The following is a 144,179-nucleotide window of genomic DNA, read 5'->3' as shown; positions in this document are numbered from 1 at the left end:
CACTGTATCTCCTGAATGCGCTTAATGAAGAGTCAGTGGTGTCTTGAATAAAAGAGCTTAAATCTTTCACCAGAGGAAAAAGAAAGTGATCCACATAAATGGAAGCTTTCTCCAGCAAACTTTCTTTGCTGGAGACAATAGGGCGCCCTGGTGGTTTATGGGCGTCCTTGTGGACCTTTGGTAAATGATAAAATGTGGGCAATCCAGGACAATCCACTTTTATGAATTGAAACTCATCCTCCTCCAAAATACCATTTTTTTCTCCATTTGTCAAGCAAGTTAAAAAACAATAATACACTGGTATTGTATCTATCCCTTTTGATTCTTACATAACTTGACTTATCATCAAGCAGCCACAATCCTTCTCCTTATACAGCTCCTTGGCCATTACCACCACATTACCGCCTTCATCCGACTGTTTAATAATGATGTTAGTGTCCTCATTAAGGGTCTTGACTGCTGACCACTGAGTTTTTGAACGATTAAAGAAAACCTTGTTTTTTTGCTGATGGCTTTGCATCCTCAATTTATTCAAATCTTTAATCATAGTTTCATGGAAACAGTCAATAGCATCAAACGGCATCTTGGGGATAAACTTGGATTTCTTTTTAAACTTGCTTCTGCCACTGGTTTGATCAATGCCCAGACATTGATTCTCATCAAATTCTTCCTCATCAAGCTCATTAGATGCAGCATCCATATGCAATTCGTGAAGTGTTTTTAATGCTTCAAAGTCCTGTCCTGTAAGTTCATCTGTCACTAGATGCGAGGTCACAGATTTGGACAAAGCTGGACGTAGTGTAAAAGTCTTTTTCAATTTTAGTTTACGCACAAAGCGATAGAGATCGATCCGTGTCTGTACATAGTCCCATTCAGAAGTCGGGCAAAATGTTAAACCCATCTCAAGAACTTTGATTTCATCATTGGTCAACGTTCTTGCGGACAAGTTGATCACCGCTTGTTTATCTATTTTTTGTTGGCTCCCCGTTTGCTCCTTGTCATCCGGGGTGTTCCACCTCCTCTTGCGATTCTTGCCCCCTCTCCTGGTTTTCCGGTGTTTTTGTCTGGGGGTTTCGCTCTTTGTGGATATCTCCTCCACGACTCCTTCATCACCTCGTATTCCTTTGGAAAATTTGGCTCACTATTTCCATTCGCTCCTGGATCCCTCGGGATATTTTCAGCCTCAGATTGGTCGGTTTCTATTTCTGACTCCGATGTATCCCTTAGATCTTGCTGCCTACTCCTCAAGGTTGTCGATTAGAGTACTTTCCTCGGTGCATCATATTTCTTGGCAAAAGTCAGTACCCTGCCTGACTCATAATCACGTTGGTCTCTCGCAAACTTACTCTGTTTGCGTCTCTTGATGTCGTTTTCATATGATATCAACCTCGTTTTCATCCTGGTTCTGACGTTGTCCTCCTCTGCTTGTTCTCCGAGAGCTGAGATGTGTTGCTCAATTTCCTTAATCTCATCCAGGAGTTTTACTCTGTCGCTCTTGGCATAAATTATCAAAATCTGGACCATACCCTTTGATGAAGCCACCGTGTGTTCTGCCCAATCTTTTAATAAGTTGGGATCCGGATTTTCATAAGAAGGGATTGTATAAATCCGTAGCCCCCTGGGTATGCGCCCCACGTCCAGATATCTCTGAAGAGAAGTGGCCTCCCACCACTTCCTAATCTCTTTCTCATATGTGCGTTCCAGCTTGGTAAACCATCCATTTAAATTATCCGGCCCCTTGTCAGTGTTGGCACCTGCATCCAATTGATGTGTGAATGCAGCGCCCTGAAATACCAAATCCGCTGCTTCTTCTCTTTCAGCATCATTAAACATGGTTATCCTAGGAAACAGTGATATTCAGAGGTATTGACCCAGAATGTCGGCAAGAATTGCCTGAGCTAAACGCACTTGCTGCCAATGCCCGTAATATGTTATATTAAGGACGCCGTTTCACAGTAAACTCACCGGGGCAGCCAACACTTCCGCACCATACATACACCCGCCCCAGCGTCTGTGTCTGCTGCGTCTGCTGCGTCTCGGTTTACGGATCCAGCCTGACGCCTGGGGATATTCTAAGGTGAGGAATCTAACTAACGTGTTTCTTTCAGATCATTATGCCAGACGCGTTTCAGGTTCATTCCCTTTCTCAACGGCATTCAGTTTACACGTGAGACAGTTTTTTAGTCCATTTATATCAATGTTTGCCACAGTGGGCGTGGTTTACTTGGACCTCTGGTCCTCGTAGTTCTTAACTTTAAGCTTCAGTGAGCATGTCTCGTTATCGATATTTATATTAACAATATATTAACCCCAATGGGTCGGTGTGGTTTTGGGGATATATATATATATATATATATATATATATATACCAAAAGAAGCTCCGAGCACAAGGAATTGCAGTATTGGGCAAAAGCTGACAAACCTGGGACCCACTGGAGGGCATTTTGAACATAATTAAGATGGGCAGTAAGATTTTTGTTTATAAAACAGACCCCACCGGAGGGGAAGAATTGGGACTACCGCAACCAGCATGCCTTACACTGGAGAGAGCACACATGGCAAAAAGAAGCGGCAGTCCATTTCATGTTTTTGAACTCGCCTACCCTATGATTAAGATGCCGGAGGCATCGAAACGCGTCAGGGACACTCAATAATCAGGTGCGACTGCTGTTTGCTGCTAATAAAGAGTTCTGAAGAACTAATTCCTTGTGGAGTGTGTCTCTGAAGCTCGGGAGCTTCTTTTGGTTGATATATATATATAATATACAGAGAGAGATGTCACTATCTTCCTTGGAAAAAAACCTTAAAAGTTAAGGATAAGTGAAGTCAGGGGACTTATTTGAACATCATTCCCTTGTTCTGCCTTATCAAACAGTAAAGAGAGAGAGGGTCAGCCCTTACACTGATTGACATAACAAAGACACTAACATCTGCCAATGACTGCCCTCTGGGTACTAGTCTTCATAAAGAAACATGCACATTGTAGCTCACTTGTAGACAGACACAGACATCGGAAAAACATCTTTTCACATATCATGCGCTCGGCTGTTCCGCTTTTAATGGGTTTCTCTTTTTAAAACTGCTTTAGGGAGGGTAAAGGGCTCTTGCCTGTCCTCATTGACAAGAGTTGAGCCAGAGCAGAAACTTGGCTCCAGCCTTGTTTGGCATGCCCAGCTCTACTTAGCAAACATTGTGCAGCACATTGGGCAAAACCAGTATTTTGTACTAGCTAAATCAAAACCATACAATTAGCTGAAAACATGTACAACAGGCCATATACCCTACACCCTTCCCCATAAAATACTCACCATCAGACTTCACCGTACTGTCACTACCATCTGTAGCTTTACTGGTAACACAGCAGGAGTCTGCAAAAACAATACAAGAATCTACTCAGCTACTAGTCTATCTTTTATGCTGTCAGCCACTTTACACTTTATATGCAGTACAATGTGGCTTTTGCGCCCATTACACACTTGATAGAAGCGGTGCCTGTGAAGCAAAAGTTACTTACCATCAGCAAACATTTTTCTACTCACAGATTCCTCAACATCTGAATTTCCCCAAGCGTCAGGCTGGACTAGAAAACTTTGCATAGCTCCCAGAGCATCTAGGTACTGCAAGGAGGTGCCAGACTAAATGTGAAAAACTCCCAGCACTGCTAAAGATGACATTGGGCCATACCAGTTGCCAACCTATACACAAGCGTCAGGTACTGTCCTTTTTTACATGCCCACAGAGACAAGACCAAGGTAAGAGAAAGATATAAAGGGGTGTACATCAAAATTAATTTTTAACATAGCAATAATCTGCAAGACAGAAGTGTTGGAATGTTCGCCATCATCTGGAGGTGGTTGACAACTGCCTGGGGCAAGCCTGCCTTCAAAAGTCAGTTGTAGAGGTAGTGGAAGGTGGGTACCCCAACTTCCTTCGATGTGCTGCAACCAACACTATCACTTTCATGAAATTCAGAGGGGCACTGGTGAGGCCAAAGTGGAGCACTGCAAACTGAAATTTCTCCTGGCCCACAGTGAACCACAGGCAATGCCTGTGGGCCTGAAGGACTGGAGTGTAATAATAAACGTCTTTGCAGGTCAAACTGCAGCATTAAGTCTGAAGGGTCCAAAGAAGGCAGGACCTGGGCTAACATGAGCATCTTGAATTGGTAGTTCAACAGGAAGGCGTTGAGAGGGCAAAAAGCTAAAATAGGACGAAGGCATCCATACTTCTCCAGCACAAGGAAGTAGTATGAGTACTAGCAGGAGTAACATTCAATTATTTCTTCTGAGGCCGGAACCTCAACGGAAACGAGCATTTGCAAAGCAATAGGTCTCGCATTTACACTAAGCCTGGGCGTTGAACTACGCTCCGTTCGCGGAGCTTGCGAAGTTTTGGTAACTTCGCGCTTCGCGTAGAGCGCGAAGTTGCAGATTGCTACGCAATCTAGCGCGTAGCGTAGTAAATTTGCTTCCTCGCGCGCTCAATATTCATTCTCGCGCGCGCGGTAATGTCTTACCTTGATTCTGCGATCGCCAACTTGCTTTTCTGTCTGTTTGCGAGCGCCACGAGATTTGTACTATGGCTGCCCAAGCCCGCGAGAGTGTGCGACCCCGAACACAAAATTGGTGCGCGCGAACTGACTTCCGGCGGCTGTTTTGGTAAGATCGCGATCCCGAACATGGAAAAACTGCAATCTGGCAAAGAATATCTCGCGAGCTTCATAAAACCTTCTCTAAAATGATCATTTTGCTCAGAAAACTCCTCAGATTGTGATCTTGCTGTAGTCTTTGTGTAAGAAAGAGTCCTTTAATTTTTTTAACACTTTTTTTTCAAGAGGAAGGAAGTGCCCCTGACACTACAACTTCCTGTTCCTGTCCAGCAGGCTCCTCCCACGTGCTTTGTGCATGTGTTGTTCACTTTCATTTGGATTTGGAGCTGGAAGGATCACTTTTTGTGTCTGTCTGCTGCATCATACCATTTTTTTGGATTTATTTGAGGATTTTTTGATTTGAGATTTAATTTACGACAAGTAAGTTGGAGAATTGGTGTGTTTGTTTCATTGGGGCTTGTTTGTACCTACATTTTTCTGGGATTTTTATTGTTTTTAAAAATTATTGTTGTGGTGGGTGGCCTGTACTACTTTCAATATGGGCCTAGTTGTTTTTCTCTGCAATTTCAGCCAGTAGGGTACCCATGGGTCCATGTTTTGTGGTGTCTGTAGAATTTCTACATCATGTAGGGCATGGATGGCATAGGATTGAAATGCTAAACGTGGCTGTGGTGTATTTCACTGTTGGTGTGTGTGTGTGATTTACCTTTGTTGGATGTGTGTGCTTGTGGCCTAGTAGTCTTCCACTAGGCCCAGAGGTAGTCAGCCTCCAAGCTGTGGTGCGTGATTTTAAATGTACAGTTGGTGTTGTCTGGTGATTTTCCTTTACTCCATGGATGGCTTTGGATTTTGTTGCAAAAGGTGTGTTTGGGGTGCAATAGCATTTTTTGGGTGTGTTCTAAACAAATTGGGCTATTTTGGCCTGCATGTAAGGCAAGGGATTCAGCTCGCGAACTTTCGGTAACTCTGCACAGCGCGACAACGCGGACTTACAGTTTTCGTCATTTTTGCGCTCGCAATATGCGTGTTCGCGCACGCGAGAAAGCCTTTTTGTACAGTTCGCGATCCCGAACACGCAGCTTTTGCAATCTGGCAAACAATATCTCGCGAGCAACATAGACCCTTCTCGAAAACGCTTTTTTGTGCATTTCTGCACAAAAAACTCCTCAGGCTGTCATTGAGCTGTAGGTTTGGAGCAGGGAGAAGCTGTTATTTGTCTGGAAAACATTTTTATGAGAGGGATTAAGTTCCACAGACACTACAACTTCCTCTTCCTGTCCTTTCCAATCACTTTTTGTGTGTTATTGTGGTGGGGGGGCTGAGCATGTGTGTGGCGGCCATTTTAGGAAGGCATGCATTGTGCCTTTGCCATAGGCGTCCATTGACTGTCTCCCATTTCTTGTGGTTGTTGTGGGTGTGTGGCGGCCATTTTGTGAAGCCATCCAAGCAGTGTGCTTGCTTTTGCCATCCGGTTCCAAGCTTGTGGCCTAGTAGTCTTCCACTAGGCCCAGAGGTAGTCAGCCTCCAAGCTGTGGTGCGTGATTTTAAATGTACAGTTGGTGTTGTCTGGTGATTTTCCTTTACTCCATGGATGGCTTTGGATTTTGTTGCAAAAGGTGTGTTTGGGGTGCAATAGCATTTTTTGGGTGTGTGCTAAACAAATTGGGCTATTTTGGCCTGCATGTAAGGCAAGGGATTCAGCTCGCGAACGGCCATTTTAGGAAAGCATGCATTGTGCCTTTGCCATAGGCGTCCATTGACTGTCTCCCATTTCTTGTGGTTGTTGTGGGTGTGTGGCGGCCATTTTGTGAAGCCATCCAAGCAGTGTGCTTCCTTTTACCATCCGGTTCCAAGCTTGTGGCCTAGTAGTCTTCCACTAGGCCCAGAGGTAGTCAGCCTCCAAGCTGTGGTGCGTGATTTTACATGTACAGTTGGTGTTGTCTGGTGATTTTCCTTTACTCCATGGATGGCTTTGGATTTTGTTGCAAAAGGTGTGTTTGGGGTGCAATAGCATTTTTTGGGTGTGTGCTAAACAAATTGGGCTATTTTGGCCTGCATGTAAGGCAAGGGATTCAGCTCGCGAACTTTCGGTAACTCTGCACAGCGCGACAACGCGGACTTACAGTTTTCGTCATTTTTGCGCTCGCAATATGCGTGTTCGCGCACGCGAGAAAGCCATTTTGTACAGTTCGCGATCCCGAACACGCAGCTTTTGCAATCTGGCAAACAATATCTCGCGAGCAACATAGACCCTTCTCGAAAACGCTTTTTTGTGCATTTCTGCACAAAAAACTCCTCAGGCTGTCATTGAGCTGTAGGTTTGGAGCAGGGAGAAGCTGTTATTTGTCTGGAAAACATTTTTATGAGAGGGATTAAGTTCCACAGACACTACAACTTCCTCTTCCTGTCCTTTCCAATCACTTTTTGTGTGTTATTGTGGTGGGGGGGCTGAGCATGTGTGTGGCGGCCATTTTAGGAAGGCAGGCATTGTGCCTTTGCCATAGGCTTCCATTGACTGTATCCCATTTCTTGTGGTTGTTGTGGGTGTGTGGCGGCCATTTTGTGAAGCCATCCAAGCAGTGTGCTTCCTTTTGCCATCCGGTTCCAAGCTTGTGGCCTAGTAGTCTTCCACTAGGCCCAGAGGTAGTCAGCCTCCAAGCTGTGGTGCGTGATTTTAAATGTACAGTTGGTGTTGTCTGGTGATTTTCCTTTACTCCATGGATGGCTTTGGATTTTGTTGCAAAAGGTGTGTTTGGGGTGCGATAGCATTTTTTGGGTGTGTGCTAAACAAATTGGGCTATTTTGGCCTGCATGTAAGGCAAGGGATTCAGCTCGCGAACGGCCATTTTAGGAAGGCATGCATTGTGCCTTTGCCATAGGCGTCCATTGACTGTCTCCCATTTCTTGTGGTTGTTGTGGGTGTGTGGCGGCCATTTTGTGAAGCCATCCAAGCAGTGTGCTTCCTTTTGCCATCCGGTTCCAAGCTTGTGGCCTAGTAGTCTTCCACTAGGCCCAGAGGTAGTCAGCCTCCAAGCTGTGGTGCGTGATTTTACATGTACAGTTGGTGTTGTCTGGTGATTTTCCTTTACTCCATGGATTGCTTTGGATTTTGTTGCAAAAGGTGTGTTTGGGGTGCAATAGCATTTTTTGGGTGTGTGCTAAACAAATTGGGCTATTTTGGCCTGCATGTAAGGCAAGGGATTCAGCTCGCGAACTTTCGGCAACTCTGCACAGCGCGACAACGCGGACTTACAGTTTTCGTCATTTTTGCGCTCGCAATATGCGTGTTCGCGCACGCGAGAAAGCCTTTTTGTACAGTTCGCGATCCCGAACACGCAGCTTTTGCAATCTGGCAAACAATATCTCGCGAGCAACATAGACCCTTCTCGAAAACGCTTTTTTGTGCATTTCTGCACAAAAAACTCCTCAGGCTGTCATTGAGCTGTAGGTTTGGAGCAGGGAGAAGCTGTTATTTGTCTGGAAAACATTTTTATGAGAGGGATTAAGTTCCACAGACACTACAACTTCCTCTTCCTGTCCTTTCCAATCACTTTTTGTGTGTTATTGTGGTGGGGGGGCTGAGCATGTGTGTGGCGGCCATTTTAGGAAGGCATGCATTGTGCCTTTGCCATAGGCGTCCATTGACTGTCTCCCATTTCTTGTGGTTGTTGTGGGTGTGTGGCGGCCATTTTGTGAAGCCATCCAAGCAGTGTGCTTGCTTTTGCCATCCGGTTCCAAGCTTGTGGCCTAGTAGTCTTCCACTAGGCCCAGAGGTAGTCAGCCTCCAAGCTGTGGTGCGTGATTTTAAATGTACAGTTGGTGTTGTCTGGTGATTTTCCTTTACTCCATGGATGGCTTTGGATTTTGTTGCAAAAGGTGTGTTTGGGGTGCAATAGCATTTTTTGGGTGTGTGCTAAACAAATTGGGCTATTTTGGCCTGCATGTAAGGCAAGGGATTCAGCTCGCGAACGGCCATTTTAGGAAGGCATGCATTGTGCCTTTGCCATAGGCGTCCATTGACTGTCTCCCATTTCTTGTGGTTGTTGTGGGTGTGTGGCGGGTATTTTGTGAAGCCATCCAAGCAGTGTGCTTGCTTTTGCCATCCGGTTCCAAGCTTGTGGCCTAGTAGTCTTCCACTAGGCCCAGAGGTAGTCAGCCTCCAAGCTGTGGTGCGTGATTTTACATGTACAGTTGGTGTTGTCTGGTGATTTTCCTTTACTCCATGGATGGCTTTGGATTTTATTGCAAAAGGTGTGTTTGGGGTGCAATAGCATTTTTTGGGTATGTGCTCAACAAATTGGGCTATTTTGGCCTGCATGTAAGGCAAGGGATTCAGCTCGCGAACTTTCGGTAACTCTGCACAGCGCGACAACGCGGACTTACAGTTTTCGTCATTTTTGCGCTCGCAATATGCGTGTTCGCGCACGCGAGAAAGCCTTTTTGTACAGTTCGCGATCCCGAACACGCAGCTTTTGCAATCTGGCAAACATTATCTCGCGAGTAACATAGACCCTTCTCGAAAACGCTTTTTTGTGCATTTCTGCACAAAAAACTCCTCAGGCTGTCATTGAGCTGTAGGTTTGGAGCAGGGAGAAGCTGTTATTTGTCTGGAAAAAATTTTTATGAGAGGGATTAAGTTCCGCAGACACTACAACTTCCTCTTCCTGTCCTTTGCAATCACTTTTTGTGTGTTATTGTGGTGGGTGGGCTGGGCATGTGTGTGGCGGCCATTTTAGGAAGGCATGCATTGTGCCTTTGCCATAGGCGTCCAAACTTGTGGCCTAGTCGTACAGTAGGCCCAGGGGTACAACTCAGCAATCATCACGGCGGGTTTTTTTCCCTTGCTATTCTTCTTCCTAAGTGTACACTACACAGTACAAATACAACAGGATCCCTGGCCTTGTCAGTCTCTTAATGGCTGGCTATACTGTTGATGTTGTTCACTGACTGCATGAAATTTAATAATTGTGATGACCACCCACGAGACACTAATAAATTATATATTATATTATGGATCTTTTGACTGATGTTCTTCTGGCTTTTTTGCTTTTAGGTGCACAAAAGACAGAGGTGTGTCATCATCATCCACTGTTGTGGTGCCAGACCGACGTCCTGCTGCTGTAGTGTACACAACGTGACGTGTCAGTGACCCGACCAGGCATCTCTGCAACTTGTGCAACTGAGTGCTGTTTTGACATCTGTTGAAGATGCCCCCAAAGAAAGCAGGTAGCAGGTCCTCCGGTACCAAGAAAGTTGCCATGGAGAAGAAGGAACAGAAGAAGAAGGAAGTGTCACTTAAGTCTGGTGTGCCCCCCAAAACCTTTTATGGTTCACCAAAAATGAGGCCTGCAGCAGCGGTGTCGGGGGGGCAAGCTGGGGGCAGCACCTCCACATCTGTGGGCCCAACCCACCAACCCATGCCCAAGCAGATGAGTGTGGAAGAGGTAGCCAGCCTTATGGTAGAAAGCAGTGATGCTGAGCCTGAACTAAACTTATCGCTATCTCAAAGTAGTACACAATCAACGCAGGAGGGAACATCATCAACACAGCAGATAAGTGGTCAACAGCCGCAGCTACCGCCCGCAATAGTAGCTGTTCCTCCTGAAGTAGGGGCAGTTCAGGAAATTGAGCCTCATGCAGAGGAAGAAGAGGAAGCCACTCCTTTAGAAGTTGCATTGGCTTTTAAATCCCCAGCAAGGAAAAGGAGGGTTAGTACATCAAGTTCTTCACCAAGCCCCCCTTCTGATGATCTAGATGTCACTTGGAAGCCACAAACTGAGTCTGAGAGGGAAACACATCACAAGAGCAGGCATGGCAAAAGGAAGGTTCCAGAAAGCCTTACACTTATGGATGTTGATGTAGAAGAGCAGGTTGATGATGATGATGATGATGAGCCAGTCATCACAAACATCACTCCCGGGCCTGAGGAGATGGAGAGCAACATTTTTACATTATCCAAAATGGATGCGAGGGATGTAGCACGCATACCTCCAACACAGGTAACACCAACACGACCTCCAGCTTCCATATTTACATTAGCAAAGGGCCGGCAGCGTCCTACATCCAGCACAACAAGCACCACCTCAGCAGAAGTAGGTAGTGGTCCTGCACAGAGTCAAATTCAACACACACCCTCCAGTTCATCCGGCATTGGAAGTGGGAGTGGCACCTCCAGCAGGAGACAAAAGTTAAGCTCCCCAGTGTGGGACTACTTTACGATTAGCCCAAAGGAGGAGAACATTGCTGTATGCTCCGTTTGTCATTCCTCTGTTAGCCGTGGAAAGCTTGGTACAAACTATGGTACCGGAGGCCAAATGACCCATCTGAAAAAACACCACGCAATCCAGTGGGAGGAGCACCTTAGGCTCATCAAAACTGGAACCATTGCTGTTGGGCATAAACGAGTAGAAAGTCCGCTCACGGTGGAACAGGAAGAAGAGGGAGACATTCTCTGTGCTAGTGGTACACAAAGTATCCCTGTCCCCAGCACTGCAGTGGTAACGCCCACATCCTCAGCCACATCTCATTGGCACAAGAGTAAGAGCCAGCCTGAGACACCAAGGAGTACTGCTGGGCCAAAAAGTGCGACGTCGACCACAGGAAGGAATACCATGCAGCCTACCATTCTTAGCATGTTTAGTAGGCCGGAGGGGCAGTACGAACGCAATCACCCAATAGCACGTTTGTACAATGCTAAGCTGGCAAAAATGTTAGCACTGGACCTTCTCCCTTTTTCTTTTGTTGAAGGGGTGGGTTTTCTTGAGTTTGTGACCACCATCTGCCCAAAATGGAAAGTTCCCAGCCGCTACTATTTTGCAAGAGTTGCTGTTCCAGCACTACATCACGACGTGCTGGAATTGCTTGGAAAAGCCTTAAAACAGAGTGCTGTTCAGAGTATACACCTGACAACAGACATGTGGACCAGTTGCCAAGCCACTGATTACATGTGCATCACTGCACACTGGGTCTCTTTTTCGGGTGTTAAAGATAAGATATCTGACGGCGTTGTTGACACCGCTGAGATTTTTAAAGACACTCGCAAACATGCAACTGTAGCCATGTTTGCAATGGAGAAATCTCATACTGCTGCTAACATTTTGGATGAGTTTAACAGCAAGGTGTTGGAGTGGCTGCGACCAAGAGGTCTTACCATTGGTTTTGTTGCCACGGACAATGGCAGTAATGTAGTTCGGGCCATGAAAGATGGTGGGTATTTCAGGGTGCCATGTTTGGCACACTGCATTAACATTGTTGTGCAAGACTTTCTGAAAAATGAAAGCAAAGTCAGCAGCTTACTGACCACCTGCAGAAGAATATGCACACATTTCAACCATTCTTTTAAAGCCCGGAAGGAGCTGAGGGTGATTCAACGTGAGCATAAAATGCCAGTTTAAGCACTCATCCAAGAGGTGCCAACACGTTGGAACTCAACGTATTACATGCTTGAGCGTCTGTTTGAGCAGTACATACCACTTAATGCTTATGTCATGAAAAGGTCAGGGGATCCTACAGTGAAAGGCATGAGAGTTGAGATGACCCAATGGGACCTTGTCAAAAGCCTGACAGAGATGCTACTTCCTTTTGAGGTCTTCACCCGTGAAGTGAGCCGGGAGGACTGTACTATGGGCCAAGCTATCCCATTGTTGTACATGCTAGAGCAACAGCTGAAGGATGTGGCAGAAATGTACGCAGATGTGGATGACAAAGTAGAAGCACATTCTTTGGCAGACACCTTATCCGCTCGCTTATCTCACAATACAAGGATTCAAAATAACATTCTGTCAGATCCACATTACATTACTGCCTCAATTTTGGATCCACGTTACAAATTATTGCTGCGCAGTAATGAAGTCATTCCTTTTTCAGAAGTGAATGTTGCCCAGTACAAAACTTTGATAGCTGAGGAAGCCACTGAATTTGAAAACGAAAGGATCTTCATTAAAGGCCCGCCCCTCCAGGGCAGAAAAAGTACTGCAGGGCACCCAGAACGAAGTTCTACTTCAGAAGCCAAGAGCAGTGCGTTTGCCTCCCAGCAGTCAACACTGCCAGCAGCAATAACATCAACAGCACCAACAGGATCATCAGGCACATTTCCAAAAACGGCAGGTGATTGGTTTCTACGGAAAGGGTATTGCACATCAATGACTGATGCAAAGGCAAAAGAGGCCCAGGAAATCGGAGCACCCCTGAACATTGAGCGGATGGTTCAGGCCTATCTAGATGACACAACAGTGGTCTACATGGAGCAAAGCCCATTGGTGTATTGGTATGGGAAAAGAAGCCAATGGCCAGTGCTCAGCAGGCTGGCGATAAAGTATGTGGCTTGCCCTGTTGCAAGTGTCTCTTCAGAGCGTGTTTTCAGTGCTGCTGGTGCCATTGTTACTGTCAAAAGGACCAGTCTCTCGCCCAAAAGTGTTGAGAGGTTAACCATGATCAAAATGAATCAACACTTTATACCACCGGAGTACAAAATACGTGAATCACAGGAGGAAGAGGAGAGTGACTTTGATGACATAAGTAGTGGATTGTTAGACGTACTGCTGTCCGAACCACCAGAGTTTGAGGACGAGCTCCTCTTCCCTGACAACTAGGCTTTCAAATTGTTCTCCCTTCCTTTATTTGTGTGTGACTGTGTGTATCTGTTTTTCTGGTTCAAAATCTACATTCACAACAAAGCCATCAACAGTCTCCTTTTTTTATTTCCCTATTGGAGTTGCACGTCTGTGCATAACTGTCCACTCCACTCCTCAGGGTCCTGCTCCATGTTCCTTACTCTCCCTAAGTACATTTCAAGCAAGTCAGACATTGGATGGAGATGGAGAATAGTACGATACATGTTGCCTCTAACAGTCCCTCCATAAGAAGTGAAACGTGACTCCACCTATATTCCATTTTGTTTCCAATCCGAAAGAAACTCATCACTGACTGGCAGAAGGCTAGGCAGGCATCAGATCAGACAGCCAAAGAGAACACCAAGACAGGTAATGAGTGATTATTGTGAATGATGGTGGCATGCATTGCATTGGATGCTGGCTGACTACGAAGAATTGTGCATGCCATGAAGTAGAACTATACTAGTTTATCGACAAAGTACAAGTGACTCAGGTGTGGTGACAGTTAATGTTTCCTTGCTGTTTAATAATGACCACATTGTACTCCTACCACTGCAGGTGCCGGCCAATATCCGTTGCAATTTGGTAATATGGAATATATTATAAACTTAATCAGTCACTACAGACTGAGTTGGTGTTGGAGAATACGTACCACACGGTCACCATCATTGAGGATGCTGAGCATACTATCTTTGCACACAGTCAGTTGGATTGGAGAAAATTTATGGAATAACGGCGTTTCATGGGCTGACATAAAAGGTAAAAAGTTTGAACAAGAACCACAGCAGACCTAGGCTAGATGTCCGTGTAGTGGTGTGGACTGGAGTAGAGTGTAGTGGTATGACGGACAGTGGCGCATTGATTTAGTCACTTCATTGGGAAAATTCTAGGTTGCTGCAGTGCATTTGACATTTCTCTGGCTCGGTCAAAATGTAAGTAAGGGGTAGGGTGCCTGGCCTGTGCCGCGGTTCTCCTGTTCTGTGGCTGTGCTGGCTCCTGAATCCTGTCCCGTTGTTGTTGTACCTTAATGCTTGCTGTAGAGTAGACACACTATGTAGCCTATCCAAGCTGCCTCAGTCTGAAAGTGTTCTCTCCAGAGTGTTGTCTTGCACTCCACTGTAATTGAGTTTATTGTTGTAAAGGCTGTAATTTTTCAATACCCCGTTTGTTTTTCCATCTACACTTACAGGCCGGCCGGCCCTTTACCCTGTGCTACAGTGGGAGAAACGACTCACACGTACCTTACCAATACGCATCAGGCAGGCAGTGATACCCAAGATTGATGTGCGGAGTGTCCATGGAAGGGAGGACCAAGAAGAATGACGAGAATGATGCAACTCCTCATTTGGACCAGGATAATACAGTAACTTTAGTATCATCATTCGTCTTTACATTTATTTGCTTGCTTTTTTCTCTTTAATCATTACGACTGTGTGTTGTGGTTTGTTTGTTAATTGATCCAACTTTTTTTTAGTTTCCTTAGCTAGCTTGAAAAATGAAAGTAAGCCCGGTAGAGCAGGTAATTGGGTTCGGTCTGAGCTCTGAGGGCGTCAGACAGGCAAGGCAAATTTCAATTTCGTCCCTGACTGTACTGTCTCATTGGGTCATAGTAGTTATAGTACAACTCATTATCTCATTAACCATCAAGTTATCCTCCTCAGCATGCATGCATTTGCTTTCTCTCACTTCATACTTTGATTTCTTTGATAATGGATCATGGTCGTCTTACAAGATTGTGTTTTACTTTTGTTGTGTCCATGCATATTGTCTGTTTTTCTTTCTCAAACCTTTCCCAAAACCCCACTTCCCATCCAATCATCAATCCCTAACCCTCTTCCCCCGGGCTGTGTGATTTATATTGAGGTGTGATGTGATGACTATGTACACCAATTGATCACACGCTTGCTGGGGCAGATGTGGTGAAAGCAACACTAATTGAATTTCAACTAAGGCAGGGCAAGGATCTTCTTCTGCTTGACCACCCATGCTGTAGTTTACTTTGTGTTCTGTTCCACTCCTCCTCCCTGAGTCTCAGTCAAGTGACTTTCTCTTTTTTTTTCAAACGCTATTGCCAGTGTCTACTACTACCACCACTATAATGGCATCTACTCCGTCAATTTGGGAAACCAACCATGCAGCCATCAGTGTGCCGAACGTCATCATCAATCACAGGTAAGATAAGTTTGGTGGGAGGTATGGACTAGGAGGAGAGACTGACAGTACTATGACAATTAAAAATAACTCAGTGAGGGGTACTGCATCTATCGGTTTGTGTGTTACAAAATCGGCAGATCTTTTAAATCAAACACTGGCTGTGGGCATGCAGCAGCACGGAAACAAAGTAAACAACCATGTAACTTACATTGAATTCGGAAAACTGTAACCCACCACAAAAAACATTAACATCATATAAATAAATAGTAAGTATATTTTTAATATCCCCTAACAAAAATAAACTATCCCGCTCTGACCTAACCCACCCCCCTCCCTAACCCCAACGAAACGAAAGTCCAAAGTCCCAATGTCCGTTGAAATCCCCAACGCCCACAAACCCACCCACCAACAAAAGGAATTAAAAAAGGGGCAAACGACGAGGTCCTCTATTGTCGGCGGGCCTTAAGGTGTTTGTCCACCAGGATCTTGACCCGCTCCTCCATGTTCTCCTCCCAGCGGGCCATCCGGCGGAGCAGCTGGCGGCGAAATGCCCTAAAGTTGCTTCCAGGGTGGGGGGCAGCAGTGCTGGAAATCGAGGCGCGGCGGCGGGCAAATGCCGGACCACGGCGCCGTGAAAGTGGAGGCCGGGCCTGACTGGGGCCCGGGGCATTGGAGGAGGCTGCAGCTTCAGCCGCCTCCTCCTCCTCCTCCTCCTCCTGAGCCACCAGCCGGCGATAATGCTCGCAAATGGCCTCCAGTTTCCGGCGCCGGGCCCTAGCGGCCAACTCCTTCCTTGATGGTTTATTGGAAGGAGTATCATCTATATCAAAAAAGAAAAAGAACATGTTGGAGCCAATACTCTTAGCAAAACAGGAACACTAAAATCATTCAACACATAGTGTCACAGTATCACTAGCAAGCACAGTTCATAACATTTGGGATTTGGTGCTGGGGTAAGTATCTCTAATCCTACTTCCTTGGACTCTAACATTTGTGACCGTTTCAGACATTATTTATAAATATAATCGTACTATGTATGTACTGCGGTACACCAGTCGTGCTGTTCTTATCTGTAGTTTAGCCCAATTACATAACCTTGTTGTAGGCGGCATGCCAGGTCCATCAGCTAAGCTTGCACCCAAGAGAAACAGATATGAGCCACATGATGATGCAGACTCACGTTACTTTTATTTACTACTACTGTCTGCAGGTGGGGAAGCTCATCTTTTTGTCTGACGCCTTACGGCCGTTGGCACTGGTCATACTCTGTTACATGAGGGCAAATGGCATGCACAATTTCACTTACACCCTACCATGGGTACTACAAAAAGGCTGATTATTTATTTATCGGATCCAACAATCATTGTTTATATTCATATTATAGATGCTGCTAGTGCTAATACGATATACGACATCAGGTCGGTAGCGGTCGGTGGTGGGAGTGCTGCCGGTCGGTGACGTGGGAAGGTGCAGGGTGGGGATAGTAAACGATGGATTAAGGACATTCACAGGTAATTAAAGAATACATTAAAAAAAACCATTGCTGCACACAGTAGCACACACTGCATCGCATTCGGCGGTGCAGTGCGCACCTTGAAAATAGTTTTATTTATTTTTATGTTGATTACCTGTATTTGGCCGTAACAGTAATACACAGTTTACTCGCCAGTGCCACCCACCCGTCCCCTCCCCATGTCGCCGCCCGCCAACAATCCCACCACCAACCGCTACTGCAGAGGGTACTTTGCTTTCATTGCTTGTGTAACCAATATACATAAACATTAAACAACAGATAGGCCACCCTTTGCAGGCTGGCTGCCCCAATCGAAAATACATTAATAATAATAGATAGGGAGTGGTCCCCAGAGTGGGAGGAAGGGGTTTCCGCTTGATAATATATGACGTGCTTGCAAACTACTGCAAGTGTACTGTATGCTCATAATACTACCTTGATTCCTCTAGGCTTTGCTACTGTCGCGCAGTTTCTGTTACATTTTCTTCAAAGTAAGAATCTCCAGTGACACTTTCCACCTATACTGTCTCTTGGTGATAGTACATCCAGGCATACATGCATTAAAGTAAACGTCTATCCTTTTGTATATATCTCTTAACAAACCTTAGTTGGTTTCACCAACAAACACCCATGCTTCTGCTCCTTCCTTCCTTGCCTTGGCTTTGAGTTTGAACCAAAAACACCGCTGATTCTTGCTATCTAGTACTATCCACCCATACTGTGTCGCCCACCCAGGCAGGCATTCTTTCACCTTCCACCCATCCTTCAACAACCCATGCATCTGATCTTATTACTATCAGACTCCTATACATGCTTCCAACAACATATCCTTCTCTGCCGGTCAGTCATATTGTTTATCTCGCCCGTCCTTCCACCCTTAGTGCTTTCCCTCTATGTTCAACACATCCATGAAGGTCATCTGATCTGAGTTTGTCTTCTCCATAAAACATTCACAGCTGATTTTGGAGTCAAATAGAAGAGGCCATTGGTTACTCTACTCACGCTGGTAATGCTACGTAAAGGGTGTCTTCTTCAACCGTTGTATAATGTCGCACAGTACAGTGAAATAGTGAACACAGTTCCATCTAGCTGTAATGTCAAGAAGTAATGAATATAACTTACCGCCGCCGGCCACTGCTGCTGGATCCCCCCTGGGCCCTGTGTCTCCTGCAGGTGCCACCAGTTCGCCTGCCCCCTCCGGAATGGCCGCATCGCTGGCCCCGACGGCACTGGTGGATGGTAGTGTGCCTAGAAAAAAGCATCAAAAATTTTTTAGATGCCTGTAAACCTCCCCCTATTTTAAGTGTTCACTTGGAACATTGAACAAAAAGTTAATGCGATGCAACATACATCAGCACTAGACAGTAAGTACAGTCAGTAGACAGACACTAGTAGGATATGGTTCCACTTCCTAGGGTCATCTAGTCCTACTCTACTCTTTTGAAAGTTAGCCTGAGCCATGAGTAACCCTTTTAGATTCATCATGTCGACTACTACTCTTTTGGTGCATATTATACCTGCCAGCGTATTGACATGTGCAGTAGATGCCTTTAAGGCCGCTTGACTGTTGCGTACAAGTGAAGAGGTCGAAAAAAAACCAACATATTGACTTTGTTTAGTTTATATTGCTTAGCCATCACACATACATGTTACACTTTTTGGCATGACTGCAAAATGCTAGCATCATTCACCAGTATACTATCTAACGGCTAACTCGCAGCGTTTTTCTCATATATCATAGGCGAAAGATTCCCTTCTACAAACCAGAGATTTACAGAGCATAGTGGATGCAAGATGATGTAACCAGTATTTCTACGTTCTACGGTGAGGGATCTTCCAGAATTATAAAGATCTTGGCTCTTGTTCTTGTTGTCAATCATGCACTTGTAAATGTTTACTGTTTTAATGTTAGGCTTTTTGCTGGCTTATTGACTATGGCTGTCGTAAATTAAATTTCATATTAACGATGTACAGAGTTTGATACTTGTTTCAAATAAACCTTTTGAACTTACACATAGACTCTGTGGTATTTGGTGTGGTGGAGTGGACTTACACAAGTGTGTGAGCAAAATGGTGTTTGTTATTATGTTCTGGATTGTCTCTGTCTCCGTCATCATCAACATTGTGTATCGTCTTCGTGGGGGGGTCGGGAGTGGGACCCTAATGTGAGACACTATAGCTAGTCTGTTAGGGGATCCTGGGTTCTTCGGACTGAGGTGTGATCAGTAAGATCCAACCTCCCATCAGCACCATCCTATTTTGTTGTGCATAGTTCTGTATGTGGCTCTGCAGAATCCTAGACAATAGTAGTATCATGTACTATCCGATCAAAAATACTAGTCAAATATCTGGTTGGGCATTTTGTTTGTGGTAATTGTCAAAGCCTCAACATTGAGAAGACTTGAAGAGGACAACCCAAAGGACAGGACCCAGTGGCTAGAGCTATTGGTCAATCAGAGTTTTATTGTTGCAAAGAAAACCTTCTATTAAAGAGTGGGCAACTGTGCAAGCTTCGCTACACACAGAGTAATAATAGTAATAGTAGTAGTAGTATTAGTAGCACAGAGAGTCATAGCAGAGGGAGTTAGAAGCAACTTCGAGGCAGGGATAAACAGAATTAGTAAACAGATAGTCAAGGTCAAAGAAGTAAGCTTTTGTAAAAAAGAGATTCAGAAAGTGGAACCATAATTTAGAGTTTGGGAAAAAAAAGATGCAGTAACATAACATTTAGGGAAATATAAATGTCAATCTAACCAATGGAGGACTTACTGGGGCCAGCTGCAGGAGCCTCAGTAGAGGAGAGGTCCTGGGGTTCCCCCGCCGACTCCGACCCCGTCTTCTTGCCCCTGGGTGGTGCTGATGATCATGTAAAATATAATAAAGAAAGAGACCAACATTAAGGAGTGCTGTGAGAAAAATAATAAATCATTTGGAAAAACAATAAGTCAAAGAACATTTTAGGAAACAACAAGTGCAATAAAATTGACCTATCTAATCAGATGGATCGACTACTGGCTGCTTCCTAGTGCATTTACGGATCGTCTACTTATTTATGAACACTCCAGTGTTCCTTGATCATTCTGATTCCAAATACTAACAAAGCCTAGTAAGTACCACCTGACCTACACCACCTATTCCAGACGGGCCAATTGTTCACTAAGTCTGCACTTCAATTTTTTTCAGCCATCAAATGCATAGATGATGAGATGGAGGACACATGCATAGTTGCATACATTAGTGCATACATACAACAAATTGTGGGTTGGTTGCATAATGCTGATCTAGTTCTGCTACTGACTGACCATGCTAAGCCTACCACTCACTAAACAAAGTACAAAAGGTTCGACGGAGGACTGGGGTAAGCAGCACTCAGTGACAGAGGATGCGTCACGCAGACCGCATAAAACAATTAGTAACTACTACTAACAAACTAAACCTAGTATCCAATATCCATCCACCACTATTTCACAGTAGGACAATGGAAGGACTAGAGTCTCTCTAGCAAATCGCATTACCTAACTTCAGTTCTGTAAAGTAAACTCTTACATAATCAGCATCAGCACAAGCTAGCGCAAACTACGTTGCAAACAAGTAAGAGTACCATCGTGCACCTGGGTCCTTAAATCAAAGAACATTTTGCTTTTTGGAACGTAATACCAGCAACGCTTGGCACGCAGCAGTAATCTTGTTGTTCATCTAATTTAATATACACAATCAGTTACTCACCAAGCCCGATGACCTCGACACCTAGCAGGTCCAACAGGTCCTGCTCCCGGTCCAGGATGTCGGACCACCGGTGAGCTAGCTGGTTGTGGGTGCGCCGGATCCCAGTGCACCGGAACACGGCCCGGCGCACCTTCGCCCACCGACGGTGCCGCTCCTGGGTAGCGTACCCGGAGCCGGGCCTGCCGCCTGCTGCCAAGGTCAAGGGGAGGAGGCGCTGAATGAAAAAAACAAGAGCCGCCACCTCCTCCTCCTCAAACAGTTGCCGGGCCTGCACCCCTGCAGGACGCATTCTGCCGCAAGGCAGGCGGCGCTTCTCTGCGCCTGCAGGTCCCTTGCCCTTGGGACTTGGTGTGCCCTTGGCCATGGTTCTGGGGTGGGTGGGAGGCGGAAAAGAAAAGTCCGAAGGGGAAAAAAAGTTAGGGGGAAGGAGATAGAAAGAACTTTATAAAAGTAACAAAAACACAGTAAAAGTAGAAATAAAATGCAAAATATAAACTGAGGCAAACAGAGAGATAGATAATAACTAAAAAAAGTCAGGAAAAAGGCTTTAAAGACAAAGGATTGCTGTGATAAAGGGAGGATACAAAAGTAGGCCCAGAAACATGGCATAGAGTGAAAAACAAGATGGCCGCGCCCATTCGCGACCGCGTGGGTAAGTTCGCGCGATATTTCTCGCGAACATGTACAAATTATCGCGAACAAGTAAAATGCGCTCCCGAACACGTCAATGCACATCGCGAACACGCTATCCGCGACCCGGAACAGGAAATAAGGCATCGCGAGCGGGCGGGACTATAGAAAAACAAGATGGCCGCGCCCATTGGCGACCGCATGGGTAAGATCGCGAGATATATCCCCCGAGCATGCAAACAGTTCCCTGAACATGCTTACCGCGCTCGCGAACAAGAAAAAGCCATCGCGAACAGGTTGCCACAAGCAACTACGCAAGCTCGCGAAGCTTCGCGAAGGTCGCGTAGTGCAATGACATCTCCGCGAAGCTTCGCGAAGCTTCGCGAAGCTTCGCGAAGCGCGACTACGCGAACTACGCCCAGGGTTAATTTACACAAGTTTGAGCTAAATGACAATGCCTTTTATTTATGTTTTATTCTGTGAAACATAAATAAAAGGCATTGTCATTTACAATGCCAATAGCTCAAACTCGCGTAAATGCGAGACCTATTGCATTGCAAATGCTTGTTTAGAACTTGAGCCCTGGGGACAGGGGTCATTCTGACACCGAGGGCAGTGACAATAGCGGTACACATCCAGATTGAGATGTCCAACAGAGACGAGAGGAATTGGAAATAATAACAATGACACCAGTTTATTCTATAGCTCTTCCAAACGCACTCCATCGTTTCCTAGCGCCCTGTATAATAGGTGCTAATGTTATCACATAACAATAATATGCATTTGAGGGCAATGTAGGCGTACAACAACACATTAAAGAAAAGCCATAACATAATGTGAGCTGCCACATGTAAGAAGATCGGATCTGAGGAAACCAACTGTCTGATCTTGGACAACGTGGCTCATCTCTCGTATCGTTTCAATTTCGCTATTTGTCTATAGTGATGCATTCATAAACAAGCTATCGCATCATGGCTTAGTGAGCCGAATGCTCAGTGCTGACTAAATATAGTCATCTAAACGTGGCGAGTTCCATTCTCGGCGTTCCGTCATTCACACGTCAATACATCTAGGACCATGAATTGGCAAACTAACAAGTGCAGGTGGAGTTCAGAAATGGCAGAATAGCTCTACACAAAAAGCTGATATAATAAAAAGACAATGGATACAACACGTCCTCAACTTTAGGTGAAGTCACCTGATTAGGACCGATTGCAACATTTCCTGCGTTGCATCGGGTATTGGTTTTCGGGGCACTGATCTCCCAGTGCCCCCCGCACCAAGCTGTCAGAATCCACACCAGTCCCAGGAGCGACAGCAGTGCCTCAATTTCCTACTACGTTGTCGCAGCAGGGTCTGATTGAACACTACTGTTGTGAGGAGGTTTGGTGTCAGAAGCTAAACAAACGCATTTTAGGTGAGCTTTCGCCCATGTGTCACGTGCTTCCCCATAACAGTTGGAAAAACATGCATTTGCAATGCAATAGGTCCGATTGCATTGCAAATGCTTAAGTTTAAAACTGAGCGTGGCACTGCTTGAAGGACACCGTGTCCTTGAAGTGGATGCCGCGAAAATATAAATAAATAAAGTGAGCGCGGTGTCCCTAGTGGGCGCCGCGCTCACTAAAGAAATAAAAAAACATATACAATTTAGAGGGCATAACGCTGCAGCATCGCGCTTCTTGGACGAATGACAAAAAGAAAGTGCCTACCAACTAATTGAAGGAGACAGTCTAACGCCGCAAGTAAAAGATGCAGTCCGGTTGGGCGGGGCTAAAAGGAGACAGGGTGGTAACAAGGAGGGACTAAGAAGTTTCCTTTACAATACAAAGACAGCATTTAGCATGCACAATGACGCAAACCAATTAAAAGAAGGGGCGGGGCTTAATCACCACATCTGAAATCTCCTCGATTACAAGAAGCCTCCCAGAGCGCGCCACGCATGCGCGCTGCAACACTAGGTGAGACCTAAAAAAGGGCATGCACATCCTGCTGTAAGATGGACAGATGGTCCTGCGCCAGATGCCCTGAAGGCAATGAAAGGTGTGGCAGGGTACAAAGGAATTTAAGGGCATTTCCCTGGTGGATAATTTGAAGGACTCACTTGTATGTCATGATGGCTTGCCACTCGTGGAGGAAATATTCAATCTTGCCTCCAACTGGGAGGCTGTGTGACAGCAAGGACACACTAAGCATTTACATTGTGGCCACAGTAGGTGTGGGGTACAGAGCCTTGCATTGTCCCAACTGTCTTCATTGCCTTTGCGAGCCACAGCTGCTGGCACAAAAGGGCTGAAAAGCCTTTTGAACTGGAGCAGTCTGGCATTGACAGACGGGAACACCTTTACTGTAGCCACAGAAAAGTCAAACTTGTTGGTGGAATTGATTAGTTGGAACAGAAAGGCCCAAAGAACGTACTGTGGCTCTGCTTTACTTAAAACACACCACGGCTGAATCCACCTTATCACCAAAAAGGCAAGAACAGTCAAATGACACATCCACTAAAGATGCCTGGTCAGCTCCAGAGAAGACCGTGGAAATCATCCAGTAATGGCGTTAGGAGTGATACGGTGGTACTCATGGCATGTACCAGACAATCAGTCATGTCCAGTTCTGAGCGTCTCATGAAATTGGCAACATCACAAACAATCCTGAAGATCATAAGGAAGGGATGACCCAACAGCATCAAGAACAGCTGGTAAAACCGGAGTACCTGCCGAGGAGACAGTTGACATTTACATATCTCAAAGCAAGGCTCTTGGAGGGGAACATTCTCTTGCCTATTGTCTACAATAGTTTGCACTCAAGATTGGGAGGAGTGGTAGAAAAGGCACTGTGATTAACCCTACTGGTGGACACCTGTAGCACCAGACTTCCTGAAGTTGGATGCTGTGTTATGAAATAAGGATCATCACATGTAGTGCTATGGCGACGAGCAACCTGTCTATTAATGGGTGGCCCTGAACACAAATTAGCCCAGGTGCCCAAGTGCAGTGGTTCTTAACTTGTGGTCTAGTGACCCTGGAGATGCAGGAGGCCTACTCAGGGGGGTTGAGAATGTCTTAAAAACTTAATAAAGTATATACAAATGAAGACAAGTTGAAAATGTGAAAACTTTTTCTATATTTGGTTCTTAATTAAACAAACTATTTCAATATTTGAGCATTTGTTTGGTGTACACTTGTTTCTGTATCTTTGTCTATTGCTTTGAGATGCAAATCATAGAAATTGCATAATCCAGGGGTCCTGGGTTCCCAATAATGACTTGGTGGGGTCCCCAGATCTAGTAATCAGTCAGTACGGGTCTATAGAAGTCAAAAGGTTAAGAACCGCTGCTCAAGGGGGTCTCAGTACGCACCTTAATAAATGGTAACAGAAGCTCAGTAAGAGCCCACCCTGGTTGTAAAAGTTCGGTCAATACATGTGTTTTCACTTCCATGGTTAGCAACTGGAGTTCTAACTCTTCAGATGGCCTTCGCATCGTAACAGTGAAAGAGGCACTTTCTGCGTAGCAAGACACAAGGAAAGTATCAGACGAAGTATTAAGCTTACTGGCATCCTGAAGCCAGTTGGACAATAGGCTGTTTAACCTTATCCATTGTTGATGGAGTAAGTAACAGCATTGATAAAAGCGGGACTAGAATAGGGGATGGCGCCAGAGCCAAATCAGGCATCAAAGTCGTTGCTGAACCCAAAACGGATTCAAAAGACACAGATGGCACAGAATGAAGTTCGACTGGAGGACTCTGTGGTTCCTTGGGGCCCGAAGGCGTGCCACATAGAGACAAAAAAATTACTTACCTTTGGTAACAGTCTTTCAAGTAGAGACTCTAGCTGCAGATTCCTTACCGTTTGAATATTCTCCAGACGTTAGACTGGATCTGGAAACTTTAACGCAGTACTTCTGCGCGCTGGAACGTGCTTTGCACTGATGCTGTTCTCCAGAAATGACATGAGGGGCCTGTATAGGTGCAACTCCAGCACGCGGACATCAGTTGCTTTCAAGACTGTCGCAATTCCAGACGCAGAGCCCCAAAAGCAAATAGGTAGACAGGGTGGAGATTCCTCGACTTGGATCTTATTAATGGATAGAGTCTAATCACAGAGGGGCATTGAGGAATCTGCAGCTAAATAGAGTCTCTATCATAAGGTAAGTAACTTGTTCTTCTGATATGTGAGGCTTCGAAACGTGGCTAGGTTAATCTTGCGCAAAATCAATAATTGTATGGAAAGAACGGAAAAGTTGCTCAAGGGAACAGAAAGGGAAACGGCCACCCTCGTCCCAGTACTCCTACGGCACCACAGGCACGCAGAGGATGAACACAAAGCAAGATATCGTTCCAGAGCCCTAAAAAATAAACATTAGACAGATAATATTAATATTTCAAACCAAAATCAGTCCATTTATTCAGAAAACATTTTTCTTCTTTTATTCTCTTATCCATTCCTTAGGATCTCTCCTTGTGGTTATAACACAATAGTTCGTGATAACAGGAAAACATAGATGTTGCAGCCAACACGTGTTTCGTCTTGGGTAAATGGCCCAACGACTTCCTCAGGGCAAAAGCGATCTTTACAGAAAAAGCAACACGCCACACGTAAGGTAAAACCTAAATGTGGTCCCATACAATCTGGGTTTAGATATAGAGTGTATCCATCATGAAGCAATATGCAATTATCTTAAACAACAATTAGTCCAAACAGTGCATCTCGTAAGAGGAGAAATTTATATCAAAGACGGAGAGTACTCCGAACGTAACCGACGTCTGATATCTATGTGGACTGCACATTATCACGAACTATTGTGTTATGACCACAAGGAGAGATCCTAAGGAACGGATAAGAGAATAAAAGAAGAAAAATGTTTTCTGAATATATGGACTGATTTTGGTTTGAAATATTAATATTATCTGTCTACAGTTTATTTGTTAGTGCTCGGAAACGATATCTTGCTTTTTGTTCTTCTAGCCGTAGGTTTTTCACCTTCTGAATAGATACCAAAGTAATACCTATTTTAAGGTGGGTCTAAGAACGGACTCAAACCAGAATGTCCAGCCAGAGTGAGCAAAATGCGCCTCCCATGAACCTGACTGTCCAGGCAGTAATGCTTTGTGTACATGTAGAGGGACGCCCACATAGCCACCTGGCAAATGAATAGGACAGGGACGTCATGTACCTACGCAGTGGTACCAGCTTTGGTAGAATGGGCACACAGTCCTTCCTGGGACTGTTTTTTGGTCAATGCGAAGCAGATCTTAATGCAGAGCATGACCAAACGAGAGATGGTTCTCTTCTACACTGCCCTGTCTTTAGTCACAGAAAACCCCACAAAGAGCTGATTACTCACCCGGTGGTCTTTGGTGTGCTCTATGTAAAAGATCAGCGCTCTCTTGGGGTCTAAGCAATGAAGTCTCTCTTCCTCGTTAGAGGGGTGAGGCGGAGCATAGAACGCCAGCAGAGTGATGGTTTGACTGGTGTGGAGGGGCATCACAACTTTCATCAGGAGGAATGTCCGTGTCCGCAGAAGCAATTTGTCTGGGAAAAAAGGAATTGTAAGATGGATTGACACAAAGTGCCTGAAGCTCACCCACACACAGTGAAGAGGTGAAGGCAATGAGAAACAGTCTTCACAGTAAGGCGTCATAATGGACAGCTGCAGAGTGGCTCGAATGGAGGACATATCAGATGAATATGGACTGGATTAAGGTCCAATTGGGGTATGACTAAAGGAGAAGAGGAAATCATACGTTGCAGCCATATTCAAAATTGCATCACAACCAGTGATATAAAATAAGAGGGCTGATTTGGCAATTGAAAGAAGGCAGAGAAGGCCTAAAGATAACTCTTATATGTGCCCAAAGCAAACCCTTACATGGCAAGAGACAGAACAAATAAAACGCCAGACAGTTAAGCCTGGAGGGGGTCAATATGATGAGTGCTGCACCAAACCACAATTTATCTCAACGACAGGTGTATACAGTTTTCAAGGGACGCTTGTCTGCCAAGATGATATCAAGCACTTCCGGAGGAAGGTCGAAGGAGATCAGCTGTCCCCGCTCAATCTCCACACATAAAGGTGGAGGTTGCAAAGGTCCAGGGGCAGTATCCTGCCCTGTTGCTGTGACAGCAGGCCCTTACGGAGGGGCTGCCTGATCAGAGGACATATGCTCAAGCCCAGAAATTCTGGATACCATATTCTACGGGCTTAACCTGGAGCCACTAGGATTTCTTGGGAGTGGTCTGGTCTAATCTTGAAAACTTTGGGCAGGAGCGATATTGGCATAAATGCATACATGAGGCACGAGTTCCACTGGAGGCACAATGCATTTCTAAGGGAGAGACACCTTGGAAACTCTAACATGCAGAATCGCTGAAATTGCACGTTCTCGGCGAAAGGCGAATAGATCAGGCCAGGGTTCTCCCCATTCACTGAAGAGATCTTGCGCTACCTCCGGAAGTAATTGCCACTTGTGATACGCTAGGCACCGAAGGCAGAGCTTGTCCGTCCTCACGTTCAAAGCCAGGTGGATCACCACCAAGAAAAAGTCCTTGGCGGTCCAGCCACTTCAAGAGGTTCAAGGCCTCCTGGCACAGAGTTCATGACCCCACCCCACCCTGTTTATTGAAGTACTACATGGCAGTGGTGTTGTCCGTGGGCACCTGTACCAGCCTCCCCTAAATGGACGTCAGGAAGGTTTTCAACGTCAAGTGGATGGTCCTCAGCTCCAGAAGGTTGATGTACCACCGGGACTCCACAGGAGACCAGAGCCCTCTGAACTCCATTGCTCCCATATGGCCGCCCCAACCCATAAGTAATTCATTGGTCACCACTGTCAGCTCTGGGTGGGGAAGGGAGAACTGACTCAGTCGCAGTACAGTAACCATTAATCTAGACCTTTTGCAGTCTCCTCTGAAATCTGAATGTAGTCTGAGAGGTCCCCTTGATGTTGGGCCCATTGGGACTTCAGATCCCATTGTAGAGCCTGCATATGCCACCTGAAATGATCGACCAGCGGGAGTCTGAATGCCCCAGACTGTTTCCAGTGGGAAAGGCGTGAAACTGATCCGTGTCCAGAATGGCTCAGATTAAGGGGAGTGTCTGAAAAAGAGTCAGGTGTGACTTCAGCACACCCCAGAGATGACAGGTTGCTCGCTGTAGTCTACAGGTGGCCGATGACTGCTGCTGCCGAGCCCGACTTCAACTGACAGTCATCGAGGTAGGGAAAGATTGGCACCTCTGAAGATGTGCTGCCACCGTTACTTTCGTGAACACCTGAGGGGCCCTAGTGACACCAAAGTGGAGCAAAGTGAACTAAAAATACTCCTCTCCCAATACAAACCACATGTAGCGCAGATAGGCCGGCAGGACGGGAATACAGAAAAAGGCCTCTTGCAGGTCCAATGCCACCATTCACTCTACATGGTCGAGGGCAGACACGATCTGTGCCATTGAGGATCCTGAATTTCTCGTTCCGGAGGAAGGCGTTGGGAGGGAGCAGTTCGAAAATAGGCCAAAGACCACTGTTCTTTTTGGGCATCAGAAAGTAGCAGGAATAACAACCACATCCCACTACTGGCACCCCAGTGTAGTGCTACATGCAATTATACATTGTGAGATCGTGTTTTGACCATTAACTCCATTTCGATTGTACAATTTTACATATTGTATTGTCTTTTATGATGAATTTAATCGATAATAAAGACTATATGAAATGGAAATGGAATGTACAATATCATTTTGTGCTGTTGCATGGTTTTATTTTGTGCTTCCTTGCAGCTTCAGAGTAGGATGTTTTCATTTCTTCACAGCATGGAGCAAAACAGCCGGTCTTGGAACACAACATGCGGGATGTGTGTTTAAAAGAGTGAGAGAGAAATGTACTTCTCTGTCGCAGGCCAAGCACAGGAGCCTGGCCAGCTTTGGTGATTGGACTAGCCGGAGACTGGTACAGTAAGCCTTGATTTCGCAATGGATGAAGGGAGGGGGAGTTTCTAGAAGTCTCCCTCTCTGTTAATAAAAGGTACTAAGGGTGGAAACTTCTGATGCTCAGACAGAAGCTCGCCTGTGGAGTGGACGCACTGTCACATGGCACCTTCAGTGATCCCGATCGAGACTTCTGCCTGACCGTCAAGGGCTTCCTGGTCGTACTGGCCAGAATATTGAAAGACACTTTTTCGGTGATGCATTCCCTTTATTTACCTTATGTACATATCTCATGAGTTTCTCTGCTCTGTGTATATATGTCATATATTTTCATGTTGTGTATACATGCTCTTTATATTTGATTCTTTCATTTAGCAGCGCTTTTTTCTTGCACGTTGCAGTGTTTATTTCTTGCATTTGGCAGCGGCTATTCCTTGCATTTGATGTTATTATTTACAGGTGTGTTATTATTATTTGCTTATATTTTATCCTTTGCATTTGACAGTTGGATTACTTGCGAGTGTTTAATTATTACTTGCTTGTTCACACACATATATATATACACACACACACATATATATATACACACACCTCTGTTTCATTTGACATCAGAGAACATATTGCTTTTAGAGAGTGTTGTCTTAATAAAACCCCACGCTTCCTTTTGAAACAGACTTTTGAAGGTTAATTTCCCTCATTTTGTGAGTGTTGAGTTTCCTTTCCAAGTGTTTCTTCTTGCTTTACAGAGTGCCTCATCTTGGGAGTGCTGAATTTCTTTTATTTTGGAGTGTAAAGGAAGAAACGCCTGGACAGCCCCTTTGGCCAAAACGGCTTGTACTTTCTGACGCAAAATGGAGAGATGGTCCTCCATCAGTTGTTGGGTGGAGAGTGAAATGTAAGGCAAGGGCGAAAGAAAGAGTGTTAGCTTTTGAAAACAATTAAGAACCCACCTGTCCAACCTGACCTAGATAGAATTGGTGGATTCTGCCTACCACCGGCTGGCTGTGATCCTGTAAGAGTACACTAAAGAGGTTTGGCAGGTTGGGTTGCAGGGGGGCAAGTCCCATCAAACAGCATGTCCATCAGGGAGGACTGCACATTGCCAGAAGACCAAGTTGCGCGCAGCAACACATGGTGGCGGGTGGCAACACTGGTGCCTATTGCACGTCTGAAGGAATCGGTGGTGTCCAAGCTACAACGAATTGTGAGCTTCACCGCATCTCGACCATTCTGGATCGCCATAGACAGCAGAGGGCGGAGATCTTCTGGCACACCAGGGAGGACTTGTGCCAACGAATCCAAAAGGGCGTGACTAAAACTACCACAACAAACAGGACGCTTTAGCAGAACGCAGGGCAAAACTAGTGGATGAAATGTGATACTTTCCAAATGTTTCCACTTGATTCCATTCCGTATCAGGGGGAGTGGAGGGAAAAGTGTTTGGAACGGAACGGCTGTTAGAAGCCTGCACCACAAGTTTTTTTAGTGACAGGTGCTGAGGAAAAGAAAGGTGGGTCACCTGCAGGAGGGTAATGGCACCTGGCGATGTGTCTATTATCTGGCGGGCAACAGCAGAGTTTGATCCAAGTTCCCAAAAGGGTGACTGTCAGAGCCCCATTGAAGGGCAGAATGGGCTTAGAAGGACAACTTTGGCCACCCTGTGCATGATCATGGCTTAGAATACAGATTCGCCCTGGCCGATCCAGGAGGAGAAAAAAGAGCTGTCTCTGGAGAGTCTAGCTCACTGGCCTCCTGCAAGTCCACATACCAGCCATCACCCTGATAGGGCTGAGAAACGTAACACCCGGGTCACAATCCTTATCAGAGGTTATTCTAATAGGGGAATACAAAGAATGTTGCCTGCCTTGTAGTAAGTCAGGCCAGTGCTGAGTCAGCAATGGAGAGGTCAACTGGTGTGACCGCTTCGGGTGACATTGGTGTCGACGTACCTGGATCGGCATGATTTTGAGAGCTGGGAGTGGAGTCAGCACAGCAGCTGGAGGCATGAGTGGCTCACAGGGACCAACTGGCGCCAAGAGCAAACCAGTCTACAGTATTTCGGGTGGAAAGCCTCTCTGCTTCTTTAGATCCGAAGGCGCACCAGTGGGAGTAGGTAAGAAACCCTAGAGCTGCAGCATCTCTGTGGCAAAGTCTTCGATCTGGCACTGCTTACTTTGAATACAATACTCTTTCTGATCTGCAGCCAGTGAAGCGATCTCAAAAGTGGAGTAGCAGCAGCTCGAGGGAAGATTACAAATGAGCCATGCTGCTGTATTTTGCGCGACTTGCAATTTAGACAGCAATGTCTCATTTGTGGAAGCTAATAGGGCATTGGCATAATCAAGCCTGCTAACAATAAGACACCAGGAACTCAGATTCATCTACTGGGAAAAAAAGGAAGGTCAGAGAAAAGCCAAAGTTGTGAGAGCAGAGGTGCTGAACCAAAATTGTCACCATGCCCTGCCTGACTGCTTGCATTGCGACAATCACAAAGACTGACTCGTCCAAAAGCTGAACAGCCTCCCCAACTCCTTGGAGGGCTGTTCCACCCTTTAACAACCAAGCCACATCTCCCTTGGGGTGGAAGAGACACCAAGAGGGTCCCTACTGCCCTGTTTTCTCTCCCCCTCCAGGTCACAAAAGCCAAGTGAGAGCCTCCAACTACAGTGACCCACTGGCCAAAACACTTCTGCACTTGAGACCCCCAGCCCAAGTTCACAGAACCAAACTGTGTCCCTGTGCCCTAGAGACCGTCATTGACAGGGCCCACCATTGGGTTATGCCAGGCTTGTCCCCAAGTCCACACTTGCAGCCTTTCTGTTGCATGTAACCTTTACTACATAGTGTTTGAGGTAACCAACATGACCAGCACCTCTGCACCTGGACTCGCCAGGGCAAATAAACCCGAACTGCTGGTGGTTTCTTCGACCGTGGCCCCTTAGCACCTTGTGTTCCTGTAAGTATCCTCCAAAACCATTCGCAAGTGTATCTATGCAGTGTATGTTTCTCCCTTAGTATAGCATTACCACGTTTTAGGCTCATATCTCAATACCATTATTCAAATAACTTATATTACTGTAAGAATCCATAATTCCAAAAGTACTTACCTGATTTCGATGATCTTGGTGTATACAATTATATAAAATTTGTGTTATTTTTCTAAATTGGTCTCGGATTTCCTTTTTGAGTGAGCATCTCCTTTATTGACTCAGTGTGTACAACCAATGCTAACACCACCCTATGATAAGCCTAAGCTGCTCGACCACACTATCACAAATCGCGCATTTGGGATTCTTAATTGAAGCCTGTAAACCAATAAGGGTCATCTGTACTTTTTGGATTGGTGTGCCCTTACATTGGCACTACCACATAAAAAGCCAGGTTCCTACAGATAGCAAAGCTGTATCTCTCCCAGGCAGGGGATCTTTGGAGTGGACTTAGACCAAATGTCCTGCAGGACTGAATGGACAAAATGCCCTTCCCTCGAAACCTGGCTGTGCAGGTAGTGGTGCTTCGTGAAAGAGTGCATTAGAGCCTACGTCACTGCCTGACAGATGTCTAGAACAGGTACTCTGCAGTGGTAACAGTCTTGTCCATGGTGGAATGGGCCATCAATCCTTCTGGAGGCTGCTTCTTGGCCAATTTGTAGCAGATCTTACTGCAGAGGACTTGAAAGAGTCCTTTTCTGCAATGCCTTAACTTTCTTACCCCCTGAAAACCCCACAAACGCTGATTCTCTACTGAATGGTCTTTGAAGCGATCAATGTAAAAGCCTCAGGCTCTTTTGGGGATCCAGTGGATGGAGTCTTGCCTCTTCTTTCAAGAAGTGAGAAGGGGCAAAGAACATTGGGAGGATGATGGATTGCCCAATGTAGAAAGGGAAAACAAACAACTTAACTTGTGAAGAAATAATTTCATAGTGAGTAAATCTAATTCAACAGATTGGTCACACAGTATCCAATTCCGACAAAATTAAAATATAAAGAGAGACTTTTGCCATTCAATATCTGAAATATATATGCAAGGGAGTACTCTGTGTCGGGTGCATATAGTATACAAAATGTATTTTTCACAAAATTGAGTTTTCCATACCAAATAATTCAGTGATAGATTATTTTTCAATACACAGAGGTTACAATTTAGTTTTTTCAACATTAAATCAAACACAGAAAAAAATATTCTTTGTATATATGCAGGGTCAAACAAATATCACAAAACAAAGAAAGCCAAATCAATTGTTAGGTGCATCAGTCCATTGAAAAGGCCTTGTATCAACCATGTAGCCCAAAGTCTCTGTATCGCTGTATATGAAGCATCAAATGCGACTCTCATGGGCTGACATCAGAAGGTTGTCAACATTTCAGTCTCTGATGGAAGTAATTAGTGGACCATCCTCAGGACATAATGTCCATATGCAATAAATGTGGAGCCTTTGAACATAATCATAAAAATATATCTGTATGAGTTATATGAAAATAATGCATAGTAAAGTGCACAGACTAATGCCCAGAGTTTGAGAAAACACAGCAAAAACGTTGAAAAACAGCTAATGCAACACAGGTGGATCAACAAATGATATATGGTGTGTGTCAACATAGGATGTACTAAGATGTAGAACAGAGATCTATATGTATCTATAGTATACAGTAAATAACATCAAAGTTCAGCAAGGTATAAAAACCTGGTCTTACAAGTCTTACATCATTGAATGGAAGCCATGGTTTTGATACCGCTGGAGCAGGCTGCAAGTGTTCTGTCAGAATATTGGTTTTGTCTCACTTTTGAGAAGGGACAAATCTAGTACTTTCATTGCCTTCCTTAGGACTGCGTGGAAGGTTGAGGTTTCCCCAATGTCTCACCAGCTTTGTTTTAGGAAAGGTGTCCAAGATGCGGGCAAAATAGTCTGTCATGCCAGAGGATGCAGGGGGTAGCAAAATGCCTTCCTCACTACTCTCGTTATCGTGTGATATGACTTGAGGTAACTGGACCGAAGATGTCAAACATGGTATGCCAATACTTTTGCCCTGGCAAAGGTCCAGATGTGGTCTCTCCTCTGCCAATCGCTGTGCCTCCCTTCTTGATCTCAAGGCACAACAAGGTTGCTTGTGTTCCGGTTCAGGGAGGACCTGGCTAGGAAGTTCAGGATGGACTGTTTCCATGAGGAACAGGGTCAAGACTGATTTGTATATGGCTGGGTCCAAACTGAGGTGGTATGGTGAGCAAAAGAACAATGGGCTGAAGTGCTACTTTTGTGTGACCCATCTTGACCTCATCAGAATGACTTTAGTTTTTCGGGGCATGTTCTTTAGGGGGGACTTTAACATCGGAGCCAATGGCTCTTACCAGCACCAGTGGAAGGACCACTGGCAGGGTCCTGGGTGCCAGAGCGGCGGTGGCTGGTGGCATGCCCTGAGGAGGGCCTCTGGGGTTGACTGGCACCAACAGAGAACTCATCTGCAGTAAGCCAATCAAACAGAACCTTTAGGTTCACTAGGAGGAACTGTTGCATTTCTGAACAGCACCATCATGTTGTGCAGAAACTGCGCTAGGTGTGAGGAGCTCTGGATAGGCCAGAGGAGGTGCTGGAGCCAGGAATGGCATCCGGATCAGAGCTGGTAATGGAGCCATGCAGGAAATGGTGCTAGAGTCAGTGCCTCAGGCAAATAGTCTTTTGGTGGAGTGATGCTATGAGGAGGAATCTGCTGGAGCTGGAGATCATTAGGGAGTCCGATCTAATAAGAGGGAATGCTGCTTAGGCATGGAGTAGTCCAATCATTTCCTCTTCTTGTACTGGAAAGTGCTTAACTGATTAATTTTGTATTTTAATGTTTTAAAATTTTGTAAAATGCAGTTCTGATAAAGCCCTTGATGTATGGGCGAAACGCGTTGGCTCTCTGGTTGTATTTTACTAAAGAATAAAAAAAAATTGGATTTTTCACTAAATTCTTCCAAAGCATTTGGCGATTCAATTTCAGATTTATTGAATTAATTTTGGGACTTTGCCTCTCCATTTCTGTATTATTCTAAAAGAAAGTTGAACACCTTGGTTCTCAACCAGATCAAAAGTACGAGATACTTTCCTTCGGTAACGATGTATCTGGTAGAGACGTTGTCTAGCCGCAGATTCCTTAACTTAGAATATCCCCAGGCGTCAGACTGGATCTGGAAATTTTTTTGCAGCAGCACCTCTGCGCGCCCGGAGACGGCGCCACATGACCCCGCCCACGTACGTGACGTCAGTGAGGTCATATAAGTCCCTCCCGGCGCGCTGACGTCAGTTTTCTTCAGAGAAACCTTTCCGCGACACAACGCGGAGCCACCAACAAAAACTATGAAAGTATGGGAACATTGTGCAAAGGTTCCACAAAACAAATAAGGTGGATGGTGCAAAACACCATCATAAAAGACATCAGACACTGTCTACACATATATGCATAGCGAAGCGTAGACCCTTCCCAAAGTGAGAGCAACAAGGGAAGAATATCTCAACAGACAAAAAGATAGACTGCTATTACCATGTAGAAATGTGACTGCTATTGCCATGTAGAACAGTGCCGTCCAACAAGGATGGAGCACAGAAAGAACAGCAATGTACTCCAAGAAGGCATCTTCCTTACAGAAAGAACAATCAGAAGCACGCTGATGCGGGCCACCACTGAAACATGCATGGAGCCGACAGACACAGAGGCAACAGGGTGGCGTAGCTAAAATAAGCATAGGACTGCCTAACCAGGCAGCTGGAAGAATAAGGTGAGAACTAACTCACGAAATACAGATATGCAGGGTGCAGACCCTAGGACGACTGACAACAGAAGAGCTGTCCTGTAGGCACAGCCGACATAGTAGAGGGTGATACTCAAGCAAGGGGGCACATCCGAAGGAAGTGGCAGCAGAGGCACCAGAGTACCAACAGACGCATACATTTTGGAAAGAATCTCAGAATCATTGGCTACATCCTCCGAATGAAAGTAAGAATAACCCTTGTCCAGAAAGAGAGATAGCGTTTAGTAACTGCACACCAAGAAGGGAGCAGTGCAAAGCTGGGGAACCATTCCACATGGGACGCAAAAGGGACCCTATCGCTGAAGATGCAGGAAGAAGAGTACCCATGGTAATTGACACACAGACACACAGACAAACACACACACACACACACAAAGAAGGGTAAACGAGCAACAATCATGCAACATGAGTGGTATAGGAGCACACCTAATGCAAAAATGGCAGGTGGTATCCGCATATTAGGCGTGAAAAACAGCATGAAAACCTCCCAAGGAGGAAAATGACGTAATATGCAAGACAACCCATGACATATAGAAGAGAGCGTCAAGTCACAACATTGAACACCGTACAACGAAAAGATGATTCTGAGCACCAGTGGAACGCATAGAGCTCCAAGGATCTCGAGGCCCATATAACATAAAGCAGAGCTATAAATTAGCGTACAAGTACCCCACTTGGAGTATGGACACCTCAAACAATGGGGAACACCTCTTAGGGCAAACCACAGTCAGAGGCCAGACACAACAACCTGTGGAACACTGCCACAGTAGGCTTATTGCCAGCTCAAACACATAAGGCATCGAAAGGATGCTAAGGGAAAGGGTAACCACCCTAGAACATGCCAAAAAGAAGACCTGGGTAATATAGGCTTAAGGTGGAGTTCGAAAGCCCGCAAGGAGGAGCTGAACAACCGATTCGGCATGGGCATCAAACAACAAAACCCCATCAAAGGGTAGATCAACGAGTCGCTCCTGGATATTTTCCGGGAAGATGCCATAACGCAACCAAGCATGGCACCTCAAGGCAACAGAACCAGCCATAGCGCGGGCCAAGGAATCAGCAGTATCCAAGGCCAAGTGGATCGAGAAGTCAGAAAGGTCACGGCCGTCACGAAGAAAATGAAGGAGGTCAACAGGAGTGCCTTCAGAGGAGTTCGCAAAAAGAGACTCTACAGAATCCCACAATGCAGAGGTAGCCTGAGTCAGGACTCACACTGTATTTATCGAACGAAGGGCAGCACTAGTGGAGGCGAAGATGTTACGACCCCACGACTCAAGCCATCTGGACTCCCTGGAGGGAAGAAGCATTAAGTGAGGCAAGAAAGGGAAGGCAGTTTCCAAAATGAACCCCTGCATGTCCGGGTGAACGAACAAGCAAACTGGATCATGTGGAGCAGGTCGGTGGAGGTGCAAGACAGAACGAGCTACCGGATCACCGGAAGCCGGCCGAGCCCATGTGGCCAAAAGGGCGTCATAAAGAGAAGCTTCAAATGGCAGAAGCGGCTTCACATTCCCCGACCCATGGTGAAGGACACCAAGCAGAGGGTCCAGAGGCAAGCGGACCGAAGTAGGTTGCATATTTAGAACACGAGTGGCCAAGGAGACTACTCTAAGAAACACTGCACCGGCCTCGGTAGCCCTTCGAGAAGGGGACAGCAACTCATCCGTAGGCAAGGGTTGTAAGCTAAGTCTACCAATACACTGAGGGTGCGACCAATGCCCAAAAGAAGGAAGCCCCATTGACATTTGGGGGTCTTGATGGGACTCCTGAGGAGGTGGGGATCCTGCCAGGTCCACAAATTCTAAGGGTTGTACAGGCAGGGATAGCTCCAGCGTAGCCGAATGTGAAGGCGACGCCAAACTCTCCGCAGACGCTTCTGGAGAAGAGTCTAGAACCCGGCGCCGACGCGGTGCCAAAATGACTCCGGTCGGCGCCGACCCTGCCTCGTCTGGCGCTGACTCGGCTCCATCCGGTGCCGAATCCACGTCCACCACGACAAGCCCCGCTTCCGAAGAAGGGGATGGCGCCGGGGAGGCAAGCCTCCGGCACCGTCTCAGCCTCAACCACAACAGGCTCTGACTCCGAAGTAGGAAGCAGAGTGGCAGACAGGGAGGCAAGTTTACAGCGCCGGAACGGTGCCGACCTCGGCTCCGGGCAGGCAGCTGCCTGTCAAGAAGGACAAGGTGTGCTTGAAGCAAGGCTTTGAGCACCAGCAGCCACCTGTGATGCCACAAGGAACCCCACGGGACTATGCGGTGCGGCAGAGGTGCTATGGTTCGTAGAGGGGGACCCAGCCTGGCCACACCATATCTCCTTTGTCCCTGGGGGGCAAGAGCTTAATTGGCACTGGGGCAAACCCACTGGCGAGTCGGTTGGGGACCCTGCAAGTAGCAGAGGCTCCGAGGACGCCCCAAGGACAGGAGTGGACCCAAGGAAGGCCTGCAGAGCTGTGGCATAGGCCTCCATTTCGGTCAGAGTCGCTCCCGTGCCTGGATAGGGCGGATAGGGGGTGGGCGACTCCCGGAGGTGCACGTCCGGAGGGCTCCGGGAACTTGCGCCCCCAACAACAGGCGTAAGTGAGGTCGTAGACCTCGGCGACATGCGCCGCGACTCACCCAGAAGGGGGGAACGACGACTCCGGGCCCCGGAGGGCGAGTGACACCGCAACTGTAAATCAGAGGAGCCTGCCGGCGACGAGGATGCCGGACGACAAGACAACTCCTACTGGGACAGTCGAGCCGAAAGGAGCTTCATCCGGCGCTCCCGCCTGGACTTCAGCTTGAGGTGTTGGCAGGCGTCGCAATCTGTCGAGTCGTGGTGTTCGCCCAAACACCACATACAGATAAGATGTGGGTCCGTCGCAGACATTTGCCGCGAACAGGAGGTACAGGTTTCAAAGCCCGAAGGGATCGCACACTGTTCCAGATGCAAAGCGTCAAAAGGGGCCTGAAAACAGGTCAGAGGAACCGCTTACTCCGGATCCGCGTTGCACGTGGAAAAGAAGGAAACTGACGTCAGCGTGCCGGGAGGGACTTATATGACCTCGCTGACGTCACGTACGTGGACAACGTCAGGGCTGTGTCGTGTGGCGTCGTCCCCTGGCGTGCAGAGGTGCTGCTGCAAAGAATTTTCCGGATCCAGTCTGACGCCTGGGGATATTCTAAGTTAAGGAATCTGCAGCTCTATCAGATACTGCTGTTCGCTACAATCACTGTCACTGCCTCAATTAAGGAAGGACCACAAGACCTGGCTCTTCAACTGAACCACAGTGCCTTCAATGGAAAAGCAGCTCCCCCATTCCCTGCAGTGTCTAAGTTCTAAGATTCAGTGCAATCCATATCCAAGCCTGAGGAAGTACAGAGCAACTAACTACCACTACTACCTGGATACAGACTGCGTTGTTTTATGGATACAGTACCTAAGGAGCTAATTATCCAATGTTACCATCTTTTGACTTCCTGCACACTTTCACCAGCATTAGCAGCTGTGCAATGACTCACACCTAAATGAACATTAGTTTCACAACTCTTTGAAGTTATGACTGATATCAAGATCGTCTGCTATTAGCAGAGAATCCTCAAAATACAGTTTGCTTTTCTAACTGACAGCAAAAGGTACTGTTGCTGCTATGTTCTTTTGCCACTGTGTTTAGTGTCTAAATAAGTTACATTATTTGAACGATAGAATATAGAGTGTTCTTTCATACTACAGATATCAAAAGGTTTTTGCAGAGAAAGGTGCTGCACACGCAGCAGCTGTTATTGGTTTCACCCTTGTTGGACAAAGAGCCCCTTTTAACTGAGTGTGGCCGCATTTCACATTATGCAAATGTGGAATGCTGACTGGCAGAATACATTGCTTGCAATATATGTAATGATGGGGTAAGATATGGTAATGTGTCCAAATACAACTTAAATATGATAATTATGTTTAGGGCATGCAATCACAACACTGAGCGTGCATTTCATACAGTATGTGTAAGCATTTGCAAAGTGGTATGAAGCGTGTCCATTCTCATGGTCAGGTTAGTTTTAACCAACCATTCCATACTGTGGAAGAAGAGGACGGTGTTAGACTTTGATTGTGTTGCGGCTCAGATGGTAGAGTGTCTTCTTAAACACCAACTAACAACTGTGCACATGACATAATTCTGCATCTGTGTTTGGAAAAATCTATTACACAATGTTCTGCTTCAGTGCTAAGATTGCAAGTGGGAGAGTATTGTCTTTAACCATCTTCTCAAATGTCCCATCAGTAGTGGCATGGAGTTATTATTATTATTATTATTAATCAGATTTATAACGCGCATGGCTGCCCCAGCAACGGGGCGTCCCAGCGCGAAATGAGTGTAAGAATCATTTACAAATCTGGTCTCCACAGTACAGTTTCTTCTTGATCCACTTTTCACCCAAAGATCCTCCAGAACAGGCTTCTCCAACGAGTGGTTCGTGAGCTACTGGTAGCTCTCCAGCTACCTGTAAGTAGCTCTCCTACATGCAGCCCAGCCTACTAAATTATAAGCTTTTGCTTGGTTGAATTAATATATGCATACCAAATTTAAAAAATGTGTATTCGAGATAAAAATATTTTTATTTTAAGAACTCATAGGCTGATATTTGGAGGAAAAAAAGGTTACTCATTATTTCCTTGGTACCAGGAGCATTACAGCAATGCTTATTATTTATTACCGATCTAGAGGCATTCTAAATTGATAAATTCTTTTTTGCACTACTGGTGGCAACACTAAGGCACTGAAGTGATCACTGCTGGTAATCTGACATAGGGTGGCCACTAATGTAATCTTGTCTGAAATGCTCACTACTGCAACAGTATTAAGAGTAACTCGGGATTATATTCACAGAACATAAGTAGCTCTTATTACAGAAAAAGTTGGAGACCCCTGCTCCAGAATCACTCATATGGATTAAAAAAACAATTGATGAATCTTTATTTTTGTGTGTTACGATTTGTAAACACTAAATGAACAAGTTACTTACCTTCGGGAATTATATATCTGTAAGAAACATAGGTTAGTTATAGATTCCTTACCTTACAATATCCCCCAGGTGTCAAACTGGATCCGGAAAGCTTTTCGTCAACAGAACCCCTGCGCGTCAGTAGGTGGCGTCGGTCGACTCCGTGTCCATCGTCGGCGTCGTAGTCACCGGGATGATGTCGCGGAGGTTACTTAGACGCCGCCCTCGCGTGCTGATGTCAGTTCTGTACACGACTGTCCGCGGCAGGAATGCAGAGCCATGCAGGACACTAAACACTGGTGCACAAAACTAGGGCCCTGAAAGGATGTCCTTAACCCTAGAAATCAGTTCGCAGAACGGGGAGGATGGGTGGGGCGGTAAGGAATCTATAACTAACCTATGTTTCTTACAGATATATGGTTACCGACATTAAGTAAATTGTTCATCTGAAAGAAACAGTTGTATTGTATTGTATTGTATATAATATTTATAGAGCGCAACAAACACCCTACGGCTACTCAGGCGCTGAACGTGAACACGGACCAGTAGGGAACAAGAAAAATAGAGCCTAATATGAACATTACTCAGAGACAACAGAATCAGTTTCTAGGGAACAGCCACGTTTTGATCCTTTTCCTGAACAGGGACAAGGTACTACATTGTCTGATTGCGAGTGGAAGTTCATTCCAGAGTTTCGTGGCAGCAAAACTAAAGGATCTTCCGCCCAGTCTGGCCCTGTAGAATCTGGGTACCTCTGCCAGATAGGCGGAAGAGGAACGGAGACTTCGGGTAGGAGTGTACCAAACCAGTTAGTTATAGATTCCTTACCTTAGAATAGATACCCCAGCAATACCAACCCCGGAGGTGGGTCTGCGAACCAAGATCACACCAAAATGTCCTGGAGAATAGAACAGCCGAAGAAGCCTTCTCTCCGGGCTTGACTGTCCAGGGCAGGCATTAGTGTCTCGTAAACGTGTTGAGCGATGCCCACGTAGCTGCCTGACAGATGTCATGTAGGGGGACTCTCCGTCCCAAAGCAGTAGTAGCTGCCTTCGCCTTGGTAGAATGGGCACGCAACCCCACTGGACTCTCCTTCTTAGCCAAAGAGTAACAGGCTTTAATGCACGAAACGACCCACCTTGAGATGGTCCGTTTGTGCAAGGCCCGACCTTTGATATTTGATATTTATTAACTTATAAAGCGCCCGAATCACCCGAGCAGGGGTATTTCCGCGCTGTGACTGCTACCATCAACCAGGAAGACAAACATCAGAACAAAGAGGTTTTTAGCAGCTTTCTTAATTTCAGATAGTCAGGGCATTGACGTTAATGAATGGGCAGTTAGTTCCAGTAGAGGGGGGCAAGGTGGGAAAAAGCTCTACCATCCAAGCAAGCTTTTTCAAACCGTGGGGAGTAAAGTACCGATTTTGACCCTGACCGAAGGGACCTGGAAGGCAGGTACCGTACAAATGTATCTGATAGGTAGCTGGGACCCATGTAATGCAGAGATTTATAAACAATACAGCAGATCTTGAATTTAATCCGCTTCCGCACTGGGAGCCAATGCATTTGTTGTAAAAGGGGTAGGGAGGCCGTTCTGGGAGGGGCATTGGCAACTAGGCGGGCCACAGTGTTCTGGACTACATGCAATTTATTTAAAGAGACTTTATTGGCAGAGATCAGCAGGGCATTGCAGTAGTCCAGGTGGCTTAACACTAATGCCTGGATCAGAGTTTTCTGCGTAGAAGAGGGTAAGAAGGGGAAGACTCTTCGTAGTCGACCAAGTGGTGGTGACATGTTATCCTAGTGTTAGTTTCTGGTCTATGCGGTTACCCAAGTTTTTGACCACCTTTTTCGGAGTAGGAGCGGGCCCAATTCCTCTGGCCACCAGCTTTGAGTCCACCTCACCACCGCTTCCCCAAACAGCATAATCTCCGATTTTCCTACATTAAGCTGGAGGAAGTTGTCACTCATCCAATCAGCAATAACCTTCATACCCTCCGAAAAGGTGGCCTGAGTATTGGGATTAGTTTTTATCAAAGGAAAGTAGGAGCTGAGTATCATCAGCATAGGAGATTGGAATGAAGCCTAGATTCTTCAGTAATCCCGCCAAGGGAGTAACATAAATGTTGAATAAAGTAGGGCTCAAACAAGAGCCCTGAGGTACTCCCTTGGTCACTCTTGTGGTCTTAGAACGAAAAGGGGCCCAGATTAATCGTCTGGGTTCTATCAGTCAAAGTTTGACAACCATTTCAGCGCATTCCCTTGGAGGCCGATGTCCCAGAGTCTCCTAAGAAGGGTCTGGTGGGAAATGGTGTTGAAGGCCGCAGAAAGATCAAGCTTCACCAAAAGTACTGCTTGACCATTGTCCAAAGATATTCTGATGTTATCAGTTACTGCTACCAGGGCAGAATCTGGCTATGCGTTAGTAAGATTGGATAGGCAATCCCAACCTGGTGGGGTATTGCCATAATTTGTAAACACTCCCTGAAGTGTAGTTTAGCTATAGTAGCCATAGCTGGCTGCGAGGTGGTGCTTTTTCCCCTGACCTGCTCAAGTAACTTTTCATTTAAAGGGATTCTGATCTATCAGCCGGGGATATTAATCTTCGCTTTGAAGATCTGATGTGTCCTCTAGTTTCAGCAATGGTAGACGACTTAGTCAGTCTTCAATTGCCTCAGTTGGCCTTGTTGCCAACACAGAAGTGTGGTCATACGTTGAATCCTATTTTTTTAATCCTGTCGATCTAGTAGTTTGTCTTTTCCTGCCGCTGGTCTGGTCCAACCATAGGGCCATTCCTGTTTGTATTCGTTATAACAATCCCTCTAAGACTACCACTGGATTGAAGTTGAGAACTCAGAGATAGGCTAAGGGTACCTCTCCAAATTTCACCATAGCACTCGCTGTGAATCGTCCCATACTCAATAGCTACCACACTATAGCAAAAACCCTAGTTGGTGATGGGATATTGGGAACACTAGACTCCATTGCACCAGTAGTAGAGAGAATAGGTAGCAGAACTAAACCTACTGCGATGGGTTCAATGAGGCTTTAGCCATGCTTAGAAAGAGTTGCAGGCACTGTAAGCACACATGGCGTAGGAATTTTGATCAGACTAGTAACAAGTTGTACGGATCTGCTCAGAAATTCTCAAATTCTGCCACAGTCGCATTAGGCAGATGTGGTGTGAATTTTACACTACTAAAATTGAGATGGTTAGAACTCCTCTAGAGATTTTCTCTATTGTTAAAGCATTAACATCACTGGATCGAGTTTCTGAAGCAACACCTTCATCTGAGGAAAGCTGGCATATCTTTCCTAGTAAAAAGTTACCAACATTTATTCCTCCTTTCCGAATGCAGCTAGAAATGTCCCCTGTTGCGATACGTGGTTTGGGCCCTCCAATAAAAGCAATTGCCTGCTCCAGTTTAAACTCATTGATGGGGATGAGCTGCAGGTTTGCATGTCTTCTATTAAGTTGGGTTCGCCTCTTGACCCAGCTACACCAAGTTTGTTGGAGCGTAGAGCTGCCGAACTTCTTCCTGTATTTAGGGAGCTGCCTAACATCTCTTTTGTGGCGGCTCAGGTGCTTCTGAACTGGAAACATGAATCTGTCCTTCCTTTGCTTGAAAAGTCTTCTCTTGATCTTGCTAAACCGGAGAATTGTACACCGATCTCTATACTTCTTTTTTATCAAAAGTGGCAGAAAAATACATCAATCAGAAACTGTGAGGTTTCCTTGAGGAGAAGGATCTTCTACAAAGAACGCAATCTGGCTTCCACCCTCAGGTATAGTACCGAGTTGGCTCTTCTGTTAGCTTCAGAGTCCATGCGTCAGATTATGGACGGAGGGATCACTGCAGCTCTACTGCTACTGGATTTAAGTGCGGCCTTTGACACCGTATCCCACGGCCACCTATTAGAGCAGTTGTGGGGCTACGGTGTCATCCATAGAGCCTTAAAGTGGCTGAATTTCTTGTATAGTTGCACTTTCCAGGTCCTCCAGAGGTTTTAAGGTGGTTCCTAGGTCACAGGGGGTCCCCACGGCTCCTCGTTAAGCCCTACCTTTTTCAACTTGTACATCCGCATCCAGTCGGACATCATAGTACGTTATGACATTGAAATAATATCATACTTCGACGATACCCAGTTGATCGTTACCTGTCACAGAATTCTGCTGCTGCGGCAGACTCTGAGGGCATGCTTGTCAGACGTGTCTCAATGGATGAGCCTCAACTGCCTAAAGTTATATGCAGGTAAGACCGAGGTCCTGATCTTCGGCAAGCAGCCCTCGATATGGTCCTCTGCCTGGTAGCCGGAGTCTCTGGGTCCTTTTCCTTTGACGTCAAACCCTCTTTAGAGAGTCAAACCACAGCCTTAGCTGACAAGTGGTTTGGTATTATTAAATCTCTCAAAAGTTTTATTAATCTTTTCCCTGTCAGGCTAGGATTAAAAGACTTCAGCGTGTTTAAAATTCGGCCGCTCGCCTTTTGCTCAATCTCCCCAAGTATTCATCTATGGGTATGGCACTTCATAAACTGCACTGGCTCCTGGAGGAGAAGCGCCTCTCTTTCAAAGCCCTTTGCTTCGGTTATAGAATTCAAAGGAAGATAGGGTGGCCTATCTGCATCCTATTCTTACTTCTTATTCTCTTAGGAGGTGCCTCAGGTCTTCAGAGGCATTCCTAGTGCAGGTTCCCAGAGTCCAGAAAGCTCGCTCTGACGGAAGATTATTCAGCTTTCTAGCGTCTAAACTCTCTGAACTCCCTTCGGCTGCAGCAATCTCAGTCATAACCTCAGTTATGGAAAAATCTGAAGACTTGGCTTTTTACATAGACTTTTCTCTTTGTTTGCTATTCCTCAGTTGCTCTAATATCTTTGCGCAGGGACACTCCTTATAGGAGTAGCTATGCACTTTATAAAACTCATTCATCCATTCATTCTGTATTTATCCATAGATTGCAAACACCAACAATGGTGCAAAGGAGTTTGATGCTAAGTAACAATTCACATGTCTCCCATTGAGGTGTTGTGCGTTTTAAGAGACTGATGATTATGGTCTGCCAAGGAGAGAGTAAATCAGACTTGTACATTGCTTGAAAACATCGGAAATGGTGCCAAGTGTTTTGCTGTACAGGAAAAACTCCATATGTCTGAGTGAGGCTTCGTCCATGCCACCCTAAGGTGTGTATTGTGTGTGCTTGCTGTCTGTTGTTTGCAAACACTAACAACGATAAAAAGTAATCTGGTGCAAAGCGAAACACTGTAGGTCCAATGAGGTATTGTGTATATCATGTAACATATGATTATGGTCCACCAAGGTGTTGGTTAAGCAGACACCAAAGTGTGTGTTGTGCGCACCTTGAGTGTGATACTTGTCCATTGTTCCCACATGAGTCAGGGTACATGTGATTATACTCCACCAAAAATGTGGGCTTTGTCCTCACGACCTTTGGGAACACCAACCACAGTTCGAAACGTAAGGTTCCTATTTATGTATTGTTCATCAACTTATACCCCTACTTATCATATTGCACATGCCTAATGTCTGCACATGAGTGGTCAAAGGTTTGTAAACTTTTAGAAAAATATACATACAAACATACATAGACCAGAACCTTAGAACATCACAATGTAATCTTATCACTCCAAAACGGCTTAATGTATTTTCATCAAACCCAGAAAGGATCCTCATTTGGGTGACCATCCAATCAGCAATTATGGAGTCACACATAGAAATTATACCTGAGTGAAATCCCGATATAATGGCATTTGATAAAGGATTTTGGGTCCTCCTATTATGATTGAACTGTTTGTTTGATCTGTGCCAAAGTTGGCAATGTTATTAGTACTTATACATTTTTTGGTATAAATTTGTTGCCATAATCTGATTTCCTATGAAGAGTGAAGCCACTCATTTACAGATGGATCAAACCCAGATCTGTTGACTGGGTGTGAGTGTTTGATTGGTTCTGATGCTCCGTCCATCACCACCCCCTTTTGTACCGCATTGTTGGCAGGGTATGCTCAGACGTGAGTCCCTTGCTCACTTTTTGCCACTGGATTCAAGCAAGCCTGGCTGAAGACGGCTGAAATGCCAGAAACCGGTCCTAGGAAGCTTGTTTCCGGTCCAGGGAAGGCATGGCTTGGCAGTTCGGGCTGGACTGTTCCCATGAGGCACAGGGTCAGACTGATTTGCATATGGCCATGTCTGAACTGGGGTGGCAGAGTGGGCTAAAGAACGGCGATGGATCAAACCCAGATCTGTTGACTGGGTGTGAGTGTTTGATTGGTTCTGATGCTCCGTCCATCACCACCCCCTTTTGTACCGCACTCATTTACAGAGGCATAAGAGAACATCATTAATAGATTTAAATATATACCTGTGATGTAGTGCCTGCAAAGTAGAGGCCACTAATAATATGGCTCTGATCAGTGGGGGCACATCAAGGAGGAGGGACCTTTTCAATGGCTTCTTTCTGAAGAAGCAAGATAGCTTCTTTACACACAAGCTGCAGCTGTAATTTTGGTGCTTATTTTAGGGGACTCGCATGTAGACACGATTTATATTGAAGGGCATTTCCATTTTACACAACATTCAGCAACCAGTTGCGTTTGATTGTGCATCACCATTCATCCCCAAATTTGGAAAGACACACCTTGGAAGGAAGGGAGGAAGTCGTTGCCTTGAGATGCCTGGGGCCTTTTCTATTACCGCGGAGATCGGCTGCCCCTATAAGATCTTCATTTTCAGTAATGCTAGAGTCATGGATGCAGTTGCTGACACGATCAATGAAAAGTTTGATCCTTCTGATGCTGCTGGTGTACATTCTATCTGAGTTTCTACTGGAATTTGAAGGTTTCACTGATGTTACTGCCTCAGCCTCATTTCACATTCTCCACATCTCCTCATTTGTGTAATGAACAAGTAAAATTGCCCCAGAGAAATTAATGAGAACAGTCTTCATCTATGAATTTTTTTTACAAATTTTAAGCGTCAAATCAGAAAGATCTTTTCAAGATGATAGCAGTATTTAGAGCTAGCCAGATCTGTGAAATTCAGAGTCATTAATTACTAGGTAAGGGACAAGAACGCCCTCATGTACTGCTTTAGAGAAGCCCTCATCAAAACTCTGATGCCCTGGGAGTGATTGGAACTGTATGCTTTCCCGGCCATTCATATGTACCACACACCTTCCACCTAAGGTCTAGCAATGATGTGGCACTGACCGATTTCAAGTCCACTGTACCAGAATATTTTCTTCCCAATCATGTCCGGTCTTTTGCCCTTTTCCAAGAGGCATTGTGGTTTCATGACCCAATGTATGCCTTCTGATAACCCCCAAAACTATCACTGAATCTGGGTTGGGATCAGAACTAATAAAAGAAGTGTATTTTTCTGGGCTGCCTTGCATACCATCTCCTTTTTCTCCACTTTTAAAATAGGAGTAGAGGAGACATATATGTCTTCTACTTGTGATTCTTCTTGGAGGAGGAGTTGGCATTCTATGTCAATGGCGACAAGTCGACCGAAGGATTTCAATGGACGCAGTATCTGATTGAGTTGCGAGTGAAGGGTGAATAGGATTTGCTATTAGAAAAACCACAAGTACCGCTAAGAGCAGGAGCAACAGATCTATGCCTCAGTAGAATAATGAAAGGCTCTTGGAGTCACAACAATATCTAAACCAAGTCATCTGGTGGAATAATTATCACCAGCACTGACAGCCACTCAGGAGAGACCGTTGGGGATGAGGAAAGAGCATTCTATGTGTCAACATCAAGTGAAATGACAGACAGCATGGCTATGAATGCCATGATGCTGAGTGTATTAACACAGGCATTTTTGATGTCATCAAAACACTCTCACTATCACATATCTCCCAAACGTTGTCATACATGATGCTAAATCCAGTCTCGAAGGTAACCCTATGGCAGTCTCCCTGTGTTCAATGTTGATTGAATCGACATGAGGGCAGAATATATAGAAGTCTCTTGTATTGTCTTTTTTCCCTAGATCTCCTTATGTGAGTCCCCTGTCACTGGCCCCCTGTGCTGCAGTAAATGAACCTCCTTTCCTGGCCACTCTATTGTGCTTTGTTTTTAACATTTTTGCTTCTCAGAATTGTCGGCTTTTTGTTGCGAGAGTGCACTCACAACCCAACCCTTCAGAGACCTTTTAAATATTTCAGGTAAAAAGCACATTTTTAGTTATGAGTGTGGAAGACAGACCACTCATACTATAGGGGAATGAGGTGATCGCTTCCACCCACAGGAGGGACACTTCACAACCACTGAATGTATGGTGAAAGAATACCAAAAACTCCAAGTGAGAGAAAATTGCTCTCAAAAAGGGTGATAAAATCCCTAATAGCACTAAGAAAGTCATTTTTGGAAGAATCTATGGCAGCAACAAACATTGAGTTGGCAGCTGATTTGGGTTGGCTTATTTACGGATTACATTGGCCTCAGCTCCTTCTGTCATAGAACAAGAGGACGGATACAAGGACGGTCTTCTCTGCTGCTCGGCACGGCACAGGAGCCGCTTCATTTCAAACTGTCCCTGGATCCAGGAGGGCACAGTTGTAACACAGGACTAACACAGTTCTGAACTTTCTTCAACGTCTCTACAAAGACTTTGTACCTTAGAAGTCTATACTCACGCATTAAGCCCTGATGAATTCTACACCAGTTAGACGAAACGTGTCGGATGTTTGGCTGTTTGTACCTTAGAAGTCTATACTCACGCATTAAGCCCTGATGAATTTTACACCAGTTGGACGAAACGCGTCAGATGTTTGGCTGTTTTTTATTGAACAAGAAGAATAAAGGAAAAACTTGTGTGATATTAACAGTGGATGGACAAAATTATTTTTGGAATTGGTGGTGCATTCCACATTTGTGTGAAAACTCCTACTGTTATGGCGACCAGATCAAGATCTGATGCAATATCATGATCCATCTCTCTGCCCAAGCAATTTAGAAGGGCTCCCTCATTTAATCACAGATGTCTCTGGCCAATACATCTGTCTTCCGTCTGGAGGAGCGGGTGTAGGAAGATGGCACTATATTAGGTCGCCATGGGGTGGCATCAGTCACCAGAGAGTTGTTTTAAGGTGGACTGTGCCCAGTGTCTTCATCTCTATTTTCATATGTGATTCTGGATAGGAATATCCTTAAGAGGATGTCAAAGCTATTCATTCCAATCAGGCAAAAAGCACTGATTTTGTTTGACCACATTTGGCAAATCAAATTGTTCTGATGTTCCTTACACTGAGTTCACAAAATTGTTAATATAATTTGGTGAGTAAGCCAACAGTGTGGAGCACGTACTATAGAGTTGTGACATTTACCTACTTATGCCACAGAGGTAGGAATGTCCCCTTACAGGATTTCAGTAGGCCCGCCATTGGTGTGTCAGAAGTCGAAAGTAAAAACTCTTCTATCATGTTTAAAATTATTGGGGGCTCCTGATTGTAGTAGGGTAACACTCCTTCATTGTCAATTTCTTTCCTTCTGTTTACACTACTTCCATTCCAAGAGCAAGACTTGTTTGGAGATGTTTGCAACAGGAGCAGACATTTTGAGTTCCAATGCCCTGGCAAGAATTATTGCACACATGGTAAATGACTCTGTGCCTGATGAACAAGTTACTTACATTTGGTAACGTTTTTCTGGTGAATACAGTATCTACCTGCAGAATCCTCACCTTTTGAATATCCCAGTGAAATCTGGATCCAGAAATGTCTCCATTGCTCTCCCACGTCAGTAGGAGACTCTGGCTCCATATCAGCTCCACACACTACACTTTGTGATGTCACTGGAACAATATAGCGTCCCAAACTGCGTGCTGACGTCAGTTACTATTACATTTTAATTGCGCATTTGAGGCCATCAGATAATATCTTCACAACTAAGATGGGTGCAGTTCTCAAAATTCCCTATACAATTATATTATTACTTAAAAAGGTAGGTGTATATTTACTTATACATATATAGTAATAACCACAGATATTGAAAGGACTCTTGTGTACAGAAAACGTTGAAACAAGGAGGTGGGCTAATTGGTGAGGAATCTTCCGCTAGATACTGGAGCCACCAGAAAAAGCATTACCGAAGGTAACTTTTTCCTCTGATGGATACATATACCTGCAGATTTCTTATCTTTTGAATAGATTCCCCAAGCACAACCATACCCGGAGATGGGAGGGTATGCCCAGACATGGGTCCCTTGCTCACTTTGCCACTGGAATCAAGCTAGCCTGGCTGATGAGGGCTGTTAGCCCGAAACCCGTCCCAGGATTCTTGTTTCTGGTCCAGGGAAGACATGACTTGGCAGTTCGGGTTGGACTGTTCCCTAGACGCACAGGGTCAAGACTGATTTGCATATAGCTGTGTCTGAACTGAGGTGGTGAAGTGAGCTAAATAACGATGATGGATTCAACCCAGATCTGTGACTGCGGGTGAGTGTCTGAAAAGTTTGAGCGCTCCGTCCATCATCTCCTTGTGTTAGCATGGCTTGATTGATCAAGAAATCCTGAAGAAGTGAGCAGGCGAAGTGGCCATCCCTTCCGACTTTGGAATCCAAACAGTCGTGCTTCTCAAAAGTGTGAAGGGAGGACCAAGTTGTTGCCAAGCTGATTTCTGCTAGAGGACCCCCTCTTGCCATGGTGGAAATTGAAGATTTGGTTCTGGTAGAATGAGCACTGGCAGGTCCTTGTATGCCATGGAGTAGCATATGTTGATGCACAAGAGCACCATCTGGACAATGTCCTTTTGTGAAGTTTTTTCTTTCATATTTCCAACATATCTCACAAAGGGTTGGTCATCCAGTATGAACTCGTAAGCTCTGCCTATGTAGACGCTGACCACACTTTTGGGTTAAAAAAAATTAAGACTTCCTCCTTAGTAGGGTGGGGAGGAGGATAGAAGGTGAGAAGAGTGATGGAGTGCCACATGTGGAAGGTAGTAACAAATTAAGGCAGGAAAGTAGCCCTGGTGCATAACACCAGTTTCTCAGAGAAGAAAATAGGGAAGGGTGGCTTCACTCTCAAAGTCTGTAGTCCGCTGACACGTCTAGCCGACATGATAGCAATTAGGAAAGTTGTCTTGAAGGAGAGTAAACTCAAAGGAAAACTATGTAAGGGCTCAAACGGAGAACAAATGAAGTATATAAGAACCGTATTGCAGTCCCATTGCGGCCTAAGAAAATGAGTTACTTGCGTGTAACTGCAGTTATCCAATATTGATATCTTTCATAGATTCATATGCTTGAACCATTCCCCATCGTTGAAGTGGGAGCCCCAAGGTACCATAGTAAAACAGTATGTAATAGTATTATAGACTATAATGGCAATGCTAAGTCATTTTAATAGCCTATTTATGTCCTTTTAAAAAAAGGACCAAATTTGAAATGTAACCAATCAGGCGATACCACCATCTAGAACACTCCAAACAGAGGTTGAGTCCTTCAGATTTTCGAGCACAAGTGGGAATAAATAATCCACATCTGAGAGGGGAGCCTCTATAGGGACCATGGTGGGTCACATGTGAATCTATGAAAGATACCTGTACTGAAGAACTGCAGTTAAAGGTAACACATTTTCTTTTACATTACTGGATCTTTCATAGATTCACATGCTTGAATCAGAATAGCAAGCAGTTTTACAGTAATATATATATATATATATATATATATTACCTACTGGCGGTCGCCAGTAGGTAGTTATAGTTAGGACCCCTTTTCCATAGGAAATCCGCAACATTCTATTTTGAATAACTTTGGTGCCGGTCGATGAATCCTCGCGAATTTCTCAAAATAGGTGGGGCGCTACGCTCCGCTCCTACCCTGAAAGTCTCGGGGGGATACGTCAAGCGGGGGCTGAGATAAAAGGGGGGTCCCAAAACGCGTTTTTCCCATGCATTTTTCCATAGGACCTTTAGAACGAGCTACAGCCCGAACGGCTGAACAGAATTACTAGAAATTTGGCAGAGAGGTAGTCCCTATGTCAAGGAAGTGCCTTTTGTAGGTTTGGTGTAAATCTGTTCAGTAGATTCTGAGAAAATAGCCTTTAAATCAATATATATATCTGAGCCCGCTTACGGTACGCTTACCGTACGCTTACGGTAAGCTTACGGTACGCGTACGGTGGCGTGCGCGAGCGCGATTCTGATTGGCTGTTAGATCTTAGTAAACATTCGAATCGGCCGAAACCAGGAAGCGGCGGCCGCCATTTTGTGTGTTTCACTCAGAAAAAAAAGAGTGAAAACAAGAAAAGGGGGCAATGAGGAGAGTTACAGACCCCCTTACATTTGTGAGGGGGTCAAAGAAGGACTGTAAAGTACAAAGAAAACATTTATTGATTTTAAAAAAAATCACGGGGTACGCGTACGGTAAGCTTACGGTAAGCGTACGGTAGAAAAAAAAATAAAAAAATAAATGAAATTCAGATTTAAGTGTTTAGATATTAGGGGGCTCTAAAAAGAGCCGTTGTGTTTATGAAATGATTTTTTAGTGGTACCTACAAGTAAGTACCGATGCAGAGTCTAAGGTTCAAGAGGAAGACTCTGTTCCCTTCATCATTGAAGTGCACACCATCTCCTCTATAAATGTCTTGCATGTCATAACGCAAGTTGTTGTGGTAAATGGCACCCATACCATAGTCACGGAGGAAAGCAGAAACAGATTTGTTGACGTGCTTTCTTGCTTTGTCATCGCACCGCGTGCCCACCGTGCGTGCACGGCACTAACTGCGTTAAGTGGGCGCGCACGCCACGAATGGCGTAAAGTAACTTAGCATTTAAAAAACCATACAAATTCACTGAAAAAACCATAGGTTTCACACACGTTATAGTTAGGAATTAGCATTTAAAAAACCTTGCAAATTCACTGAAAAAACCATAGGTTTCACACATGTTATAGTTAGTGGAAATTTTACTGATAAAAAACCAATGAAATTCCCCCGTTATAGTTAGTGCAGGCAACTATAACTCACGCGACCGCAATCTTCTGCTGATGACATATGTGTCTTTATGAAAAAAAAATATTTGCAATATATGTATAGCTAAAAATGTATGGAAGAAGACATGGGCAAATAAGTGTCTAAATACAGTATTAGCATCAGCAGAGGATTGCGGTCGCGTGAGTTATAGTTGCCTGCACTAACTATAACGGGGGAATTTCATTGGTTTTTTATCAGTAAAATTTCCACTAACTATAACATGTGTGAAACCTATGGTTTTTTCAGTGAATATATATATATATATATATATATATATATATTCACTGAAAAAACCATAGGTTTCAGGGACGTTCTAGTTAGAAATTAGCATTTAAAAAACCTTAGAAATTCACGGAAAAAAACACAGGTTTCAGGGACGTTACAGTTAGTTCAACTAACTATAACACACACCCCCGCAATGCACTGCTGATGACGTCACATATTACGTCATTCATTACGTCGTCAGTGACATCACTGATGACATCTGAAATGACATCACTGATGACCTCATCTAGTGACTGTGTGATTCTGTAAAGTTTAAATATGATATATATATATATATATATATACAAAGGTGTATTGAAGAATGAGTGGGTGTATAATTGTCTGAATGGATGATTTAGTTGGTGTGTGACTGTGTAGGTGAGTGATTAAACATGTTTTACTAAATGCATGGGTTAGTAACTAAACTGTATAAATGTCTGTATCAGTCTGTCAGTTGGTGAGTAGCTAAATGAGTGTCTTTATGGGTAATTGACTGGTTGTCTGAGTATCTGTATGGGTGCCTGAGTGTCTGAGTGCATGCGCGGGGGGTGTGTGACTCTTTGCATAGATGTGTGAGTGGGTGATTCATTGGGTGTATGGCTTCAAGAGTGCATCTGTGATGGACTGTATGAGGGGGTGAGTGTGTGTATGGGTGTGTTGGTGAGTGAATGAATGTCTCAGTGGTACATGTGTGAGTAACTACATATGTAAAAGGCAGTATATCTGAGTGTTGGAGTATTAAAATGATTATATGTGAGAGTGAGTGATTGTGAGAGTGGCTGTATGGATGAGTGTGTGCTTGTATTAGTGATTGTATAAGAGTATAAGTATGTGTTAGTATATGTATGAATAAGTAAAGTGGTGTGTGTATAACTGTATAGGTGAGTAAATGGGAGTGTGATTGATTCTTTGCATGACTGACTAGGTGTGTGAGTAACTATGCATGAGTGGCGGTGTGCGTGTGTCTGTATAGGTGTATGAGTGCATATGATAGTGCCGTATTGATGAGTGACCGCATGTATGAGTGACTGTATGGGTGAATGAGCAGATGTGTATGTAGACCTAGGAATCAGTGAGTGGGTATGTAGTAACTGGTATTGGTGTGTCTATGGTTTCAAAAATGATAGTCTGTATTTTAAAGTGGGTGTATCAAAGGTTATATTCGGGTATGAGGAGGTGCATCAGATTATCACGTGGATGATGTCATCAGTGATGTAATTTGAGATGTCATCACTGATGTCATCAGTAATGTCACTGACCATGTTATGAATGATGTAATATGTGACGTTATCAGCAGTGCATTGTGGGGGGCGCAAGTTATAGTTAGCTGAACTAACTATAACGGACACATTTCTCTGGTTTTGTATGAGTGAAATGTCTAACTAACTATAACGTCCCTGAAGCCTGTGTTTTTTTGGGGGAATTTCTAAGGTTTTTTAAATGCTAATTTCTAACTATAATGTCCCTGAAAACTATGGTTTTTTCAGTGAATTTCAAAGGTTTTTTAAATGATAATTTCTAACAATAACGTCCCTGAAACCTATGTTTTTTTTCAGTGAATTTCGAAGGTTTTTTAAATGCTAATTTCTAACTATTCCTACAGAGGTAGGACATGTGCCGAAGGAGGAAGAAAAGCACAGAAAGAAGCAAGAGAAATGCAGAAAGAGGCAACAGAAGTTCAGAAAGACGAAGAAAATTGCAGAAAGAACCAACAGAGGTGCAGAAAGAGGCCTTGTTGCAAAGTCATCCTGTTCCCCCAACTTTTTGCTGACTGGTACTGGTGGTAACTGACTGACTAACCAGGCCCGGAGCCAGTGCTATGCTGAAAGACACTTAGACTATAGTGAAAAAACTTACATACACTAAGGTACACTAATGGGTTGGGGTACCCCTGTGATTGGCATGAACTCCCCTCAAGGCCCTAGTACATAATAGGGCAGGGGGATTAAAACTATCTCTAAGTCAGAGGTGTAGAAAGAGGCAAGAAAAGTGCAGAAAGAAGCAACAGAGGTGTAGAAAGAAGCAAGGAAAGTGTAGAAAGAAGGAAGATGAGTGCAGAAAGGGACAAGAGGGGTGCAGAAAGGGACAAGAGGGTTGCAGAAAGAAGCAAGAGACATGCAGAAAGAGGTAATACAGTGCAGAAAGAAGCAACAGAGATGCAGAAAGAGTCTAGAGGGTTGCAGAAAGAGGCAAGAGAAGTGCAGAAAGAACCAAGAGATGTTCAGAATGAGGGAAGAGACGTGCAGAATGAGGGAAGAGACGTGCAGAAAGAGGCAATAGATGTGCAGAAAGAAGAGAGTGAGGTGCAGATAGAGGCAAGAGAACTGCAAAAAGAGGCAAGGGAGTTTCAGACACCGGTAAAAGGGGTACAGAAAGAGTAAACAGGTGTGCAGACAGAGGCAAGAGAGGTGCAGAAAGAGGGGTAAAGAAAGAGGCAAGAGTGATGCTGAAATTTGCAACAGAGGTGCAAAAAAGAAAGAAAGAAGAGCGTGAGGTGCAGATAGAGGCAAGAGAACAGCAGAAAGAGGCAAGTGAGATGTAGAAAGAGGCAAAAGAGTTACAGGAAGAGGCAAGAGAAGTGCAGAAAGAGGCAAGAGAAGTGCAGAAAGAGGCACAAGAAGGGCAGAGAGAGGCAAGTGAGATACAGAAAAAGGCAAGAGAGGTAGAGAAAGAAAGAGGCAAGCAAGGTGCAGAAAGAGGCAAGTAAGGTGCAGAAAGAGGCAAGAGAGGTGCAGACAGAAGCAATAGAAGTGCAAAAAGAGGCAAATGAAGGACAGAAAGAAGGAAGAAAAGTGCAGAAAGAGGCAAGAGAAGTGCAGAAAGAGGCAAGAGAGGTGCAGAAAGAGGCAAGAAAGGTGCAGAAAGAAGAAAGTGAGGTGCAGATAGAGGGAAGAGAACTGCAGAAAGAGGCAAGTGAGGTGCAGAAAGAGGCAAGAAAAGCACAGAAAGTGGCGAGAGAAGTACAGAAAAAACAAGAGAAGTGCAGAAAGAGTAAGAAATGTGCAGAAAGAGGCAAGAGAAGTGCAGAAAGAGAACGAGGCATAAGAAGTGCAGAAACGGGCAAGAGATGCACACAAAAAGGCAAGAGAAGCGCCGAAATAAGGAACAGAAGTGCAGAAAGAGGAAATAGAAGTGCAGAAAAAGCCAAGAGAAGTGCAGAAAGAAGCGAAAAGTGCAGAAAGAAGCAAGAGAAGTGCAGAAAGAGGGAAGATAAGTGCAGAAAGAAGCAAGAGAAGTGCAGAAGGAGGCAAGTGAGGTATGGAAAGAGGTAAGAGAGGTACAGAAAGAGGCAAGCGACATGCAGAAAGAGGCAAGAGAGATACATAAGAGACAAGTGAGATGCAGAAAGAGGCAAGAGAGGTACACAAAGACACAAGAGAAGTACAGAAAGAGGCATGTGAGGTGCAGAAAGAGGCATGAGAGGTACAGACAGAGGGAAGTGAGGTGCAGACAGAGGCAAGAGAAGCACAGAAAGAGGCAAGAGAAGCGCAGAAAGAAGCAAGAGTGATTTGCGCACTATTAGTACCAATTTAACACCCGCACTTATCAATAAGTAACAGTTGACCATTCCAGCATTGCAAAGGACCTTCCACCATGCTGTAACACTTGTTGCGGTATTTTTGGTAGCGTTTGAGCTCTTTGAGCTAGAAGCAAGATTTTTTTGTTCAAGTCTGCAGATTATACAGCAGATGATGGATTATGAGGCAAATGTGGAAAATGGATAAATATGCGAAAATCTGTGCAGCCAAACAGTCGCATAATTCCAGTGGTCTTGCTCATACATCTGACTAGGTCCGGAAGTGCTCCTCAGTGGTTCCTTCTTTTTTTGTCTCATTGAGTTTTAGTTTAACTTCTGTAGAGACGAGGAAGACTAAACCTGAGGTTACCACTCCACAACACAGACTACCATACAACATAATTACTAACTTTAACACATAATCCTAAATACCACATACTTTCTATTCATATAATTTCACAGCACAACATACCACATAATTCCACTACACACAACGTACATTCACTCCACTCCAAAAAACATTAGTAAAAATCTTTTACATTTACAACAACACCAATAGCTCTAACTCTTGCAAATGCTAAACCTATTACATTGCAAATGTTTCTTTAACTACTAGTCGTGTTTGCAGAGTGGTGGAGAAAGGGGGCTGGGCCTCTGACCAGCGCTCAGGAATTCCGTTGCAATGGACTTACAGGAGGCCCCATGAGGGTTTCTTGGCCCCTAAAGTCCCTCAGGAGTAGAGTGGACTTCATACCTCTACCTATAGTGTGCTAGGTGGCGCATCTGCAGAGTGCTGGGGAAAGGGCATGGCCTCCAAAGACCTCCTAGCAATACCACTGTGTAGGACTTACTGGAGGCAATAGGAGGGGTAGTTGGCCCCAAGGATAACCTTAGGGGCCAACTACCCCTCCTATTACCTCCAGTAAGCAACATACAGCAGCACTGGTAAGTTCTCAAAGCATGCCACGCCCCCTTTGCCCACCAGTCTGCAAATGCGCTCCCTGGCGCGCTCTTAGATGGGGATTAAAGTCCCCCTTTGCTGCTGGGGGTCGTTAGGCGCTGACTAGCCTACTTGACAACTCCAGTAATCCCCAGATAGTGGGATTGCTGAGAGTGGACACAGGCCACTCCCCTTTCTCCACCACTCAGCAAACTTGCCTCCTGGCGTGCTCTTGGTTGGGGGATTAAGTCCCCTTGTCTCCTGAGGGTCCCTGGGGGCCAACTAGCCCACCAGGTACCTCCAATAAGCGCCACACAGCTGCATTGCAGAGAGGTGGTCCAAGGCCATGCCCCCTTTTCACACCACTCTGCAAACATGCCTCCTGGGGCACTGCCGCTCGGAGGATGAATTTAACTTGTGTCCTGATGTCCTCAGGACACAAGAGGACCTCATCACACCACCAACAGTGCGCCAAGAGGCACGTTTGCAGAGTGGTGTAAAAAGGGGCGTGGCCTCGGACCACCTCTCTCCAACCCAACTGTTTGGCACTTATTGGAGGTAACTGATGGGCTAGTTGGCCCCCAGGGACCCTCAGTATTCATGGGGTCTTAATCCCCCAACTTAGATCGAGCCAGGAGGCGCGTTTGCAGAGTGGTGACCTCCCGCGAGATGCCGGCTTTTTCTTTTATAGAAGGGGGCTGTGTAGCCCCCTTCTTTTAATATTTTTGGGGCCCATGGTCCCCATCCCCAAGGGCCGACCCCATCCCCCAGGGACTGCCCCTTTTTTATAAAAAAAAATGGGGAAAAAAAACCAGGAAGGGGGCCGCACGGCCTCCCTCCCGAGGCCAGAAGGGGGGCCGCTTGGCCCCCTTTCCATGGGCCACTATTGGCCCCGGGAACTCCATCCCCGGGGCTTGGCCATTCTTTTTTTTTAAACTAAAGGGAGGGGGCCGCCTGGCCTCTTTCCCAGGCCACTCCTGGCCCCGGGGACCCCATCCCCCGGGCCGGCCCTTTGCGTTGGGGACCGTGCGGGGAGCCCCAATGCCCCCACGGTCCCTGCCGGCTCCCATCCTCCTGGAGCCAGCATTGCTTTTGACCAAGGGGAGCTGCTGACATGTAGCTCCCCTTGTTCAAAAGCAATCCTGCTTTGCTTCGTTGAAGCGAGAGCAAGTTTCCTGCTCTCGCTTCAAAGAAGCAAAGCAGGGTTTGCTATGGCAGGGCGGGATGCGTACTCCCACCTTGCCATAGCAAAGAGCAATGTCCCGGGAGTGGGCACCCCGGGACATTTCAGGAGCCGGCCCTGGGGGGTGGCGGTCCCCAGGGCAATTGAGTGCTCCAGGAGAGGAGCCGCGCGGCCCCATCCCTACATTTTCAAAGGCCATGGGAGGTGGTGGTCCCCGGGGCTGGGGTCCGCAACGGACCCCCGCATTCAAATAATTAGTGTCCCGAGGAGGTGGTGGTTCCCGGGGCAGTGTGGGGGGGTCTGAAGCCCCCCCACACTTTAATTTTTTCAATTAAAACTTGGGGAGGTGGCGGTCTTCGGGGCTTGGGGTGGAGGCCTGTGAGGCGCCACACATATAATTAAACAGTGACCCGGGGAGGTGGTGGTCCCCAAAGCAGTGTGGGGGGGCAGGAGCCCCCCCACACATTTATCAAACAAAGCCCCGGGGAGGTGCCAGCCCCAGGGGCTGCCGGGGCCTCCGCTGATTTACTAGGCATAGCCCCCGGGACCTGGCCCACCCAGGGGCTTACAGATAATGAAGCGCGGGAGCCCAAGCTTTGTTTTTTAAAATTTTCTCGACAGGATTTGTGCACCCAGCGCGAACTCTGCCGATTTTTTTTTTTAAATGCTTTTTGTGCCTCCCTGAGCAGGCCTAGGGGGTCAGGGTGTTTTTACCCTGCCGGCTTTTCTTGGTTTTGTAATCTTTTTTCCACTGTTTTCTTGTTACTCGGTTACCAAGTCACAAGATGGCTGCTAACACTTCCTGGTTTGGAGTGCTGACAGCCAATCAGATCTCACGATGAGAAGTGTGGTTAGGCTCCGCCCAGATATCAATATTTTTTTATTTTTGAATTTCTTAGAAACTACTGAATGGATTTACACCATTTAAAACAAAGCACAGTTTCTAGCCCAAGACCTACCTTTTTTGCCAAATTTGGTGTAATTCCGTTCAGCAGTTCGGGCTGTAACCTATTTCAAAATTCCTATGAAAATGAACATGGAGAAAACGCGTTTTGGGACCCCCCTTTTTTCTCGGCCACCGCTTGAATCATCCCGAAACTTTCAAGACAGGAGCTGACTGGTCCGCCGAATTAGTTTTGAAAATTTCGCGAAGATTCGTCAAACGGCGTCAAAGATATTGGCAAATCAAAAAACGCTTTTCCTATGGAAACTAGGTCCTAACTATAACTACCTACTGGCAACCGCCAGTAGGTAATATATATATATATACATACATAAACACACACACTTACACTCACTGAGAAAAAAAAAGGTCACAGGGACATTATAGTTAGGCTGACATTTCACTTATACAAAACCAGAGAAGTTCAGCAGTTATAGTTCGCTGAGGTAACTATTACTTATGCCCATGCAATGTACTGCTTATGACCTCACATATTACATCACTAATGACAGTCAGTGACATCACTGATCACATCTCAAATTACATCACTGATGACCTCATCCAGTAATTGTGAGTGTTTTCTAAACATAACTGAGGGTTAAACATATATGCTAAGGTAAGTGGCTGTGGGAGTGTAGTGGTGTATAGAAGAGAGAGTGGGTGGGTATGTGAGAGACTATACATGAGTGAGTGGCTGTGTGAGTATCTGTATGGGTGAGTGAGTGGGTGTCAGTGGCTGTAAATGGTGAAAAAGAGGGTGGATGAGTGGCTGAATGGATGACTGAGCAGGTACATTAAGTGTCTTATTGGGTGAGTGACCGGGTGTGTAAGTGACTGTATGGGTGAGAGAATGGGTGTGTGCGTGGCTGCATAAGTGAGTGTGAAACAGGTGGTATGGGAGAGTATGTGCTTGTCTCAGTGACTGCATATGGGAGTGAGTATATAAATGTTAGCATAATTATGAGTAAGTAAGTGGGTGGGTGGGTAGTGACTGCATTGGTGAGTCAGTGGCTGTGTGAGTGACTGTATGGGTGAGTGAGTGGTTGTGTGAGTGACTGTATGGGTGAGTGAGTGGGTGCATGACTGGGTATGTAAGTGTCTAAATCTGTATGACTGGATGTGTGAGCCGCTGTATTGGTCAGTGAGCACGTGCATGAGTGGCTGTATATGTGAGTCAGGGATTGCATTAGTGGCTGTATAGATGAGTTGACATGTGAGTGGTTGTATGGATCAGTGAGTAGGTGTGTTTGTATGAGTCTGTGAATGGCTATGTCAGTGGTTGTGTGTGAGTGGGTGTATGATATGTTGTATGGGGTATAAGTGGGTGTGTGAGTGGTTCTGTGGATGATGTCATCAGTGATATCACTGACCATGTCATGAGTGATGTAATATGTGAGGTCATAAGCACCGCATTGAGGGGCGTAAGTTATAGTTAGCTCAGCTAACTAGAACTGCTGAATTTCTCTGGTTTTGTACGAGTGACATGTCAGCCTAACTATAACGTCCATGTAAACTTCTGTTTTTTAATGTTTTCCCTACATTGTTTTGTGTTTTTGTTTTTTTTGTTTTTCAAATTTTTTGTGATTTTTAATGCACTATTACAGTAGCAGTTTGTTCAAGAATAATTCAATGTTTAAGGTTTTTTTACAACTGTTTTTTTTCTGATACTTGCATTCCATATGGCTTGTTTGTAAACATTTATATTTCATTGTTTTTATAAATGTAAACTTTCTTGTTTAATTTTTTTTGTATGTATGTATATATAGTGTGTGAGTGAGTATCTCAGTGACTACATCAGTGTGTTCATGGGTGTCAGTGTATGTATGAGTGAGCCCCATAGTGTCTCAGTGTATGTATGAGTGAGTGGGTGACTATCTCAGTGAATGCATGAGTGTGCCTATGAGTGTCCCAGTGTATGTATTAGTGATTCCTCGGGTTTCTGGGGGTGTGTATGAGTAACAGTGTGAATGTGTTAGTGAATGGATTAGTGTGTTCATGGGTATGTCAGTGTATGTATGAGTGAGCCTCAGTGTCTCCGAGTGGGTGAATTTGTAAGAGAATGCATCTGTGTGTACATGAGTGTATCAGTGTATGCATTAGTGAGTTGTAGAGTGTGCCACTGTGTGTATGAGTGAGAGAGTATGTCAGTTAATGGATGGGTGTATCCATTAATGTTTCAGTGTGTGTATTAGTGAGAACTAGGGTGTGGCAGAGTGTGAATCACTGAGGGAGTATGTTAATTAATACATCAGTGAGTTTATGTGAGTGTCAGTATACTTAATATTGAGTTGTAGAGTGTGTTAGTGTGTGTATGAGTGAGTGAGTATGTCAGTTAACGCATCAGTAAGTCCATGGGCATGTCAATGTATGTATTAGTGAGAGCTAAGGTGTGTCAGAATGTGTATTACTGAGTCAATGAGTATGTTACTTAATACATCAGTTTAGAGTATGTGTGTATGTGTACAAGAGAGTGTGTGACTGTTAGTTAATGTATTAGTGTGTTCATGGGTGTGTTAGTGTATGAATTAGGGAGTCCTAGGTTGTCTCAGGGTGTGGAAATGTAAGTGTGTGAATGTGTTAGTGAATGCATTAGTGAATCCATGGTTGTGCCAGTGTATGTATCAGTTAGTCCCAGAGTGCCTCAGTGTGTATTTGAGTCAGTGATTTTGTCAGAGAATACATCAGTGAGCCATGGATGTTGTTAGTGTATGATTTGAGACCTAGTGTGTGTCATGGTGTGTATGACTGACTGAGTTAATGTCAGTGAGTATGTTACCCAATACATCAGTGTGTTATGTGTGTGTCAGTAGACATATTAGTGAATGGGAGGCATGGTAATGTGTGTGAGAAGGTGTGAAAGTCTGTAAGGAAGTAAGTGTGGGTGTGAGTCTCTGTATGGGTTTGTGAATGGGTGTAATAGTGTCTGTAAGATATCTGAATGGGTGTGACGGTATCTGTATGGGTGTGTGTGGGTGTAAAAGTATCTATATAGGTATAAGTGTAGGTGTGAGTGTCTTTGTATGGGTTTGCGAACAGTCTGTAGGAAAGATGACAGAGTGTGAGTATCTGTATGGGTATGTGAGTGGGTGTAAAAGTGTCTATATAGGTGTAAGTGTGGGTGTCTCTGTATAGGTGTGCAAATGGGTGTAACAGTGTCTGCATAGGTGTAAGAGTGGGTGTGAGAGGCTCTGTAAGGACATGTGAGTGGGTGTGAACGTCTCTGTATGAATGTAAGCGTGGATATGTGAGTCTCTGTACGAGTTTGTGAATGGGTGTAACAATGTCAGTAGGATATCTGAATCGGTGCGAGTGTATGGGTATGTGAGTGGGCATAAAAGTGACTATATAGGTATAAGAGTGGATGTGAGAGTTGTCGTATGGGTTTGTGAATGGGTGTGTGTGTTAAGTATCTGAATGGGTGTGACGGTGTCTGTATGGGTATGTGTCTGGGTGTTAATGTGTCTATATAGGTATAAGTCTACCAGTGAGAGTTTCTGTATGGGTTTGTGAATGGGTGTAACAGTGTCTGCATAGGTATGATTGGGTGTAAGAGAGTCTGTATGGATGTGTGGGTGTGGGAGTCTCTGTATGGGTTTGTGAATGGGTGTGAGGTGTCTGCATGGGCATGTGAGTGGGTGTGGCAGTAAAAGTGAGTGTAAAAATATATATATAATTCTTTTTGATTCACGCTATATCCGCGGTTATCCCGCGGAGTTACACAGGGGCTGTGCTGAGCCCCGCAAGGAACCCGCAGATCATGCGAGGGGCAAAAAAAAAATGTTTTTTTAAAATTCAGACCCCAATACACATGCTTAGTTCTCTTTTTAAACAGGAAAACTCTCACCTAACCCCTTCATTTAATATACAAACAACTTTATAGCCCAGGAGACCGTTTCCCTGACAAACAAAATGGTGGCCGCAACTTTTTTTTAATTGTGTTTTTATTGCTTTTAATACATACAAAAATAATAAAACAATCTTACACATAACCGGAAAAAAAATGCAACACAAATAATAGTACATTAATATGGATCACTGGAGTCAATGGTAAGAAAAAAAGAAAAGAAAAAATGCCATCAAGAATAACAATACAGAGCACGGCGACGTTAATAGGAGTGTTAGAGAGGGTGCGTACAGTATAGGAATCACATGAACAGTACATCTGTAGTGAAGTATGCAGGCGGGATCAGGTGATCTCAAATATCTACATATGAGGTGGAGGCCGGCAGTAGGAGAAAGCGTTGGTGCCTGCATATGTAGTCACAACTGTCAAAGATGCAAATAATACATGCAGTCATTGCTCAGACCCCAGGTTCCCCTGCGGTAGGCCGCCGAGCAGCCTGATATTGCACGAACAGACCACAAAAACTCTTCGGGCGATTGCAAGGGGGGAGCAATTCGTTATATACATCAGATTGGGTGTTACAGAACTCCATGTCACGCTCCCACTCCGCCACCGTGGGAACAGGGCCCCTCATCCAACGCATCGCCAGTCGACGCTTGGCAAGTAGGAGACCCATTGCCACTAGTTTGCGTGCAGCTTTCTTAAGAGGTTTAGTGTAGCCAAGGAGCACTAACAGGGGATCAGGGGCAAGGGATAACCCTAGAATGTCGTTTAGCTTCTGAAAAATTAATACCCAATATTGGAACACTACTGGGCACTGCCAGGCTTGGTGAAAGAAATCAGCGTGTGGGGCTTGACACCTCTCACAGTCGTCAGTGTCCCTCAGACGGTACTTAAAGAGCCTTGTTGGAGAATAATAAATTCTAGTTCAAAATTTAAAGTGAGCAATGCGGTGGTGGCCATTTAGAGAAATCTTTCGGGTGACCTCGCAACAATAGGACCAGATATCGTCTGTGATGGGAACTCCAATGTCAGATTGCCAAGCTAGTCTTACGTTGCTGAGGGAAGACGCCTTTGCGTCTTGAGCCAAGGTGTATAACTTGGAGATGATCTTACACGGGGACTGAGCACCCAATAAAGCAGTCAGAGGGGGAATGACCAAGGGATCCTGTAGGTCGTCCCCCAGCACCGCCCGCAAAGCATGCAGAGTGCGAAAGAAGTGAAATCTGGTGAGGGCTGAATGTATACTGTCTTCACCCGCTATTTCCTCCCATGGGCCCAACCGCCCATGACGGAATAGGTCGCCCATATAATGTACGCGCAATTTATGAAGGGAGTCCCGGGTACCCCTGTATGCGCTAAGCACGAACCATTGGCACCAGTCAATCTGCATACGTGGCGAATATAATTGCGCTCCGTCGTAGAGCCTCAGGAACCCGTTCCATGCATGTGCAACAGAGTCAATCGAGTCCAGTATACCATAACGTCTAGTGGGGACCCGCGTTAGGAGACGAGGCAAAGAACAAGGGGCAGCGACAACCTTTTCAATATGTAGATGCGGCAATTCTGGAGGATCATGTACTCAGCCATAGGCGTGAGAGGTTTGTGCAGCTTTATAATACAATTCAAAGTCTGGGGCATTAGGACCGCCGGAAGCATATGGGAGCATGAGCGTATCAAAGACAACTCGCTGAGACTTTCCAGCCCACGCCAGTTTGATCATCAGGGACCACAGTTCGCGAAACAGGTGTTGGGGAACCACTATGGGTATACTGAGGAACAAAAAGAGTAGGCGGGGTAGAACAACCATTTTCATTAAAGAGACTCTACCAGCCAAGGACAATGGGAGGCTTATCCACCTATCCACATCATCTCCTAACTTCTCTATTAGTGTGCCATAGTTGGCCCTAATTATCTCGTCTTCATCAGGGTGGACCTGGATGCCTAGGTATCGCACCGGTTCAGTGGTCCATTGGAGCGGAAAGTCAAGTGGAAACTGCACTGTGGAAGGCGTCAATGTGAACAGTATGGATTTATCCCAATTGATCTTTAGGCTGGAGAGACCAACAAAGCGGAGCACCTCACGTATCACAGGAGGTAGGTGGGTCTCAGGGTCTCTGGCGTATAAAAGCGTGTCATCCACGTAAGCCGAGACAATGAGGTTATAATAGGGAAAATGGAGCCCTCTGTGACTATGGTATTCCCGCAGTGCCATCAACAGCAGCTCAACAGCCACCGCATACAGCAACAGGGAAAGTGGGCATCCCTGTCGCGTGCCGCGTCGGATTGAAAACGGGGCAGAAACCACATCACCCGTGCGAACCCGAGCCACCGGGGAGTTGTATAACACCGACACCATTTGCAGGAATTCCTCGCCGGCCCCAATACGATGCAACACGGCATAAAGAAACTTCCATTCGATGAAATCAAAAGCCTTCTCGGCATCGAGGAAGAGTGCGGCGGCTTTGACCTCCGGGTGAACATGTTGCAGCGCTCCAAAGACAGTACGGAGATTTTGGGGGAGCGTGCGACTCAGAATAAACCCAGCATGTTCGGGGCCAATGAGCTGTGGGAGGAGCGGTGATAAACAAATAGCTAGGACCTTCGCGTATAGCTTGATGTCCACGTTAATCAAAGAGAGTGGGTGATAGGAGGGGCATCTACGGGGTCTTTATTGGGCTTTAGAAGAGTGATAATTAACTTCTCGCGCATAGATGGGGGCATAATGCCATTCGCAGCCATCTCATGAAATAAAGTGATTAGGTGTGGGATAAGGATCACACTGAAGGCTTTATAAAAGGAGACTGTAAGGCCGTCAATCCCAGGGGTGCTGCCCTTGCGCATCGAGCCCAGAGCAAGGTAAATCTCCGCTGCTTCAATAGGCCGCATTAAGAACTCTCGGTGCCAGTTTTGTAGCCAGGGGAGCTGTATGTATTCCAAATAGTGACTCGGGCAAGTTTGGAGCTATAGAGCTTCTGGTAATAAGATCGAAATTGCGCATTGATGGCAGTAGGTTGCGTCAGGGTCGACCCATCGTTTCCCTCCACCTCAACGATCCCGCACGCCTCAAGCTGCCGGCGGGCCGCAGCCGCCAGAACGGAGCCAGGTCGATCAGCCTTGCTATAAGCCCTGGCGGAAGCGTATTTGCCCATGTGCTTGACCTCGCTATCTGCCGCCTGGAAGTCAGCCAGCGTGGCCTTGAGCTGGTCGCGTAACTCAGGGTCATTGGAGTGTAGCAGACGTGACTCTAAATCAGAGAGCTGAGCCTCCAGCAGTGCAAGCCGATCACGAATAGCGCGGAGCACGCCAGCATGCTTACTAATAGCGATTCCTCTAATGAAAACTTTAAATGCCTCCCACATGGTGGTAAAGAAGTCAACCGTTCCCACATTGGTCTCGAAATAACCATAAATCGCCTCGAACGACTCGGAATGGAAAACAGAATCTAACAATGAAAAGGGTGGGAACTGCCACAAAAACGGGGGAGGAGTACGAGGAGGCACCGCAACTGCAATCATAATGGGGGAGTGATCAGAGAAGGAACGCGCTAGGACCGAGCAATTAAGCACCTTGGGCAATAAGGACTGCGAGAGAAACCAGTAGTCAATACGCGTGTGGATATCATATTGTGCTGAATAATGTGTGTACCCTCCGCGGATGGCAGAACGGGAGCGCCAGATGTCAGCCAGTTGGAGCTGTAGGGCAATATCCTGCACTGCCCTTGCCGATGCAGAGAGGGGGCGGCTAGGTCCTTTGGAGCGATCTAGTGTCGTATCCATTATACAGTTAAAGTCCCCTCCCCAGAATATCGGAAGAGCACAGTGATCTTTTATGAGATCAAGGAGGGAACGATAGAACCCAGGATCATCAAAATTAGGGCCATAGGAGTTAACCACGAAGAACTCCCATTGTGGGCTATGACAGCAGGATATGACAAACCTGCCCGCAGAGTCTGTGTGTACAGGTGCTAAGTGAAAACCAGCCCTAGGATTTAGCCATGTCAAAACTCCCCTGGCGTGGGAAGTGAAGCAAGCCGCATGCGAGACCCCTGCTAACTTTCTACCAGAGAGGAGCGCAGTGCCCGGGAGCAGATGCGTCTCCTGAAGCAGTGCCACATCAACCTCCTTGCGCTTAATCTTTAATAATAATCTTTCTCACTTTACGCTGGTCATTTAAACCTCGAACATTCCATGACATAAGGGTCACACTGGTAGGTGATTTGGGCCTAGTTCGAGGATCACCCATACTGACAGCCTGCACTAGCAATGTGAATCACATTCTTCACCATACCAGTCTCCACGTCCACCGTAGAGGCGCCATTTGTAGACTTGATCCATGCAAAAGGAAAATAAAAGGAAAAAATGAAAAGGACTAAAACCCAGGTGTCAGCCCCCCCCACCCACATCCTGCATTCCCCAACTGTGCAGTGGCAGACCATCCCCCCCAAGAACCTAGAAAAACAATAGGACCATAATACAATCCATCATGAAACAACGCAAAGACTACATGAACCAAGAAAAATACCAGCGGGTAACGCAGTGGGGCAGATGTTACCCAGCGGCACAAACTGTACCAAACTCCCCGCCATAACACCGCCTGTAAGGGATAGGGAAGTTCCCTGCCTTTCTGACAGCAGAGTGTAGGGCAACAACGCCTATCAAAGAGAACTGACTTGTGGCGTCCTCAACAGCAAATGACATAAACCCCACAACCAAAGCGATTTAAAACCATGGCCCTAGGAAACAGGGGCAGATCCAGTAGCAAGGGGCAGCAGTACTAATAGAGAAAATGCGACACAATGGGCAACCTGCAATGTTTGAAGAAAAGGCATGAGAAACAGCTCGACTGAGCAGAACAATGACCAAGGGATAAACAAAACATGTTAGCAATTAGATAAGGACAACAGGAGTTCAGTCATTGTCATCAAGACTACCAGACGCCTCCTGCAATGTTGGTGAGGTAGTCTGAACTTTCGTCTGCCCGCCAGCTCTCCCAGTCTGGAAGTGCCTTCTGAAGCGACTGCGGGTCAGCATATATTCGGGGTTTGCCATCAAAAAGAACCTTGAGGCGTGCAGGATACAACATGGCGTACTCAATTTGTTGATCACACAATTTGCGCTTCAATGGGAGGAATTGTCGTCTGGCCTCCTGGACTTTAAGGGTGAAATCCGGGAATAGGGAGATGGAAGAGCCCTCATAGCGTAAAGCGCCCAACTCCCGTGCCCTCCGCAGCACAGCGCCCCGGTCAAGATTGTTTAGGAGTTTCGCTATTATAGGCCGAGGAGGGGCACCTGGCCGGGGGCGAGGGCCGAGTGAGCGATGGGCCCTCTCAACAACAAAGAAAGTGGAGAAAGTGTCTGCTCCCAGAAGGGTGGTCAGGAGCTTTTCAATGAAAGTTTCCATCTTCCCGGTAGCCGTAGATTCTGTCAGGCCTGTAATGCGAATGTTGCTGCGCTGCGAGCCGGCCTCTAAGTCCTCAGCCCGATCTTGCAACGCGGTCAGCGCGTGCTCCATTTGCTTTCGGGTGCCATCGGTGTCCGTCAGGGCCTCCTCCACCTCCGCTATATGACGCTCCGCCATGTTAATCCGCTCTGCGTGTTTGTCGACCCGTTCGGACATCCTGTCCATACTGTAAGCCAGGGAGTCAATTTTAGAGTCAATGGCAGTAAGCCCTTTTTGCATGGTCGCAATAATCTGTTTGATGTCACTCACTGGGTCGTCGATAGGAGCCTCTAAATCTGGAGGCACCGCATCAGTTGCGTCCTCATGGCGTCTGGACTTATGGTGTTCGAAGGTGAGCTTGGGTTGGGACTTGTCGGGTTTCCCCATAGCAAGGTTAGCGCTCTGGAAGGATGCACTAGGCCTGGACGCAAAGCCGGATCCTGGAGGAGGAGGCGCCACAGAGCCGAGCTGGCAGGGATGTCAGGATACACCCCAAGCAGAGAGACAGGCCAGCGGTAGATGCCCAGGGGCCTCAGTTTGGATAGAGGGGCGAGGGTAGGGCCAGAGGCCGTGTAGGGCAAGAGTCCGTCACTCTCAGAGACAGCAGCTGCCAACCAAGGAGATGCAGGGCCCCCCACCAGTCACCACGCAGGACACGAAGGGCGCCCCCGGGGTGGGATGGAACACCTCCCCCCGCTTCAGGGCAGGCACCGGTGCAGGGCCGGACCGCGTCAAGAAGGGTCCACACCCCAGGCAGTCCCCCACCACAGCCAAAGCAAGCGAAGAAAGAGTAGGCTGGGTGCTGGCCAGAAGGTTGGAGAGCTCAAGTGCAAAAGGCAGGACGAGCTCGCGACACCTCAGTCTCAGCTCAGGGCCGCAGGATCCCTATGCAAGTGCGCGGGCGGTAGGCCTCTCCGCGCCGCTCGGTTATGGCAGCAAGTCGGCTCCAGGCAGCGGGGGAAAGGGCAGCCCCGGGCAGCGCCAGCAATCCAGAGGGCAGGTCTCAGGCAGCAGGGCCAATTTAAGGCAGGGTTCGCAGGATAGGTGTCGGATTATCGCGATGGATGGCGGAGCTCTAATCAAGAGCGGCCATCTTTTAGCCGGGTAAGCTCCGCCCCCTGGTGTCCGCAACTTTTCTCTGTAGGTCTTTGCTATGGCTTAGGAATCAACAGATCCTGCGCGAGTGGATCAGCAAAGGGTACGCATCCCTATGTATACAAATTAATTTTTGGTTAATATCTCTAAACTACTGAATGGATTTACACCAGATTACACAAAGCGTGATCTGCAGAACAAAATCTACTTTTCTACCAAATTTGATGTAATTTCATCCAACAGTTCGAGCTGTAGCCGTATTCAAAACTCCTATGGGAATTAACATGGGGAAAACACATTATAGAACCCATCCCTCTTTTCCTCAGCCCCCGCTTGACGGGCAACCCTGAAACTTTCCAGACACAAGTGAGTATCAAATTTGATATATATCAAAATTAAAATAAATAATGTCTATTAGAACAGAGAATAATGCAGTATACTATGCTGTGACATACATCAGCGAAGATATATTCCCATTACTTGTATTTACAGAGGCTCACCTCATTGGAACAGACAACGCAAAACTACTTGTCATACGTCTGCATAACTTCTTTGCGCTGATTCTAGGCAGTAGTGCTGCCTGAATGCGTGGGTGCTCTTCCACGCTGCAGCACGGCACATTTTATCCAGCAGGACACTTGCAAAAGGAGTAGCTGAGATAGATACTGCTCTTGTGGAGTGCGTCTTTGCTCTAGCGGATAGTGGTTTATCAGCTTTGCTGTGACAGAACTGTATGGTAGCAGAGATCCATCCAGCGATGATAGCTTTGGTGACTGAAGGACCTTTATGAGAGAGTCCATTAGAGACCAAAAACTGATAAGATTTTCTGAATTGCTTGGTACGATGTAGATAAAATTTGAGGCAAGATTTAATGTTCAAAGTGTGGAGAGACCTTTCAGCTGGAGATTGCAGATTCGGAAAGAAAGTGCGCAATATAATAGGTTTATTGAGGTGAGATTGTGATAGAACCTTGGGGATGAACTTTGGGTTTGTTCTGGGAAGCACATAGTCATCATTGAAGTGCTAGAAAGGTTCTTGAATTGTAAAAGCCTTAATTTCACTGACTCTTCTAGTCGACGCGAGAGCCAATAATAGAGCGACCTTTCAGGTAAGAAATTTGAGATCTGTCCTGTGAATGGGCACGAATGGCGGCTTCATAAGCTGCGAGAGAATCACACTGATATGCCATTCTGAGGGAGGAGCCCTTTTTGGAGGGAAAGCTCTAAACAATCCCTTAATGAATTGTTTGACTATCCTAGATCAGTGTTTCCCAAACTGTGGTCCGTGAACCCCCAGGGGTCCGTGACACATTCCCAGGGGCAGGCAGCAGTTTTAAAAGCACTGCAAAGTTCCTTCTATAATTAGCAGTTTTCAATCAACAATAAACGTATCAAGATAATACCAGTGCATAATGTACCTGCTGGAGAGAGATGAGAGTTTTGTCCAGTGACAGCTTTGAGTTATCTAATGTAGCACAGAGGGTTAATATGCCTACTGCAAAGAACGTGTACCATGCATTTAAAAAAAGAGTATTTTATGTGCATAGGTGAGTGGGTTACTGCTTTTGTCACAGAAATTCTTTTGTTACTGTGCAGTTCATAAGTGACAACCGTAATCTAGCACAGTGACCTGTAAACTTTCATCAAAGAGCTGCTTGCAAACTGCATGGTACAAGTTAGTATCTTATGTTTTTCCCCAGTCTTTCGTTATTTTGATGCTGCTAAAAAAGTTTATTTGGGTGGAAATACATTTTTATTGTTAAAGTCAATGCTGACCAATGTGTTATGTTCTGAATCCCAAGTTTGTGCTTCTCCAGACCAAGCACTCTTTAAAAATGCCTACCTGTATGAATGACATGTGAATCCTACACCTTGTAGTCCCCTTTGCCTGATAATAAGGGAACCATTGAAGAACCCCAACAAAGATTGTTGTACCCTGGTGCATAGTAAGGACTTCATTTACTATTCGTTAAAGCTAATACAATTCAATATATAATGATAAATGTGTTTTAGACTGCACCATTGTTTCCTAAATTTCTTAGGGGCAGAGCCTCCCAAAGCCCCCTTTGTAGTAGTCAGGCTCACTCACTGCACTTGGTGTGCACCGTATGGGGACTGGTCTGAAAACATTTGCCAGGGCTGCTTTGGGTTTCCAGTCTGGCCCTGGCAGGAGCAGAAGCCTCGTACTGTGAAACAAAACCAACCATTTAAAAGTTGGTCACAGAGATGCAGCACCAACCTTCCCATTAGAATTTTTATTTTTTTGCAAATTCTTTCAATATAAAATACTAAGAGGGATATTTACAACAGAAGTGGCGGAGCGTGTCGTTAGCCTCCACGGCTTAACGACACGCTCCGCCACTTCAGAAATGCAGGACTGCACCATATTTACAAGAATATGGTACAGCCCTGCGTTTCCTCCCGTGCTGGTGCGAAAGGTCCCCATTCCTGCACATAAACAATCTTGAAATGCAGTTTTGTCACTTTTAGGTGTGCTGCTTAATGCAGCACACATGGAAGTTACAAAATGCCATTTTTTTAAAAAGATTGTTTATTTGCAGGAAGGGTCACCTTCCTGAACATAAACAATCCAATACGTTTTGCTTTTTCCATGTGTTCTGCTCAAGGCAGCACACATGGAAAAAGAAAAAACGAGGAGAAATAAAGCATTTCTCCTAGTTTAGCCAAGTTAAGACCTGGTTTTCCCTGGTGTTAATGTTGGCGCTGCCCCCTATTTACGCTGCCCTTGTAAATAGGGGGCAGCATCAAAATCAATGGGTATTGCGGTGGAACGCCCACCGCAACATCCACTGCCCACCCCTTTCACGCTAAGCATTGTGTGAAAGGGGGCATTATTTACAAAGCAGTGTTAAACCATGTTAAGTTGCTTAACACTGCCTTGTAGATAACCTGAAGCCCCTATCGCCAAGGGATCCTCACAAAAAGTGATGTTCCTATGGCAATAGTGGCTTGTAAATATGCCCCTAAAATCCTTAGCAATTTGAGTATTTGTTTTGTGTGCACATGTGTGTTTATTATTTTTCAAATTACTGTTTTAATGTTTGAAATTTAAATCATACAAATTGCTTGGGGGTCCCCGGCTTCCAGTGGTGACTCAATGGGGGTCCTCATAAGTCAAAGGTTTGGGAACCACTGCTCTAGACTCTCAGGTATTTGCAGCTGTGTGCGTGTTATGGCTAAATAGTGGGCCGATCAACCTGAACTCAAAAAACATGCATTGTTGGGCGACCCAGACTGTTTCTTTAGATAATGTTCAGACCAAGGTCGCAGCGCACGGCTAGGGATGTGAACAACAGACAGTTCTCATGTGAAGAAAAGGCGAGCAAGCAGTTTTCAAATAATAACATGTAACTGTAGTGTTGTGTGCAAAAGCAGCAAAAGTGGCAAGATGGCTTTCTAACATCTAACGCGGTTATGCTAACTTAGCAATGTATGTATATAAATTGCAGCCCTCACTACACCCCCCCCTTGATCGGACCCCTAACTAATAGGGGTACAATTAAGGAACGCAGAGTTCAAGTTCGATAGAACAGAACTAAGTGCACGAATTGGAAATCCATATAAAGGCAGTGAAGGTTCGAAGAAAAAAAAACCATAAACGGGGAAAAAAATTTGGATGGAAAAATTAACGGCAATGCTCAGAGCGCAAATGTCGAATAAAAATCAAAAAGTTTGTGCAAAGGAATGTTGGACGACATCCAAGTTAATCCATCAACGTATAAGCACAGTAAGTAGCAACAGCTTCCAAGAGGAAATCATTGGAACGTCCTGCAAAAGTGTCTGCCATCCAGTTCAGTAGGGAGAATGAACACACATGTTCTTCGACAACTGGAGCCTCTAGTACCATCAGAGGACAACTGGTGTGTTCTTCAAGATAACTTCTTGCCAGGAAGTCATCTGCAGCCGTACCGATGTCCCAATTCCCTAGGACTCCATGTGCCGCTCCACAGGCCATAATCCTGACACCAGAACAGTCCAACTCATGAGCCACTAAGGGACTCATTAGTCGATCATAATCCGGGGCGGGAGACACCGAGTTTGACAAGCACAAATCCATAGCCCATTGGAACGGACAGTCCAGGCAATGAAAGACAGGTTGTACGCATGTAAAGTAGGAAAACCGAAAGGAAAATCCATAGGCTAAGCTCAAGGTTGCCAGTGGTAATGTTCCATAGTATTCAAGCATCCGGTTACGAAGATGGAGCAGCCGGGACAGGCTGTTGTGTGACACAAACTGTGCAGCCATTGCGTAGTAAGCAGACCAACAATAGCACCCCAGCCACGAGGGCGAGAATCAACGGGAGACCTCCAAAGACGCTGGAAAAAATAGAATGCAAAAATGCCGGGATCACACCAAAAATAGTTTGGAAGGAGGTCACGAGGCCGGAGCCCACAATTTTGAAAAAATGTGCCAGGCCACTTGTTGACGAGGCATTAAAGATAGTCTGAATCAGGGCACCAAAATGAAGTGGGAGATCAGTATTCAAAAGCGCTTGCACCTCGGTGCGCGTATTTGCTACGTGAAGGACAAATGTTTCCCGGGAAGAAGTCAGCGCGACTTCTTTTTGAGACAATAGAGCCCTTATTCTGCTCATCTTGCTGAACTCTGCTTTCAAGGTTGGAATCGAAGGCCAGATGGATGAATCCAGACGCCCATGCGGGGGAGGGAAAAGGACGTTCTTACAGCAGACTACCCTCTGTGATACAGTCACTATGTAGGGAATTCCCACTAACATCCCACAGCAAGCTTCATTATTTAAGAGCAAATAACTACTGTTAGCCAGAAGCGTGAATGATGGTATAATAGCTGGCACTGGAATCCCTTTCAGGACGCAAGCTAAATTAGGAGCGTGCACATTGCAAGCGCCATGCAACTGAATGTGCCTACATACTACAGAGTGATCAGGAGTGGAAGTGCACTCTTCACCTTTTAAGTAGACCTCTTTACCGTCTCTCACACACCTGTATGTGAATGGGAGTGACCGAACTTCATGCAGGAAGGCAGTACCTAGTTGTTCATATCTGCCTAGTGCATAAAGTTTCATGCAAGAACTGAACTTAAACAAGGGCAATGGTAATGTAATTAACCCGTGGATAAGCCACACAGCAGAGTTCAATTCGGCCACAGAGAAAGGCAAAGGTTCTAACTTTTCAATGTGCAGCAATGAGTATGTTGCATCTTTCATGGACATGAACTGTTGTTTTGCAGTTAGATTAAAAGGTAGGAACAAAGATGAAATATTCATGTAGTCCCAAGGGACTTTCCCAGCCTTTATCGTTTGCAATGTCCATGCAAATTGCATTATAGAACGCAATTGATTTTGACCATGATACAAAACAGACATCATCCTGCACAATGTCAACAACAGATGAAACGATATTATCTAACGTGTAAATTCTGGAAGAAAGGGTGTTATTGCTATTATCTATAACAGCCAATATTTTTTCCATATTGGCTTGATCAATAGCCCGTAATCTGGAAGCAGCTTCAATTTGTGATAACTTCCAAAGTTCGTTATAAACAGCATATACCCATCTTTTGGACCTGCCACCTGCAGGACCCTTAACAAAATCATTCAAATCTATTTTGTTATGTAATTTAGATAAATGAAGTTTAACAGATGCCAAGGTGAAATGTTGCAGCCAAGATTGGCATAACTTCCCTACAGAGTAGGTAGTAACCGAATGTGAAGATTCAAAACAGGGGTCTACACGAACCTGCGTATACCCCGGATTTAAACCCAGAAAACGATGTTGACAGGAATCTGAGCTCGTTTGCCATATTAACCACCCTTCCGGATATAATTTGGAAATATTGAAGGACGTGTTAGAAATGTATGACTGCAACGCATCAAGGGACAGATCTGTATGATTATCCCAATTAGGATAAGCACCCAGATCCGGAGTAGAGGGCGAATTTAATTTTTAGAAGTAGCCAATCCAAAGCAGGTGGTTTGAAAAATTGTGGAATTCAAAAACAACACATGGTTCGGGATGAGGCAGGCACGATGCAAAGCTTCTGTTCCTTGTACCTGCCACGGTTTAGAACCCCAAACTGATTTAAGATCAATAGTAGCTTTCCACAGATCATAACCTCTGATTGCCAAATCATCCATAAAGGATTTGGAATATAACAATTTCGTGTTTGTCAGCCTAACTTTCGAGGCAGACTCAGCTGCCACTTTAAAATAAAAGGAGGCAGGATTTGAAACACTGAAATCTGTAAAATAGGTGAATTTGTTCACTAATGTGGTGGAGCTGCCTAGCATTGGCGCTGGACAATGTTCTCATTGTGTGTAATTTACAAAATTCCTAAACGTATTGGCTTTATGAAGGAAATGATTGCCATAATGTTGATAGCAAAACTGCTCATCATAATTAGCAGTATCTAAATACAAATCCTCAGCATCAAATGCAGCATAATATTTCAAATCAGAAAATAGTGCTTCTATGGCTTGAAAGTCCCAATCATCTGAGTGGATGTTTTGCTTAATTACATCACCCATAGAAACACAAAATACATTTGGTACATTGATAACCTCAGTGAGACCATGAATTTGAAATTTAACAGCATCCCACGCAATCCCATCTAACACAGGCCAGGCAGTAATATTCACAAAAGTCTGGCCCCTCTTCATGATATGTGACGAGGAGTGGGGGGCCAAAGTTTCATCAATTAGTCTAATTGTAGATCTTTCTTTTAGGTAGTGTCCATTCACAAGACGAAAAAATACCACCACAAATCCAATGGACATGAACAAAAAGATACATACGAGCACCAGCCAAATGTAAGTCCAAGGGGGAATCAAAAAATGTGTTTTAAACCAGACAGCAAAAATAGAAATTTTTGATGGGGCATTGGAAGTCATTGAGTTAGTATCAAAGGAGAAGTGTGACTGGTTAACTGCGGTGGATTGTAAAACAGGCAATGGTACATCTGCAGGATAAGCATACTCAGTATCTTCAGTTAGACCACCAGCCGGTGGTAGCAACAAAGGATCAGTAACTGTATGCATCTCGATGGCAATATCAGACAAGGTGGTAGAAGCTGGAGCCAAAACAGAATTTCTCAGCATCACAGGGCAAGAAACCGCTAGAGTCATACTAAGAAGAATTGGCCACTCGCTGTAGCTTGACATTGTCAATAGAGATGTACCTGTTATCCTTGCGACCAGGAAGTGGGGGTAAAATGACTGTTTGTGTACCCTGCACGCCAAGCACTGGAACCGGTGCATGATAAGAGGGGCCAAACTCCTTCTTGTTCTCCACCTTCTCACGGACCAGGTCACCAACTCGAGGTAGCCAGCCGACTACCGGAATCTGGAGCGCAGCATCAGATGTGGAGGGTACGTGTTCCTTCGCGAGACTGTCTCTGGCTTCTTGTAGAGTCTGCAATACAGCACAGTGATCATCTACATCAAAGGGTGCGGCAGACGCCGCCATGTCTAGACCATCAAGGTCTGGGACTAACATTCTTATGCCAAAGAGCATCATGTATGGGGTGAGCCCACCCAGAGACCTTCTAGGGAGATTATTAAGTGCACGTTGGACATTATACAGATGGGCTAGCCAGTTCCGGCCAGTGCCTAAAACCCTAGCTGTCAAAGATTGCTTTAAGTCATGGTTCATTCGCTCCACCACACTATTACCCTCAGGTCGGTAGGGAGAGGAAAATTTGACTTGGACCCCCAAATTTCTCATGGCTTCTTTGTACGCCTTAGAGACGAATGCAGGGCCCTGATCAGAATGAAAGGTACCACACGCAAAACTTCCCACAAAGACACGCAAATCCCTGATGACAGTACGGGCAACAGCACTCCTTTGTGGCCATACCCACAGAAAACGTGTGCACGAATCCACTGCAACCAAGATGTACTTGTACGCAGTATCAGAGGAGAAAGGACCGCAGTGATCTAGATAAACACACCCTAGTGGTTTATTAGATATGTACAACTGAGTTTGTGGTGGGCGCGCAGCAGTTGAAGGTTTAATCTGCTTGCAAATGTCACAATCAAGAACATAAGCGCAAGCTTGTTTATATAAACCGCACCACCAGTAACGTTGTTGTAACAGAGAAACAGTAGCTGCAACGCCGGCGTGGGCAGAGGCCAGACCCTCGTGAGCCGCTGTTATCAACGATGGTCTGCAATCCGCATTGGGAATCAATCTGTCACCAACGTCGTTAATTCTCACTAATGGGACGTTATCAGGACTTAAGTGATAATGGTAACGAGAAGAGAACCCTCTCGGGTACTCACTTCCCTTTTCTGTAGCACCAATAGCTGCCAAGATGTCATCATCAATCTTACTTTTGGATCTTGTAACTGCTGCCACTAGATATGTTGCCACTGCTGTTTTTGCTGCCTAGTCAGCTAAGCTGTTGCCGACAGCGTGGACACCAACGCGTTGGTGTCCAAGAGTGTGTATCACATTCACGAGAGGCAGATGTTCTTTAAGTTCTGCCACTTGAACCCAAAGCATTTTATGCTTAATTGTGCTACCTTTGGCATCACAATATTCATTTTGAGACCAAAAATATAGATTGTCGTTGTAGGATAGAACACAATAAAACAAGTCACTTACTATAAGAGTAGTGACCCGAGGATCAGCAAACTCTAGTGCAAGCACCAGAGCACGAAGCTCCGCCAACTGTGCGGTACAATCAACCAATGACTGCGTATGCACGACTTCAGATTGGAATTCACCATTTACGAAAGTACCCACCACAATTGCGCAGGCCGCTGAATAGGCATGCTTCGATCCAGTCGCCGGTTGCGCAGAACCGTCAGTGTAAATGACACAATGGTAATCCTCGAGCGGGCGCAAAGACAGAGGAGCCGGATGAACGAATTCATACTGCAAGTACTCCTGAGTCTGTAATGAGGCATCAAAGATATACGTGACATCGGGCGATGTCAAGGAAGTGGCCCATTGTATCCACCGAGGATGCAAAGCTTTAGAATTAGGTACACTTGCTTTAGTCACTGCCTCAAGGGCAGGATATGGTGTGACAACCAACATGCGTTTTCCTTGCGACAGCGCTCGTTCTTTGAGAATCGCCATCTGCACTGCCGTAAGAACTTTCTCGACAGAGGAAAAGCGAAGTTCAGCCGAAGTGTACAGGTGTGATTTGTAGGCAATGGGGACGGTGTCGCCATAATTGAACATCAAGTACGTGAAACCCACTGAGCCTGGTACAATTCTTATCACCAGATTAGTATGGTTATCACGTGTCAGTAAGTATTTTGAAGCAAGAAGATCAGCTTGCAGTAATTGCAAAATAGCTGAATGCTCCAACAGCCAGCTCGATTTGGAAAAAGTAGGTTGTACCAAGGCATAAAGCGGCTTGATACGCTGGGCATAATCAGGAATGTACGTACGACCGAAATTCAGAAAGCCCAGCAAAGACTGTAATTTTTTCAGTGTTGTGCGCACTTCTCCAGAAAGTGAGGAGCCAATCCTCGACCTTCATTGTTGAGCTCGTAGCCCAAGAACAACACTGTATACTCTGCAATGTGAGACTTCGCAAAATTGAATTTGTAACCGAAGTCTGCAAACATAACAATAATGCGATCAACGCGACAGATGCGGCCACAACTCGTCGTCCGTAAGATAGATATCATCGACATACGAGTACGCATAAGGGTCAATGCTCTCTAACAGAGAGACAACACGTGCGGCAAAGACGCCCGGGCTGTTTTTATAGCCCATGGCAAGTCTCTTAAACTGTTTTTGCTTGCCGCCAGAAGTAAACGCTGTCCATTGACTGCTAATAGAGGACAGGTTATGGCTGTAAAAGCTGTTGGAAATGTCAAGTGGGGTTTTAAACCTTTTTCTCACAAGACTATCGACGAGAGCAGGACTGTGGGTATTCTGTACAGCACATGTCCGGCAATGTGAGTTCAGATGCTGGTAATCCAAAACTAGGCGGTTCGACCCATCAGGCTTCGTCACAGTGAATAAAGGATTATTCATTGGTGACACACATGTTTCAATAACACCTTGATATTCCAATTGTTCAAGGATTGCTGCGACGTGAGGTCTTGCTTCATGACGCATGGGATATTGGGCTTGTGGCTGGGGCATAGACGGCAACGGAATCTCATGGCTGGGGGACAATTTATCCCAGCCTACTTGAGTACAATACAAAGCCGGTGCTAGCACCAGAGCCCACTCCTCAGCGAACTTTTTAGCGTGGTCCTTTGGCACTGTGTGCGCAAAGGACGGGAGGATCACCTCCTCCCCTCTAGGAGCATCTAAAATGAAAGCCGGGGGCCAGTCTGCCTCAGCCAATAGAATATCGTAAGAAGAGGTCAGATTATCCCAAAAAATCCCTTGAATTGTACGTTGTATGTCACCTTCAATTAAGAGGACTATGTCATATAGTCTGTCAGGGGGAGCCACTCTAGTGTCAGCAGTTTCAACAGTAATGAACGTGTCAGTAGCTGTCACCTCCAGATATGGACGCAGTGTTTGCCGCACTACTGTAACCTCCGCTGCGCTGTCGAGCAGCGTTAGGGCCCATGTCAGGTTCCGAAGCTGCGTTCTCACTATCTGTGGCATACCTCGCTGTTAGTGCAGCAATTTTCTTCTTTTGAAATGGAGGACGTTGACGTGCAAACTCGTCTTGCTTGCCTTTGCCGTCAGCCTGACGGGGTAGCTCACGACCTTGTTGTGCACCCCGACCTTTGCCACGGTCTCTGCCACCGGACTGTGAGGCCGATGTTTCCTGTGAAGAACGAGGAGAGCGTTGTTCAGTAACCTGAAATCTATCAGGCGACTTAATACTAGTACGATCGCGCAGATCATAAGTGCGTTCGCTAGTCTGCTGTACGGGAGACGCAGGACGAGACCCCTGTTTCTGTTGCTGCTTTCCCTGTTTCTTTGTTCTCCAATTCTGCTTTGGAAAAGCTGGACGATCGTCTTTACCAGACGAACTCACCTTAGTTTGTTGTATCAAGTCAGGAATGATTACAGTTGGTTTAACTCCCAAACTACTGCGGCCAATAGTTTTATAGGCTTCCACAATAAGTTTAGGTGACTCTTTGGGCTTATCGAGTTCAGCGACGCGGGCTAAGCCATTTGCCACTTGGAACTGCACCGCATCTCCCTTGAGATTACCAAGGACGAGGGGGGCAACAACGTTGAATACACCGACAAGCCTCATTCCCAACTCTACAGCCGCCTCCGGTCCGTGCTGCTCTTGAACACGTTTAATGACGGAGGGCAGCACGGCCATAGACGGAGTGCCAAAGCACTTCGAGTAGACCGCGACAAAGATCTTACCCCAGTTGTCACAATCGGACACATCAGGGATTATGTCTTTCGGCAAACTAATGGTGAGTATTCTGTGTTTCTCCACCTCCGTAGAGTGTGGAAACACTGCTTCCAACTGGTCAAATTTCTCGGCAAGCCAATAAGGAAAATCATCCTTATTTTGGGGGCGCTTGCCCATCACCGAATTAACTATGACGGGGCTAATAACTACCGCGGGTGACCAGCTGGGAGCCCCACAACAGCAGGACCTACCTGCACGTTGCGTGAAACGTATTGTACCAAAGCCCTATATACTGAAATAAGGGTTGTATGGAGCGTACGCAACTCATCCACCGCAACAGTCAAATAGCGGGGGTGAGGCGTAAATCCGGCTAGCACCGGCCATGTGGCCCCTGGAATTGACAAAGGGCCCATTCTAGGCAGTGCAACCGCATGGGGAAGGGCGCCATTAAACCAAATGCTATGCTGCCAGGCTGAAAGGGGGATCTCTAGCGTCCGATATGGCGTATAATTGGCTGGGACCCGTGTGGAAGTATACGAGTGAAACGTTTTATCCTCCGCAGTAACTGCTGGCAGCGTCACCCACGAGTAAAATAACTCATACGGGTGGACGCCATCTGCACTAACCACAAAAATAACGGCCATCCCATCGTCTGGCACCCCATACGTCGTCAAATGACGTCGCAGAGGTGCACGGCTATGCTCCGCAATTGCAACCGCCATAAGGACACAGAGAAGATCAACAACGAGTTTAATCAGTAGCACAAGGTTTCAGAAATTGAAGAAACCTTTTTAATGATCAAGCATGAAAGAACCTATCAGGTGAGTAATAGGTAGGTTAAATCCGTCACTCCCGTTATCCGGAAACAAGAGTGAGGGAGTCGTGGATTAATATAAGCACTACTAAAGCGTTTCAAATCAATAGACCAAAGGTTAGGTGCGCCATGTTACAGGGATTCTGCTCATGCACAGAACTATGCGCAGGAAACCAGGACCTCAGTGAATTGTGGTGTACCAAAAACTCACCTCAGAACCCAGAACTCCTATCCGACCAGCATCCGTGTTCCATTCGTTATCCGTATTATCTCGGAGGTCCCAATGTATAGACAACCCAGAACAAGCGACTTAGTGTACTCTCAGGAATGGTGGGAATCAGAAATACATGTTTGTTATTATTCTCATATCGGTCCACAACAAGAGTCAACAGAGACACGCTAAAGTTTAAAGAGTTTATTTTATAAACCTCGTGTCCTAAGATGCAGTACTTTGGCTAACATAAGCAGACAAATGATTAAAATCAAAACCATCAGCATTGTTACAATACCATAAAAAATGAAAGGAGAGATCATATTACAAATGACAGTGGAATACAGTCACCTTCCTTTCGCTAGTAAACTAATATTATTATATTAATAAAAGGTCTCTAGGCCTGAATGGGGAACCCCATACCGTAAAGATCAGCTTAGTTGAATCACATCACAGGATCAGGTGTGCTCTGCTCCTGGGAAAGCTCTTCTTCAGAATGTGTGTTAAAGCATGCAGACTGCAATATTAAAAACTCTAGACTCTCAGGTATTTGCAGCTGTGTGCGTGTTATGGCTAAATAGTGGGCCGATCAACCTGAACTCGAAAACATGCATTGTCTGGCGACCCAGATTGTTTCTTTACACAATGTTCAGACCAAGGTCGCAGCGCACGGCTAGGGATGTGAACAACAGACAGTTCTCATGTGAAGAAAAGGCGAGCAAGCAATTTTCAAATAATAACATGTGACTACAGTGTTGTGTGCAAAAGCAGCAAAAGTGGCAAGATGGCTTTCTAACATCTAACGCGGTTATGCTAACTTAGCAATGTATGTATATAAATTGCAGCCCTCACTACAGTGCAAAAGAGTTTTTTTTTTATTAACAGGTAAGTCGGTTGTGGAAGTGGATTTGGGAAGGGGTGAAACAACACAGGAAGAAGCAACAAATGGGAGAAAACATGGAAGACAGAGAGTAACGCGAAGCGGGGGAGAGAAGCAAATGGGCAAGAGAGCAAGCAGGAGGAGAAAAGCAAGGAGAATAAGAGTTACAACAAAGCCAACCAATGGCAAGCAAAGGGTGAGCTTCAGGCACATGTATGTTCTTGGTAAACCCACAATATATCATTCGCAACCAGCCAGCTTGAGCCATCTGGTAAGGCTCGACTTTAAAATGACCTAAACTGAAGCAAAGATATTGATTTTCCTGCTGAATGATATCATCAATCTTTGTATTAAATGTGGGTTAATTATAGTGCACGTTCACGCACTGCCTTCTTGGGCTTGGTACACCCAACTGGAGGAGTTATTTAGATCACAAACATGGACGTTCTTAAAGGTTTCATAACATGAGAAAACCTCTTTGTCCAATACTAGGGCTGTTCAATAATCTAAGAGTTGGCCATGAAAAAGCACACACACCCTTCCACTGTCTGCAGCATGGAGGTAAATGGAGATTCCACCGAGACGCCGACTCTGGAGACTATTTTGAAGTGAAGTCAGTAGCTTGGGATGCAGGAATCGGGGGTAGACTTAAAAAACCGAACTATAAATGAAAATATAACCCTCATGGAATCAGGGTGCACGTAGGGAAACAAAAGCAGAGGATGTGAGACAGTACTGGAAACAGAAGAAATTGGAGGTAGGAAGACATCATCAGAAAGGGAGGAGGGCCATGAGAGGGGCAGCCAATGACTGTCAGCTTATAACTTATTTTTCTACAAACTCTACATCTAAATAAATTACCACCACGGGGAAAAGGGAAGGTACAGCTGTTTTGGCTCACAAATAAACTTCATGTTAAGACATTTTTGGGACTAAAGCACCTCCTGCAAAAATATTCTTAAACTGCAGTTCACGTGGTACAATTAGGGAGCACACTGAGATAATCACATGCTGCAAATAGGCGAGTCTAACCTACAAGATTAATGCTTACACCTTTGGAGGTTTTAACTAAATCTTTAGTTCTTCTAAGGTTGATAAATGCTTTCAGCGTGGTAGCAATAAACATTTATTAACAGGAATCAAATTAATCCGTCTGTGTTGTGTGCTATGCACGTAGCTATTATTGCTATTACACAAGCAGACATACCGGACATTCTCACAGAAATTAGACGGATATAAATATCTTATTTGGATATAGAGCTTGATTCGAAGTCACTTTCAAATCTCACTTGAAACTGGACTAGTGAAATGACACACTGGCAGATTTTTTATTGGGCTGTGCAGTATATGGGTAAGGGCTGCGGTTGCAGTTGTGCTTCATTTAACCCAAACTACTCAGGGCCAGAACACACACTAAACACAAATAATTTGTGACTGTATAAGAAGTGAGGCATTTGGTGCCGGGTTATGCTGCCCATTGTGCACGCGTCCCTCTGCATGTGTCCCGGTGTTGGCAATCTTCACTGAAACACAATTGCAATGATTCATTGAGCGAATACATTAATGGGGTGCCTTGACTTGGAAATTTTGGATTGCTGTAGGGACAGTAATGGTTTACCTGTCCCCACATTCAGGAACTGGCGCTCTAATTCTGTGATTGACCATGTGTTGGTATCTTCTAGTATTGTCGACTGTTTTGCTCCACTGGAAATGGAAATAATGGATACTAGTGACCACAACTGTATTATTGTGACCATGACTCTGTGGGAGGAGAATGATAGAGAGGCAGGGACCACAGTTGAAAATATAGAAGCCCACCGGGCTAATGGGGTAAGGCTTAGGTGGATAGGCGCAAAAGCATCCGAATTGACTGCATCCATCATAATGATGAATTTAGCAGACATTGTTTTTATTTTGGAAAATAGATTGGATCATGAGCGGGTCTTATCTAGTTTTATAGGAATCAACAATGCCATTAACGCAAAGTTCACAGGTGGCAACAGGGGTGGTACAAAACCTGGATTTGTTTGGTTTGACCAAACCTGTTCTGCTGCTCTGACTAACCTTAAGCAGGCCCTAGCAATAAGGCCTAGGGATAAAAAATTAGTAATAATACTGAGGTTAGAGTATAAAAATGCCATTAAAAATAGGAAGATGGTTCTTCAGCATCAGGCCTGGGATTCTCTTAACCAAGCGGCGGAACTCTCTAATGGCACGTTATTTTGGGCAACAGTCAACTCTCCATTCCTTAAGGAGACAAATACACCTGAGTTAACAGCAAATGTCTCCTGTGAAGGTTGGATTACCCATTTTTCAACTATCTTTGATTCAGGTAAAAATACTAATGTTGGCTCATATAGATGGCCTATATTACCACTGGAAATCTCTGTGGAAGAAGTTGAAAGGGGGATTAGGGCAAGCAAGGGAGGAAAGGCCCAAGGCCCGGATGGGGTTCCAAGTGATGTGTACAAGGAAGCACCGGAAGTGTGGGGCCCCTTGTTGGCTGCTGTTTTCAATGCCGCGGTGTGTACAGAACCCCCGCCGACCTGGGAGGGGTCTATTATTGTACCAATATACAAAAAAGGATCCAGGTCTGATGCTAAAAACTATCGACCAGTTTCATTACTGGATTCTTCCGTAAAAGTTATGAGCAGGATTATGCTGGTAAGATTGGAAGAATGGGCAGAACAGGATGGTATTTTGGCAGACAGCCAATATGGTTTTAGGAAAGGCAGGGGTACGCTCGATCAATGTATTAATTTAGAATTATTGATCGGGAAGTGTAGTGAAGCTAAACCTGGCCTTATATATTTGTGCTTTGCTGATTTAAGCAGCGCTTTCGACATGGTTGACCACTCAATTTTGTGGTCAACCCTGTTGAAACTGGGTGCGCCAGAGGGCATAATTTATTTTCTTGCCAGGATGTATGAGAGATTAAAAACATGTGTACGTTTTGGTAGGAAGGGAGAATGTACCCCGAACTTTAGCGTAAAACGAGGTATAAGGCAGGGTTGTGTTTTAGCTCCTCTTTTATTTATTTTGTTTATTAATGGAATTGATGCTATTTTAAAGGAAGTTCATGCAGATGCTCCCATGATCAATGGTGTTTCAGTACCGGTGTTATTATACGCCGATGATGCTATGTTGTTGTCAAGAACACCGATAGGGTTGCAACGACTGATGGATAGTTTTGCATCCTTTATTGACGACAAAAAATTAGTTATTAACAAAAGCAAAACGTACACTATGATCTGTGGCCTAAAGAAATCTAAACATACAACGAAAGGGTTTTTTATTGACAACGCAAAAGTACAGCAAGTGGACAAATTCTGTAAGGTATAACTTTTTCTAGTGATAAAAAGTGGACACATGAATTTAATAACATACGCAATAAAATGGCTAGAAATGCACACGGAATTTTTAGATTTGCTCAGAAAATTGGGGATCGTAGGACCAGAGATATGATAAAAATTTATCAGGCGAGATGTGTATCAATTGCATTGTATGGGGCAGGAATTTGGGGTTATTGCTGCGGGTTCCATGATGGAATATCGTTAACATAAATATCGTCAGAAATAAATATCGTCACTAAAATATCGCTTACATTAATATCGTCATCCTATACTTAAACAAGAATTTACACAAATATCGATTTTTTTTTATCGACAACCCTAATATCGTTCACACTAATATCTACAACATAAATATCGACTACTACATTATCGACTTTATTTTAAATATCATTACCTTAGACATTTATATCGACTACACTAACATCGACGACCTATCTGCTTATAGAAATATACAAAAAATATCGTCTTTTTATTACCAACTCGATATGCACGATTCTTTTATTTTACTCACTTGTTTTTACTATTTTACTTTACAAAACTATTCACACATATAATTATTTAGTTTTCCTAATACTTATTGATATAAAAATATATAATATATGTTAAAAAAAATTACATTTACTGATACTATCATACACTCCGATGGCCTAAATGTGAAACACATTTCATTATTTTCTACATATAAACTATTTACATATAAAACAAAAAAGCACATATAAAACTTTTTACAATGTACTTTAACAAACAAATAGTGATGCAACAAACTCTTACGAAAATGACGGTTTTCTAATTCGAAATTACGTTCTCGACCAATGATTTTGAAATTTCACTAATTGAACCAATCAAAACCTACCATTAATTAACTCACTGATATAAAAACAATTACACACTTAACGTAATTTACCATTTTTGGCACAAACTTGGAGAAAAACGGTTACCTTGCTGAGAGAAGAGAATACAAACCTACGACTACAACTACAAAACGTCATACTACACTTTAAGTAAGTAAAATCCCATTGCTTTTTTCATTCGAACTTAGCAAAAAGTAGATAAACTCCCTAATTTAAAAACTGTTCTTCTTTAGAGTGAAAACAAAACATGTTGAACTTATCAACAACGACCAAAAAATTAGATGTAAAAACATTTATAAACTACCTTATCCATGTCTACTTAGATAGCTGATAAAAATTATTTAAACTTGCTAAGTAAATGTACTATTTACTTCATATGTTAACAACTACTATCATCCAAATACTATAAGTAACACAATGATTATTTTTTCCACAGACTCTACAAAATTATTTACCTATCTACAACTACACTACCAACATCTTCTACTACATCAAGTAAGTATAGTCACTGTATGTATAACAATTCTGAAAGTAAAATCAAACACCTATAACACTAAATCATGTCTTTCAATTATTCTTTAACACTACTACAGAACTTAAAAATAAGAAAATTCTGAAAGAGAAATAAGAATAAAAGAATTACCAGTGAAGCCACATAGTAAGTATATGTTCACGCTTTTTCCTGCTCTTATACACATCTCTGTAAATCGTCTTCAATGTTCTTAAAAATACATATATATATTTTCCACAGATCTACCTTAGACATGGCAACTGGAGCTACTTTCATTACTTCGCAAAAAAGGAAACTAATGCTGAACTACATGGGTTACACCTACACCCAAGAAAGAGTAAAAGCGAATAAGACACATTGGAAATGTAGCAAATATTACTCAAGTGCATGCTATGGTAGAGCAACAACTGTTGATAACAATGTGGTAAATGTACGTGAGCATAACCACCCACCAAATGTAACAGAAGTGGAAGTTAGAGAAGCACTGGAAACATTGAAAGATTCTAGTAAAGGATCACAAGAAACAAGCACTAGTATTTTGAAAAATGTTTTAAGCAAAGTGCCAGAACATGTGACAGGACAGCTACCTTCTATTCCCAACTTAAAAAGATTAATTTCAAAAACTAAACGTGCTTCAGATCCAACTCCACCAACGCCAGAAAGTTTTAAGGATATAAAAATATATCCTGAATATACCATTACACATAATGAGGATAAATTCCTAATGTATGACAACCAGAGTCATGACAAACGAGTTTTACTTTTTGCTACTAATAGTAATTTGCAAAAACTTAAATCATGTGAAACATGGATGATGGACGGGACTTTTAAAGTTTGTCCCAAACCTTTCTATCAACTTTACACCATCCATGGGGAATACCAAGATACAAATATCCCTCTAATTTATACTCTGCTGCCAAACAAAACAAATACTACCTACGTTGAACTTTTAACAAAGATCAAAGAATTAACAGATAATTACTATACTCAAAGAATTATAATTGACTTTGAAATAGCCATGATTCAAGCTATCCTTAAGATATATCCCCATACCTCAATACAAGGTTGTTATTATCACTACAACCAAAGTATATGGAGGCACTTACAAAAATCTACCTTAAGCATTGAATATTGTACAAACAGTCACTTTGCTTATCAAATAAAAAAGTTGATTGCATTGGCATATGTACCAACAACAGAAGTAGCTAACTACTACAATTTATTAATTGACAGCCCTTTCTACCGCACCAATGAGAAAATACTAACTCCCTTCTTGGACTATTTTGAAGATACCTGGGTTGGAAGATTACATCGTTCAGGCCACCGTAGACAACCTAAATTTCAAATTCCATGGTGGAATGTGTATGCTAGTACAATAGCACAGAAAGCTAAAACTAACAACGCAGTTGAAGGATGGCATAATGCCTTCCAAGCCACTTTAGGAAGAAGTCAACCAACACTTCACAAACTAATCCAAAGCATTAAAAAAGAACAAAGCTACCAAGAACTCAGAATAGAGCAATCCCTTTCTAAAATTGGCCCTAAACTAAGTAAACAAACATTAAATATGTACGAATATCTCCAGCAAAAAACTAGACTGTACCCAAGTATAGAAGGTCTAGCATACTTAGACCTAATAGCTAAATCCATCTTTTAAATATAAATTTACCATGTTTAGTAATAATTTACTTTTTATTCTTAAAATACAAATGAATATTGTAAAATATACATTAATATGTTCAATAGAATTATATATTAATTGTTTATTGTATTTTAAAAAATGTTTTTCATTGTTAAATATTTTTCTCAGATGTTAAAAAATGTACATTTATGTTATGTACATATCGTGATAAAATCAATGTCATAAAAAATATGTAATATATTAAATTTTTATAAAAAATATAAAATTTTAATATACTAATGTATGCATAATTGAAACTGTATTTATGTACAAAACTGCAATATAATTTGGTAACAAAAATTATATTAAATGTTTTATAAAATGTTCAAAATCTTTGCAGTAACAATTTAAACTATGAATAAAAAAAAAGATCTAAAAAATTTTATTTCTTAATTTAGAAACTTGTCATATGTATGTAAAAATGTTATAAAAATGTTTTTAATTTATATTGTTGAAATGAATATTACAACATGACATATATTATTCTTATTAAAAATAGTAAATAGATAATGCTGGATAATAAACCATAATAATTAACTATTCAAACTCCAATCCTACGTAAGTCAGGGTAAATGGTGGATAGTAAACCATTATAATTAACTATTCTAACTCCAAACAAAACATAAGTCAAGGAAAGTGCTGGATTGTAAACCATAATAATTTACTAATCTAACTCCAATCCAACATAAGTCAGGGAAAGTGCTGGATTGTAAACCATAATAATTTACTATTCTAACTCCAATCCAACATAAGTCAGGGAAAATGCTGGATAGTAAACCATAATAAATTACTATTCTAACTCCAAACATAACATAACTCAGGGAAAGTGCTGGATAGTAAACCATAATAAATTACTATTCTAACTCCAATCCAACATAAGTCAGGGAAAGTGCTGGATAGTAAACCATAATAAATTACTATTCTAACTCCAAACATAACATAAGTCAGGGAGAGTGCTGGATAGTAAACCATAATAAATTACTATTCTAACTCCAATCCAACATAAGTCAGGGAAAGTGCTGGATTGTAAACCATAATAATTTACTATTCTAACTCCAATCCAACATAAATCAGGGAAAGTGCTGGATTGTAAACCATAATAATTTACTATTCAAAGTCCAATCCAACATAAGTCAGGGAAAGTGCTGGATAGTAAACCATAATAAATTACTATTCTAACTCCAAACATAACATAAGTCAGTGAAAGTGCTGGATAGTAAACCATAATAAATTACTATTCTAACTCCAAACATAACATAACTCAGGGAAAGTGCTGGATAGTAAACCATAATAAATTACTATTCAAACTCCAATCCAACATAAGTCAGAGAGAGTGCTGGATAGTAAACCATAATAAATTACTATTCAAACTCCAATCCAACATAAGTCAGGGAAAGTGCTGGATAGTAAACCATAATAAATTACTATTCTAACTCCAAACATAACATAAGTCAGAGAGAGTGCTGGATAGTAAACCATAATAAATTACTATTCAAACTCCAATCCAACATAAGTCAGAGAAAGTGCTGGATAGTAAACCATAATAAATTACTATTCTAACTCCAAACATAACATAAGTCAGGGAGAGTGCTGGATAGTAAACCATAATAAATTACTATTCTAACTCCAATCCAACATAAGTCAGGGAAAGTGCTGGATAGTAAACCATAAAAAATTACTATTCTAACTCCAAACATAACATAAGTCAGGGAGAGTGCTGGATAGTAAACCATAATAAATTACTATTCTAACTCCAAACATAACATAAGTCAGGGAGAGTGCTGGATAGTAAACCATAATAAATTACTATTCTAATTCCAATCCAACATAAATCAGGGAAAGTGCTGGATAGTAAACCATAACAAATTACTATTCTAACTCCAATCCAACATAAGTCAGGAAATGTGCAGGTTAGTAAACAATATAAATTTTTCTATCTAAATTATTTTTTATACCCTATTACCCTATAATACCAAAATAACGCTTCTTCAATATTAATTTAATATTTTTTATTAATATTAAAAAATAAATTTCATGTAAAATTTAAAATTTCGAAGTTAAATTTTGATTTCATGATAAATTTCTAATTTATTAATATTTTCTACACTTTTAAAACACGACATTTTTAAATTACTACCCACCCTAATCCCCTATAATACCAAAATCCCGCTCCTAAAATTTTTTTGGGGAAGTTTAAAATTTAATTACAAATTTAATTTGGTGAACAATTCGAAATTTCTAATTAAAATTTCGATTTCTTAATTATTTTCTAATATTTTTATATTTTAGAAATTTTGTAAAAACCAAATTTTAAATTACTACCCACCCTTATCCCCTATAATACCAATAACCCGCTCCTAAAAAATTTTTGGGGAATTTTAAAATTTAATTACAAATTTAATTTCGTGAACAAATCAAAATTTCTAATTAAAATTTCGATTTCTTAATTATTTTCTAATATTTTTATATTTTAGAAATTTTGTAAAAACCAAATTTTAAATTACTACCCACCCTTATCCCCTATAATACCAATAACCCGCTACTAAAATTTTAACAATTCTTTTGTAGAAAATATTTTTTAACACATATTATTACTAGTAGGAGTTTTGTAAGTTTTTTAAAAACATAATACATATTTTTTTATAAATTTTATAACAACTTATATTTTTCTGTCGATATTATATGAAACGACATTTTGATCAACGATATTCTGTTCATCGATATTTTTTCTTGACGATATTTTTGTCATTCTCAAGAAACGATATTTTTTACAAAGATATTTTCTATTACGATATTTTTCACAGTCGATATTCTTACCACGATATTAATGCTAGTCGATATTTTCCCGTCGATATTCTATCTTTATACCATTGCTGCGCATATAAATTGCAACTGGAAGAGAATTCTTTCCTTAAAAAACTTTTATGTTTACCCACATCGGCCTCTAATGCTCTGAGCCATCAGGAACTATCTGTGAATTATCTACTTGACCTTTTGTCACTTAGACCTCTGATGATTTGGCGGTCTATTTGGTTGAATGAGGAGAAGTCCTTTACTAGGTCTATTATCCAGGATTGTTTGCGATTAGACAAAGCCATAGCAATACCCTGGATTAAATATATTATTGTGTGTTTCTCAGATATCTTTAACCTGAATATTGTAACTGATCCGAACGCTGTTTTATTGATCCCCAAGGTTGAGCTAAAAAGGGTCTTCCTAGCTTATGCTGAGAGGAAGAGAACTGTTATTGCTGGTACTCTGTCCACTGTTATGTTTTATAACAGATATTTATCTATGGGTGGATTTCCTGTCTACTTAACCCTTGTCACCAGGCCGATACACAAATTTGTGCTAACCAGACTCAGATTTGGAATAGTGCACCACTTGGTGGCCCATCCAATAATGAAAAAACATCCATTAGGGCCTTGTAGATGTGACGGGATTTCCAAGCAGAGCACAATGCACTTTTTACTATTTTGTAAGCTGTACTCTAATTTTCGTATTGTCTTGCTTAAACCCATGTTTGTTAAATACGGAACACGTACGGTTAAGCACGCAATGAAATTGATTTTTAACTTACAATCTGCGGATGTTTGTTTTTATACTGCCACTTTTTTAAACAAATGCATCAATTCTAGGAAAAGCATGTGTTTTTAGCTGTTGAAATGTAATTTTAGTGTGTAAATGAGATTATTGTTTTAATTAATCATAGTGTTTTAAATGTATTATTATGTCTGCTACAAGCCATTCATTTTTGTATATTTTGATTTTGTGATTGTGTATGCTTTTATGGTCATTAATTTGTACCGAATAAAGCTGAAATTGAATTGAATTGATTCATTGAGCCAAGTCTGGAACCTAGTTCCAGCTCAATAATGGTTGCCAACACAGAAATCTGACTGGTTACCACCCAATGACTGCAGTGGTTGTTAAAGACCACGAGTCTTAGCCCCAGAAACCAGTTGAACGCTGGACTGACAAAGAAAATCATCCTTTCAGTTGCTAAGATCTCATTTGTCTACTATAACCTCTACTAATGCTGATTGCCGTTTTGAAAGATAAAACCGAATCCTAAAACAGAGCCTGGGCTGGGAGTAAGACACTGGCCCCTAGTTTTAAGTCTAAGCTCTTCACATGTTAGGCTGGGACTAGACACTCTCCCACCACTCATAGCCAGAGGGTATGAACCAGAGGCCGGCAAAGCTACTCCCAAACGTGAACGATGCAAGTATGATATTCACATCCCCGCCCAATCCAATGAGGACATACTGGCACATGAATAAAGAATGAAACCATCACAATACCTTCGCTGGGCCTGGTAAATTAAGAAACTGATCATTCTGAGTTCCAAGGTCAACCCTGGAGGGACTCCACAATTAACCGTCTGAAACTTAACAGCTAATGGAGAAGAAGACGGCTTCAGTTCGGTGTAGCAAACACAGGCTGAAACTATTCCAAAACTGGAACACACAAACTGAGCCTTGTGCAAGAACTGTAAGACCTGGGGTCTCCAGGCCCTAAGGGGGTAACGTGACACGAGCGGCTGGGCACCCAAAGGCTTGTGTGTAAAGCGACCATACAACAACCCCATCCCCTGAAGCAAGGAACGCACACAATAAGGGACGCCACACTGTAGTCTGTATGAAAATACTCAAGTTTATCCAAGCATTGAGGCAAATGCAGTTCATGGAATATACATGCCGTTCTTAAGGTAACAATGCAGTTCAGGAGGTGTACATGCAGGTCATGCGGTATACATGCAGTTCATGAGATATCATTAGCAGGGCTCCCTTAGATTGGCAATCGATTCACTAGCATTGTATACGCCAGCATTATTCTCACCAGCACCTCCTAACTTCTGTGGTAATGATGGTGGGTCGTAGCGCCACACTGGGGGGGGCCAACCGGGACTCAGGGCAGATCTTGCGGCCTTCCCGCCACCCCTAGTACCCTTAGCGCCTGAGCGGGCGAATACCACTAAGCTTTGGACACTTGCACGCTGCTCATAATTAGAGCGCATAGACTTTTGGCATGAAGCTTCCAACCGTAGCGCTACTTGTAACAACGAAGCGCCGACCCTCTCAGGGCGGAGCCTGCAATCTTAGCGCTACTCGTATAACGATAACATAGAACATCTCAGGGTAGAGCCTGCAATCGTAGCATGAATCGTATCAATGACACCTAGAAACACGTGTCCAGGGATGGCTAACGCTATGCACACTTGCACTCACGACACGAGCATAGGTGTATCCGCCGACGCTGACTACAGGGACCACAGTTCTTTGGGGTAACACGCAGGTAGGTCAGCAGTGTGCGACCATTTTGATGTAACTATTTAGTGGCTCTCTGAGCCGGGGAGTCGACGGACTCAGGTTACGCACCTGCGTTGCTACGAGAGGTACTAGACCTGATAATGATTTTAGCAGCTTACATTGCAACCCTACACTCTTTCCTACTCCCTGCTGACGAGAGGCAACTACCTCGAAACACGTGTCCAGGGATGGCTAACGCTATGCACACTTACACTCACGACACGAGCATAGGTGTATCCGCCGACGCTGACTACAGGGACCACAGTTCTTTGGGGTAACACGCAGGTAGGTCAGCAGTGTGCGACCATTTTGATGTAACATTTCAGGGCAAACCTGCAATCGGAGCAGTACTCGTATCAATGACACTCAGAACATTTCAGCGCAAGCCTGCAATCGTAGCATTACTCGTATCAATGACACTTAGAACATTTCAGCGCAAGCCTGCAATCGTAGCATTACTCGTATCAATGACACTTAGAACAGTTCAACGCAAACCTGCAATCGTAGCAGGAATCGTATCAAGGCCACTTAGAATGTTTCAGAGCGGGGCTTGCAATCGGAGCGGTACTCGTATCCGCAAGCTTCAAGGGTTTCCGTGCAGTTCGTGGGGCTCTACTCTCCTTGTCAGTCCGCTCGGACGGGGCCAATCCCTCAGAGGGGTATCGTCGTCGGGGGTGAGCAGGGGGGGGGCTCCCACGGAGGGGTACCAGGGACGCAGGGTGCGGTGCAGCTCCCGGACGATAGGGGGCGCACCGGGGACCTTCCCAGCTTACCTTGATCGCGATGTCGCTCGGCGTCCGCACCAGCTCCGCACTCCTCCTTCGATCTTTCCGCCACCTTCACCCAGCGGCGACGGCAGCAATGGGGCCCCGGGCTTCTCCGCGGGCCTCGTCACCACGAGGGGCACACTTCAGCTTCCGGGCCGCGACGGTGAGCGCTCTTTGGATCCCTCACGCAGGGGGGGGGTCAAATTAAGCGGGTCTGGTCAGTGCTCTGCAGGGCTCGGTGCAGGGGATCCCAGGCCAGTTCAGGGAGCGCAGGGGTCTCAGCGCTAATACCTGGTTGATCCCCAGCAGTACCGCATTCCGCTTTTGGGCATTTGTAATGCTCAGTTATATCAGAAAGTCTCCGCGGTCAGTTTCCGCCTGCAGTTGGTACATGTAGTTTCAGCATTCAGGTTCAGCATGCAATTGGCACATGCAGCTTGATGGCGCTGTTGTCTCTGGCGCCCTTGGGGTTCTGTTTCTGGGGGGTAGGGAGGGAGTTGGCGACTAGGACCTTCCTAGTCAGGCTGGGCAGAGGTGTCCTGGGTCCTCCTACTGCTGGGCAAGATCAGTGGGTTTCACAGGGTCCCTCACTCACCTAAGAGGCAGCACCTAAATCCTGTCACTCTCAGAGGCATAAGTCCCTGGCTAGGCCCTACCGCCTACACTCCTGTGTGGATTCTCCAGCTCTGCTTTACCCCACTGGCCAACTGACTAGAAAAAGTTCCCTCCCTCTGTTAAGTAGCCTTAGGTCAGGTGACCTCTAGCCAAGGCGGCAAAAGTAAAACCACACCTCCCTTCTATAAGGTTCCAGCACATTCCAGGAGCTTCCCCATTCTACCTATGGGACAAAAAGGCGGGCTGGTGTTGCAACATTGTTGTGGGGTTCCAGCCAGCTCCTGGCAGCTAGGGTGCTACTAATAAAGACCACTCTGCAGTAGAAGGGGCCTGTGGCAGCCATCTTGGGAGAAGGGAGCACCTGCACCTTAACACTGATTATCTGTATTAAAAAACGAAAAAATTCAGGGAAAAAGGGCCAAGTCCAACAAGAACATAATGGCTAACATTGTCAAATATATGACGCTATCTTCCAGTAGTATATGTGTTCAGTAGCCTACTGATAATACATTTTAATCTCCGTGAACATAATTAAAGTTCCCATAATTCCCAAATTGACATATTTAACATCATTAACACCTATTATTTAAGAATCAAGACGAGACACAATCTAGTTTGCTTTATGAGCTGCTTATTTGATCAATATTACTACTGTTCCAGCGAGGAAAGCATAGAAGCACACTTTCAGAGATAACAATAAGGCACTAAAATGTTTTGCAGATAATTCCGTAAGCAATCATTAAAAAAAAAGTTGAAAGGAGATAGAGTTTTAACAACACAAATATTTCCTCTCTTTTAAGAGAATTATACTAATTAACCCAGAACAATGTGGCAGCTAACGAGGAAGAAGCTGCAGTTTGAATTACCCTCCACTAGAGAGCATTAGATGTTGCGACTATGGGCCTGATTAGGAGGGCGGGTAGACTGCTTACCGCCTGCCATCGAGAGACTGACCGCCATGGATACGACAGGCTCCGAGGGCACTCCGATCCCTACAATGGTGGCGGTGTCTGCCAGGCACCGCCGTAGGGATTAGGATGGTCCCTCCCCGCCAGCCTTTCCATGGCGGTTCACCTGCCATGGAAAGGCTGGCGGGGGTGGTGTCCCCCTTCATACCTGGCCCATTCCTTTGGGTACTGGGGGCACCTATGGTGCACCCCTGCATATCCCTGTACCAAGTGACAGGCACAACATTGTTTACGCAATCGCTATGCGAGACTCTAGTAAGAGGGGCATTTCAAAGTGCTCCCAAAAGTGGATAGCGCTTCAGCCCACTGGCGCGTGAAAGTGTAGCCACAGCCTCGGCATCATACTTCAAAGGGTCCGCTCCCCCACCTGGAATGCGCTCCCCCGCCACAGTATGCCGAGAGATTGTTTCCTCATGGCGCCTCTCACAACTGTCCCTCCCCCACCACAGGGCTAGTCTCACGGATGCATTGCCATCCATCGATTTTTTTATTACAGCAGGCAGGACGACGTGCGCAGCCGGAACAATGGCAGCCGCTCGTTATTAATTCATGTGCTGGCCACGGGACTCGTTCCTAAATTCCCCATTTTATGAAATGCGATTTTCTCCTTATTTTCCTAATACTGGCTGTAAACGGAGGTACTACGATAATGTGCAGACGCAGACTGTTTTTTTTTGTTTTTTAGAGCGGAGTAATTGAAGAATGTGAAAAGTGCCATTCATACAGCGAACCCTCTAGTGTTGCAAAGTGCCCCCCCCTCCATGTTTGCTTTTTCCCCCGTGCAGAACTGAAACACCCTCCTCCCGCCAGCACTACGTTGTCAGAGACATTACTGCCGTAATTTTGGTTGGCTATGGTCATCAAAACAGGGTTTTCACAGAAGTAGGAGCTGGCTTTATTTGGGCTATGATCAAAATCAGGATCCCCGCAAGGTGGCATAACATTTGTGAAAGACTTTCATCAACGCTTCTGCAAATCATTACTCTCATGGGAGCAAATGAGGCTGATAAGGAGGTGCGATAGCCCCCGCTGATCTGATTTGCTCTACGCGGGGAAGAGACAGTTGCTGTAGGCAGGAGCAGAACACAGTTCAGTCAAACATCAGTGTCCATCATCTCACATGTGAAACTCTCCAGCCGTACACCTGGAAGACTGCTACAGAAATCGGACATACGCAGGAGAGGTGTAATACTGCGTCGAACGCTGCTTTTTTCCAGCTAAATTGGGCTTTTCTAAGGTTTGAGTCTTTATTTTTGGTCTATTATTCTGTCCAGAGTCTAATTTTAATGTTTTTTTAGATTTTTTTTTTCAATACTATGTTCCCTTCCCCCATTGATATTTTAATTCTAAAATCCTAATAAATTCCAAACTACGATGGAGAATAGCAAAGATGTGCTAGATAGCATTACAGGCAATAATGACATCTCACCTAGTTGTGTTAGAAGTCATGCGCGGTTTCATACTGCTGTGTGACATAGCAGAATTTTTAATGCGAAAGTACAGGGCAAGTCGGGGAAATTACGCACAATTACTCCTAAAGTACGCAAAATGCATTAAAGGTCCATCTCGAATGGAAATTGATTACAAGACATTACTTCGCATAAAAGGTCACTCGAAGCACCCACAAATGAACTCGTCTGATTTGAAAATTTCTCTCGTAACTCATTTCCTGCTCCAACATTTCTCATACAAGACATATTCTCCATGAGCCAGTGTTTAACTGAAAGAAAGTGAGCGAAATTTGCACTGTAACAATTTCTGGCATTCCGCATAATTTCATTATGTGAAATTTGCACGATTTGTGCAAATTACAAGAGTGTAAGGGGAAATATCGCACAGGCCTTTGGATTACATGTTGGACCAGTTAGAAGAACAGAAGGGATTGTGTTTCCATCCATTTTAACCGACTCTTTCCTCTCAGGTAGGTTTGTTTCTAGCGGTGGAAAGTTTGTTGGCATACGCATACCTCTGTGCTTGCTACTGTCTTCCACCTTCTAAGCAGGTCTAATTAGACATGGCAAGGGTTTTGAAGGTTCTGAGCAGGTTTAAGTAGGTCTATAGTTCATATCACAAACTGTGCTGTCTCCGGGTAACTGAATTGCAGAGTTTATCATCACTGAACTCAAAATGGACCCGTTTTGGCAAACTTGGAAGGATGAAAGGCGGAACTGCCCCTGCCGCAACTCGAACCTCGGCAGTTCCTCGGGCCAACAGAGCTATCTAACCAACAACAGATCCATGTTTTGCACGCAGAACAATCACTATACGACTTTCTAACATGGCTAAATCCTTCCAAAACTGTGGAGTATAAAAAAAAGCAAAATAAATTGAAACCAAAATATAACTTTTTAACTTTAATGGGTTTTTTTGGTGTAAGATTTTTGCAGTTTTCGCAAAAAAAGCCCCGTCATATTTGTAATTTAGCAGCACATTTTTCTTTTTCGTTGTTAATGGAATGAGGGTAACCATAGAATACCTATCTCAGGAGGTGCCACCCATGCGGGTGGTGCACGCTGTCTCACAGATAGGAGGGCGCGCTCTCCGAGTCCGAGGGCGGTCTCCCAGCAGATTGCAGAAGAGAGGCCCCAACCACATCACCCACCACGCGCAGTGGAAAAAAGAGACAAGGAGAGAAAGCGGCTCTGACCAGTTCAGGTTTGCACAGGAGAACATCAATATGCATCGATCAGTGCCATAAAGTGGGATAGAGCGATATCAGATGGCAGACGTCTGGTTATCTGGCTGATAACAGGCGGGCAGGGGACAGGCCTCGAGGTCATGGAGTGTTGACTCGGAGAAAGTGACAGCTTCCCAGGCGCTTTACTGCTGAACAGAAAGGACAGTTCAGAGAAGAGAGAGCAAAGTGAAGAAATGCTGGTCATACATGAAAGGGAGTGTAGGAAGGCAGCAAAGACCTGGCAGTTTGTTTTTTACACAGCACTTTGTTCCATAGCCAGGGCCACTAGAAATATGCGGAGGGGAGGGACAAATTAGGCGGCAGGTTTTGCTAAAGTATGTAGCAAGAAAAGACAGATTGTGTGGCGTAATGCAACACCTTTTGAGATAGCATTATTGCACATCTTTGATTAACCAGCTGATCTCTTTTAATTTCGCCTACTGGAATGTGCTAGAGCAGGCGCCAGCGAGTCGAAATTCAGAACGGTCCACTATGGCAATTTACAGTAGGCAGACAAGTCACTGGCTTTAAGTGAGTAATTGCACCAGTTTTTCGCCATCATTGATTTTCCCATGCTCATAGTTTTCATTTGCATGTAGTTTATTGGCTTGCGGCATATGCCTTATTAAAAAAAAATCACGACTGATTTTGGTTGAGAAGTTTTCAGTGGTTTGAAGCTATGTGTCCCTCTTTTTGCTCCACCCAAAACGCAAAACAAATGTAATTTTTACACAAACCTCACAATATCGGAAGTGCAAACCACATAACCAGTGGAGACACGCATTGCATTTGCAATGCAATAGGTCTCGCATTTGCGCGAGTTTGAGCTATTGGCATTCTAAATGACAATGCATTTTATTTATATTTTAAAAACCAAAACATAAATAAAACCCATTGGCATTTACAATGCCAATAGCTCCAACTCGCGTAAATGCGAGACCTATTGCATTGCAAATGCTTGTTTCCATTGCGGCGGGTGCTGCAGCCAACAGCACCTCTGCTGCAATGGAACCATGTACAATGCGACCGCCACTGTGGGGATTGCATTGTAATATGGCCTGTGAAACCCCCAACACTATGTCGGGCGGTACCCATCTCCGTTAGGGTGGCGGACGGACGAGAGTCCACCCGCCATCCTAATCAGGCCTTATGTTATGTAATAGCCTTACTGTTTGCTATTAGCTGGGAAAGATGTGTGACAACTGAGTGATTGTTCACCTCCCCAGGCAGTGACATTCTGTTGCTTCTTGCAGGTATGCTGCGTTTAGAAGTACACGAGAAAACAACCATTGACAAAGCCAGTAAATCTCACCAACGTGAGCTAATGGCTTTGTAAATATTTTTAGCCATGTTGTAAAGCAGGAAGGCTACTTTGCTGCATGGCTGAAAGTTAGGGAAAAAATGCTATGACGCTGCCAGCACTGACGCGTCATGGTTCTCTTTTCTGGTGCGACAGGTTTGGCAAGCAACACAACTCAGGAGGGATGGTGGAAGCTAAACAATGCAGGAGAGGGGAAGAAAGGAATGGTGCAAGCAACCCACTGTTGGTGAAGGGGTGGATGGGGCAAACAACTCAGTGAAGGGGGGGGGGCAAGCAACACAACACAGGGGAGCCAGGGAGACGGAGCAAGTAACCTAACGTGGTGGGTAGGCAGGGCAAGTAACAACACGGGGGCGCATGGGACAGAGCAGGCAACACAACACAGTAGAAATGGCTAGCAGCAATGTAGGACTGTGGGGGGGGGGAGAAATTCTCCCAACCTTAATTTATGGAAGCGAGGCCCTCAACAAACAGAACTCTGCAATTTTGGACAGGATGCTCCTTAAGATCTACAGAACTACCTTTCAGCTTCCTTCCTATACTTCCCCAGCTCACATCAATTGTCTGGAACTCCTCACAGGATCCTTTGCAGTTCGGAACCTGGCAGCCAACAAGGTGTCCTGCGCCATCTTGTTGAAGGCGAACAGGGGCGTCCCGGCGCTAAGAACAACAGGCACTAGCACAGACAAAACGGGTAGAGAGCCATCTCCAATATCTATATCAATCACTTGGGAGGCTGGCGAATTTGACCAGGGACTTTTGGAACTTTTGCCTGAATCACAGGTTGTCAATAACGGTGGAATATCTGCTGGGGAAGCTCAATCAGTCTGCAAACTGGCAGTCCAGACCGCTAAAGGATTACAGCGCCTGGAAGCTGGATCCCTCTCTATTTCAGAGAATTATGGTTCGATGAGGGCCATGTCAAGTGGACGTTTTTTAGTCCCATCTCAATTATCAGCTTCCACATTTTTTCAACTGCCATCCGGATCCCCTCGCTGAAGTGACAGATGCTTTACTGCAGGATTGGAGCCAGTTTCAGGGGTATGCTTTTCCCCCAATTCTCAATGATAGCCAGGCTCATGGTCTTGATCAGACGTTATAAAGCGGAAGTAATGTTGGTAACACCACTCTAGAAAATCGCAACTATTGTATCCACTTCTGGAATTTTCTATGGATTTTCGAATCCTACTCCCCCTGAGACATCTTCTATTGACGGACCCTCATGGTAACTTGCACAAAGTGGTTAAGGAAGGGACTCTCCGACTTATGGGTTGGAGAATAAAGGGGATGTTGGGAGATCCCGGGCCTTACGTCAAGGGCTTCCTCCTTCATCATAAGAGCCTGGGCAGACTCTACAATCAAGAGAAATAGCTCAGTGTTGAGAAGATGGTCACACTGGTGTTTGTGCCTGGGTTCAGATCCCCTGGGGGCGGATATAGTGCATATTGTCAATTTCTTGTCCGAATTGGTGGACAAGAGGTTAGCTTACCACACTAATAATGCGAGCAGATTGGCAATTTCAGCAGCTCATGTCCCTATCCATGACATTCTGGTAATGGAACAACTATTGGTGTGGAGGCTCCTGAGGGGCATTCGGTTGACTTTCCCCCGGCAACTTAAGTACTCTTCCCTCTGCGATGTAAATATGATACTTCAACTCTTCAACAGCTGCAATCATGGCAGGGTAACTCATATCTGCCCCGTAAGGAATTAACAGGTAAGTTGGCAGTCCTGTTATGTCTCATCTTGTGTAAACGAGTTTCTAACATCTATGCCTTGGATATCACAGCACGTATGTTCTCTTCAGATGGGGTGTCATTCACTATTACTCAGCGCACAAAATCCAATAACAGTGTGGTTCATCCAAACTTGTGCCTGGTACTCTGCCTGAGTGCATACAAATCTATGACTGAGGGATATAGGCCACCCAGAACAGCTCAACTGTTTATTTCCCTCAAGAAGCCTTTCAAGCCAGTCTCGGTGATGACTATTGAGAACTATAGTCTTGGGCACACGTTTTAGTAATTATATAATGACAAAATTCATTCAATCAAATACATTCGAAAAATTGTCTCAGTAGTCCACACCTGGAACAGTAAGCAGTACCGTTGCCGCTGGAGAACTCAGTGCACCCACTGAAGATCCTTTTCGGAGCGTTCACCCTAGCCTCCTCCAAAACCGCGGCACGGGCTAACTTAGGATCCTCACTAATGGGGTATATCCCCCGATCACTCTACATTACTACCACGAACGAAATCTACGATAGTTTTTACTTGTTCCGATTGACCAGCCGGGTCGGAATTATCACTGGCAGAGCGACTACAGAACCTCGTTATCTCCAGCTCACCTCTGAAGAAGTCGCGGGACTATCTCCCTTGTGATGAAACACGTGTTGGCTGGTTTTTTTTTGCGCTACAACCAAGAATAAATAGAAAGAATCTAATCAACTTGGACTACTGAGACAATTTTTCGAATGTATTTGATTGAATGAACATACAAAAAAATTGGTGATGGCTACTGCCCATTGGGTGAGATGGATCCTGCATAAAGCAGGAATCGATACCTCTGCCTTCAAGGTACATTCTACCAGGGAAGCTATGGCCTCTAAGGCCTTCTCCCTAGGTAGTCGCATAGAGGATATTCGCAGAGCAGCTAATTTGTCTTCGGACTCCACTTTCAAAACATTTTAATCCAAACCAATCACTAGCATGGCTTCACTGGTTATCAACTAGTTTTTAACTAGCATAATGTGAGCCTCTGGTCCTACCATAGAATTTACATGTTCCTAGCTATCGTGAAGGAAAGTTTCAATTCTATTAAGGACGCGGAGGCACGGATTCACCCCCTATGTTGATTATCAAATATTACCCTCTCGGTCTCCTCTGAAGTCTTCGGTGTTGGATAAGTATGCTGAGATTGAGGACTCATTTTAAAGCCCTTTTACAGCTTATTAAGTAATGTTGCTTCCAACTTTGCCTATTGATTCATGGGTGGATGAATCTAGTTCATTGTTACCTCGATCGTCACCGATATTGCTGATGTTGTGTATAACTTAAATATGTGCAAGACTACTGAAGAAAAGCGGGATTCAGGATGTTTCGCTTGAAGAAAGAGGAAGTGCTGTTCCTTGATGATGCTTCTATGGGATTTACTCTATGGCTATACTGTTGATTTGTAGTCTTTGAAAAAGATCGTTGTTTAGAGCTGCAGAGCGGAATCAATGAAACAATTAAGCAGTTCTAAATGTGCATCTCCTGCTATGCGAAAGCTGGGAAACGAGGTTCGAGTCTGGCGGGAGGCCCAAACATCCTGTGATTCTGGCCAAATCACTTAACCGTGCCTACTAATGAATGGGTCTGTCTGAAATTTTTATTTTTTGCGGTTCTATATAGCGCGAACTCGACCCTAAGTTATTGGAGTATTGACATGAACAACAGTTGCAATACACAGGGCCATATTCATTTTTGGAAGGAACGGGGAGATTAAATGATTTGGCAGAATCGCAGGATGTTGAGCCGACGCCTGGGCTCGAACCAGGTTCCCCAGCTCCAATACATGTGGCCAACTGGCCATAGGGTCAGAGCTGCGAGTCTGGAACCGGGTAACCAGGTTCACGTCCCAGAGTTGACTCAACATCCTATCATACAGAACACATCACATCATCTCTCTTCCTGCCATAAGAAAATAAATATATGGCCTTGTGTGACGTTACCGGTGCTCATGTAAAGCGTTCCTATAATTTCGAGACAAGTTCTTGCTATATAAAAATGCAAAAATAATTAAACAGATGGGAAGTAAGTTGGTGTGCAATCCTTCACTTTTGAAGAGCTGCTCTTTTTCGTCGTGCATTGAAGGAAAACAGACAATACGGACGCACTCTGGCGACAGGACAGAGCACAACGAGAGGCACACTCTTTCAAGGATCACCGCCCATTCCTGACCCTTTCACACAGCAGCTCCCCAGCTGCAACCGGCGCTAGCAGTGCGCATGCGCGTTATAAATTCTGCCGGCCCCGTTTATGCCGGGACCCTGCGACTAACCTTCTGGGCCTGTAGTGTTTGCCAGTGGACCCTACCACTGTCACGGGGGTCCCTGGCAATAGTGAAAGTAGTTTCCCCCCCTGAGCGTGCCCACCGTGGACGTGCCTGACGTCCACACAGGAGGCACGTGACTTAAGTTAATAAATGGCCCAGAGTACTGGGCGTGGCAAGCAGTGTTCTAGCCACCACTTAAGAACACGTGTGGCGTGGCTACTTGATTTCTAGGCCCCAGGACCCAACTTTACACTGGCGACGAGGTGTTCTAGCCACCCCATCGCGTGCTTTACCGCCTCTCGCTCTTGCCCAAGGAGCGGATCTGCTTCCCTCCCTCGTGAGGCCGTCTCACTGCCCCGGTGTGGCCCCAGCCGTCTTCAGGCTGCCTACCTTGTGCCCAGCCGTGCTGTGTGCATCCCCTGCCTGGCCAGGCCCACCGCTGCCCTCTCGGTCCCCAGCGACCGCCTTCTGCCTGCCCGGGAAGCTTATGTGCCTGCGGCGCCTGCAACCGCGGAACAACACGACCCGCCTGCTGTTTCTCACGCATCTCGCGTGCAACGCGTGGTCCGGACTTGCCGTTTCCAACGCATCTCGTGTGAGATGCGAATTCAGCCATTCTGAGGCTCTGGGTCGCCCTTCCTGCTCCCCTGGACACCCCTGGACACCGAGGGCCCCCTCAGGACCAGCGCACGCCGCCTGGAGGACTAGTGCACCGCCCCCGGGAGGGTGAAGGTGAGCCCGCACCCCGCTGCTGCGCCCATCCCCAGCGGCCATGGCCAACGTACCCCCTTTAGAGCCGTTCGCAGTCACCGGCAACCCCCCGTCGCAGGCGGCACGGTGGAAGAAGTGGGTGGAACGGCTCGAGAACTACTTTGTGGCGGCTGAGATCGCGGCCGAGCGGCGGCGTGCCATGCTTCTACACTTCGGAGGAGAGGCCATCCACGACATAGCGAAGGACGTCACCGAGGCTGGCCCGCCCAGGACATACGCTACGCTGCGCGACGCCATCACGGCGTACTTTGAACCTTTCGCTAGCGCCGACTATGAGAGGTTCCTACTTCGCCAAGCCCGCCAACTCCCTGAGGAGTCGTTAGATGTCTTTTACGCAAGACTAAAGAAGCTCGCCAGCACGTGCACCCTCCCCAACGTGGACGACGAAATCCGCGCCTAATTCATCCAAGGCTGTGCCTCGTCAAAGTTGCGCGAGAGGGTGTTGGAAGCGGACAACATGCTCATGCGCGACATCCTCGTGCTCAGGCGGTCAAAGGAGTTGTCTAAAGCGAGGGCCGTGCACATGGAGCCAAAGCCGGTGGTCGCAATCAAGACAGAGCCAGTGTGCGCCCTCAAGACCGACGCCGGCGAGAACCACACAAAACAACCTCGGCGAAGAAACCCAAGACCGGAGCAAGCCCCCCCCCCGGCCGCGCCTGCGCGTGATGTGGAGGCGCGCCGCCCCACAGAGGAGCGTGCCCGGCACAAGGCAAAGTATGCAGCGCGTGTGGAAAGGCTAACCATTTTGCGAGCGTATGTCTGTCGGCACCCAGGAAGAAACAGAGTGGCCCCCCCAAGAGGGTAAGACAGGTAGAGCCGCTACCTAGCACATCCACCAGCAGCGACATGGATGACGATGAAGCGGACGTGGCCTCCGTCCATGTCGTGAGACTTCTCCACACTCTGGCGGCTACGCCATCCGCAGAACCCATGTGCACGGTTAACGTACGGGACCAAGCAGTGGCGGCCCTGATCGACACAGGCCCCTCAATCAACCTGATGGCTGCCAGCATATACCGGACGCTAGAAAATGCCCCAGCACTCCATCCCACGAGGGTACAAGTATACGCCTACGGCACCAGTCGCCCACTTCGCCTGTGCGGGATGTTCCGAACGGACCTGTCCCACGACACCACTCGTTTGCAAACCAAGGTCTATGTGTCGCAAGAGGGATCGGGATTCTTACTTGGTTGCCGAACAGCCCAAGACCTCGGGCTGATCCATTTCGCGCTCACAGTCCAAGCCCGCAGCCTCGACCATCTGGTTCAAAGACACACATCTCTATTCGAAGGGATCGGCTGTTTGAAGGGATCCGCCATCCACCTCCACATAGACAAGTCGGTCGCCCCGGTAGCCCTCCGCCACCGACGCATTGCGTTCCACCTACGACCCAAGGTTGAAGCAGAGCTGAGGGTACTCGAGCGAGCTGGAATCATTGAGAGGGTAAGCGGGCCCACCCCGTGGGTGTCACCCATCGTGGTGGGCAAGAAGCCGAAACAGCCGGACGCAGTGCGAATCTGCATGGACATGCGCATCCCCAACCTCGCTATCAAGCGCGAGCGCCACCTGATGCCAACCATAGACGAAATAGTCGGAGAGCTGTCTGGCTCAAAGTGGTTCTCCAAGATGGACCTGAGGTCTGGATACCACCAGATTCCCCTGCACCCTGATTCGCGCCCGATTACCACCTTCTCCACGCATGCGGGCCTCTGGCGCTACACCCGGCTCAATTTTGGAATATCGAGTGCAGCGGAGGTGTTTCAAAATATCATCCAAAACGTACTACAAGGGCTCAAGGGAGTTCTGAATGTCAGTGATGACATTTTGGTCCATGCACCGACCTTGGACGAGCACATCCAACGCCTCCAGGCAGTATTCACCCGGCTTCAAGAGCAGGGGCTGACCCTCCACCGAGAAAAATGCGACTTCCTACGCAAGGACATCAGTTTCTTCGGCTACCGGTTCTCAGACCAGGGAATTGGCCCGGACCCAGAAAAGGTCAAGGATATCCACGCGGCTCCAGCCCCCACGTCGGTGACAGCAGTCCGCAGCTTCCTCGGGATGGTCACCTACTGTGGGAGGTTCATCAAGGACCTATCTGACCTCACCGGCCCCCTTCGGGACCTCACAAAGGCGGCTGCCACCTGGGAGTGGGGCCCGGCACAGCAAGAGGCATTCCAGAGGACCAAAGCGGCACTATCGTCCGACACCACCCCGGCCTATTTCGATCCCCGCAACGAATCGCAACTCGTGGTGGACGCCAGCCCGACAGGCCTGGGGGCCGTTCTAACCCAACAACAAGCCTGCGGAGAATGGGCCCCCATTGCGTATGTGAGCAGAACCCTCACACCGACGGAACAGCGGTACTCACAGATCGAACGAGAGGCCATCGCCATCCTGTGGGGGTGCCGGCATTTCCACATTTACATGTATGGGCACCCCTTTGTGGTCATCACAGACCACAAGCCTCTAGTCCCGCTGTGCCAAGGTTCCTCCACACGCCCCCCTCCTCGCATCGAAAAATGGGTGCTCCAACTCCAGGAATTCCAACTCACGGTGGAATACCGGCCGGGCACCCGGAACCCTGCCGATTTTCTGTCAAGGCATGCACACCCTGCCACGGACTCGGAAGCTGCAGAAGCCGCAGCCACGGAGGAATACGTCAGGATGATCGTGGAAAGGTCACGGCCGCTACCGATCTCGTTGGAGGAAGTGGCGCGAGCCACCAAAAATGATGACTGCCTACAGATCGCCATCCAAGCCGTCACGTCCGACAACTGGAAAGCACTCCAAAGCCCATCGTCGTTCCGCACACCGGATGCCCAAGCGACACTTAAGGCCCTCCACCAATTCCGGAACGAACTGTCCGTATCTCCGGAAGGATGCCTCCTGAGAGGGCCCCGTCTGGTGCTACCTAACTGCCTCACCGAACAGGCAGCCCTCCTGGCGCATGGCGCGCATCAAGGCATTGTGAAGTCGAAGAACCGCCTTCGGAGCAAGTTCTGGTTCCCTGGCCTCGACAAGATGGTGGAGACAATCGTCCAGCGGTGTCCTGTGTGTTTAGCGACCAGCCTACCCAACCCTCCAGCGCCAATAATCACCGAGGAAGGACCAACGGCTCCATGGGTGCGAGCCAGCGCAGACTTCAGCAGCCTCCCCGGAGGAAAGTACATGCTGGTGGTGGTGGACGATTTCTCGCGATACCCCGAGGTGGAGCTCCTGGCCTCGACAGCCGCATCTGAGGTAGTTCCCAAGTTGGAGAAGATACTCGCCACACTCGGCCTCATTGGGGAGCTGCGCACGGACAATGGTCCCCCGTTCAATGGCACCGAGCTGGCAGAGTATTTGCAGTCCCACAGCATTAAACACCGACGCATAAGCCCGAGGTGGCCTCAAGCTAACGGGGAAGTCAAGAGGCTGATGAGAACTCTGAACAAGACAATTCAGATCGCACTGGCGGATGGCCAGGGCATAGAGTTAGCCCTCTAACAATTTCTACGGGAGTACAGGGTGACGCCCCACTGCACATCGGGGATTTCTCCAAGCCGCCTCTGTTTTGGCAGAACAGTCACCGACACAATTCCACACCATCCCAGGTGGGCGTCAGCACCGACCCCGCCTAACCGGTCCATGGAACAGAGGACAAAAACCAATCGCGAAGCATCCCGGAAAAGGAGAGCTGCCGACAGCCCCATCCAAGTAGGTGACCGAGTGTTGGTGAAAGACCGCCACCCAGGGGGAAAGTTCCGCCTGCCCTTCGAACTAGACCCCTGGACAGTCACGAGGGTCAGCGGAACGCTGATCACGGCGGTCAGGAATGGAGAAGAGGTCACGAGAAATGTGTTGTTCTTTAAGAAGGTCCCAGACGAAAGGGAGGAAGAGTCACCCGAGCAAGAAGACTACTGGCCAGCGGCACCCCCGAGTCCCAGAGAGGCCACGGAAGAAGAGACAGCTACGACAGGAGAGACTCCACGCAGAGTCGAGGGCGCGGAGAGCGCCCTGACCACACCGGCCCAAGGAGATCGAGAATCGCAAGGGACACAGAGCCACCCCGGCGCTGTGGGTACAGACGGTTCGGAGGACATGTTTCCGACTCCTCCAGAAGGGCGCAGCCAGAGCAGGTACCACCTACGCCCATGCCCGCAGCCATCCCAGAGGTACCGAGACTTTGTGGCCCGCTGTCAACTCCCGAAGCGGAAGTGAGCTGCACCAAGACCAAGTAAGACTTTTCTTTTGTTTTGGTCAGAAAACCTACTGAGACCGAGCTAGAGACTCTAGAAAAGTTTGTCGCTATGTATAATGTTTGGTTTGTTCTTGCAGTTGTGGGTAAAGGAGGAATGTAGTGTTTGCCAATGGACCCTACCACTGTCACGGAGGTCCCTGGCAATAGTGAAAGTAGTTTCCCCCCCTGAGCGTGCCCACCGTGGACGTGCCTGACGTCCACACGGGGGGCACGTGACTTAAGTTAATAAATGGCCCGGGGTGCTGGGCGTGGCAAGCAGTGTTCTAGCCACCACTTAAGAACACGTGTGGGGTGGCTACTTGATTTCTAGGCCCCAGGCCCCAACTTTACAGGGCCTCCCCCCGCCCGTTGCAGAATTGTGAATTTCGGGTCTATGATAACGTTCACCGCGTTCATGAGGATTTCACATTCGTACTTCACTTCCATGTCTGTGGTGTTGTGTGTGACCCAGGGGTTGGAAGAACAGCCCTACACAGGTTCTTTGCAGGTAAGTATAGGTTTATTCAAGTTTAACATTCAATGGTAGTAGGAGAGCGCCGGGGAACGTCTAACTCGTTCGCGGGCTCGGCGCGATCTAACAGCGCGATCTATCGGCACCTAAAATGGCGCCGCATTCTACGTCATCACGTAGTTACGTGAAGACTAGAGCACGACGCTACATATCTCCTTTCTTTACGGATAACATTTTTATTTAAAGATACTTCTACTTGCGTGCGTACTCCCTTCCGTCTCCCATCTCAAAGTCTCTGAACTTCGACGGTCTCACCACTGTCCTTCCGGTACGGGTGGGTCTCACAGGGGTGCCTAGAGTGTGCTCGGCACCCTCTTGGGAGCTTCTCGCTTCTCCACCTTCGGAACTTGGGGGAAATCCCCTGCAGGAAGATCCACTGTAGATTTCCGAGAGTTCCGAGGCACCCGGGTCTCTCCCCCCTTCAGCTTCTGCTTCTCTCTCCTCTTCTCCGGGGCTGCCTGTGGTTGCGTCCACCGGGTTGGCTTCAGTCCCTTGAGTCCGGGGAGGTATCACCTGTCCTGTTTCTCTTCCATTCCATTGCATAATCTTATTGCACTTGGACATCCTGTCCTGTGACCAGACCTTCCCATCGCTCAGTAGGGCTGACCGGTTATACACTTCTTCCACCTGCAAGGGTGCGCTGAATTTGCTGTCCCCTTTTCTCCTTAACTGGGCTAGTTTGACTCGAATCCAATCTCCCCTCTCTAGCTCCGTCTCCTTGACATTTCTTCTTTTAATATAGTGTTCCGTGTATATTCTTTGTGCTTTTTCAAGATTGTGGTGCACTATGGCGGGGGACCATTTGCTCGTGATGGTGCGCTCCTTCCATGCTACGTTGTCTTTCGTGAAGAGGTCTCTACCCCATAGGATCTGGAAGGGGCTGTACCCCGTGCTGGTAGGTGTAATTCCATACGCCCACAACATGCTCTTCAATTCCTTCTCCCAGTCTTTTCCTGTCCCAATCGCTGATTGTACGGACCCCATAATGACTCGGTTAAACCTTTCGGGTAGTCCATTTCCTGCCGGATGGTATATGGATGTGTGTTTAATCTTAATGCCATTCCTTCGCATGTAGGCATTCCACTTCTCTGATACGAATTGGGTCCCATTGTCACTTAGGAGGGAGCATGGAATACCTTCTCTAAGGAAAACCGCAGTTAGGAACTTCAATATTTTGTCCGTGTCCATGTCTTCTTGTACGTCCACCTCCGGCCACTTGGAGTACCGATCTACGAGTACTAACACGTATTTCTGGATTCCCTGGCCATCCAATATCGGACCCAGGATGTCTATTGATAGGTCCTCCCATGGGTTCTCAGGGTTGTCAAACTTTCCCAAGGGTGGTCACATCAGGCTCTGAGACTTGTCCGCTCTTTGGCATTGGGCACACTCTCGCACGTGCCTTTCTATCTGGTTGTCCATCGCCAGCCACCAGTACATCTGCTTCGCCCTCATCTTAGTCTTTACGATGCCCAGGTGGCCTTCGTGTATGAGAGCCAGGAGATGGGGTATCAACTTGTTGGGGGGAACTACTTTCTCTCCTCTCCTCAGGAAGATCCCTTGATCGCAAACTGACAACTCTTCTCTCACTTCAAAGAATTTTCTGAGCTCCGCCTCCATATGCCTCTTTTCCGGCCATCCCCTTATTATGCATTGCTTGACTGCCTCTATGTTTGTGTCGGTCTCGTACGCTTCCTTCCACTCTTGTTCACTTATCACGCGTTCGTGATCTTCCATGAATGTCACTTTGGTATCCCACTCTTCAGACGTGCTTGGAGCTTCCTCCATGGCCGATGCTCGACTGAGGTAGTCGGCTACTTTGTTCCTTTGTCCTGGGATGTGTTCCACATCATATCAATAGTCTAATAATTTCAACGTCATCTTCGCGATGCGGGGTGTCGCCATGGCATGTCCTGACGATGTGAGGACCTTGATCAGGGGCTTGTGGTCTGTTCTCAGCTTGAATCTCGCGCCCCACAAGAACTGACTGAACTTTTCCATGGCCCAGACTACTGCCAGCATTTCCTTCTCTATTGAGCTATACTTCTGTTCAGTGGGTGACAACGATCTGGATGCGAAGCTGAGGGTGGACAGTTCTCCTCCTTTCGACTCTTGCATTAGGACTGCTCCCATGCACCGCTCGCTGGCGTCTGTCGTCAATACCGATCATGCTTGCGGATCGTATCCACACAGAGGTATGGCCGTGCTGATGTCCGTCTTTATCCTTTGGAACTCCTCTTGTGTTTCCTTTGTCCACTCGAATTTGGTCTTGTCCCGTAGAAGTTGCCGCAAGTGGTGTGTTTTCGTAGCGAAGTGCTGTACGAATTTGCTATAGAACTCGGCCATGCCTAGGAACGACCTGACTTCCTCCTTGGACCTTGGCGGTGGTGCTTCACATATCGCCTTGACGTTGGACTGTTTGGGTGTGATGCCTTGGTCGCTGATCACATGCCCTAAGTACGTGACCGACGTCATACCAAACTGGCACTTGTCCCATTCTGCCATGAGGCCATTGCGTTCCAGGACTTGTAGAACTTTGGACAACTTGGCATCGTGGTCTGCTTTGTCCATGCCCATTACCAGGATGTCGTCTTGAAAGTACTGTACTCCTTCTACTTCGTGAAATAACTTATGCATTAGTTTATGAAATACGGCTGCCGCCGAGGCCAGTCCGAGTGGCATCCTGCGAAACTGATAGCACCCAAAGGGAGTTATGAAGGATGTTAGCTTCCTGCAGGTACAGTGTAGTGCGATCTGGTGGTAGGCTGACGTGAGATCAATGGTCGAGAACCACTTCACCCCTTTGGTTTTTGCTAGCGTCTCGTCTATTCTTGGCAGGGGAAACCGTTCTACTATGATGTTTTTATTCAACTCCCTCAGGTCCACACATAGGCGTATTTTTCCATTCGGTTTCATGGCGACCACCAACGGAGCCAACCACTTTGCACTTGTTATCGGTTCGATGATGACGTTTTCTTCTAATCTGTGAAGTTCTTGTTGCACCTGGTCTCTGATCGCCAGTGGGATGTTCCTCACCTTGTGGCACACTGGTTTGGCATCCGTTTTGAGATCGATCCTGTGTGTGAATTTTGTCAGTTTGCCAACTTTGCCTCCGAACACGTTGGGAAACTCTACTTTCAGCTTCCCTGCATCTGGCCGCTGTGCATCGCTGGTCATCAAGACTTGTGTGAGACCACCTGGGTTCAACTGTATACCTAGATCTCCTTGGTCCATCCACTCTAGTACCGATGGGCCCTTTTCTGCCACATATAATTTGCACCTGGCATTCCGTTCCTTGAATTCAAATTTCAGCCGGCGGCATCCCACCATGGGAATAGGGTCTCCTGTGAATGTGACTGGGCGAATGTCTGGGGGCTCCAGATGATCACCTAGGAGATTCTTGAAGTGTTCATCCCACACATTATGTTGTATTATGGTGTAGGGGGATCCTAAATCAGCTACCATCTGTATTGGAACACCTACAATCACTAGGTCACATTGGGGTTTCTTGGAGCGGTTACAATTGATGCCTAGCACGTGTTTGTCTATGCACAGCACACTGTCGTCGTCTTCTTCATTTTCTCCTTCTTCCTCCTCCTCTTGTGGGACATATTTGACGGCTATTCTCTTTTGCTTGCGGCGACATACCTTCTCATAATGCCCTGTTATCCCACAAAACATGCATTTGGCTTTGAAGGCCGGATATCGCTTGTCATACGCTGGGTGTGACAGACTGCCGCACCTATAGCACATGTTCTTGCCCTCGGTGCCCGGTTTCCTCGCTTGACCCGGTCTGGGCGTCCATTTGGTCTGTGTCCTCGTGTCCCCTGTTGCTCCCTTGCCTCTCTCCGGTGGTTCTGCTTCAGTGACTTTATTCACCATGGGCCTAGGGGCAGCCTCTTTTTTCGCTGCTTCTGCACACCTCTTCGATAGCTCCGCCTTTTTTACCATGGCTATAACCTCCTTCAGTGTCGCCTCTCCGTTGACCCATAATTTGTCCTGTATCGTCGAGTTGGTGGTGTGCATGACTATTTGGTCCTTGATGAACTCATCGTGTAATGTGCTGAACGTACACGTGACTGCCAATTTCCTTAACGCTGCTACGTATTCATCTATGGACTCCCCTTCTGCTTGCTTCCGTTGTTGGAAGTTGTATCTGTCTATGGACGTGCATACCGCAGGTCTGTAGTGTTTGTTTAAGTCGTCTATCGCGTGCTGGAACACGTCGTCATCTGCCGCCTGCCTCGGCGTGGGGACTATGTTCTGAAATACTCTGATCCCTTCCGGTCCCAGGTTGTACAGCAAAATACTCTTCCTCCTTTTGCTGGGGAATGCTTCTGCCGACTCGTCCTCCAGAGCTTCCAAATAGTTCATAAAGTATTCTCTCCAATCCTCCCATTTCATCGACGGGTCTCCCGGTTTTGGTAGGAAGGGGATCGGTGTCGTGAGTGGGGATGGCTGGGCGGACATTTCCGCGCTCCTCCTTGGTGACTCTTCTTCACCCTTCGAACTGCTGGGCGCGCTTTGTCTCTGCCGGCGTGGGGGGCTCTGGTGCGCCGCCGCTCCCCCTCCTCTGCCTTGCTCTGCCTGCTCCGCCAGGGCCTCCCCTTCCTCTTCCGTGTTGCGCCTCGAGAACGACTCTATTCTTGTGTGTAAGTACTTGTATTCTGGGTGTTGCCGCACCCCGCTTCAGTGGGCCCTTGTATGACCGCAGTGCTCGCACTTCCTGCGGTGTGGTGTGCTGCTGTGGCTGGTTGTGGCTGTGGTGCCGATCCTCCCTGCCACGTGGTCTGGACCGCTTGCCGATGAGGCTAGGGGTGCCCTCAGCGAGCGCGACGGGGATTCCCACGTGTGTGTTGCTCAAGGCATGGGCGTTCCCTCTGCCGCATTCTCCCTCTATGAGTACCTGTGTGGGGTCGATCACAATGCTTCCGGAGCACCTGGCCACAGGTATCCTCTGTTATGCTCTCCCTGGGCTGCTCCTTCATTGGTCCCAGTCCCTCGTCGCCATTTGTGGTGTTGTGACCCAGGGGTTGGAAGAACAGCCCTACACAGGTTCTTTGCAGGTAAGTATAGGTTTATTCAAGTTTAGCATTCAATGGTAGTAGGAGAGCGCCGGGAAACGTCTAACTCGTTCGCGGGCTCGGCGCAATCTAACAGCGTGATCTATCGGCACCTAAAATGGCTACCGCGCTCTACGTCATCACGTAGTTACGTGAAGACTAGAGCGCGACGCTACAATGTCCGTCATCTCGCAGACTTCTAGAAAGGAACAAGCATTGGCATAGCCAATAGGTCTCGCCTTTGGGACCTTGTGTTTAGCCAGAACTTTTGGCTATGTTGTAGAGCATTGTGGCTGCTGTGCATTATGTTTAAAAGTTATAATAAAAAGTGTTAAGCATTTTTGTTACCTTTATACAAACGAAGACGACATTATATACAACTAAAAACCTGATTAAAGCCATGGCCGACCAGCATGGCGGACGTGAGCTGAGTGCTCTCCTTCCAGCCCCACACTGATCCTTGGTATATCCTGCCTCATCGGCGCTTCTCGTGGTCCCTGGGTTGCCCCGCTGTCATTGCCTTCCGAGCCGTGATTGGAGCCGCTGTGGGTCTTGTGAGCGGCGGTGCAGTGCTCGGCGGAGGCCTGCTTGTGACAAGGCCGTATTTGGAGCCGTAGCGTCGCCCAGATCTCTTTGCCGCATTGTCAGGCCGAGGTGGCGACCGCAGAGAAGACGTGACTGGTGGCGGTCGGGGCCTCGGCGGAGGCCCGTGTGCGTGTTCGCCCGAAATATCTGCGGTCCTGCGGCCCCCGGCTGGGAGAGCTGACACGGTCGGCGGCCTGCTCAGAACACAGTCTCGAGTGGAGGAGACCTCCAGAGTGTGGGATGTGGCCGGCTGGCCGCCATTTTGACGACTTGGCCCCGGACTGAGTGGCTCCCAGTGGAGAGGTGACTGCTTGGTGGGCGCCCGACAAGTGAGTACCGCCGTCCTGCTTAGGAGGGTGGTTTGGTGCCTCCCGCCCCTCCATCACCCCCCCTCTTTTCAGCAGGGGTTTGGTTCTTTTGGGGGTTCAGTGGTCTTATCGGTCCACAAGGGGGGAACCAGGCGCAGGTGGTAGTGAGCGGGGGAAGACCCTGCCGGTGAGTCACGTCGGGCGGTCCTCAGTGCCCCTTCCCTTCTTCTCAGCTCATACAAACTATCCAGTTGTATCGGACGACTATCGGCCGGACAGCTAGTGCTCTTGGGGTTGCGGCAATTTGCTTGACATCACTGCGATCAGAGTGGCATGTTGGGGTCGTCAGTGGCCAGTTCAGGTCGTGGTGGGGAGCGTCAGCGGGCCGGCCCCCTTGATTCTAATTGAGGCCCCGGCGCTTTCTCTTCACCCTCCCCCCTTTAGGGTGATATCTTTGGGGGCGGTAACACCGGGGGCTCGGCGGCAGTGTCGGGCTGCAGGGGGTGCCACGATTCAGAGGTCTCGCACAGCGGGCAGGGCGGAGGATGGTTTGGGAGGCGGCTGGCCCGAATGATACCAGGAGTGGGACCCTAATCTCCATTTTATCAGCCATGCGTTTCCGTCCTGGGGGTTCTTCGGCCGGGGTCAGAGGTAGAGATTGGGCCATTATGACCAGAGACAAGCCCTGCAGTGGTTCATCTAAACAGAGTACCATGGACAAATTCATGGGCCAGGGGGCTCCGGCGGTGCTGTCCGGGGGGACTCCAACTGCTGTACCAGATAATGCTGCTCTTATGGTCGCCATTACGCAATCTAGAGACACCTTGGAAGCCAAGATGGGGGCGATCGGCTCTGATGTGATGCTCCTGCGTAAGGACCTGAGGAACGCGGTAGCCCGCATTACAGAGACAGAAACAAGAATCTCGGGTGTGGAAGATGTGGTTGCCACACTTCAGCAGAAAGTAGTGTCACTGGAGATCACTCAGCGGGGCCTAGCATCGAGAGTGGAAGACGCGGAGGAGAGAGCGTGACTCAATAACCTGCGCTTTGTTGGTTTTTCGGAGGATTGCGAGAAGGGGAATATGGAGCGATTTCTCACAGATTGGCTCGAGAGTTGGCTCCCCGCTGGAGAACTCTCGACTTGCTTTGTTGTGGAACGTGCACACAGGGCTCTGATGCAGAAGCCCCCCCCCCCCCCCCCCCCCGGCGCGCATCCGTCATCGCCAAGCTCCTTAATTACCACAACAGGGACACTATCCTGAAACAGGCCCGAGCTAAGGAACCATTGCTGTTTAATAATTCCCGCATCTTAATTTTCCCAGACTACACTAAATTGGTGCAGCAGCAGTCGTTCCTGGCCACTAAGGCCAGTCTCCGTGAACTTAAGCTCCCTTAGGCCCTGCTCTACCCGGCCCGGCTGTGTGTGATATACCGGTCCCGCATCCACTTCTTTGACAAGCCGGAGGAAGTGTTTCACTGGACAGATGAAACTGTCCAGTTACGTCCTCATTCTCATTTGGGAAGGGAATCCGACTCTTCCTCCGGTAGGCCCGCCCGGAACCAGCATGGGCCGACAGGGAGAGGGGGCAGACGCTCTAAGTCCAGACGCTGCTCACGATCTGCGGGCCCTGTGGCTCAGGAGGGCTCTGTGTCTCGGCCTCGCATCGGGGCGGACTGACACCAGGATGACCATGTTGCTTTCAGACATTGAGTACCTTATATAGGTCGATGGGGTGTGTGTGGGGGCCAGTCTCTGTGTGGGGCTGCACGGGAGGAGAGGGTGCCACCTGATAATGGGCTGTGATTCGGGGTTTTGTTGGTGGGACCTCCTGTTGGGGTCAGCCTGCTCTGCTGTATTATATCTTTTGGAAGATTCTTGTTGCTGTCCTGGTATTGTGTAGGATCTGCACGGAGAAGGAATCGCCGTTAGTTCACGGGAGGCCCCTGGTCTTATTAGGGTTCTTAGCTGGAATGTTAGGGGGGTGTGAGAAGTTGGCCTGATATATGATGTCACAAATTCTAGTGTACACCTTGTATCAGTCCAAACAACCCTTATGGTGATTGGTTGTAAAGTCAACCTTATAGACCAGCTATCCTAGTGGTAGCATGGACAAGAGCAGTCTTAGGCTAAACTCTGAATGGCATGTGAAGCCAGCTGTGATACCATATGTAACCCCTTCAATACCAAATGAAAGGACACCACAACAGATATATATATAAAATAAAGTGTATTTATTCTAGTCAAACCCTCAGCACTCTTTATGAGATTCGAGGTAAGTACAACACAGTCTTATTCAAGCATACATTAAGTCACACAGGTAAGTAATACAGTTAGGCCCTAGGGGCCACGCAAACCATATACTAAAGAAGTGGTATAAGGACCACTGTCACGGAAATAGGATAGGCCTAGGCCTAGGGAATCGCTGGGACTACACTACACTACCAACAGTTAGGAAGTGGGAGGCCCACGGGATTCAGGTGCAGAGTGGAAACACTCACGCGTAATGCGTATAATCGATAGAAATAGTACAGTTTAGAATTAATAAGATTTAGGACACTTCTGGAGTAACTAGGAAGTCGAGACTTGAAAACTAGACACTAGGATAGTCAATACCCTGATGAGCACCGGAGTACCCAAGTTACCTAGCCCACGGGCTGCGGGTGCATAGGTGTGAACTTGCGTCGGGTTTCGTTGTGGACTCCTGTGGATGCCTGAAGGAAAGATGCTGACAGGCAGTCAGTGCAGAGTGTCCGGTGGATCCCAAGGCCGAGATCAAGAAGGAAGGATACCTGCAAGCAGAAGGGACAGAGTCTGGGTCACTAGCCAGTGACCACGTGGAACCAGGAAGGAACCAGGCGATGTCGTGAAGATTGCAGGTGAAGAGGTGAAGCTTGTCGCAGCAGCCACGGGGACTAGGAGACGTTGAGGACGACCAGGACCAGGAGGCGAGCTGTCCCGCGAAGGCTCTTGCTGTCGGCGGCGTCGAAGTCGAACTAGGACTCACCAAGCCTTGGCAAGCGGAACCCACGAAGAATGGAGGACTTGCTTCTGTTGCAGACCAGGAAGGTCTGGGGTGCTTCTCTTTTGCAGAGGAGCAGGAGCCAGTCTGGAGGAGCCAAACCAGCAGCAGAAATTCAAAGGTGTGTCCTCGCAAAGGCCGTTAGCCAATGGGCAAGCAGCCGGACAGACGCGGCAAGCAGGAAAATGCAGAAGGGCCCCACGCAGGACTCGTGGAGTGTGGGGGGCTGATCTTCGGTGCAGATGGTGCTTGGGGTTGGGGCTTCTCAATCCCCGGTGCACAACTTTGAGGGTGCCTCAGAAGCTGCGCTGGAAGATACTCGCCACTTTTCCCAGGTTACCGGTCCCACGTCTCTCGTCGCCTCCACGGATCTCAGCTCGGCTGTGGATGTGGCTCAGGGTCGGAGAAGTCTGGAAGTCAAGGCTCTGGTCGGGCTCTGCAGCCGGTCCCTCGTAGAACTTCAGCAAAGCAAAGGGTAAGTCTCTTGGTGGTGCCTGTTTGCACAGGGTAGCCACTCCTTGGCTACAAGGGAGATTCTTCAGTCTTCTTCTTTCGTCGAATGTCAAAGGTCCAGAGTTTCTGTTCAAGTTGCAGGTTCAGGATAATCTAATTTAGCAGGGCCCAACTAGCTACTAATATACTGGGCTAGTGGGCTGGGCTACCTGCAAGGTCCCTCCTATGGGTGGGACCAGGAAGGGGAGTGGCTGCACCCCCTTTCCTTTGTCCAGTTTCGCGCCAGAGCTGGGGCTGGAGTGCCCCAGCACCGGTTTGAACTGGACTATGTATGGAGCACCTTGTGTGCCCCAGGCATGTCTCATTCCTTTCAGCCCTCCCTGCCCCAATACACTAAAGTCTGTCTGGGGAGGTGCTAGCACCTCCCCAAGCAGGAAACCTATTGTCCAGGCCTCCCTGGCTTGGGAGGGCTCCTAGCAGCAGGAGGTCAGACTCATGTCTGTGGCAGCAGCATCCATTTTGTGATGCTGAGGCTTTGGTGAGAGTTAAACAGCAAAGTAGGATTTTAACATGTCTCTCCCTCTAGAAGGGAGGAATAATATCCTCATCACCAGAAATGGTATGGGGGTATTATTCCAAAGTGTTAGACACCTTACATGACATGTTTTGATAAAGCCAAACCATAGTTACCATAACCGTTTAAGATTATAAGGCACTTTAAGAGTATATGGTAGGCTATATCGTAGAACAGCTATAAGGACATGGTTCCGAAAGCTGCAGACAGGCTCAGCTCATGCTAGAGCACCATCTCACATGTTACCAAGCACTCTGCCTCCAGGATTGTTAAGGCCTGCCATAGGAGTGGCTGATACGTACACATGTGTCTATATATAAGGTAGGTATAGGAATACTACCCCTAAGCAAGGGGTGATTACACGACCTTGCCCCAGCTGAGTGATCAGCCAGTTGTGTCATAATGGAAGGCCAGGCCAGGGGTGGCATAATACATGCTGCAGCCCCTGGTAGGCCTAGGGTACACCTGTGCCCTGGGTACCTAGGGTACACTGTACAGGGTCCAATAAGGTGATCCTTACCAATTGGGTATGTACGTAGGGTACATGGAGTCCATTTTAAGGAGAGAGCAGACAGCCTGAGACCCTGAATGGCAGGATCTCAGGCCAACTAAGTCGAAAAACCAGCTAGACACTAGGCAAAAAGTTGGGGGTAACCATAGTCAGATATCCACTTTCCTACACAACCCCCCCCCCCCCCCAAACGAAAGGAGATAAGGCTGTCCTTGACAAAGTAAGCCTCTATTGCCTAAGTGGCCATATAAGGAAGAACCAGCACTGGCATGGGTACCCCCTGTCTCATGGTCCACTAAGCAATCCCGCACCCTAAAGGTATCATAGGGTCTCCACCATAGGGAATCTCTACCTTTGGTGTGTCTTTGCAAAGTAAAAGGCTGGTGTTGAGATGGAGTACTGAAGTGAGTGTCCTCAAAGTGAGGCCTCAGCTTCCTCCAATCATCCTCCACCATGGATGCCTTTCTTTCTTTAACTGAGTTGCACTGTGCTCTCAGGGTCAGCCTCTGGCTACCTAAAGCTGGAGGCTGGGTCCCTTTGGTGGGCTTACTGGAGGGACAGGTCAGGTTTGGGGCCCTAAGGTCCCATGTTTGCCTGTGCCCAACAGAATCCCTCTGGGGGAGGTCCCTAACTACCTGTAAAGGAGATCCCTCAGGAATGTTTTTAACCATCACCTGGCTAGGGCTACTAGCCAGTCAATCCTCATTCTTTTGATGGGGGGGGTTCTTGTGGACAGGGGCCCTCTTGGGGTCCACTGGCCTCCCTGACCTCTGCAGCCCTGGGCTGACTGAGGCAGGGTAGAGAGAGGCAGGCTACCTGCACCAGACTGGGTCCCCCCTTGGAAAGGTCCACTGACATCAGAGGCTCTGCCAGACTAGGCCTGTCTACCTCTGGGGCAGTTCTTTCACAAGGGGTGAGATCAGATCCCTGAGGAGGCTGACCTTTTCCTAATGTCTGGGGAGAGGGAGACTTCTCTCCCTCACCACTACTCTCTGTTTGTGTGGAGTGATCCATAGCCATAGTTTCAGGCTTCACTACACCTATGTCAGTCTGAGTATAGGCTGAGACCATTACAGCCTTGCCAACCTTTCCAGGGAGGCACTCAGTTTGGGTTTGAGCTGTGACTGTCACAGCTCTGCCAATCTCTACAGGGAAGTCTGTCTTTGCCAGGGCTGTGGCTACCACTGCCCTTCCAACCTTTTCAGGGAGGAAATCTACTTGGACAGGGGTTGTGGCTGGCACAACCCCACTACCCTTTTGTGAAAGGCCTACCATTTTAGAATGGGTGTCTTGTTCAACTCCAGCCCAAGCTGAGAGTTCTAAGTCATTCCCCAGTAAGCAGTCTACAGGCAAGGTTGGGGACACTGCCACCCTTTTAGGGCCAGTGTAACCTCCCCAGCTGAGACATACCTCTGCCATGGGATGACTGTTCTGTTTGCCATCAATGTTAGTTACCTGGTATGGGAAACCAGGCAAAAGCTGCTCAGAGGGAACTAGCCTATGGGCCACCATAGTGATGCTAGCTCCAGTGTCTCTGTAGGCCTCAGCTTTTCTACCATTGATGTAGGGTTCCTGTCTGTACCTACCCAAAGTGTTGGGACAGGCAGTGAAGTTGGCAAACCCCCTGCCACCATCACAGACAAGAGTAGCTGCTGTAGGGGAATTGGCTAAGCCAGGGTCCCCCTGTGTTCCCCAAGAAAACCCAACCAAATTTTTGGGCCACTCCACCCACCTGGGGGATTAATGCTGACAGTAATAGGTGGTGTGACAGGAGTAATTGGAGGAACAGTTTTGTTTTTAGCCTTTGGGCAACTGCTGTCTGTTTTCCAATGCCCAGGAATTTTACATTCATGGCAGTAAGGCTTTTTGACTGGGGTAGAGGAGGGAGCTTGGGACCCACCACCCTGTGTGGAGTTTTGGGGCCCTGAGGAAGATTTCTCTTTTGTTTTATTCCCACCCTTCTCTTGAGGCTTGGTGGTATCTTTCTTTTGGTCACCACCCTGATTTTTAGGCCTAATCCTGGTCCTGACCCATTTATCTGCCCTCTTTCCCAATTCTTGGGGAGAGGTCACATCTGAGTCTACCAGGTGTTGATGGAGAAGCTGGTTCTGACAATTACTAAGGATCTGCTCCCTCATAATCAAGTTGTACAATCCTGTACAGTCCTGCACCTTGCTGCCAGTTAACCAACCCTCCAATGCCTTAGTGGCACAATTAACAAAATCAGACCAGTCCTGTGTCTGTGTCTTCTGGGTGTCTCTGAACAACAACCTATATTGCTCAGTGGTTAAGCCAAACCCATCTATCAGAGCACTCTTCAGGACTTTGTAATTGTTAGCATCCTCATCACTAACTGTGAGGAGCTTGTCTCTGCCTTTGTCAGAAAAGGAGAGCCACAAGATAGCTGCCCACTGACTCTGGGGTACCTGCTGTACTTTGCAGGCCCTCTCCAAAGCAGTCATCCACTTGTGGATGTCATCCCCATTCTGATATGGGGGGGACTATCTTGCTTAGGTTTCTATGGTCATAAGACCTATCCCTATCTCTAGGAATGTTGCTGCCACCAGTGGGGTCTGACCCACACAATTTTTGCTCTCTGGCCAGAGCAAGCTTCTCTTTGGCAAGGGCACGTTCTTCCCTTTCAATCCTCAGATTGGCTTCCCTCATTCTGGCCTGATGCTCTCTCCTCTGGGGGGGAAGTCATCCCCCTGTGGGATGAAGCATTGGAGCTTCTTGAGTGATAGGAGTGGAGAGTGTCCCCTGAGGGAGATCTACCCCTCCTAGCTCTCTTTTTAAGATTACTTAGGGGCCTGTAAGGGAAGCTCCCATGCAAGCTTAAGTTAGCCTCACTAAGTCTTCTGACTGGGGTCTTGCTACCCCCCTCTTCCTCTGAGGTCTCTTCTGACTCATCTGTATCAGTTAAGTCAGGGGTCTCTTCTGTGGAGGGGAGGCCCTTATCTACAGCTATGGCACCATACTTGGCAGCTCTTTCAGCATCATAGGCCTCCAGAAGCTCCACTAGCTGTCTAAGGGTAGGGTTGGAACTCTGTTTTAATCTACTGGAGGTACACAGTTGTCTCATCTCCTGGAAAGTGAATGCATCATATCTAGAGGGAATCTGTCTAGGATTCTCCTCTCCTGAGGGAGTATCAGTTTGATCTCCATTCAGGGACATGATTCTAGTGAGGGTGTGGTGTGTGCACCTACCTACACTAGTTGTATCTACTAAACCTCTCTAGTAGTTGTAGTCAGGGTGTGTTAGACCCTTCAACCTACAACAACTAAGTCCAGTAGGACTTAAGTATTTATAATCTATGTTATATGTACCTAAACAATATCTGTGTGATCTTTCAATTTAGTATCTCAAGATTACAATGGTATCACAACAGCAAGCTCAGATCCCAACCGCTGCTCACCAATGTGAGAAGTTGGCCTGATATATGATGTCACTAATTCTAGTGTACACCTTGGATCAGTCCAAACAACCCTTATGGTGATTGGTTGTAAAGTCAACCTTATAGACCAGCTATCCTAGTGGTAAGCATGGACAAGAGCAGTCTTAGGCTAAACTCTGAATGGCATGTGAAGCCAGCTGTGATACCATATGTAACCCCTTGAATACCAAATGAAAGGACACCACAACAGATATATATATATAAAATAAAGTGTATTTATTCTAGTCAAACCCTCAGCACTCTTTATGAGATTCGAGGTAAGTACAACACAGTCTTATTCAAGCATACATTAAGTCACACAGGTAAGTAATACAGTTAGGCCCTAGGGGCCACGGAAACCATATACTAAAGAAGTGGTATAAGGACCACTGTCACGGAAATAGGATAGGCCTAGGCCTAGGGAATCGCTGGGACTACACTACACTACCAACAGTTAGGAAGTGGGAGGCCCACGGGATTCAGGTGCAGAGTGGAAACACTCACGCGTAATGCGTATAATCGATAGAAATAGTAGAGTTTAGAATGAATAAGATTTAGGACACTTCTGGAGTAACTAGGAAGTCGAGACTTGAAAACTAGACACTAGGATAGACAATACCCTGATGAGCACCGGAGTACCCAAGTTACCTAGCCCACGGGCTGCGGGTGCATAGGTGTGAACTTGCGTCGGGTTTCGTAGTGGACTCCTATGGATGCCTGAAGGAAAGATGCTGACAGGCAGTCAGTGCAGAGTGTCCGGTGGATCCCAAGGCCGGGATCAAGAAGGAAGGATACCTGCAAGCAGAAGGGACAGAGTCTGGGTCACTAGCCAGTGACCACGTGGAACCAGGAAGGAACCAGGCGATGTCGTGAAGATTGCAGGTGAAGAGGTGAAGCTTGTCGCAGCAGCCACGGGGACCAGGAGACGTCGAGGACGACCAGGACCAGGAGGCGAGCTGTCCCACAAAGGCTCTTGCTGTCGGCGGCGTCGAAGTCGAACTAGGACTCACCAAGCCTTGGCAAGCGGAACCCACGAAGAATGGAGGACTTGCTTCTGTTGCAGACCAGGAAGGTCTGGGGTGCTTCTTTTTTGCAGAGGAGCAGGAGCCAGTCTGGAGGAGCCAAACCAGCAGTGGAAATTCAAAGGTGTGTCGTCGCAAAGGCCGCTAGCCAACGGGCAAGCAGCCGGACAGACGCGGCAAGCAGGAAAATGCAGAAGGGCCCCACGCAGGACTCGTGGAGTGTGGGGGGCTGATCTTCGGTGCAGATGGTGCTTGGGGTTGAGGCTTCTCAATCCCCGGTGCACAACTTCGAGGGTGCCTCAGAAGCTGCGCTGGAAGACACTCGCCACTTTTCCGAGGTAGCCGGTTCCACGTCTCTCGTCGCCTCCACGGATCTCAGCTCGGCTGTGGATGTGAATACAAAAAATATCTGCTGTACCTATAGTTATTTTATAAACGCATCTAAGTCGTTTCTTAAGACAGAGAAGAACCACTCTTACTGGACTGTGTAAGGATTACAAAACACATAAAAATGAGGTATTAATCCATATTTTAATTTTTGACCTTGTTAGAAAAATACTTATTCAATGAATACGTGAGATTTAAACATTATACCACCATTTTCATACAAACAAAACCCAGGACCTATTTGTCCTACAATACATTGGTGCCCATGGACAATCTGTGGAATAAAATTATTCACACATACTCATTCATACTCAGACGCATTCATACATTATAACAAACGACACATGACCCTAACTACTAAAATTAGAACAAAATGCAGGCCCAAGATAATGGTAAGCGAGTCTTCTTAAGTGTTAAACATAAACCAAGGGGTGCAAAAGAAGAATGGCATATGGTAAACAGAATGGGGTAACAAGAAAAATGTTCTTGTAGTATCTTAATAAATCTGTGTAGTGAACAATCCAGTTCAATATGCCGACGCGCGTTTCGGTGTGACGCCCCCTTATAACCGGGGCAACACCTTCTTCAGGGCAAGAAATTATTCAGACATAAGTTCCATGGGACCTATCAAGTGATAAATAACAATTAGTGAACACAAAACTGTTAATTCTAAACATATCTATTAGATGACACTGATTATTTATAAAGTTACAACATACAAAATACATCTAAGATAGACACTGGTCCAGATAAATGAGTGGTTGAGCATTAAACTTATTAATTATATTATGAACGTTGCACACATAATGGAAAATAACGAACAGAAAATCAAATTTGAGAGAAGTTTATGAAACAATACACATGCAACAATTGGTTAGGTCATATTGGCAATTGATCAAAAGGAATCCTGAATATATAGCTAGGACTGGATACCGTTGCATAAAATCTGGTAAACAGCATTTAGATAAACTCAGTAAATAAAAGATGTCATTTGGGGATTCATATATCATCAAGAGAATGATATCAACTGAGGGATGGGTGAGTTTCGAGGACAGTAATAAAAAGTAGGGGTGCTATATCTGCATGAAGCTGATGGTTAGGAAAAGGAAGATAAGAGACATGCTCACCAAGGGATCAGATGGGAAGATGAGAATAATTATCTCTCTTTCTCCTTAAGTGATGCAACCTCAGTACTTCTAGTGGTACACATATATAGCAATGTAGAGGAACTTTTCAACTTATAGGCATGCGAGATCTAAGGAAGAAAGTAGATCAGGAAAGATTAACATTTCTAACATAAAGCATAGTTTGTTAGATTTGTGATGTTTATGAAATCAACAATTTATAGGTGTTCTCTGTTCTCACTATTTAGGCAACGAATAAGAGTCAATGGGTCAGGAACACAAGTTAAAACAAACTGGGCTAGTGATTCTTTATATATATGAATCCTAGAGCTAAGTCATAAGTGAGAACCTTGAAGATGTAAATCATCACCTGTTAAGTTTTAGGGAGACCACCCCGTAATTCCAGCTAGATGTGCACCTATCCTCACGCTTCCACGGTTGGTGAGAAAAAGGAAAATGTATTCTGCCACAGCCTATGGTGAGTCAGACAAAGTGATTAGAGTTAGCAATAGGCTAATTATGGGGTTAAGCTAATTACTAATCATTGCCCCGTATGAAACGTGAAAACCTCAAAGATGTGATTAATCACCTTTTAGGGCGTATCGTTGTTCCTGTTTATCGTGTGGCTGGATGAAAAAAGAAGAATAGGATTCCTCCGCAGTATCTGGAGGGTCAACTAACAAAATAAATAGAGTTAGCACTCCAGCGTCACTTAACAGAGCGGAGAAACTGAAGTCGTAGTCATTCAGTCTATTATCTGAGCGCTTACCGGTTTTTTAAAGCGTTCAGACCTTCGCCTACGTCCAGGTGTGCAGATCAATGTGGGCGCTGCTCCGCATATTACGCGAGTAACTCCACACGTTAATTAATCGCCATTTCAGTTCAAGGAGTGTGACCGGGGGGAAAAAAAAAAAAAAGAATAGAATTCCTCCGCCGTATCTAGTGGGCGAAATAACAAGATAATAAAAAGTTAACGCAACTGTGCAGATAGAGCGAGTGAGGGAGCTGATGTCTTAGCCTAAATGCCTATTTTATACGCGCTTACCGAGAGGAAGCTTTCTGATGCTTTCAGTTCTTCGTTTTGTTCCAGGCACGTAGATCAAAGTAGATGCTGCTGCGCTGCTGGTCCTCTGCTTACTGCGAAGCGAGCAACGACCAGTGTGATTAGGAGCAGCTGCTTATATACTAACAGGGGCTGACATCACGTCCTAGGGTAATATCAAAGAGGTGGCTGTGGATTCTGAGGAGGATTCGGATCGGGGTGTTTTATGGTCACCAGTATGATCGCTGTTTGTGATGCGGCACCTTCCCAGATACAGTAATCCCTGACATTCTGCAGTGCAGTCGATAACAGGGAATTCGTGATAAGGGCTCAGGTAGATAAGTTAAAGAGCGCCTTAATAATATTGTGTATGTGTCCAAAGGATTTAGCGAAGGGAACCAATGGAGGATCTATTGTGTTAGTTCATGACAGAGATTAATAGGGATCCAAATCGTTTTTTGGTCTCTTTCAAAGGGACACATAGCTCTAATATAATGCTTAAATAATAGCATTCTCCCAGGGCAATTCCTCATTAAGCCCCCTAGTCTTGGAATCCAGGAAGTAGATCCAAAAGACTTCTCGCTTTTTGCGTATCCGGGTGCTGTCAGTGCCTTTTTGCATGCGGACCCTTTCTAAGATTGTCCAACGTAAGTCCTTCTCAGTGTGGTTGGACTCCATCCAATGTTTGACCAATGGTGCTGAAAGGTTATTTCGCCTGATGTTAGATTTGTGTTCCCCTATGCGTATTTTGCATTCTCTGCCAGTTTCTCCTACATAGGGGATTTTGCATGGGCATAAAATAACATAGATACAGTTAGTAGTTTTACAGTTGGTCATTTCATTGAGATTGATGGTTTTATTATTGATTACAAGGGTGTCGTTGACAATAGCGTTGGGGCATGCTTGACATCCTCCACATTGGTGATGTCCAAGAACCGGGGTATTGCCAAAAAGGGATCTCTGTGTCAAAGTATTCCGCTCTTGTGGTTTGGCTCTGACCAATAGGTTTTTTAGGTTTTTGTTCCTCCGGAATGCAAATAAAGGCTTGGGTATCTTCTCTGCTTCATTGTCCAGATTTAGGAGGTGCCACTGCGAATTGATGATTTGTCGTATTTTATGGTTTATGGAAGAGTGTTTGATGACACAAACCAGTTTTTCCATCTTGTTTTCTTCCTTCTTGGGTGTAAACAAGGTATCCCGATTAAAATATCTGGCTCTCTTGAGGGCATCCCTAACAAGCCTGTTAGGGTATCCTCGTAAGAGGAATTTTTGTTTCATTGACTCTGCGTGTAATAGATAATCTTTGATTGATGAACAGTTCCTGCGCAATCGTAAGAACTGACTGAATGGAATGCTTGATTTTTGACTGTTGGGATGGAAGCTTTCAAAGTGGAGCAGAGTATTCCTGGAGGTGGGTTTGGTAAAGAGTGATACCTGAAGAAGGTTGCTCTCATGTTTAACATAGACATCCAAAAATTCCAGCTTTTCAGTGCTACTTTGTGCCGTGAAATGAAGATTTGAATCGGCTAAATTGATCCAGGAAATGAATTCATTAAGGGATTCTCGGTCACCGCTCCAGACGAAGAAAATATCGTCTATGAAGCGTGACCAGTGGCGAACATTTTCATAGAACGGGGCAACCTCGTTATAAATATTACGCTCTTCGAAGTGTCCCATATATAGACAGGCGACACTCGGCGCACAGGCTGCCCCCATGCTTACTCCCTGGACTTGATGGTAAAAGTCACCATCGAACTCAAAAAAGTTCTCTTCCAGAACCACTTCCAAACATTCGGTCAAGAATGTGCTATTTTGTAATGATGCCACAGAATCTATTTTGTCTTTGACTACTTCCAACGCATCTCCCTGAGGTATGTTGGAATATAGGGACTCTATGTCCATGGTGACTAATATCTCTCGTTCAGGATCGTACTGTAGGCCTTCTATTTTGGAAATGAAATGCCCTGTATCCTTCACATAAGATGGAAGCATGGTGACCAGGGGTTGGAGGAAACGATCGATATATTTTGATAGGGGTTCTGTTGCTGACCCAATAGTAGATACGATGGGTCTCATAGGGGGGTCCTTCTGGTCTTTGTGAGTTTTTGGTACTCCGTAGATAATGGGAATCCGAGTATAGGTGGGGGTAAGATACTCTGCTTCCTTTTCACAAATTTCTCCCCTTTCTACGGCTGACATGACTATTCGGAGAATTCTCCGTTTTAGTCTTGGTTCTGGGTTGACAGTAATTTTTAAATAGTGTCTCGGTGACCCCAAGAGTGTATTCATCCTGTTCTTATAGTCATCTGTGTTAAAAATGACTATACCTCCACCTTTGTCACATGGTTTCAGAGTGACATCGTTGTTTTTCTTAAGGGTGTTTAATGCGTTTTTTTCTTCCCTGGAGATATTGTTCATCGGAAAGGGTACAAAGGCCGTTATTTTTCCAATCTTGTTGAGGACGGCTTTTTCGAAAATGTCGACTTCTTTGCCAACTTGATCGATGGTAGGTGTAAAGTTGGATGGGGGTTTTAGGCCTGAACGGTTTTCATTGTCCTCAGAGATACTTCTATTCTGAAAGAATTTTTTGAGTCTGATTTTTCGGAAGAAGGCATGCATGTCTGTCATGAATTCAAATTTATTCATAGTAGTAGAAGGTACAAAGGAAAGACCTTTGGTGAGCAGTGTCTCAGTAGGGTCATCCATTGTATAACCTGATAGATTAAAGACTGGAATTTTGGCTATGTTCGCCAGTATTGGTTCTGGCGGGTCCTGATGTACCTCTGTGGTTGGGTTTGTTCCTGGTATCTCGGCTGTGGTACTTGTTCCTGGTGTTGGTTCCTTTGATAGGTGTTCTGGTATTGACTTCGGTATTGGGGCTGAAAGCGAGGGCGGGATCCGCCCCTCCGGTTCCCTAAAAAAGGATTCCCACTTTGGTATCTTTCTGCATCAGATCTATATTGGGGAGTTTGGTAAGATGGCCCCTCACTGTCAGAATCGGTGGTGTCCGAGAATGTTATGATACGTTTGTTGTTCCACTGGCCTGCAAAGTTGCCAGTCACACTGTCATTAGTTGACGAATAGAAGTTTTCAGATAGGTAGGGGTAGGCCCTTTCCTGTGAAAAGAGTCTGATGTCCTTCCTAAGCTTGTCCGTCTTCCTTTTGAACAGATATTCACTGAAAGAATCTAACTCTATCGTAATCTCTTCTAATTTTTTCTTACCCTCCTCGAGGGCGTTGGATGTTTTAAGTTTGTCCTCTAGGTCCTGGATTTCCTTATTTAATAGTTGGATTACCTCTCTGGCTGTTTCTACAATAAGGATCATCCAGTCCCTAGAGCATCTGTTTGATATCAGGGCCCATTTTTCGAGAAATTGCCTGATCTCAACAAAAAGACCTGGTATGTTTCTTACTCTGAGGCCAATAGGGATTGTTCCTGCCTTTAAATACTCCAACATGAAGTTGGCATGAGACTCCGTACGTTTGGTTTTCTTCTTTAGGTTGAACAACTTGGTCCAATCTTCATTGGGACCTTTGGAGAGTGAGAAGGGTCTGTTGGGATCAGGTGTTTGACCTATGAGGCGTGCATAGTCCTCATCAGAAAAACCAAAAGTTTTAATACTGTCCATAGAAGAAAAGAGGTTAATAATATACTCGAGAAAAAGGCAAATATAGGAGAAATGAGAATAGAATAAGGAAAAAAAGGAGGGGTAGCACAGATGTCAGAGGCTGATATAGAGAGAGGGATTCTGGGAATGAAAAGATGTGTGCAACTGTTTAAGACGAATGAACATAAACAACCCCACAGCAAACAAGGCTGGGAAGGAAAAACCACTAGAAAAGGGGAACCCCTGAATGAATGAAGGTAGAGCAGCAGGGGAAAATTCACAAGTAAATACAAAAAATATCTGCTGTACCTATAGTTATTTTATAAACGCATCTAAGTCGTTTCTTAAGACAGAGAAGAACCACTCTTACTGGACTGTGTAAGGATTACAAAACACATAAAAATGAGGTATTAATCCATATTTTAATTTTTGACCTTGTTAGAAAAATACTTATTCAATGAATACGTGAGATTTAAACATTATACCACCATTTTCATACAAACAAAACCCAGGACCTATTTGTCCTACAATACATTGGTGCCCATGGACAATCTGTGGAATAAAATTATTCACACATACTCATTCATACTCAGACGCATTCATACATTATAACAAAAGACACATGACCCTAACTACTAAAATTAGAACAAAATGCAGGCCCAAGATAATGGTAAGCGAGTCTTCTTAAGTGTTAAACATAAACCAAGGGGTGCAAAAGAAGAATGGCATATGGTAAACAGAATGGGGTAACAAGAAAAATGTTCTTGTAGTATCTTAATAAATCTGTGTAGTGAACAATCCAGTTCAATATGCCGACGCGCGTTTCGGTGTGACGCCCCCTTATAACCGGGGCAACACCTTCTTCAGGGCAAGAAATTATTCAGACATAAGTTCCATGGGACCTATCAAGTGATAAATAACAATTAGTGAACACAAAACTGTTAATTCTAAACATATCTATTAGATGACACTGATTATTTATAAAGTTACAACATACAAAATACATCTAAGATAGACACTGGTCCAGATAAATGAGTGGTTGAGCATTAAACTTATTAATTATATTATGAACGTTGCACACATAATGGAAAATAACGAACAGAAAATCAAATTTGAGAGAAGTTTATGAAACAATACACATGCAACAATTGGTTAGGTCATATTGGCAATTGATCAAAAGGAATCCTGAATATATAGCTAGGACTGGATACCGTTGCATAAAATCTGGTAAACAGCATTTAGATAAACTCAGTAAATAAAAGATGTCATTTGGGGATTCATATATCATCAAGAGAATGATATCAACTGAGGGATGGGTGAGTTTCGAGGACAGTAATAAAAAGTAGGGGTGCTATATCTGCATGAAGCTGATGGTTAGGAAAAGGAAGATAAGAGACATGCTCACCAAGGGATCAGATGGGAAGATGAGAATAATTATCTCTCTTTCTCCTTAAGTGATGCAACCTCAGTACTTCTAGTGGTACACATATATAGCAATGTAGAGGAACTTTTCAACTTATAGGCATGCGAGATCTAAGGAAGAAAGTAGATCAGGAAAGATTAACATTTCTAACATAAAGCATAGTTTGTTAGATTTGTGATGTTTATGAAATCAACAATTTATAGGTGTTCTCTGTTCTCACTATTTAGGCAACGAATAAGAGTCAATGGGTCAGGAACACCAGTTAAAACAAACTGGGCTAGTGATTCTTTATATATATGAATCCTAGAGCTAAGTCATAAGTGAGAACCTTGAAGATGTAAATCATCACCTGTTAAGTTTTAGGGAGACCACCCCGTAATTCCAGCTAGATGTGCACCTATCCTCACGCTTCCACGGTTGGTGAGAAAAAGGAAAATGTATTCTGCCACAGCCTATGGTGAGTCAGACAAAGTGATTAGAGTTAGCAATAGGCTAATTATGGGGTTAAGCTAATTACTAATCATTGCCCCGTATGAAACGTGAAAACCTCAAAGATGTGATTAATCACCTTTTAGGGCGTATCGTTGTTCCTGTTTATCGTGTGGCTGGATGAAAAAAGAAGAATAGGATTCCTCCGCAGTATCTGGAGGGTCAACTAACAAAATAAATAGAGTTAGCACTCCAGCGTCACTTAACAGAGCGGAGAAACTGAAGTCGTAGTCATTCAGTCTATTATCTGAGCGCTTACCGGTTTTTTAAAGCGTTCAGACCTTCGCCTACGTCCAGGTGTGCAGATCAATGTGGGCGCTGCTCCGCATATTACGCGAGTAACTCCACACGTTAATTAATCGCCATTTCAGTTCAAGGAGTGTGACCGGGGGGAAAAAAAAAAAAAGAATAGAATTCCTCCGCCGTATCTAGTGGGCGAAATAACAAGATAATAAAAAGTTAACGCAACTGTGCAGATAGAGCGAGTGAGGGAGCTGATGTCTTAGCCTAAATGCCTATTTTATACGCGCTTACCGAGAGGAAGCTTTCTGATGCTTTCAGTTCTTCGTTTTGTTCCAGGCACGTAGATCAAAGTAGATGCTGCTGCGCTGCTGGTCCTCTGCTTACTGCGAAGCGAGCAACGACCAGTGTGATTAGGAGCAGCTGCTTATATACTAACAGGGGCTGACATCACGTCCTAGGGTAATATCAAAGAGGTGGCTGTGGATTCTGAGGAGGATTCGGATCGGGGTGTTTTATGGTCACCAGTATGATCGCTGTTTGTGATGCGGCACCTTCCCAGATACAGTAATCCCTGACATTCTGCAGTGCAGTCGATAACAGGGAATTCGTGATAAGGGCTCAGGTAGATAAGTTAAAGAGCGCCTTAATAATATTGTGTATGTGTCCAAAGGATTTAGCGAAGGGAACCAATGGAGGATCTATTGTGTTAGTTCATGACAGAGATTAATAGGGATCCAAATCGTTTTTTGGTCTCTTTCAAAGGGACACATAGCTCTAATATAATGCTTAAATAATAGCATTCTCCCAGGGCAATTCCTCATTAAGCCCCCTAGTCTTGGAATCCAGGAAGTAGATCCAAAAGACTTCTCGCTTTTTGCGTATCCGGGTGCTGTCAGTGCCTTTTTGCATGCGGACCCTTTCTAAGATTGTCCAACGTAAGTCCTTCTCAGTGTGGTTGGACTCCATCCAATGTTTGACCAATGGTGCTGAAAGGTTATTTCGCCTGATGTTAGATTTGTGTTCCCCTATGCGTATTTTGCATTCTCTGCCAGTTTCTCCTACATAGGGGATTTTGCATGGGCATAAAATAACATAGATACAGTTAGTAGTTTTACAGTTGGTCATTTCATTGAGATTGATGGTTTTATTATTGATTACAAGGGTGTCGTTGACAATAGCGTTGGGGCATGCTTGACATCCTCCACATTGGTGATGTCCAAGAACCGGGGTATTGCCAAAAAGGGATCTCTGTGTCAAAGTATTCCGCTCTTGTGGTTTGGCTCTGACCAATAGGTTTTTTAGGTTTTTGTTCCTCCGGAATGCAAATAAAGGCTTGGGTATCTTCTCTGCTTCATTGTCCAGATTTAGGAGGTGCCACTGCGAATTGATGATTTGTCGTATTTTATGGTTTATGGAAGAGTGTTTGATGACACAAACCAGTTTTTCCATCTTGTTTTCTTCCTTCTTGGGTGTAAACAAGGTATCCCGATTAAAATATCTGGCTCTCTTGAGGGCATCCCTAACAAGCCTGTTAGGGTATCCTCGTAAGAGGAATTTTTGTTTCATTGACTCTGCGTGTAATAGATAATCTTTGATTGATGAACAGTTCCTGCGCAATCGTAAGAACTGACTGAATGGAATGCTTGATTTTTGACTGTTGGGATGGAAGCTTTCAAAGTGGAGCAGAGTATTCCTGGAGGTGGGTTTGGTAAAGAGTGATACCTGAAGAAGGTTGCTCTCATGTTTAACATAGACATCCAAAAATTCCAGCTTTTCAGTGCTACTTTGTGCCGTGAAATGAAGATTTGAATCGGCTAAATTGATCCAGGAAATGAATTCATTAAGGGATTCTCGGTCACCGCTCCAGACGAAGAAAATATCGTCTATGAAGCGTGACCAGTGGCGAACATTTTCATAGAACGGGGCAACCTCGTTATAAATATTACGCTCTTCGAAGTGTCCCATATATAGACAGGCGACACTCGGCGCACAGGCTGCCCCCATGCTTACTCCCTGGACTTGATGGTAAAAGTCACCATCGAACTCAAAAAAGTTCTCTTCCAGAACCACTTCCAAACATTCGGTCAAGAATGTGCTATTTTGTAATGATGCCACAGAATCTATTTTGTCTTTGACTACTTCCAACGCATCTCCCTGAGGTATGTTGGAATATAGGGACTCTATGTCCATGGTGACTAATATCTCTCGTTCAGGATCGTACTGTAGGCCTTCTATTTTGGAAATGAAATGCCCTGTATCCTTCACATAAGATGGAAGCATGGTGACCAGGGGTTGGAGGAAACGATCGATATATTTTGATAGGGGTTCTGTTGCTGACCCAATAGTAGATACGATGGGTCTCATAGGGGGGTCCTTCTGGTCTTTGTGAGTTTTTGGTACTCCGTAGATAATGGGAATCCGAGTATAGGTGGGGGTAAGATACTCTGCTTCCTTTTCACAAATTTCTCCCCTTTCTACGGCTGACATGACTATTCGGAGAATTCTCCGTTTTAGTCTTGGTTCTGGGTTGACAGTAATTTTTAAATAGTGTCTCGGTGACCCCAAGAGTGTATTCATCCTGTTCTTATAGTCATCTGTGTTAAAAATGACTATACCTCCACCTTTGTCACATGGTTTCAGAGTGACATCGTTGTTTTTCTTAAGGGTGTTTAATGCGTTTTTTTCTTCCCTGGAGATATTGTTCATCGGAAAGGGTACAAAGGCCGTTATTTTTCCAATCTTGTTGAGGACGGCTTTTTCGAAAATGTCGACTTCTTTGCCAACTTGATCGATGGTAGGTGTAAAGTTGGATGGGGGTTTTAGGCCTGAACGGTTTTCAGTGGATGTGAATCAGGGTCGGAGAAGTCTGGAAGTCAAGGCTCTGGTCGGGCTCTGCAGTCGGTCCCTCGTAGAACTTCAGCAAAGCAAAGGGTAAGTCTCTTGGTGGTGCCTGTTTGCACAGGGTAGCCACTCCTTGGCTACAAGGGAGATTCTTCAGTCTTCTTCTTTCGTCGAATGTCGAAGGTCCAGAGTTTCTGTTCAAGTTGCAAGTTCATGATAATCTAATTTAGCAGGGCCCAACTAGCTACTAATATACTGGGCTAGTGGGCTGGGCTACCTGCAAGGTCCCTCCTATGGGTGGGACCAGGAAGGGGAGTGGCTGCACCCCCTTTCCTTTGTCCAGTTTCGCGCCAGAGCTGGGGCTGGAGTGCCCCAGCACCGGTTTGAACTGGACTATGCATGGAGCACCTTGTGTGCCCCAGGCATGTCTCATTCCTTTCAGCCCTCCCTGCCCCAATACACTAAAGTCTGTCTGGGGAGGGAGGTGCTAGCACCTCCCCAAGCAGGAAACCTATTGTCCAGGCCTCCCTGGCTGGGAGGGCTCCCAGCAGCAGGAGGTCAGACTCGTGTCTGTGGCAGCAGCATCCATTTTGTGATGCTGAGGCTTTGGTGAGAGTTAAACAGCAAAGTAGGATTTTAACATGTCTCTCCCTCTAGAAGGGAGGAATAATATCCTCATCACCAGAAATGGTATGGGGGTATTATTCCAAAGTGTTAGACACCTTACACGACATGTTTTGATAAAGCCAAACCATAGTTACCATAACCGTTTAAGATTATAAGGTACTTTAAGAGTATATGGTAGGCTATATCGTAGAACAGCTATAAGGACATGGTTCCGAAAGCTGCAGACAGGCTCAGCTAATGCTAGAGCACCATCTCACATGTTACCAAGCACTCTGCCTCCAGGATTGTTAAGGCCTGCCATAGGAGTGGCTGATAGGTACACATGTGTCTATATATAAGGTAGGTATAGGAATACTACACCTAAGCAAGGGGTGATTACACGACCTTGCCCCAGCTGAGTGATCAGCCAGTTGTGTCATAATGGAAGGCCAGGCCAGGCCAGGGGTGGCATAATACATGCTGCAGCCCCTGGTAGGCCTAGGGTACACCTATGCCCTGGGTACCTAGGGTAAACTGTACAGGGTCCAATAAGGTGATCCTTACCAATTGGGTATGTACCTAGGGTACATGGAGTCCATTTTAAGGAGAGAGCAGACAGCCTGAGACCCTGAATGGCAGGATCTCAGGCCAACTAAGTCGAAAAACCAGCTAGACACTAGGCAAAAAGTTGGGGGTAACCATAGTCAGATATCCACCTTCCTACAGGGGGTGCTAGACAAGATCAAACGGGGGGCTATCTTGAAGTCAGCTAAGCAAGCTCGTGCAGATGTGTTATTGTTGCAAGAGACCCACCTCATGGGGACTAAGGCAATATGTTTCCAGCGCTTTGGATTTCTACAGGTCTTTCATTCCGGGTTTGTGAGGGGCTCCAGAGGGGTTGCTATCTTAATACATTGGAGGGTTGCATACACGCATGTTAAAACCTGGAGGGATTTGAAGGGCAGGTATCTGTTCATACAAGGCATGGTAGGAGGTGAGACCCTTGTATTAGGGAGCGTCCATGCACCCCCACCTTTTTCCTGGGGGTTGGCGGAAAAGATTCTGACCTTATGGACAGATATACCTGAGGGCCTCGCGGTGGTGGGAGGTGATTGGAACGATGTGATGGATGTGGCCAGGGATAGTTAGAGGTCCAGCGGGGTGTTCGAGGCCTGTCATCTTAATAAGCTGCATTCCTTAGTGACGAGTCTTGATTGGGTCGACCCCTGGCGCAGGATGCATGGTTGTACACAGGGCTACACGTATCTTTCGGCGGTTCATGGTTCCATCTCCCATCTGGATTATCTGTTCATCCCAACGGGTCTTTGATAGAGTGGTGGCGGCCGAAATACTCCCGCGCGGACTCTCTGATCACTCCCCAGTGACACTTACTATACGAGGAGGGGGGGGTCAGTGGGCCATTCCGCTGGCATCTCTCGGTCTGGAACCTTCAGAAGGCGGAATACAGGGAACGAATGGGAGATGCCCTATATCAATACTTGGCTATTAACGTGGTCTCGGTCTCGAGGGCTGAGACTCTATGGGAGACTTTGAAGCTCACCATTCGGGGGGTGAACATCTCATTCTGTACCGCGGCCCGAAGACAGCATAGGGAGGCCCTGGTTTGAGCGGAGGCAGTTATTTTGGAGTTGGAGGTGTGCGGCAGGGAGGAGGGTGGGTGGCTTCGCCCCCAGGTCCTCCCGGGGGTAGTGGGTTTGGATGGGCTCCCTGTGTCAGGTGCATTGGCTATCGCGAGTAGTTTTGCAGAATATTATGCTCAGCTGAATGCCCCTGCGGAGTGCCTTCCGGCGGAGGTCATTGATCGTTTCTTGGATGATCTCCTTCCGAGGGCACTCTCAGATGTGATTAGGGAGGAACTAGAAGGCCCACTTACAGAGGAGGAGCTGGAGACAGCCCTGAGTGATCTTAATTCTGGCAAGGCCCCAGGCCCTAATGGCTTTCCATGCGAATTCTTTAAAAAATATTTTTTGCAGCTGGGGCCAAACTATCGCAGGGTGGTGGAGGAGGCCAGGGACCGGGGGCGTTTGCCCAGTGATTGGCGACACGCGGAGATAGTAGTTTTTCACAAGCCCGGCAGACCTCCGAAACATCATGCCTCATACTGCCCTATCTCCCTCCTGAACGTGGAGGCCAAGATATTGGCCAAGGCTTTGGCGAACCGTCTTCGCCCTCATATAGCTTTACTAGTTCACCCAGACCATACTGGGTTCATGCCCCAGCGAGCAACCCGACACAATATTCGGTGGGCGCATGTGGCAGTTTTGACTATTCAGGGTCTGGGGGAACGGGCTTCTCTTGGCGGATATGGACAGGGCGTTTGATTCCTTGAGCTGGGTCTATCTATTTGCGCTCTTGCGGCGGCTGAATTTCGGACATCGTTTCTTGTCCTACCTCTCCCTATTCTAAACCGATTTGACGGCATCAGTACGAGTGGCGGGCTTCATTTCTTCTACGTTCTCCATTGGGCGGGGGCACCAGGCAGGGGTGTCTGTTATCCCCATATCTTTTTGCCTTAGCATTGGAACCCCTGGCTGCCTGGGTTCAGATGGACGCTCAGGTGTCCAGGTTTGAATGGGTGCATGGCCTTTCTGACCGCATCGCCCTCTACGCCGACGATGTTTTGTTCTTTCTTACCAACCTGGAACGAACTGTTGCGTATCATGCAGGTTTTTGGGGAAACTTCTGGTTTATACATGAACCCCCGGAAGTCCACTCTGGGGGTTCTGGGAGGTCGGGGCATGCTCGGTTCTTGGGCGTCGTCTGTACAGGTAGTGCAAGGGGGCATGAAGTATCTTGGGGTATACCGGTCCGATTCTACCGCCACGGCCTGGGAGCGGGTGCGCAAGGACGTTAAGACCTGGTCCCACATGCCCCTGTCCATCTACGGCCGGTCAGCCATTTTCAAGATGGTGTCGCTCCCGCGACTATTGTATCAGTTACAAAACCATCCCTATCAGATTCCCCCGTGGTAGTTTCGGCAGGTGAGCTCGGTTCTGGGACAGTTTCTATGGGAGGGTGGCGCAGTTAGGGTGGCTGTCCGGACGTGCTTCCTTTCTAAGTATTGTGTGGGGCTGGCAACCTCCAATATATGGTCCTAATATGCTGCATCGCATCTACTGGTCCTTAATGAGTGGTGGTATGGAGATGGGGCCAACCCAGCGTACGCCGTGGAGGGGCGCTGCATGGGGGATCACTCCCTGCACACTATCCTTTACTCTGTCCCGCTGAGACATCCTCTACCACCTGCCACGTGGATTGTGTTTCAGATTTGGAGGCAGGCATTGCGCAAGATGGGCTGGTGGAACAGACTGACTAAAAAGACCCCGCTGTGGCATAATGGTCGTTTTCCCCAATTGTTGGGTCTCTCCGGGTTCCTTAATTGGGATAACATCGGGATATCTACTCTGGGAGATGTTATGCACGGCACGGTATTGAAATCCTTCCAAGACATCCAGACGGCTTTTCAGAGGCCAAAGACTCCGTTTTTAAAAATATTTCCAGTTTCGGCATGCCATTGCTCCCAGCCTGGAAGGCCTGGACTCACTGCCGGAGTTTAGCCCGGTGGAAGCAAAGATCTTTATGGGGGACCTCATTGACCACAAGATCTCCAAAATCTATCAATCTCTGGTTACGCATTGTTCCCCCTCTGCAGCGTCTGCGGGAGGCCTGGGAGGGTGATGTAGGCCAGTTAGAGGAGGAGGACTGGACAGAAGCTTTGGCTTCCTGTGAGAAGTTGGCCTGGTATATGCTGGTCACTAGTTAAAGTGGCCACCTTGCACCAGTCCAATTCGACTCTTATGGTAGATAGGTTTAAGACAACCTTTTAAAGAAAGCTATCCTAGTGGTAGCTGTGGAGAGCAGCCTTCAGGCTAAGTCTCTGAGGAATGTAAAGCAGCTTGTTTTACCTTATAATCTCTTGAATCACTAAATGAAAGGACATCACACAGGTATATATATAAAATATATATGTATTTATTTCTAACACACTCTATTAATCTCTTTATGAGATTAGAAGTCAGGAACATATGCACAAATCAATAGTTCACAACAAGTTAAGCACTTATATGGCTGGGGGCCTAGGGGCGTACCAGACCATATACTAAAAAAGAGGTATAAGAAGAACGACTTGTTAAGGGAGAAGGCCTAAGGTCTTCAGGAGCGCTGTGGCCTCACTAATCCACCCAAGGCAGGTAAGTAAAGGACCCACGGGAGACGCATGCAGTGTGAGAACACAGCCGCGGATCCCAATAGACTTCAATGGAGCAAGTCGCGGTTGGAATTTTAAAGTTTAAGGATACTTCGGGAGAGTCTACAAGCAAGTCACCTACAGGGTAAGTAGTTCTAGAGCAAATACACACAGGAGCACCGGAGTGCACGAGTTACCTCACCCAGGGAAGCCGGGTGCATAGGTGTCTTTTGGTGTCGGGTCGCGGCGTCGTTTTCAATGGGAGCCAAAGAAGACTTGCTGCTTGTGAAGACAGAAGAAGTGGCCGGGGGAATCCAAGGCTAGATTCAGAAGAAAGAAGACCTGAAAGCAGAGGACACAGTGTTCAAATTCACTTGCCAGTGACCCGGGCCCAGGAAGATGGATGCCCACAGTCGTCGGGTGATTTCAGGTGATCACGGGTGTCTTGACCCTTCAGCCACGAGGTCCAGGAGGCGTCGATGACAACCAGGAGCTGGATTTGGCGTGTCCCACAAAGTTTGCAGCCTACTCAGGTGTCTGCAACCGGATTGGAGTCAACAAGCCTTGGCAACAGCAAGTCTCGTGGAAAGTTAAGAAAGTAAGCGGTGCAGACCAGCAAGGTCTGAGGGACTCACCCAGCAAGAGTAAGTCAGGGCAGGCCTGGAGCAACCAGGGGAGCCCTTTGGTTCTGTAGAAAAGTCTTCAGAGGACCCACAAGCCAGCTGGCAAGGGATCGCGAAGACGCCTAGGGAGGATTCACTTCACAGGAGCCCACGGTCACTCGGGACAAGGTAGGCTTTCTGATCTTCGGTGGAAATCCTGCTGGATTCTTGGACCACACGTGGTCCAATGCATACGTTCGTAGAACGTCGTGAAGGGATTGCACTTGAAAATAGTGCACGGTACCCGGGTATTGTTGTTCCTCATCACTCGTGGGGTCCACTTGCCTCAGCTTCACTGGGGACTCACGATGGCCGTTGAGAAGTCAGGAAATCCACTTCCGGGGCTGCAGGGACTTTGAACTCCGGCGGGAAAGTTTGCAACCGTTGGTTCAAAGTTTTGGCGCCTGCCAAGCCGGGGAGTCACTCCTTGACTCCAAGGGAGATTCTTCAGTCTTCCAAAGGTAGTGGAGCATCGAAGGTCCAGGATTCTTCTTCAGAGCGTCGTCCAGGGATATCTAGTTTGCAATGGCAAGGGTTCCCTATCTTATACTAAAAGAAAGGGAGGGACTAGCTGGAGGTTACACCCACTTCCCTTTGTCCAGTT

The sequence above is a fragment of the Triturus cristatus genome, chromosome 6 (genome assembly GCF_964204655.1).
Source record: "Triturus cristatus chromosome 6, aTriCri1.1, whole genome shotgun sequence".
Classification (NCBI taxonomy): domain Eukaryota; kingdom Metazoa; phylum Chordata; class Amphibia; order Caudata; family Salamandridae; genus Triturus; species Triturus cristatus.
The sequence above is the reverse complement of the archived record's forward strand: the minus strand, read 5'-3'. Positions refer to the sequence as shown.